The sequence below is a fragment of the Mangifera indica genome, chromosome 11 (genome assembly GCF_011075055.1).
Source record: "Mangifera indica cultivar Alphonso chromosome 11, CATAS_Mindica_2.1, whole genome shotgun sequence".
NCBI classification, from domain to species: Eukaryota; Viridiplantae; Streptophyta; class Magnoliopsida; order Sapindales; family Anacardiaceae; genus Mangifera; species Mangifera indica.
This window is the reverse complement of record NC_058147.1, coordinates 8,867,217-8,987,792: the sequence shown is the minus strand read 5'-3', so window position 1 is coordinate 8,987,792 and position 120,576 is coordinate 8,867,217. Positions and strand designations below refer to the sequence as shown.

General features: G+C 31.2%; 4 protein-coding genes and 1 long non-coding RNA gene across 12 annotated transcripts; all 5 read right to left on the bottom strand.

Moving 5' to 3' along the window:
* Positions 1-24,636: 24,636 nt before the first annotated feature.
* Positions 24,637-25,413, bottom strand: LOC123230030 (ethylene-responsive transcription factor ERF088-like). Its single transcript, XM_044656124.1, is given in 2 exon segments — positions 24,637-24,898; positions 24,901-25,413. Coding segments are annotated over 2 exon segments (414 nt in total). The 5' UTR covers positions 25,145-25,413; the 3' UTR covers positions 24,637-24,728.
* LOC123230028 (exocyst complex component SEC6-like) lies at positions 24,693-46,270 on the bottom strand. 4 transcript variants are annotated; one of them, XM_044656123.1, is made up of 26 exons: positions 45,995-46,265; positions 45,692-45,730; positions 45,516-45,604; positions 45,231-45,321; positions 44,787-44,876; positions 44,594-44,673; positions 43,870-43,962; positions 42,834-42,860; positions 39,751-39,858; positions 39,454-39,580; positions 39,307-39,351; positions 37,540-37,595; positions 37,160-37,268; positions 36,382-36,522; positions 36,092-36,271; positions 35,489-35,572; positions 35,308-35,394; positions 34,521-34,565; positions 29,478-29,556; positions 28,329-28,398; positions 27,032-27,119; positions 26,819-26,908; positions 26,582-26,698; positions 26,272-26,334; positions 25,943-26,088; positions 24,693-25,115 (listed from the first exon to the last, which is right to left on the bottom strand). In XM_044656123.1, the coding sequence occupies exons 1-25, from the start codon at positions 46,121-46,123 to the stop codon at positions 25,960-25,962; spliced, it is 2,256 nt and encodes a 751-aa protein (XP_044512058.1). In that variant the 5' UTR covers positions 46,124-46,265; the 3' UTR covers positions 24,693-25,115; positions 25,943-25,959. The 4 variants fall into 4 exon arrangements, 3 of the variants coding, with proteins under 3 accessions (XP_044512058.1, XP_044512057.1, XP_044512056.1); XM_044656122.1 differs by lacking the exon at positions 24,693-25,115 and adding an exon at positions 25,519-25,728; XM_044656121.1 differs by lacking the exon at positions 24,693-25,115 and having other exon boundaries at positions 25,781-26,088.
* A 10,178-nt stretch (positions 46,271-56,448) lies between these two features.
* On the bottom strand, positions 56,449-59,243 carry LOC123229720 (laccase-14-like). The gene is made up of 7 exons (XM_044655639.1): positions 59,151-59,243; positions 58,913-59,064; positions 58,500-58,744; positions 58,271-58,393; positions 57,573-58,179; positions 57,135-57,487; positions 56,449-56,772 (listed from the first exon to the last, which is right to left on the bottom strand). The coding sequence occupies exons 1-7, from the start codon at positions 59,241-59,243 to the stop codon at positions 56,639-56,641; spliced, it is 1,707 nt and encodes a 568-aa protein (XP_044511574.1). The 3' UTR covers positions 56,449-56,638.
* Positions 59,244-70,242: 10,999 nt separating this feature from the next.
* On the bottom strand, positions 70,243-72,723 carry LOC123229242. 5 transcript variants are annotated; one of them, XR_006504829.1, is made up of 5 exons: positions 72,584-72,723; positions 72,425-72,493; positions 71,484-71,589; positions 71,295-71,402; positions 70,243-70,710 (listed from the first exon to the last, which is right to left on the bottom strand). It is a non-coding gene; the product is annotated as an uncharacterized LOC123229242 (long non-coding RNA). The 5 variants fall into 5 exon arrangements; XR_006504828.1 differs by having other exon boundaries at positions 71,295-71,419; positions 71,530-71,589; XR_006504826.1 differs by having other exon boundaries at positions 71,530-71,589.
* Positions 72,724-92,102: 19,379 nt separating this feature from the next.
* LOC123229061 (laccase-14-like) lies at positions 92,103-95,253 on the bottom strand. Its single transcript, XM_044654630.1, has 7 exons — positions 95,100-95,253; positions 94,843-94,994; positions 94,506-94,750; positions 94,264-94,389; positions 93,008-93,596; positions 92,510-92,862; positions 92,103-92,422 (listed from the first exon to the last, which is right to left on the bottom strand). The coding sequence occupies exons 1-7, from the start codon at positions 95,193-95,195 to the stop codon at positions 92,289-92,291; spliced, it is 1,695 nt and encodes a 564-aa protein (XP_044510565.1). The 5' UTR covers positions 95,196-95,253; the 3' UTR covers positions 92,103-92,288.
* Positions 95,254-120,576: the final 25,323 nt, after the last annotated feature.

Here is a 120,576-nt window from a genome sequence, read left to right as displayed (position 1 = left end):
TAAAAATCAATCCATATAATCAATTATATAAATACGAAAACTCTATCCTAAAAACCAACTATATTTTTTATCAACCACAAAAATTTTAACATCAAAATGAATAAAACACGGTAAAAAGGGTTAGTTCATTGTTTCTTACTATATTGTATTCATTTTGGTGTTAAAATTTATACGATTCGAAGAAGATTTAGTTAGTTTTTATGTTAAGGTTTTCAGATTTATATAATTGATTATATGAGTTAATTCTTAAGTATTTTGAATGAATTTGTTAAAAGATTTTGAATTAAAATATGTGTAAATTTAGTTATTATTATTATTTTGAACATATTATTTTAAGATAATTAATTTAATTTCCTAAAAAGCAACGATAAACAGTGCAATTCGAATGAACAGTATATTTTGATTTTATATAAATAATATTAGGTATTTTTATTTTAAACATATGGATTTAGGTATTTAATTTAATTTTATTAATTGGGAATATTTTATTTATTTATTTATTTATATTTTGATGAGAAATGAGTTGGAGTCAAACTTGCACATGAAGCGGACAGAGATCTTGTCTTAAGGTACACGTACGCAAGTTAAGGACCAAAGGTACACTTTGTTTTTAATAATTAATTTGTATTTATAGCCAAATATATTTTGATTAGTAATTATTTATATTATTATAGGTGTTGACGAGACTTTTAGTCAATAATTAAAGCACGCAATTTGAAGTGGGTAAATTATGTTTCCATAACAGTGATAACCACATAAGATTTTAGTGTCTACAGTAATTATATAAATGGATAAAATAAAAAATATATTTTTAACATAGATCAATTTAATAATCGAAATATCTCAATTCCTAATACAATTATAAAGAAATATTTAGTTTGGATGATATTTTATTATCAACATAAAAAGATTATCTTGAAAATAGATTATTTAGAAGATTACTGAGTATAAATTATTACTATATTTGATAAAATTTGATAGGTATAAATAATTATTATGTTTGGTTAAAAGTAATTAAAAGAATATTAATAAATTATTTTACTTAAATACCCTTAAATATAATTTTTTTAAAATATTTTTTATATTATTTGTTATATTAATTAAAAATAAATTTATTTTTGTTTCAAAAAATTAATAAATAATAATATAATTATAATAAAATAAAAATGACATTGGTAATTTTTTAATACCTAAGGTGAAGATAATAATCAGATCACTGTTTATAATATTTGTCACGTAATAAAATATTACCGTAATATTTTATTATCAAACAAAGTGATGTAAGTAATAAAAGATAAATTATCATGATAATCTTTAAATTTTTGGAATCAAATGACCCCAAATAGATTTTGTAGAAGATGACTATAAAGGGTGCTTGATTTAAAAAATATTTTATTTATCAAAAGTAGAAGATTATATTGAGGATTATTATATTTGATAAAATTTTGTAAATTAGGTAAACATAAATAATTATTGTATTTAATTAAAAGTAATAAATAAATATTACTATATTATTTTATTTAAATTTCTTTGAGTATAATTATTCTAAAATATTTTTTATATTATTTGTTATATTAATTCAAAATAAGATAATTTTTGTCATAAAAAAATTAATAAATAAAAGACCAGAAAAATCATTTTAGTATATTATAAACTAATGTATTACTAAATGAAGATCCTTTTGTTGTCTCAGACTAAAAAGTCTATTTGTGTACCTTGTTAGTTGATGAAACGAAGATATTTTTTGATCGTTAGTCTTTTGATTAGTCGTTAAATTATATCTATGTATATATATATGGGTTCAATGTTAAAATCTAGTATGATTAATATTGAAAATGAATGATATTAAGGGTTAATAAAACTGATAGAATATTAGGACTTTTAAGGAGAAAACTTTGGATCAAGCCTCTTCCTTAATTAATAGAAAAAAAAATATTGAAAATGAATATATTTAGCTTCCAAAGTTTATATTTTTGTGTGTCCATTTGATGTTTATGTTTAGTAAAGTTGGCATATATTGACTCTTGTCGAGTAAAGAGAAGGAGATAAAAGGGAAATTTGACTGTTAAATTATGTTAAACCAAGTCTTAATCATATTTAATAAATCAATCTAAAGGTTGAATATTGACTTGCATCATGACTCATAATTATAAAAACTTAAGCATGCTTGATATAAATATATATATGTAGGACCAATCTTTATATGTATTTATAATCTTCTGCGTCGTCAATTTGGACCACTTTGTTCTTCTATAATCTTATACTAATGCAATTTTAGTAATTATTTAAGGCCAAACGACTATTTCCCACCCAAGTTTAGCGTTTTCTCAAAAGTCCCCCCTTTAACTATGGAAACACCAAACACCCACCCATGGCCAGTTAGATTTAACCAAACCCTAACGGTGGTAGGGGTAAAATCGTCATTTTAGCTATAATATTAAAAATAAACTAAAATAGAATCTATTTTGCCAAACTTTAAAAACTGAAATTTTCCCCCCGCCTAAGTTTTAAAAAATGACAGTTTCACCCTAGGGTTTGGTTTTGAAATCTCCGACGACCTCTCCGGCTCCGTTGCCGACGGCCGCTCCCTCCGGAAGCAACCTCTCCTTCCGACGATCTCTTTCCTCATTTGGAGGTCCGATCGGCGCCCGGAGACGCCGTAGGAGACGAAGACTTCGTCGGGAAGACGAAGTTCTTCGTCTTCCCAGAAGAAGACCTCTGGGAAGACGACCGTCTTCCCAGACGAGGACGACGGCATCGGCTTCGTCTGGGAAGACGAAGAACTTCGTCTTCCCGACGAAGTCTTCGTCTCCCACGACGTCTCTGGGCGCCGATCGGACCTCCAAATGGGAGGAAAGAGATCGCCGGAAGGAGAGGTTGCTTCCGGAGGGAGCAGCTGTCGGCAACGGAGCCGGAGAGGTCGCCGGAGATTTCAAAACCAAACCTAGGGTGAAACTGTCATTTTTTAAAACTTAGGCGGGGGGAAAAATTTCAGTTTTTAAAGTTTAGGGGGGCAAAGGAGATAAAATTTTCAGCCGTTAGGGTTTGGTTAAATCTAACGGCCATGGGTGGGTGTTTGGTGTTTCCATAGTTAAAGGGGGGACTTTTGAGAAAACGCTAAACCTTGGGTGGGAAATAGTCGTTTGGCCATTATTTAAATGTAAAACTTGGAAATAAAATTTAATTAAAAAAAAAAAAAACATATAACATTGTAAGCATAGCGGATTCTTTTAAAGTGTCTAATCCAAACACAAAGTCATGAAAATCTAGAATTTTAAGTAGTAGATGAATACAACTATGATTTGTCACTTTGACTATAATTTGAAAAGAATTATTCAAATAAAAATATAAAATAATCAAGCACATGTAATTAATATGAACATAGTAACTTTTATTTTATTATTATTATTATTATTTTTTTGATAATGAGAAATCTCACCCAACCAAGACCGTTTCGTTGAGTCAGAGACAATTACATCTAGCAAGACAAATCTGAAAGCAATATTGTTTCTTATCTTTTGTTGAATTTGCATAATAAAAACATACCTGATACTCTAGCTATTGTTGTTCAAATAAAACAATAAAATATAAACTCTCACTTCTCTTTTGAGTGTCTTCTAGTCTATATCAATTAAATATAAAATGACAATATAACGATGGTATTGTTACAGACCTTTTATACTGGTTAGGGGAGGGACCACTTATCGTATGATAATCAAAAACAAAAAAAAATGTTTTATACCATTAAGAAAACATAATTGATGTATTAAATTTTTAATTAACTATCAGTTTAATGAATATTATTAACTCTCAAAAGAGTTACAAAGATAAACTTAATGATCATTAACTCTGAAAAGAGAGTTACAAAATAATAAACATAATAGTCATTAACTTAATAACCATATTTAATTATTCAAAAGAACAGTTAAATCTAATAAAATTTTAAGTTTAATAATCAATCTCTATACTGTCTCATTAAGTCAGAGACAATCACATCAAACAATACAAATTTTTTGTTGAATGACCAATCTTTGGACCACCTCATTGAGTCAGAGATAATCACATGAAGTAACACAAATTTTGGGTCCAACAAACAATCCCACAATCACTGAATTAAATAAATCAAGAGTTTGATTTTAATACGTCGACAAAGAAGATTTGAACTCTTTTTTTTTTATATAGGGTCTTATATTTTGCCACTCAATCTATTTTTGAGGTTAACTCTAATCTTATTGTATAAATGTTTTACCGAAGTATCCCAATAGTAATATTCGCTGTTGGAATCTCATAGTGCTTGAGTCCATGACCGAATTTATGAATAGAATAAAAACCAAACAAAAAAAATAAGTGAAGAATCTGCATCCATTTGGCTCAAAGTGCATAATTTAAGCACTAAATCCAGATATTATTTGTTGGTAATTATGATAATCTTTCTAATTCGAAGCCAACTCAATTATGAGATAATCTTAATTAGAAAACTAATTAAACAATCACTAATCCTAGTTAGTGTCTAAGCTATAGCAATGGTGGAAGGTGATGATGGAAAAAGGTCAGTGCCTTTTGTGAAACATAGAAAATTAAAGGTTCGTGTGGGCTTAGAGATGATTGTACGTGTGGAATTTTCTTTTTTGTTTTCATCTGTTAACCTGACCTAGTTTGATTTGTTTATTGGAAAATACCAAACCCATTTTGATCAATTATTGAATATAATGTCAAATATACTGAACCCACTGCCCAGTGGCTTGTTTATGAATGCATTGCATGGTCAAATATACCAAGATGCTAAAGCACTAAAAAGACAATATTTTGTATCAAAGTCTCCCTCGGCATTAATTCTTACTAAATAAGTTTATATATTTGACCATGCTATCTGCTTTCCATCTTATTCAGGAGGAAGTTAATTTGGCTAGTTATGATTTTCATGGGAATAATTTGTTGTCTCTTATTTTTGGAATAGACTCGATTGAGATGTGTCTATCGGACTTCATTGTATATATTAACAAGCGTACATCATCCAACCTAATACATATATAATAAAATTATGTATATATACTTTTTAATATTAAATTATGTATTTAAATGATATGTTGTCATATATTAAATGATTTAATATTTAATTATATGATAAAATGTCATCTGAATAGTTAATACGTATTTAAAAACTGGGTACTATATAACATTACCCAATTCATATAATAGAAGGACATATTAAAATTGATCAATACGCCTAGCCCATATACAACTTAATTTCTCTATCAGTTACTAAATGAGTGTCCTCAAACGAGGGGGGATACTTTGGGGAAACTGATGGATGGCTGAATAATGATATTATAGTGGTGACAAATGATAAGCTCATATTTTGTATTATATTTTATATTTTCAATTATCTTGTTTTAATTGCATTTTAGTTTATTGCAACTTCAATACTATCATTATGACACCCTATTTAAAAGTACTATCCTTCAAAAGAAAATGTTACGTACAACTTAACTAAATATACATGCATAACACTTGAATGCTTACATCCATCCAAACATAATTTGAAAAATCCATAAGTACCCTTTATTAAATTTAGATAAAAAAAAATGTGTAAAAGATGTCAAAATACATAAATAATTGTAAAATGAATAGAATTCCTTCATTTCTATTAACATTCTTATACTACAATTATTACAATAATTTGTTATCTGTAAAATATTAAAACAGGAGAGTGGGTGTCACTCAATATATACCCTTAACTATTCTCTATTATATTCTTTACTTTGTTCCATCTTAACTTGGTCAATGAAAGTATTCTTTTTGGACATTGAACTTTGACCACGTAGAACTTTTCTTTCTAAACTTTATCTTGGGAACCCCTTTGGTCTTATATGGTTATCTTGCAAAACACTAAAGTCTTCTAACTACGATAACTTCATGTCTTGGTCATCTAGGATGCATTGAGATCTATTTTTGGATGGCTTTCTCTTTAAATACTTGAAAACTTGGGTAAAAGTACTTAAAACTTTTATTGATAACTTAAACTTGTGTTGATCAGAGTAGATCGAGATAAAAAATTTGACATCTTGTCCACATTAGTTATATACTATGTAATCCTTTGTCCTTACACATATTATTGGATTTCTAAAACATTATTAGACTCTACTGTGGATACTATACCCTATTGCGAGTAATGTAACATACTACGGACTGTTATGTCTTATTACAAATTATCTCATATCAAGAACATGTATAAAGATACTCTCAAAGATGTTATCTTGTAATGAACCTCCTAAAACATATCCACTCATGAATAAACTAGTCCCATGTGTTTAAAATGGTTGGAATATGTTTAATAGAAAAACATACATATATCACGAGTCACTGATTTAATTTAGGCTCGTATCTAGTTTTCACCTATACATACTCTTAGCTATTTCTTATGCCCTCACTTATAGTATTTTATCTCTAGGCATGAGTGACTCGTTATCATGTGCTATATACTATATGTGTCAAAATAGATACAATTCTTACATTAGTTGCTTGTCAAAAAAAGACAAAAGCGAATGAAACATTTACCTCAAAGAACTTAGATTGCACAAATGAAACTAATCAATAAAGTGAAGGCAAAATAAGTGGTAATAAAAGCATCTTCAAAAGCAATTTTTTCCTAAGGTTCACAAAATCAGACCCCTGGCTACTAACATGCAAACCACCCCATTACCACTACAATAATTAAAAATCAAAACCAAAATCTTATTCAAAATGTAATATATTTAACCAACACAAAGTACTGTATATTTTCTTAGGAAATAATAAACTTATCCATTCTCTATCAGAGTAAATATAGTTCAAGTGGCAAATTAGTGCTTGTTTTCACTTCTGAGGTTCACATTTATATTTTAACAACTCATTCAAGAGGAATCTCATGTTTTCACTTGCCATACATATCTTTAAGTTAATATAGACAAGTTGACAGAGATGTAACCAGAAATTTGATGTGAAATATTAATTAAAGCATACGTTATTATTAAAAAATACGGAAACAATATTTATTTTTAGGTGTGTTAGAGGGGTAATGACTATTTTTCATCCGAACTACGTTAAAACAATTAGTTTTTACTCTTAAAATTAAAAAATGACAAAATTCACACCATCAGTTGAAGTTGGTTCAATCTTAGGGTATACAAAAGATGATAAAGATAAAAATACCCTTAACAAAAAGCTTTTATAGTTTTAAAAATAATATGAAAGGTGTAATTTCCTTTATATCTTTATTAAATTATCAAAATAAAAAAATCACTAATTTTTTTAATGTTAGGTTTTTGAATTCAAATCAGCCCTACATGATGATTTGCTAGTGCGGATTTCTGGATTACAAGAAATTATGGAAAATGTAAATTAATAAGTAGAAGTAACAACGTCTTGTATGTTTAATTTTACTTAAGTAGGTTTGATTTCATTGCCACAATAAACTAATACTATAAGAAAATGTGTTAATTAGAACAAAATTTGACATAATTAGACACGATAGTGGGCTATGCTAGGCCGGTTTTGGTGAGGTCCACCGTGTCAAGCCCGAGGCTTGCAAGTCACAGGTCTTTGTGCTGGGTCAGTGCGTAAAAATATATAAACCCATCATACCATCCGTGTTACAATGGACTATGCCAAACCCAATTTTTAATGGTCTATTGATGGACTTTTGGCCAATTGACCAAAATTAATTAATAAATTACTAATAAATTAAATATTTTTTAATTTTATATAAAATTAATTAATACTTTTGATTCCCCATGCAAATTATTTAGGTTCTTTATGTAATAATAAATTGTTAAAATAATTAATAAATTTTTAAAAAATTTGTGCATAATATCATGTTGAGCCATGCTAGCCCATATGACTTGTGAGCCAACCCACGGGCTATTACAATGTGTGTTGGGCCCCTATAAACTGTGCTAAAAAAAAGCGATTCGGACTGAACCTCGGGCCAGCCGGAACCCCTGGTGGTGTCTATACATAATAAGTTAAATACATCATATTTTGAAGAGAAAAGCTAGAAAAAATGATGGAGAGGCCCTGCAGAAATTTAGTGTAGGCAACAGGAGAGCAAAAATGAAAAGCCAGAAAACGACATGGGGATTTGGTAGCACACACAACCCAATGAATACTACCAAGACATCCCGAAACACGCTCTATGGCCAGAACTGAGAAGGCGGCAGAAGATCGTCCGAAAACAAAGGCCCCGATTCCCAATTACTGATCTTGGATAGAATTTCTCCATCAATCAAATATAAACAAGTTAAGATTCAAACCTAATTAAATTTGAGTTTGATTTAATTTATATATAACAAAATTCGAATTCATAAAAGTTAAATTCAAATTTTATTTGAATTCTATTTAACTCATTTGGAATTCAAATTTTTAACTAATTTATTATTAAAATAACGTTGTTTTAATAAATATTAATCAAAACGATGTTATTTTATATCAAAATTTTTAATTTATAAATTTGACGAATAACTTAAACTTGTATAAGATCAACTTATTTCACGTCTATTTAAGCTAAATTTGAGCCCTAAATATTATTAAGTCAATAGAAACCAAATCATAATAAATAATAGTAACCAAAGGAAATTGAAATTTATACCCACGTTTCACTGCATTTATACAGTTTTATCCAACTTTAAATATATTTTTCAATGCTTAAATGCAATCAGCTCAACACTTAGGCTTTATTTCTCATATTTTAAGATCGTTGTCGCTTAATCAATTACTTTAGTTGACTATACAATGCAAAATACAGTGAAGAAAACGATAAAACATGCATTTAAGAATTTTTGTATTGACGTAAAAGTTGCATCACAGTTACAATTAAAAAAAAAAAAATCCCACCCATAGTTTAGTGCAACCCCCCTAACTCACATTTGTTAAGTTTTGAAAATTCAAATATTTACTCATCAATTGTGAAAATTAACAAAATATATTAGTTTGAAGGGTATAATTGTTATTTAATATTTAATATTAAAAAAATAACAATTTTTCCTTTCTTTCTATAATTTAAAAAACTAAGCAAGACCTACATTTTGAAAACTTCACTTTTCCTCTATAGGATTTAGTTTTTTCCTCTTTCCTTCTTTGGTGGCCTTCTCCATTGTCGACTAACTTCGGCTTTCCACTCATCTTTTTCTTTGGTCTCTCTCTCCCTCTCAATGATCTCCTTAAAGAATGGCAGCTGAAGAAATCATTGAATCGGCGTAATAGAGGAATTGATCGATGATGGAAATGGATGAATCAACTAGATTTAGAAATGGAAGTGCTTCCATCACGCGATTCATCTTCTGTTAAAGCCAATTCAACAAAAATCAATGATGAAAAAAGGCGATTCGACGAATCGAAGTGTTAGCTTCAATTTCGGGATATTCATCATCCATCAACGTTTCCCGTCGTCTAATCTTCGCCCTCCATTGGTGTGTTTCACTTGTCTTTCTATTTTCGTGCGTCATCGATTCACAATCGAATTTTGATCACTAGAGAAGGAGGAAAGAAATTACAAAACCTAGGGAGAAAATGTAACTTTTCAAACTTTTAGTGGGGAAAATTGTTAGTTTTTTAAATTGGGGGAGGAAAATGAAATAATATTTTATTTTTTAATATTATTTGTTAAATAACGTTTTCACTCTTAGATTTAACAGATTTTGTTAAACTTAACAGTTAATGGGTAGGTGTTTAGGCTTTCAAAACCTAGTAGATGTGAGTTTCAATTTCAACTAGACCTTGGGTCGGAATAAGTCTTTTGGCCTAAAAAAAAAGGCAAGGAGAGGCTTCAAATAGTTGAGTACGACAAAACATCTTCCTCAAGAGTTAGGGTAGAATGACGAGTTTCCACATAAAACTTGAGAATCCCCTAAAAATAGGATTCATCACCATAAGTTCAAACCCCTGCTCAACCTCCAAGCTAGTTCTTTCCAGTTAGGTGCCTTTAAATACCTCACTTGCTCGTTGTTGCTTCCATTCCTCAACTTTGAAGAATTTCAAATAGGGGTTGTAAAATTGAATAAATATTATTGATTAAATGTTATATAATTTATAATATTACAATATTACAATACAGTCTAAATAGGAATATGAATCTTATAAGGATTTTTAATCTTTTGAAATTAAAAAAAAATAATATACACACATCAAGAGTAGAATCAGACAAAATCAGAATCATTCCATAGTAGGAATGAATATTTTCTTTAACATTCTCTTGCAATTGCAGTGCAAGCTCATAGAGCTATAATTGAAGGGACAATAAGAGAAAACACTCATGAGACAATCTCTTGGTAAATATATCAAAAAGCTGAAATATGGTAGAAATATGTTGAAGTTGAATAGCCTTACAAGCAACCAACTCACAAAGGAAATGCAAATCAATGTCGATATGCCAAGTGCAAGTATGAAACACGGGATTAGTAGCTATGTGCAGAGCTGATTGATTGTCACAAAGCAAAAGTGCACATGAATGTAGTGAAATATCAAGCTCCTGCGTAAAAGATAGTGTAACACCCATAAGAAAGTCTAAGGGTATTTATTTCTTTTGACCTTCCTTGTATTTATTTGTGCTTAAGTACCTAAGTATGTTAAAACCATGATGCATGACCGTGTGGGGATGCCATATGTCTGTGTATGTTGAGGCAAGGGGTAAAAAGGTATTTTCTTAGGTGTTACGAGTAATTTAGCTAATTTTAGAAGACATGTATGACCATGTATGAACAATACAATCACGTGCATAATTAGCATGTTTGAATTTTTAGATAAGAAGCAGTTTCAAGGTAATTTTAAAAACTACCATTATAGTATAACGACATACATGGTCGTGTATGAACAGTATACACCTATGTATTACTAATTACAATGAAAATAAAAAGAGTTCAAACACGTTTGGCTAAACACTTTTTATAAAACTCATCCAAAAACAGAGAATTATGAGCTCTATGAGAGTGTTAGAAGCTAGGAAATGCATACGAAACTTGGGAATTAACCTTGCCACGTGAAGAATGCTTGCAATCTACAGACAAGAGGTAAGTAGACATGTTCTTGTCTCTCTTTGAGAGTTAGGTTTGATATGACATGATCTAAAATTTTCAAATATATATGTGTGTGTACACATATATGTATATTCCTCACATTAAGATTGTTGATGAATTTCATTTGTTGATGATGATAACTATTGCACTTAAAGTCGATTAAGTTTCTTTCTCTTTAAGATTGATACAATGGTAATTATTGGTTATGAAGAGGTTGTGTTAGATGAGTAGAGTGTTGAGTTATGGATGATTATATATGCATATACGTTTGAGTTGTATACTGCGATAAATCATATACTTGCTATTATGGTGATAACTTATGAAATATAACTATACATCTTTTGTTATTGTGATGAGAATCGATAGGTATGTCGTGTTTATCTTGGTTGATACTCTTACAACTTGTATTGATCATGGTAAGAACATTTAGGAATGTTAAAGAATGGTTTGACCTGAATGTTATGATTTCGGATGATTAGAGAACGTATAGATTTGTGGTTCCAAATTTGGGGAAAAATACTCTATAGGCCTATATGCCTTATGACACACAACTTGTACTTTTGGAAAAATTTCCCCTGTGTAATTTCGGTGCCACGGGTGTGTTAAATTAGGGATGGATACACGTCCGTGTATCTTACCCTAATTTGCATGCTTTTATGCAAACATGTGGTTGTGTACCAAGAGGGAGTACACCCCCTTGTATAATTGGGGAAAATAGAGTAAAAAATTTTAAAGGTTAACAATGCTTATGAATAGGATTAGTAATAACTATTTTACCCCTATGAGGGATAAATGCGAGGAAAAGTATGTGATAAGACCCTAACAAAGGTTATTGATGATGGAAACCACCGTGAGTGTGTTTGACTATATAGGTGACGATACGGACCTTGACCAGAGCAATTCCAAGTTGAAAATACTAATGATGTATTATGAGATTTTTATCACCAAGTTGTGTGCGGTGTGTATTCCACCAAACTGTGTGCAATGTGGATTTGTCATCGAACTATATGTGATGTATTTGTCATTGAGCTATGTGTAGTGTGACACATCACCAAGTTGAGTGTAATGTGACGCATCACCAAGTTGTGTGTAGTGTGACAATGAAAGTAATAAAGTTAGTTTGTGTGGTCGTCTATGTGACCTTAACATTAGGCCTGATTAATATGTGTATAAAATACATCGTATAGTTGACATCAAAGATGTCACGTGCGTTCACCAGATGTTAGGGATGTTATTTTACATAATTGGATATAAGTAATCGGGAATGACATTAATTGTGACATTGGACATAGGGTGCCAAGGCAATTAGGTGAACATCTGGGATGCTAAAAAAAATCCAAAACACCACAACATTGTTAAATATGAAACACTTGGAAAATATTTTACAATATTATGCTATGTGCTTATTTATTTACTGAGTATGTTTTACTTATCGTGTTCTTTTGTGATTTTGTAAGTAGATTCATTAAATAATGGGGTGGTGGTAAAGACAAAAGTTTAACTCGAGACGATGCATAAAGGTAAGGACATTTTTGTCATTTATTTTGATGGGTTTCTATTTATGTATTTGGATTTATTAATGCACTAGGGATTCATGATTTAACTTTTCAAACATATTCACATTAGTTTATTGAATAATCGTACACATTTGGGATTGTGGTTATTTATGATAAGTGTCATGCATTAATTTATTCATTGTTAAGTTGTTTTGGTAAAATTTAAAATTAACACATCTCTCTTCAGGTACATATTCCATGTATAGGTATACATCTAGAGAAGGTTGTTACAGATAGTAAAACCATTGAATATTAGTAATCATTTGCATGAGTATATGGTACTTAGACTTTATACTAAAATAGGACACAGTAACCTATTTTTTGGTAGTTCAACAAACAAGGTCGTGTCCAAGAAAGACCACTAATGATGGAATATCATGTGAAAACAACAACAACGCAATCAACATCTAAATAGGTATAAGATTAGGGCTAGAATCATGATGAAAGATGAGGCTATGAAACAGGGCGTCCTTAATATATCGAAAAATGTGTTTGATTGCATATATGTCTTTGTGAGTAGAAACAAAATGTCGTTGAGCTACTTGATTGACATCAAAGGCTATATTAGGCTCGATAAGAGTAAAATACTAAAGGCTATCAATCATGCTATGATAGAGTGTAATATCTGGAAATGAGATATAATTAACAAATGGTCATGTCTTAGAACTAAAAAAAGGGTAACATAAGAATAACATGAGTCAAGTTAGAAACGATAAAGCAAATGGACCATGTAGTACTATTGAGATAGATGCAAAGTGATGGATTAGTGAATAAGTTCCATACCAAGAAAGAAACCAAGTATACCTAAGTCCCAACAAGCAAAGACAAAACATAACAAAAAGAAATAATATATAACAACTGATGTATTATAAAAAGTAATAACTAAATTATCCACATAACATGTAGAATTACAACTGATGTGGATGTACAATGAATGAATAGTAAAGGATCAGATCGACTATTGATAAACCAATAGCCAAGTAAAAAGGAATACAACTGATGATACCATACTCAAAGTGTCTGTTTAAGGCCATAAATAACCTGTGAGGTTGCTCTATGAACATTTCTTCAGTGAGATATCCTTGAAGAAAGACATTTTTGATATCAAGTTAGCATAATGACCAATCATACATGGTTGCGAGAGCAAGAATTATGCGAATAGTAGTTGGTTTGACAACAAGACTAAATATATCTGTAAAATTCACATCTGTTTGCTGGTGAAAACGCTTAACAACTAGATGAGCCTTATACCTCTTAATAGACCTATCATCACAAAGTCTGACCTTGTAAACCTAATGACAACTGACCAAATTTTGCTAAAGAGACAATGGAACAAGAACCCATGTGTTGTTTTTTTATAAAAATATCATATTCTTTACTCATTATTGATGCTAATGAAGAAATAACTGACCTTGCTTGAAAGTGGTCAGCTTATGGAATACAAGATTAGTAACTTTAGCAATAAGAGCCTAAGGAAGCACATGAGAAAAGGAAGCCATAATCTTATTGATGCTTTAAAACTTAGGCTAGAAAAGTCATGTCTCAGATCGATTAGACAAGGAGGTATGTATAGAGATGAGAACAAGTGAAATATAAGAACGAACAAAGTTTAAGAATGGTAGAGAGTTATGGTCAAGTTGCACAGGACCAGATGTTACCATATGAGCATTAGATAAAGGTAAACTCATTATATTTGAGAGTTGAATAGCTATAGATAAAACTGATAAAGGGCAAAACCCTAAATGAGGCTCTGAGCCATAAGAAACAAAACCATAGCTAAAAAAGATGGTTTCATTAAACAATACATGACGAGAGATATAAACACGATTATTGGGCACATGGAAAGAATGATACCCAAAATGTGAAGTATCATACCCAAGAATAAACATAGAGTGGACCAAGTCATCAATTTATGTGGAGCAGTTAGGGTAAGCAAAGGATAACAAACACAACTAAAAGTACCTAAAAATCCATACTTTGAAAGACACTAAAGAAGAACTTCAAAAAGACTCTTATCATTGAGCAATGGTATAGATAACCTATTAATAAAAAATACAACATTAGAATAGGTCTTCACTTAAAGGGTAATGAGTAGGTTAGCCTATAATAAAAGACAACATCTTTTTTTCACTATGTCGTAGTGTTTCCTGTCAACAACACCATTTTAGGCAAAAGTGTAAAGACAGGACAATTGATGTGTAATACCATGTGACTTAAGAAAGGAATAAAATAATTTGTTATCAAATTCACCACCACCACTAGAATGAATAATTTGCATAGAACAAGAAAAAAGTTTCTTTATCATTAATTTAAATTTTAAAAAAACAACAGTGAAATTAGACTTCCTAAACATAGTATATAACCATGTATACCGACTAAAATTATCAATAATAGACAAATAATATTGAAAAGATGACAATGAAAAAGACAAAAGTAAAACCACAAACATCAAGGTAAAAAAGCTCGAGAAGGTTGTAAATAGTATGAGTGCCTTTAGTAAAAAAGAGGCGATAACCTTTACAAGAGGACATATTTGATAGACAGATGAGAGATCTCATGAATGACAAACTAAATGGAATACAGAGGCAAGTACAATCTTGAGCATTGTGAAAGATAGATGACCAAGACGACGATGCCATATATCAGATGAGACATGAAAGATGAATAGATAATAATGTCAAGAAGAGTAAACTAATAAAGACCATTCTTGCTGTGACCAAAGGGAAGAACTTGACCTGTTTGTTTGTCCTTAATCACAAAACTAGATGAGTCAAGATGATAAACAAACTTAGTATTAAAGGTGAATTTATGAATAAGCAACAAATTTTTACGTAATGATAGGATACACAATACATAAGATAAGATAACTAAAGAATGGAAAAATATGGATAGACACACTTACCTTTGATGTGAAATAGACAGTAAATGACCATTTCCAACGATCATAGAAGACATACCAATGTGAAGATGAAGAAAGGACAAAAAAGAAGCATTAGGTGTTATATGATATGTAGCACTAGAGTCTATAATTTAATTTGAGTCAAATGGATCACATATAGACATAGTGACAAAATGAGTGGTCACTGAATCTGCTGTATAGACAAAATTTCCTCATTATGGACAAACACAAGTAAAACGCTCATATTTGTCACAAATTTGACAAGCCTCTTGAAAAAGAACATTATTCGGAGTTAGGAGCAAAAGAGGTTAAGATATGAATTGTGACTATTGTTGAGGAGTAGATTGAACATCATGACCATAACCACGATCCTACCTACAATTATTACCACTACTGAAGTGAGAGTTGCATTTGCTAGAAACATTGGATGAACTAAACGATTGTAAGGACGATCGAGCGGTAGCCATAATAATAACGAGAGTGGACATACTCAAGTATTTCTTTTAAAGGTTCTTCTCATGAAAGAGAAGATCATATAATTCATCAAAAGTAGTAAAAGGGCGAAAAAACAGGGACGTGATAAAAGATTAGTACTTAGGACTTAAACCATCAACGTGATACTTCACAAAATCAATATATAGAATAAGAAACTCAGCTGTAGCAAGACAGTCAAATAAGGACTTGGTATCAACGAGATAATCAACCATTTTCTGATCACAAACTTTCAAGAGATGCGTAATTCATCATAAAATGATTGAAGATGATCCAAAAAACTAGATTCAGACATCGATCAAACAAAGACCATGCTTTATTTGCAGTAACACATGGTAATAACAAAGATTAAACAAACATTATAAATCATGAATGGCAAACACGTTGATAAATTAAGACTTCTATGTGTAATACGTATTGCACGCCATGAGCGAGGAAAAATAGTTGTTAATGTTGATCATTGTAAGGAGTAGGGCCAATGAGCTAATAACAATAGGAGCAATCGTGCCCGGAGGAAAATATGATAATAAAAAAGTGGTTGCCATGGAAAAACCAAGATTTCAGGTAAAGGAAGAATTGATCGACAATGAGAAATAAGAAAAATGACTATTGAGATGCACTTAAACTAGAGTTATCCTTAAATCAACCATAAAGATCGATGGTCAGATGACTGAGAAAGGTGGTTGGTGAAGAGATCGTAATAGCAGAATACACATAAGCAACTATTGGAAAGGAACACATGTGACATAACCACTTAAGAGGAGAAATATCATACCAAAAAAGAGAAGAGTTGATGAAAATAGTAGAGGAAGAAAGACTCGGTTTCAATGTGATACTTGCTAGAGATAGATGACCATTGTGTGACAACAAGGAGAGCAAGAGCATTGTGATTGTATTAAGGGAAAAAAAAATCGGTCAAAGATAGAGGTAGGGCTAACGTTAAAGGGAAAATGAGGTTTGGTCTCGAGTAGAGAAGTAAGCTTGAGACGAAGAAGAAGGTTTTCAAAACGAGTAGAAAGTTGAAAAAGTTTTGGGGTAAGGGATGGGCATTGCAAGAGTGAAAAATATGAGAGAAAACCTTAATAAGGAACCCTAAACTTGGTAGAAAAAATGTAGTTTGGCAAAACTACAAAAAAAAAAAATTATGGAGTTAGGAAAAAAAATTTTAAAACTGAAAGGTATAAGATTACAATGTTAACCACTATAATACCATAAAGAATTTCGAATTGGGGTTATAAAATTGAATAAATATTACTAATTAAATGTTGTATAATTTAGAATATTACAAGATAATCTAAATAAGGATCTAAATCCTACGAAATAAGAAAAATAATATACATACATCAAATATAGAATCAAACAAAATCAGAATCTTCTAGAATAGGAATGAATATTTTATTTAACAGACTTATTTTATAAAACTTTCCCTAAGGAATTATCATGGTCAAGGAACCAAAAACCAGATAGAGTAAAGTATCTCAAATAGAGTAAAATATCTCAGAGAGTGTGTCCCTTACTTTTTTCTCGATCTTGATTTTAGTTGCAACCAACTTGTCCTTAAACTCATAATCATCTTGAAGGCATCCTCAAGTTGGGCCTTAAGTAAGAATGTTTTCTTTTTCTTCTTGCTTGATTGTTTCTGCTCAAAATAAATGAATTTATCTTTCTTGAGGAGCTCATACTATAGATTATCAAAGTCAAAGTCTCTCTTTTACAAATGTTCCTCTTTTATGATTGATTCAAGTATTGGTCAATGACTTGGAGCTATTCTTTGGTGGTTGTTAACTCTCCTTTAAGTGAGTGATTCTCTCGCCCACTCGAATCACTGTCTAATAAGATAGGATAAGAGTCATTGTAGAGCAAGGGCATGCTTAAAAGATGTAGAAAGAAAAACAAACATCAATATTTGGAGTGAATCAAACAAAGATTGCATAATGAAAATATAGTTACTTACCTTTATGCCCAAGTTTCATCTAAGACAATTTGTTTACTATTATAGCTATTGAGAAGTAATGTGGACATGATTTATTAGTCTTTTTAGCCTCTTAAAATTGAGTAAAAGAGGAAGAAGAAACCTATGCCCTTTTTAAGGTGTGAGTAGCTTACATGAGACTACCCTTAACAATTATGAGAGAAGTCTCATAAAGTTATGACCTATTTTCTTGCAGAATCATTGTACTCTTCCTTTTATTCACACTATTATAAGGAGTTCACTTTTAACCTACCCACTTTGATATAACATAAAGGGTAGATAAGATTATTACCTGAAGTTCCTTCAAGATGAAACCTTGACTATGGTCTCCCTTACATGTCTTCTTATTCAGTTGAAGAATATGAGAAGTTGGCAAACTCACATCTATAACAAAAAGAAAAATTGGCAAATTTGTGAGGGAATAACAGTTCAAATTTTACAACTAGCCTAAATAGAAAAAGTTGTCTATAAGTTTTGTAATGCTTAGCTCAAAACAAAAACACTAAAGACATGTTTCTACGTCAAAACATTTTATTGATAAAATGTAAATCTTTCAAGACAACATGTCTGAGAGCCTATAAAATGACTTATGATACATATACAAAATAATCCATCACCATAATCGAGAGAACCCACATTTGGAATACTTAATGAATAATACACTTTGACACATTGGGCATATGGTAAAGAAGGTGTTCCAGTGAAACTCACTCGAAAGAATTAAGGAAGTCTTTTGGAAAAGGATTAAGAGTTTGATGAAAGCTTTAAGGTTTTCAAAGAAGAATTTTAAAGTTGTTAAGGGTTTGAAAAAATTGAATGCTTGGGAATACTAGGTAAAGAATAAGCTTAAACATAAAATTGTGCTATTTTATAGCAAAGTTAAGGTCAAGTAGGAAACAATCCTGACCGTCAAAGCTATGTCAGTGAAAAGTGTCCTTAATCTAGTGAGACATACAAACCCTATGTCTTGGCAAGTTGAATTACCATGATAGACATACAATGTGCATGCCATGCATTTAATACATTACTCATATGTCATCATCACAACATACTACAAAGTAAGAAACCTTAAATGTCTATGTGCCATTTCTTTATGATGATAAGTGATGAGTTTATGAAGCCTTATTTGTACTTCAAAATTGGGAGGCATTTGTTGTGCAATCAAGCTCTTTAGTCAAACTTATGAAAATGACATTGAAAAAGTGATTAGCTATGCAAACAAAATGTAAAAACTCGTCACATCATCTATCCACATATCAAGTTAAGGCACAGATAAATACTCTTTTGCCTAGAAATAATAAGAAAGATAAATCTTAACAATTTCATAATACACTTAATCATCTTTCATCCTATCTCCAACAAATACGAGATAATGATCATGACATCATATATACTTACTTCATTGGGCTAACATAATTGATAACTTCTATTTAAATAACTAAATTTGATATAATAAGATTAAGGTATATCTCGTGTATTTCTTTTATTGAACCTTACCACTTGCTTTTATAAATACTACATAGGTAAAAGGGAATTCGAGGGTTTTTCAAGGTGACTCTTTTGGGAATTTATTTTTAACATTTTTATTTTAGTTTTGTTACCCTCTAATAAAAAAGTAATAATAGAAAGGAAAATGTAAACCACTTTGGAAAGGTTCTTGGTTTTCAAAGTTATTCCCACACAATATCCTTTTCACTTTTATTCTTTTGTATGATAGTTCTTAGAAATTTCGATAACATCAAAAAAATTAACAAGGCCAAAAGACTTATTCCTACCCAAGGTTTGGTGCAAATAGAAACTTCCACCTACGAGGTTTTAAAAATCCAAACACCTACTCGTCATTTATTTTTTGTTAGAATTTTCTGTTAAGGGTAAGGATAAAATCATTGTTTAACTACTAAACTCTAAAATTCTAAAAGTTTATATCATTTCCCCTTTAGTTTGGAAAACTATCAATTTTTCTCAAGGATTAAATTTTGAAGAATCACATTTCTCTCTTAGGGTTTCAGAACCTACTTTCCATTTTTCAACGACCTTTCATCTTCGTCCAATTGCCTTTTCTTCTGATGACTGACGTAATCCATCTTCGACTATTTTCTCTTCCTAATCTCTATCATTTCTGGGTCGTCATCATTATTGAACGGACAAATATATCAAACGAAAACCCAACCATGCTTCGTCTCTTATCCATCGAGTGAACAAATCTGTTGAATGAACAAATCCGTCAACAAAAACCCAATGTCGTTCTTTTGGATGACGAATCTATTTAAAAGATAAACGATTTGTCTTCTAGACAAAGACGAATCATCTTATTTGTTTGGACGAAGATAAGTGTTTGAGTTGGATAATGGATAAGTGTTTGAGTTTTTGAAACCTATGGGTAGAAGTTTGTGCTTGCACCAAACCTTGGGTGGGAATACATCTTTTGGCCAATTAACAATTATCACTTCACATGGATCTCAGTTAAGGGCAGGTAGCTCACCTGCCATGGCCATTCAATGATGTTTGATTAATTACCTTTTATTTCATATTTCTCTCAACTGCCCATCACAAATCTAGTTATGTCTATTTATACCTCATTCATTATGTTTCCCAATGCTGAAAATTTTCCGCATTCCAGATGATGATCCAAACTTCAGCCCAGCTCAAGTGGACATTGATTATGTAATTCTTGGCAATTACATCAACTCAGAAAGAACTGCAACTAGTACCTTCATTTTAAGGGATTCTTGGACTTATTTATATTTTTGGAAATAAAAGTAATAATGATCCATCGGCGATGTAAGAGAGAAATTAAATAAGACTCCAATTTTAATATGTGATAGCAGGTTTAACAAATTATTTCACTTAGGCAACATTGTTAAATCATTAATAACACTTGTATTATAAAGAAATATTATTTATGTTATGTAATAGTAAGTTGATTAGAATTTCAATTCAATAATGTGAATATTGATGTATGGGGATTGTATTAGTATTAAAAACATTTGGAATTTTTTAAATCTTGCCCCACATATAGTATGGTGCTATCACCTTAAAAATCACATTTATGTAAGTATTATTAGCCAAACCCTATTATTATGATAAAAAAATTTAATGCTAACCCTGGGAAATTAATATAAAAACATATTTGATTTATTGTGAACAATGGATGGAGGATGATTAAATTTACATATTGTTTACTAAATTATTTAATTTGTAAAACCCATTAAAGAGTTTTCTTTATATTTGATAGGATAATTCTATTCATCAGATGGCATGGAATGATTGATGGGATGTACCACATCAGCATGCTGACGTGGCACATGCTCACATGTTTCAATTCAACAGTAGTCAAAGGCCGACCACATTAAATTACCAAAACAAAGCATTTAAGAGAGAGTTACTGAAGGAGAGAAGAAGAAGAAGAAGATCAACCAAAATGGAGGATTCATCATCAACATTATCTTCAACCCAGGAGAAGATTCAAGAAACCCTCCGCCCTTGCTATTTTATCGAAGCTTTGAGCGCAATTCTCAAGTGCTTAGGCCTTCAAATGATTATGAAAAACCAACACAACTCCTCGAGTAATTCAGATCAAAAGGTTAATGAAGCTACTGATGAAGCCACCACTGATCCGAAAAATACAGACCTTCAGGCTGATCCTCCCTCAGTAACTCTTTCTCTCTCTTCTCCCTCTGCGTCTCTGTCTAATTTTGTATGTAGAGTCATTTGTAGTGCAAAAGTTTTTAGTGTTAACGGTGTAGATCAAAGGAGAACGACTGGTTGCTACCTTCACGAAATGCAAAACTGAAGCTAACAACCAATCATTCACCATGCTAAAACTTCAAAGTCTGCACTGAGAACTCTCATTTTTTGTTATTTTTGATGAGAGGAATGATGTTAAAATGTTATATATATTAAGTTGCACGACTTCTCAATTAAAAGGATGTCTCTTTCAAGTTTTCTATAACTTTCTTCTTTGTGTCATGGATATTTTCATTCAGGAAGGGAATCTAGCGGTTAACTTGGCAGTGCCACAGAGGCCGGGCTAGAGTCAGCTAACTGATGATTCAGCTGTCGGATTTAGATGTTATTATGATAGTGCTTAATAGCTCTAAGTGTACATGCCTACATGATTTGCGTAACTTATGAGAGTTATCATGATGTATCTGAAGGTAATTATAGCATTATAGAAACTACTTAGCCGTTCAAATTAATGTAAAATTAAACTCCTATCATCATACTAAAAATAATACATGCAAATGCTATAAACATTCTCGTTAAAAATCTGAAACTTAAAATTAGTCAATCATTCTAGATACTGAAAACTTAATTTATTTATTTTAGAACTGATCTCATTGTACATAATTCATTATATACATATATTTCTACTTTTTTAATATAATTATTAACAAATTGTTATAAAAGCTTTATTAATCACGATCCATTTAAGTCTATACATAGATTGACTTCACTCTTGAATTCAATTATAGAAACTAATAATTTCAATTATACTTCATTTACATTACTTATATAATCTTCTTCCCAATTAATTAGATACCTCCTTACTATATCTCATCTACTTACTTGATAACATTCTAAATTCAGTCTATTCATTTACTATTTATTGATAATTATGACTCTATATTATCCTGTTACAATGTACAATGTCTAATACATTATTGGGCTTATAATTATATTTAAAAGTTTTAACATTACTGTTACATCATGTAAGAAATTTTATAAAATAGTTTTATACAATTTAATTTATGTAATTTTTAATATATAAATTAAAGATACTCAATTTATAAATAAAATTAATTTAATATATTATTAAAGCGATATTAAGCTGAAATTGTTTTAACTGAAATACTAAAATATTTATATAGACTATTGCCTGTTTAACTTCCTTGTACTTTTCCAGGAGTTAATTTTCCTTGGCAGCTTGATGATTGCTCCTGGCTCCTGGCTCCTGGCTCCTGCTATTTTTACGAAAATGGCATTTGACATTATATAACTGGCCGTCTGTGTTGCAAGTTCAATGTCACATTTGGCTGCTGCTAATTATTATTTACAAAGTTTCATGCCTCTCCACTCGAGTTGTGCACTGAAATTTAAATATTAAAATTTATTTAAACTAATATATAAATAATGATTATGTTATGTAAAAATAAAAATTCTTTGAAAAAAAATTAAATTTATTATATAGAAAGAAAGGAAAATATATAAAAAAGTTCTTTACTCTACAGACAGAATTGTTTTCCTTGTTGTTAGCCTAGTTGATAACTGCACATATTATTTGTATATTATTTATATTTTTGTGTTATTTACGTGCTAAATATGTTTAAAAGAATTTTTAAACCTAAAACATATTAATCACATAATTTATGTCTTTCTTGTATTAAATGCAACTTATATGTTGTATTTAATGTTTACTGTATTTTTAAATTTTTAACTAAACTTAAAATACAAAGTTGTTTATTCTATTTTTAATTATTTACAAAAATATCACTATCATTTAAAAAAAACCAACAACATTTATTTCTTAATTCTCAACCCTAATTTTACGTTTTCCTCTGTTGTGGCTAGTACAAAGATTTACTTTGATCTAAAATCTAAAATCTAAGCTGATTAATTTGTTTATTTTTTCTAACTGACTGGTACGTTATTTATTATATAAAAATTTTGATTATATATTATATTATATTAGATTTAATAGTTAATTAAATACTTTACATATGAATTGTTATATTGATTTTCAATAGAAGATTTATGAAAAGTATTAAAATTATTATGATATTATCGTATCTTTAGAAACGGGTTATTGACAATATGTTGTGTGCGTCCACAAAACGACATAAGACTGTTTACTTCCTCTATACACAATTTCATTAAACTTCTATATGAACCATTTGCAATGTTGGTTTTAAGATCTTTCCTCAAATCAAAGATGTCTTTGATTTGCTCCAGAAAACCAACATTGCAAACAAAAACTTCAATATAAAAAAAAAAGCTTTGCGTCCTTCCGGCAATAGGCAACTAAGAAACATCATCCCTTAACATTAACGCATTCCTGATTTCTAGCTTCAACATAACAATTGACGTTCTCGCACTAGGATCTTCCCTCAGTTGTAACCTTATCCTTCAACTTGTCTGTCAGTTAACAGGCCAAAGTTTCAATATTTTGAACCTGCTCTTCTTCCTTTACTTCCTCTGTTCTATCTTCAATCTTTCTTTCTCAGACAATTGTTTGTAAGCAACCAAACTTAACTTGTTTCTCAAAATACAAAAACGATTTTCTGATAAAGCTTTAATTAATAAATCTACTACCTGAAATTCAGAAGTTACAAACAACACTGATAAATTTTTTGTAGCCACTTGTTCTTTTATAAAGTGCACATCCAATTCGATGTGCTTGGTTCTTCCATGAAACATGGGATTTGAGGCCAATGACCTTGCTCCTTGATTGACACACCAGACCATGGGTTTATTGATCCACTATACCTTTATTTTTTTCAACAAACTTCTAACCCAGGCCAGTTTTGTGGAGACTTGACCCAAGGCTTTGTACTCTGCCTAAGTTGAAGACAAAGCCACCACCTTCTATTTTCTTGAGCACAATTGAATCGGATTCTCTCCAAAGAAGACACAAAAAAATTATATAGAGAGTGAAATAATATCAAGAAGAAAGGACAAAGAAGTGCTATGCTGATAGTGTTAATTAGATGTTAACAAAGCTTTAATAGATTAAAGAGCATATATTAATTAATAATTGCTGTTTAGGGACAGAAGGAATTGCTGGCAGACTGGCAAAAACTCTGCAAGATAGAAGCAATAACAAGAGATTCATCATCATTCTCCATTGGACTCACGCTCTCCATACAAAATTGATCACCCTCTTTCAATGCTGGTGTTGGACGTGGTGGTGGAGGGGGTGTCGGAAACGATAAAAACGGTAGTAAAAGTTTGTCCAAGCATTCTCTATGCTACTAAAAGAGATGGAAGAAATATCATAAGCTATTGCAGCTTCTTCAGCAGTGTCAAATGTACCAAGCCAGTGCCTCTCTTTCATATAACGGTTTCTGATCTCAGTAGCATATCTCCCCCACGGCCTCCGCCGCACTCCAAGGTATCGGCTTGACTGTCTCGAAGTTCTCTTAGGGTTCCTGTAGAGCAATGGAAGGAAGTTTTCCATTACAAAACCTTCAAGTCTTGAGGACTTGAAAGTGGCTGAGGAACTAAAAGAAAGGAGTTTGAGTTTATATATACAAGTGGGCAAAGGCAATGTTTATTAAATTAGGGATTAAATATAGTATTTAGTCAAGTGGTGCAGGTAAAGAGGATAGAATTAAGTATTAGATTATGTTTGTGTAATGGCTCTTTTGATTTGGATATGTCCCTTAAATTAGGGAGAGCATAGTGCGAAAAATAATGAAATCAGTCATATATTATTGCTACCTGTTTTGCTCTTAATTCTCTATTTCAATTTCAAAATTTAAGACCATACACACAAATTTTGTGCCACTTCAAACTTGAGGAATTGAATTTTAAAATTTACAGATGCAAAAAGATTAGTAATTAGGAACTATATGATTACTAAATTCAGAATTTCCTACATTAATTCTTTTGGAGAAATTTTAAAGATGGTTTCAATAGGCAAAAGAAAGTCCCTACATGATCGGAGCAGCAAATAAGCATTTTATCAATATTATTGCGCATCATGAAATGCCAGGAGTTCATGAGAAAATAAGTGTGTTTTACACTTTCTGATGTGGCAAGCTTTCATTGGCGGGTTGTATTGTGATAACATGCACAAAAAACATGCTCATTAGGATCCAGAAAAAGCATATATTAAAGTAATGCACTTCAATCTTTCATCAAATTAATCAAGTTAAAGTTAAAACTATACATAGAAGTTGCAAAGGGAACAATAATAGCAACTGCCAAAAAAAAAAAAAACACAAAACGAAGGTAAATATTTACAACAATTTACCTGTAGTCAGCATTGAATTACAACTTCAGCCACAGAGTAGATTTGGAACCTGATAAGGCCTTCAACTTTGAGAAGATGAAGCCTATCTTTGGTGGCTTTCCATTAACAAGAGAATTCTCATAGATTTCTCTACACTCTTGCACAACCTGTTTGACAATACATCAGTAAGAAATTTGTTTGCAGACCATTTGCACGAGTGAATATTAATATAAACCAATGACACAAAATCAAATTGGATTTTAGAAACCAAATATTGAAATTCATTATACAACTTATGGTTATTATCCTAGAAATGATGGATTAGAAAATGCTTTTAGTACTACATATACCTCCTTTGCATCCTTCCGTGGTATACCCTCCCGAAGTGCAACAAGCTTCTCCACAACCTCTGGCTGCAATTACAGAGATATGGATAATACTTATTCATAAAGTTCATGGGAGAAACCTTCAGGAAATTCAAGAGACATACAGACGGTATGCTGGAAGAATACAGAGACATCAACCTACTGTTTTAGTCTACCACCAATTTAGGAAGTGAAAAAATTTATATAAATAGTTGAGGTGAAAATAGAATGTCAAAAATTACAACATGAGATTAAAAGAATAACCAGCACAACAGCTGTGTTCATGATTGTTTACCGGACAGTCAGGCTGATGTTGAAGAAGATTCGTGTAAATGAGTGTAAAAGTGTCCACGCTCTCTGCTGAAGCAAGTTCTCTCAAATCACTCAGTGCCCTAACTTTGTTTTCAACCTTCTGAAGCAAAGCCAAAGTGACAACAGTTAATGAACCTATAGAATTAAATTGACAAAATGCACTGAACCAGTAATAAACTGGCAAATATATGTCAAGAGTATACTACTTGAGAAAACTTACATTTAAATTTATATACTCCGCAAAGAATTCTGTAATACTCTCTTCATCAAGTCTCATCCGTTCAATTGTTTCCTCCTTGATGTAGTCTTTCTAGAAAATAAGGCATTGAAGAGAAATTTATTTATGGAAACAGATAACATCATACAACAAAAGTAAGTCCAACAGGAGAGAAAGAGGTATGGTCAACGTTTTTATGCCCGAAAAGGAAAAAACCTGTGTTAAAAGACGATCAACATAAGCAACCACTAATTCCTCCAAGACACCTTCAACAAATCTCTTAAATGATCTCTCTTCGATGAACCTTTAATTACATAACATTAAACCAATAAGAAATAACTTTTCCACCTCCAACTAAAGACACTAAAAAAAAAAATAATAATAATAACAATAACTATATGTAAACACATCAATCCCCTTAAATCTATTTAATTAGACTCATAGAACTGGCCATATCCTTCAACCTTCTTTTTCCTGAGTATGAAATCTAATAATGCTCCCATTGCAAAAACTGAGAATTGAAACTGGATGACACTAAACATGGTTGAAAGCAAATATTAAGAAAATCAATGCCAGATTGTATTTCAAGTCACAATAAAGGAAACTTAACACCCAAGTTCAATTTGCAAACATCCATTCACAGAACAAGTAAATAAAACAAAATTAAAAAGAAAAGATATATATATATATATATATATATATATATATATATATATATATATATAAACAGAAGTGTGCAAGATTTTTGTCGGTTGACAAACTTTTACCATGTTCATGGAGCGAAATGCTATTCTTTACTTCAAGATATTCACAGGTACAAGGAAAAACACAGAAGTTTATCTCATAAAACTCAGGCTTCAAACCCCACCCTTACTAAACCTCCTGTGTCAATGGAGAGATGAACCATTCTCTTTCAACATGAAAAATAACTAAAACAAGCAAAAAGAAATTAATTTTCGGCATAGCTGTCAATCCCAAATTTCTATAAAACTACATTTACTAAACCTAAAGATTGCTCTCATTGTACTTGTATGTTCTTACATCAGAAAAAACCCCCTAAATATAAATACATTGTAGGAAACAAAAATAACTTGTCAACAAAGAATACCACCTAGCTAACTTTCTTTTAGCACAAGTACACAACAAAAAATATTTTCCCAAGAGAAATGAAAGCAACCCATATCCCACCCAAAAACAAAAAGCTCGTTCCAACTAACTCAACAATATGCCATATCTTGACACAAAAGTGATTCTCTAAATTAAACCATAGCAATTATTTCCTATTTAAAGATGATAACAATCCTCACATCAGTTATTTCACATCAATGTTCAAGAAGGGGCCTAAAAAATAGAAGACAAAGCCTTTGTGTTCACACCCACTTTGGAAATCAATATTTCGATGAATAAGAGAAAGGTATAAAAAAAATGTGTCTGATTTTATCTGTGGATGCAAGAAAAACAGAGAATGCTTGGATACCAAGGTTACCCAAGTTTGAAAAAAAAGAGAACTTACGTCATCACATCTGAAAAATAGTCACCGAACGTTGGAAGTAGGAACCTAGTAACATTATCTTCATACCATTCTGAAACAATTGAAAGGTTTACAAACTAAATAATAACTCAGATGTAGAAGGTGTTGTAATAAAAATCTAAAGTAACCGGAAGTTCATCCATTAATACAATATAATTTCAAATGATATACATCAGGAAGTTGTAACAGAATAAAATAAATAGTAGATATATGCTCTAGTACTAAATTGACCAAGCAAATACCATCAGATCTTGAATTGGGGTGAGGTACTTTGCCAAACAGTTAATAGTTTCAGGAAGGCAGCTGTAATTTTTTATCAGCTATGAAGTTAATTGAAAATTCGATTATTTTGACTTTGAATTTCATAAATACTCACGTTTACAGAGAACATAGATCAACAACCCAACTTTATATTCTCAACAATATTTCAAATTTGTGAATTTCTACAGACCAAAACTTGTTCCACATGATGATAATTTACTATTCTGTGTTTTATAGAGCATGCCAATCCAAGTTTTGTGAAGACCTGAAAGCATCTTATATTTCCAGGATAAAGCTTGGTCTCTGTAGGAACGGGTGCAGTTACCACCCTTATCTTTCAACTTGTCATGAGGTGGGTGGATCATCCACCCACCTGCAAGTTCTTCCATAGGAACAAAATCTAGTACTTTGTCAGGCACCAAAATTTTAGAGGTTGCATCACTCCAAAAGATTAAATGGAACATCCATCTAGTAGCAGTTACAAGGAGAATGCAATGCAAACTTCCTAGGGTGAATCTCAAATCAATAAATGGCACATTAGGATGAAACTGTATTAGAAGGTAGTCAGTTGCTTGCCATTGCACAATGTTTAATAGGCATGACAAGGAAACTGGGCAACTGATTACAAAACATCATAAACAAACAAGGGAAGGATGTTTTCAGCATAACATACTACTTGAGTGCACAGGGCAGTAGTTAGACAAATATATAAATCATACTATATATAAGTGAATATTAACAGTTTGGGACAAGTAATTGGCACAATTAGGAGGAAGACTAATTCCAAAAAGTTGTCAAAATAAATAGAACCGATATCTCAACAACCACAACAAGGAGCACATGTAAGTAGTAACCAAAAAAATATTTTACCACTGTGAAAAAGCTTGGAAATTAACCCTTGCACCCCAGGATCATCCATGACAAAAGCCACAGTTAGGAGCACAACTTCCTACAATCAAGAGTTATTTCATTATGAGTTCCAAATTTTCTTATAACATACACAATGTCCATCAAGTTAATCATTATGATATGATTAAAGCCCCAAGACAGTTTCTACGATCTTAAACAAAGTAATACTCCAAAAAGTGACCATAAAAAACTGGAGAGCAAAAAAATTGAGATGCACAAATAATTTAAAATTTGACTGTAATAAGCTATCAATTAAATAATATGGAAGTTGGAATATTTGATAAGGCATATAAGTTAATCATCCTTATCACCATACATAGGAAAAAGTGTGTTACAGAATATGTAAATTGAATGTGTATATTACCATATAAGTGTATATTGATTGTGGTAGAGCTTGATATAGGGATTTAATTATAGGAATCAAATAATTATGCTTTCCTAATCTAAGATTCCTAATATGTATATATGCATGCATCTTTGTAATAGTAATATATCAATAAAAATTCTTTCTCTTCAAATTTGTTCATGGTATTATTGCCATCTTTGCCTTAGTGAGCAAATCTACTGGCTTTTTTTTCTTCTTGCCCTAGAGAGCAAATTATTGTCAATCCTTGGGTCAACCTTGTAGAGTGATTGTTACATCTCACTGTTGGTCTAGGAAGGAGCGCCCCCCGAAGACCAGCCATTCCTTAGAATTTGATCACTAGAGGACCAATGCGTCATCTGTACGTGCCACTTATTCCTTTGACAGCTTCCTTCACTGATCTCTGTCTCCGACGAGTGTGACATCTCACCACCGGTACCAGCGTACTCAGAAAACGCTGATGATCAAAACCCCAAAAGCCCATCGTCGTTTCACACGCCATCATAGTCATCAAAATAGTCACTTTCATTGGCTTTTCCCTCCTGTTCAGACTCTAGTCACCTTTTTTGGTGTCGCCTCTCTTTGTACAACACATATTTGTGCTATGTTGCTAAAACAAACACTTGGTCAGACACTTTCTTGCATTTTTCTTATCTCTGGTTGTTTTGGGTACTATTATGGCTAATAATAAGTCTACAACTATGACTGATGTAGTTTCTATGATGTCAAAAATCATGAAACACAAGTTTAATGGTTCCAATTATCTAGATTAACGTAAGACAATTCGATTTTTATTGCTAAGCCTCGAGAAGGATGATTACCTTACAAAAAACCCTCCTACACATGGTACTAGATAGACATGGTAGAGAGATGATGCCCAGTTGTTCTTGTAGATACGAAATTCCATCAACAGTAAGGTAATTAGTTTGATTTATCACTGTGAATTTGAGGTAATTAGTTTGATTAATCCCTGTGAATATGTTAAAGACCTGATGAAATATCTAGATTTTTTTTATTTTGGGAAAGGGAATATTTCTCGTATGTACAAGGTGTGCAAAGCTTTTCATTGTGTAAAAAAACAAGATAGGTCTATCATATCTTATTTTATGGATTTTAAAAAAAACTTATGAAGAACTCAATATTCTATTACCATTTAGTCCTGCTGTGAAAGTTTAACAAGAGCAGATGGCTATCGTGAGTTTCCTAGTTAGTCTTTCTCCTGAGTTTGAAACTGTTAAATCTCAAATACTCTCTAGTTTTGAGATTTTATCTTTGGATAACATATTTACTAGGGTGTTTCGCACAGAAAGCACCCCATAATTTCAGTCCAATAGTGCTCTTGTTAGTTGAAGTAGTACATATGAAATTAGACGTTTATATAATAGGAATGGTAATCAAGGAGGGGGAACCAACAATTGTGACAAAGTTCTTGATAATAGGAGTCAGAAGTCAGAATTCAGGAGGGATTGTATACTATTACTATCATGAGCCAGGACATACAAAGTGCATTTGTAGAAAATTGCAGAATTGAGCTCAAAAATACCAGTCAACACATATTGCAACCACTAACACTACAACCAATTCATCATCTGAGAAGACCATTATGATTTCTGCAGATGAATTTGCTAAATTCTCTTAGTACCAGGAATCATTGGAGTCTTCATCTACTTTTATCATTGTCATTGCTAAGTCAGGTAAACCAAACACGTCTTATTTACTCATCATCCAAATGGGTCATTGATTTTGGTGTCACAGATTATATGATAGGTAATCCCAGTCTTTTTTCTACTTTTTAGTCCCATGCATCTCTTTCTAGTGTCACTTTAGCAGATGGATCAATATCGTGTGTTTTTGGTTTTGGCACTGTTGATCCAACTCCATTAATTTCTCTATCATCTGTCTAGAGTCTACCAAAGTTTTCTTTCAATTTAATTTCTATGGATAAATTCACTCGTGTCTTTAATTGTTGTGTCTTATTTTTTCCTAATCATTGTCTATTTTAGGATCTTATAAAAAGGCAGATTATTGGTAGAAGATATGAATTTGGGGGCCTATACATCCTTAATATGCAGATGCCAAGATCCATTGCTTGTTTTAGTGTCTTAACTCCATTTGAAACACATTATCAGTTGGGATATCCTTCTCTATCTTTGTTAAGGAAACTATGTCCTCAATTTGGTCATGTATCTTCATTAGATTATGAATCGTGTCAATTTTTCAAACATCATCGTCTGTCTTTAGGTTCTAGAGTCGATAAATGAGCTAGTTTTCATTTTAAGTTAGTTCATTCAGACGTTTGAGGTCCTTGTCCTATTATGTCTAAAATTGAGTTTAAATATTTTGTTACTTTTGTTGATGATTATTCTTATATGATTTGGGTTTATTTAATGAAAAATCATTCTGAAGTGTTTTCTCATTTTTGTGTTATAATAAAAAACAATTTAATGTTTTTGTACATACATTACAAAGTGATAATGCTAAAAAATATTTTCTCGAATCTTTTTAGTCATGCATGATTCAAAATAGCATTCTTTATCAATCTTCTTATGCTATCATACCATCTCACAATGGAGTAGTCGAAAGAAAAAATAGACACCTTCTTGAGACAGCTCAAGTACTCTTATTTCAAACGCAAGTTCTCTAATAGTTTTGGACTGATGTAGTTTCCAAATCTTGTTTTTTGATTAACTGCATGTCTTCATCTCTTCTTCAAGGTCAGACTCTTTATAGTGTTCTCTTTCCAAATAAATCTCTGGTTTCTATTGAATCTAGGATATTTCGTAGTACTTGTTTCTTCGTGATATTTGTTCTTATGTCACAAAATTAGATCTAAAATATTTAAAATGTGTTTTTCTTGGTTACTCTCGTCTTCAAAAAGGGTATAGGTGTTTTTGTCCTACTCTTAACCAATATCTTGTGTCAGCTAATGTTACCTTCTTGGAGAATACTCTTTTCTTCTCTGTTTCTCCTACCTATTCCATTTAGGGGGAGGATGATGATTTGTTAGTATATACTGTTACATCTTCTAGTTCTCCAAAGGTTTCTCCACCTGCTGAACCCACACCTACTAGGTTTTTTAGTTATCCAGAGGTTTCTCCATCTGCTGATCCTACACCTATTAGGCCACCTATTATCCAGGTCTATTCCACATGTTAATAACCTTCTGATACATGTCTTGAATCGATCTCTTTGTCGTCAGATTCAATCTCAAGTGATAATGATCTTCCTATTGCTTTTCGAAAAGGTAAACACCAGTGTACTTACCCTATTTCTTCATTTGTTTCTTATGATCACTTGTCCTCTTCTTCTTGTTCCTTTATTGCATCTTTGGACTTTGAGAGTATTCTTCTAGTTGATGTATTTGAATACTAGATATCACTCAGTTCAAAAGTTTTGTATTTCGTGCTTGTTCTTTTAGCTCTGAAGCTAGTAGTATTCTTTTAGTTTTGTGTGTTTATGACATTGTCATCATTGGGAGTGATTCTATGAGAATTTCCTTTTTTAAATTCTTTCTTCACATTCAATTTCAAACAAAAGATTTAAGAGTGTTGAAATATTTCATGAGTATTAAAGTGACAAGGAGTAAGAAAGACATTTTCCTATCTTAAAGGAAATATGTGTTCAACTTATTGATTGAGATAGGAAAAATGGGAGCTAAACCATATACTGCCCCAATGAGTCCTAATTTGCAACTTACAAAAGATAGTGAATTATTGAAAAACCCTGAGAAATATAAAAGACTGATTGAAAAGTTGAATTATCTTACAATGACTCGTCCTACTGTTGCATATTCTGTCAGTGTTGTAAGTCAATTCATGTTTTCTCCAACAGTAAATCCTTGGGTAGTTTTAAAACAGATTTGATGCTATTTGAAGGGAGCTTTTGGGCATGGTATACTATATGGAAATCATGGGCATACTTACATTGAATGTTTTTTGGATGCAGACTGGATAGGTTCTAAGATAGATAAAAGATCTACTATGGGTTACTGTGTCTTTGTTAGAGGAAATTTGGTGTCATGGAGGAGAAAGAAGAAAAATGTTGTGTCCTGATTTAGTGCGGAATTAGAATATAGAGCTATGGTACAACCTTTGTGTGAAATAATATGGATATATCAATTTTTGACTGAAGTTGATTTTCAAGATTTCATTCCCAGCACAATTGTGATGTGATAACCAAACTGCTCTTCATATTACTTTTAATCTTGTGTTTCATGAATGAACTAAGCATATTGAAATTGACTACCATTTCGTTCGTGAGAAAATATAACAAAATTTAATTTTTACAAGATATGTGAAATTGGAGAACAACGACGAGATATTTTTACTAAGACTATAAATAGAGTTTGGGTTGATTATATTTGTAACAAGCTGGACATGATTAACATCTATATCTCAACTTGAGGGGGACTGTTACAAAATGTGTAAATTAAATATATATATTACCATATAGGTGTAGATTGATTATGGTAGAGTTTGATTATAGGGACTTAATTATAAAAATCAAATAATTCTTGCTTTCCTAATCTAGAATTCCTAATCTGTATATATGTATGTATCTCTGTAATAGTAAGGTATCAATAAAAATTCATTCTCTTCAAATTTGTTCAAAGTGCAAGATAAAAATTTAGTTTCAAATACCTTTGCAACTTCTAGAAAACCTTTGCAAGTGTCTTCAAAATTAATCTGCAAAAGAAACAAAAGGAAAAAAATTTTAGAAGAAGAAAAAAAAAGTTTATGGGCTGATATCTAGTATTTGAATATGTTAGCTTCAAGCTCCAATAAATAAATTCAGAGCTATAGAGGGGCCTGAATGCATAAAATGGCATTGCTGAAAATGGAACTATCATCACTCAAATTAATGAGTTCTAAAACATTCATAAATCAATGGCAGAAATACAAAACTTTTGTGATCAAATTTAAAGCAAAATTAAAAAAAAAAAGGAACTTTTTTTTTCGTGAAGTTGACCATTTAGTCTGCAGTCATGCCAAAATTAACAAAACACTGAATACATCTTAGAATACGCATCAAATGAGAGGGCAAAAAAAGGGCTACAATAACATTAATTCTCTGCATCATTGAAATATTGCTCAATTCAAAATGCAATTAGGATTCACAAAATTTGGTATGCCTACTCAGCTCGATACAAAAATTTGAAACACAGCAAAAACATTTAATAAAGTAGAACTAGGATCATCATTCAAATATGATTGTTGCAAGAAAAGTTCATATGAGAAAATCAAACTAATTCTCACAAATGAAAAATGCAAACAGAGAGATAAACAGGCAGTAAGTGATCCATTTAAATGCCACAAAAAAAAAAACATATAGGAAGTTTAAAAGGCAGCTTTATTCAACACTTCAATTCAGAACCAAAAAATGAGAAGGGAAATATAGAAAGCAGTACTTTGATGCATGCAGCAATACCTGCTCAGCATAGTTTGTTGGAAGAGCTTCTATAATGCTTGTACTCAGCTCCATCGCAAGGTTATGGCAGCGCAAATTGTTGTTTATCTATATACAACAATAATAGCATACCAAAGAAATTGATTAGTAAGACTTCAACACAAATGGATGTTAACACAAAATAACACCTAATTTCACAAACCATTGCACATGAAGGTTCTAGGTCATGTTCAGAAAGAGGTTCTGCAATTCTCTCTCGTTGAGCAGCTTGAAAATCAATCATTACCTGAAGAAGCAGATAGCAAAAGAGTTTATAAAGAAATTAAAATGCCAAAAAAATAAATAAATAAAAAGGCAGAGAGAGAGGTAGAGGAAGAAAGAGAAACGTATTGCAGGCATGGCAAAAGTATCGGCAATGTGGAGTTCAATTTCTAGAGAAATTAAATTAAAAAACAAAACTATAATAAGAGAGAAAGTAGACATGTGCCCTACTGCCATCAACATGAGATGATGAATATCAATATTAATGTTCTCTAAAATGAAACGACTGTAAATATTCACTTGTCCGTAGTACCATACGATGACAACACAAGTATACTTGTATCAACGAGCAAAGCTACAGAGTTGGTTGGTACAGGAATGAAATCACATCAAAATTATACTTGACACTGCTGTGTCACCTGTGCAAGTTATATTTCATTTGTTGTATGAAGATTCTAATATTGTATATGAACTTGTTTGGACTCCATGAATATATTACAATTGATAAAACAAAGTAATATCTATACAAATTGATGGAATTTACCTGAATTATGGCCAAAGCAATCCTGTACAGCATAACATCAGTGCTATTATCCCTAACAATTTGCACTTGTTCCCCAAGGATTCTGAACAAATCAACAGCAGCTGGAGTATATAGCTTTCCATCATCAGTTCTCTTTGGAATCTGTTTTTTATCAGCCTCAAGGATATTTAAGTACCATTTCTAGAAAATAGAACAAGGAAAAAGTTGAGTTAAATATGAGAAGTAAATGAAGCTGGATTTACACTTTACCAAACAATAGCACATTTAGCTTAATAGTGATATATCCTTACTTTTGTTGTAGCTTGCATTCTCTCAACGTATGAATTCATCAGGGGATCCATGGCACCACACTCAGAACAAACTTGAGCAAGAGACTCATCAACCCCAAGGCCAATTAAATTATCTTGGTATTCAACTATCCAGCCAGTCACCTAGTTTCAAGTAATAAAGATCATAAACTGTTGAAATTATGCTACAGTGAATAAGGAAGAAGAAGATATTAAGGAAAATTTCAACAATGAAGAACAAAACTCATCTTGTAAGAAAAAAACATTGTGGCACATAAAAAGCATACAGTAAATGAAAAGTTAAAAGAGAAATCAAGTCTAAGATAAAATACTAAACTACTTTCCAACTATAGTTCTGTTAAAGTTGCCTTGCATTCAAACTGCATGTAGCAATGTGATAATTACTTGCTATAGAGCAGTACAACAGATATGTCGAGAACAATATCATTCAACAGGTCATAATTGCAATATACAAATGAATCTGATTTTTATATTGACAACATAGCTAAATTTAATGGTATATGAAGTTTTATTTCTCCAGCCATTAAAAATTTGCTTCATGTTGCACCAGGGGTCCAAAATTAGATTTAATAACCTTAAATGAAAGCTGCCCATATTTATGGTTGTGCTAAGTCAAGAAACTACCAATAAACATGGCAAACGATCAAAGTTTCCATTAAAAGGCATATTACACCTGCCAATTCTCAGTCAATTACAAATTTGCACTTGCAGTTGAAGACATGCTTGAAACTGAATCCAATAAAGATCCAGGCAAACTTACCTTTAAAATCTCTATATTAGTCAGTTCAGTTGCCCTGTCACCAAGCAACCTCAGCATCTGAATAAATCTCTCAGTATACAAGTTTACCATTAGCTGGAAAATTTCATATCTGTCAACATGAAAGATGGAATCAGAAGGAATGCATCACTTCCAAGGAAGATTATCTTTGGTGCCATCCATGATCAATAATGGAACACATGTTCATGTGCATATGTAAGCTTTAGTGTGAACTCTGTCAACTATGAACACATGCACCTACACAGCCAAAACTATGAATATATGGAGCAACTTATACAAAAATCACTTCCAAGATATAAAAGCTTTCAGCTTGTCATAAATACAAGAAAAGTCAGAAACAAGCAGATCTATGTAGGACAAACCTTGGAGGAAAACATGGGGCCACATAATCATATATATCTCCAAGCTCTTCTCCTATCTATATGTCAAAAACTTGAGAGCATTATAAAAAGCAACAAAAATTCAAAAGTATGGCAATAAAATTGAAAGAGTTGGATATTCAGTTATCAACATTACCATGTTTAAAAAAAAAAAAAAGTGTCTTAGAACTCACCTAAATACAAATACAGATAATTTTTTATTTTAAGGAAAGAAACAGTAGTCATATTACAAGAATAAAAATGCAATTGCCTCAATGATAGACATTCCTTGTTGCTTCAACGGTTCATGAGACATAAGAGAATGACAAATATGTAGACAGATAGAGAGAGAAAGAGAGGCTGTGCTTCAATTTTACTTTCCTTGACCAAATATATTAGCAAGTCCAGGTAAAATTCTTGCATTAAAATTACCAACTTTCTGGTTCCTCGAGAAATAAGATCTCTAATATTTATCTCCATATTACACGACCAGAAAATATTATAGCACAAGAGAACAATAAACTAAGATAAATCAAAGTAGTTTTGACAAAAACTTATCTTATTCTAAACACAATTATGCTATGGACCATTGGACTAAGTTCTTAAAATTAGGGAAAGAAAGAAAATTTACTCTTTTGACTCCAAAGAAAAAAGATTGGGGACAGCACTACCACTAAATGGTCAAGTTAAGAGAAAATATCGCAAAACATCCTACAGACATGCTCATTTTTCAGCTAATTGAACTATAACCCAAATTTCCATGTAACAAATACAAGAGAATAATGAACCACAAACTTTTGTCAATCTTAATTATATATATATTTTTGGTTTTTATTTTAACACAAAACAGTCAACAAGAAACAAAACTTCGAGCTTTCTTTTGATCAAAGATCCTCCAGGTTGTTCCTTTCAAAATGACTTCTACACAAGATGAAGACAGTCTTCATAACTACAGTATATGGCTTCTATTCCTTTCCTCTCAATGCACACAGGAAAGTAATCGCAGAAACCCAACCCACCAATGTGCTATTATTGCAGGACCTATTAGCAGCTATACAGAATTAACCTCATTTTCTTTAACATAATGCCATAACAGAGAGCAATAGCACCCCTAGTTGTCTTTTCAGATTATCCTTTGAGACTATGCACATTCTGTCTCCATATCTTCTAACTTTCATTGACTTTCACTGATTTCACATGGTCACCTTCATCCCCGATAAGTGCAAGCATATACGCAAAGCAAAAATGTCTAGATAATAATAGCTTTCTAAGGATATTTGTTGCACTGACAATTATTTGCTTAAATTGCATTGAATGTATTATTATGATTTGAAATATCATAATTTTCCACATTGTAGACTTTAAAATTTAGTTATCCAAGTTGTATGTTGCATGCTATATGTTATCCTTCAGTTTTGAATGCCACCAGCTTTCCTGTGGGTCAAAGTTATAAACTTTTTTTAACAGAAATTGAAGAAAAAAATTTAATATAAAAGAGAAGACCTTGTTTCTACAAAGAGGAGAAAAACTCCTGAATGAGGCACTCCATTTTTTTTTAATTTTCTACTTAAGCAGCAAACTGGAAGGAAAAAAACCAAACAAAAGAAACCTATGCATTCCATAGAGGGAAATAGAGGAAGGGGAGAAAGAGAGAAGGGGGGGGGGGGGGGGGTGTTGAGGGGGGAGAAGAGGAGGAGTAGTAATATTGATTTCTACTCCTTGTACTGAAATATATCAACCATTACAAAATTAGACATTGGAAGTGCATACCGTTCGTGCTTCCTCCACAGCTGCTTTTAGGTCTACAAAAACAAACTGGTGCAACAGATTAAATTTAGGATGTATCTCACAAAGAACCAAAGACATTATCCTTTGTCATTCTGTAGTTGTAACACTTATTGATAACAAAAAGATAACCTGTTTAAGAAGTTTATTGAATCGTTCTTCAACTGTCTTGGTTATTTGCTCATAGCATTTATCCTTGTAGCCTTTACCTTGAACCTTTAACTTCTGCTTTGTCAGGTTCCTGGAAGAAGCTGTTTTGCTGCAGCCCATCAGAGAACAGTTACTAACTCAAGATGCATTGGTATATAACTTAAGACTAAAGGAGCAATGTGATGAGTCTGAATGCAAGATAAACCAACGGAACCAAAACAATGCTCCATAATTTTGGAAAAAAAAAAAAAGCATAAAAACAAACATAGAGCTGAATACTTGGCAGTTCTGCGAGGATTTGCAATTGTTGCCATCACATCCCCTCCCTCAGCTTCAGCAGCTTCCTCAGCAATTTGTTGATCAAGAATCTCTTGCATTTCAACAACCCTAGAACGTGAAAAGCAAATTTTAAGTAAAAATATTATACAGGTATTTTGACCGATTAAGCGTAAAACCGCAAACTATTGCAATCTATTGGCCCAATGATAGTAATATTCAAAGTGAAAATGAACCATAAAATCAACATGCATGAATCTTGAAATATGGGTTTCTTGGTTTTGAATGAATTTCATCATGTTAATTTTATTAAATAATGAAGGGATTTGTACAAACAAGCTAGGATAAAAGACTAGTAAGAATCTTCACAAACTCGAATATGCAGTACAAACAAGGAAGAAAAATAGAAAAAAGAAATCTACAATAAAAGAGAAAAAGCTATCCTAAAATAAGACAATATTCAATTAACTATATTGACTTTCCAACACCCCCTCTCAAGCTAGGGAATAGATGTCAATCGTTCATAACTTATTGAATAGTGATTCAAAACCTAGCTTAAGCATAACTTTGGTTAACGTATGCTTCTTGTTTTGTGGATGGTATGTGACAACTTCAGGAGAATTTTTTATGATATTATTCATTGAAAAAACGACGATGGTATATAACAAATATATATACACAGTTGATTATAAATTAGGAAATTAAGAAATTAGTCAACTACTCTAATATATGAATAAACATATTCTTATAGATTAAGAATATACAGATGCTACCAAATTTTCTAAATATACTCTAATCATATAACTATTAAATGTCCTATATATACTCCAATCATACAGTTATATATAGTTCAGTATTATCCCTCAAACTGGTGAATAGATGTTTTCGTCATTTTTTTGTTCTAGGAAATAAGAAACGTATTAGAAAAAGGCTAGAAAGTGAAATAGTTGCCACAAAACGAAAATACAGGGAATAAACAAAATCATCTAACTCTCCAATACTCCCTAATGAAAAGTGAATGAAATATCCTTCAACTCATTAGAATGAACGCTCAAAGCCAAGCAAAAAAATGAGCCTAACTATATTTAGTGTCATTCCTAGTAGCTTCATAAGAAATCATCTTTTTTTTTTTTTTTAAATTCTAGCCAAATAGCCCAAAGGATTGCCATCATTCCACAATTCCATAAAACAATCACATCTCTACCTCCCCGAATGTGCAAAAAACCTTTGTAAGCAATAAGGCACACAATTTTGGAATCATCTTACAACACCCCTAGACAAATCACATCAACAAAGTATAAGAAAGATTGACTAAATAGTTTGTGAGTTCTTTAGCTACTAAAATATGTTTTAGTTTGCAAAACCTAAAAGCATTTATGAAAAATTCTCTTTGCTGATAAACAAATGCAGATATAGTGATTTTAAATATGAAAAACTAAGGTGACCAAGTCATTTATGCGAAAGTATTACCTATGAATTAGAGAAAGCTAACTTATTCCTTAAGTGAGCTTCACTTATTAATTAAAAATAAAGATTGTCCAATCCTTCAGCTTTGTCAATTGTCCTCCCTAGAGATTAGTCCTAAAACGCACAATAAGAAGAAAAAAAGTCACTATAAAGTTTATATTCTTGGCTAATTTACTAGCTAACAAAAGATTGCACTTTAGCTTTAGAACATGCAAAACTAAGTTCAAAGTGAGGTTTGACAAGGAAATTCTCCCCTTTCCTACAACTAAAGATGTTTCACCATTTGCAATTGATGCCTTCAAATTTTCATCACACTTGGTGTAGTTTACTATTCTCACCATAAACTCGGTCATATGATGCACTTATATCCACTATCCAACAATTTGCATCAAGTATTCTAGATTAACAACTACTTATATGACCCACAACAACCGTGGGATTTTGGGAAGTCAATTTCTTTCCTTAGGCTATTTTTGTCAGATTTAGGAGTTAGTGAAGTAGAGTGACTTGTTCAAAGGACATGTTCAAGGGGTTATCTTTGGTTGGGTTTGATGGTGTTTTTGTCCTTATCTGTCATGTAAAAGTTTGTTGTACTCTATGTTATCTTGGGACTATGAGGTTGTATCTAATATTTTCATAAAGTTATGGGGTTGTATTGATATATTCTCTCAAACAACACCAAATCTGCAATTTTTTAGCGGCAACAGATGTGAAGAAGATTGATCAACAATTTTTTTAATGGATCTTTAAGTTTCCAGCAATAATAACCTAATCAGTAGTTTATGGGCCAAATCTTCAAGTTTCCGACAACAATTGAGAAGGCTCATCCTAAAAACTTGTGAACAGATTTAAAAGAAAAAAAAATTCAAAATCTGGGCTCTAATACCATGAAACAAAGGTTTCTAGTTAGAATGATTTTTTCTGGACATTTTATTCATTCATCCAACAGAATTTATACACATATGTCAATTTACAGAAAATCAACCTATAAAAAAGGAAATGAATCAACAAGAAAAAAGGAAATGCTATATTACAATAATTATCATCCTAATCCAATAACTCAATAAAGACTATCTAAACATATAATGAATCACATCTTCAACTTTCTAAACTTGAAATAATGGATTATGTATCCAAAGAAAACAATATCTTGATAGTGGGTCAGGTCATTTGACTGAAATGTTACACACCCAAAATACAGTGATCAGTTAAGGCCCAAAATATACCCTTTTTTTCTAATTTATTATATGGTTTAGACTTGCAAATAGTTTCAACATTTTGAACCCAAACTATGCATGAACATATTTGTTATTGATGAACAACTATTATGGCCTTTTATCCCTACTTCTCACATTTCAACTCATGTCTCTATTTTGAGGATCAACCCGCACATACAAAATATCATAAATTGTAAATCTTCCTCAAGTCCTTTTATTTGGCTTCACATATTTATGATATATATCTATATGATTTAAAAAAAAAAATCTAAATTACTCATTGGAAATATGATAACTAGGTTTCCTAAAAAGAAGAAAAAGAAAAAAAAGCGACATACACGACTCAATAGTGTACTATAAGCAAAGCATAAAAAATAGCTTAGAAGTTTGCTAGCAACACACCTCAAAGCACGAACCAAAGTTTGTGGGCTGCAAAATAAAATAAAGAAAATAATGAAAAAATGAGCAACAAAATAATCCCAACACATCCAATGGCATTCTAATGCATGGTTACAATAGCATTATGAATACTGCAGATTTGCAGAAATAATGGTTCTACGTTCTACAAAAAAACTCAGCATAAATATACATATGTGAACCTCTGTTAGTTTAGGTGTATAATCAATGTATAGCTTACATAAGTAAGGAGCAGAAAAGTGTAGATAACACTAGGTACAAATAAAACAGTTCCATTTAAATCTTTTGATAAGACAATCTAGCCAAAGATAAAACTACCTTTTTGATATTTCAGGTCACTACTGAGCTTACAGCCACTAGTTCCTAAGCTGACTAACAAACAAGGTTCTAAAACATTCTGAAAATGACAGACAAGATTTTAAACCATACATTGACAAAATTGAAACCTGAATTTTGGTTAACTAAGAAGCTTTTCCTGAATTGTTTTCGAATGTTGCACCAGAAACCAGAAAATATATTCCTTATCTGTATATTCTCTGCTAAACAACAGAGTCTTATTCTATATGAATTTTCTATTCTGTTTCATTTTAGGTATTATTTATTATTACAACAAGAATAATTAAATATTTGGGTCAGATGATAGAGGCAAGAATTAATAGTGATTTCACATAAATAGGCATAGATTTGCTCCGAAGAAACCACTCATAATCAATGATTCATACTACAACTTTTTGTAGAATATAACTGCCAACTCCTGTATTTTCAGAGCATCAGAACATTTTTGTGGTTACATAGGCTAGTGATCCTATGCATCAGATGAAAGGACATGGCCAAAAGTGAAATCTCAAAATTCACTCAACAATTTATAATTATTTATTAACCTTTCCACAAATTTTTTATGCAGGATGATAGATATATTACTTAACAGATACTGTATGCATTGTGGTAGCAAGAGAAAAAAGAAAATCCTAAGCACAAAAGAACAACCAGAACCACAAATATCCAGATCAAATTAATATACCTGTCCTTTGAAAGTTTATAGAAGTTCGAAATATGACCCCATAATGTCTTCTCAAATGTCTCCCAAGTTCGATCAACATCTTCAAAATATTCTCTGGTAAAACAGGAAAGAAAAGGTCCAATATGATCACAGCATTACACTCCAAACCAAAAATCAAGGTCACAAAACACCCCAGAACAACCTTCCCTCCCCCCTGGGGAAGAGATATCAAGAAACAAAACTGTGTGAGAGTGGACAGGTTAGTATGAGATGAGATACTGTGCATTCTCTTCATCCCCATTCTAAATATCTATATAAACTCGATCTTGCAAGATGACTCTAAAAGAAAAAGAAAATAAAATTTTCAAGAAACTGCTGTAGAGATTCCAATGACTTCAATTAGGTTCACTTTTTTTTTTCCCCAAATAATGTCAAATAAAATATGAAAATTGTAAGGTTTCAAGATAGTTAATTTTTTCAGTGGTGTCACATTGACTACTGCAGCAAGTAATAAGAGTGGGGCAAAAATACCAACTTCCTGGGATTGACTTAACTCCGAAGTCAAGGTCAAATTAATTGAGCTAATCCACGCATATTATACCAGGAAATGGATAACATAAGGAACTAATATAGACTGATAGATAATATTAAGCTTGCTTTTCTTTATCAATTTACTTATTTTTTTCAGTCAATTGATTTGAGATTCCTACGAATTCAACTATGAGATCTAGAGAAGGATACAGACCTTAATCTGCCAACTTCATTTTCATGAGATGCTGCAGCAGCTAATGCAAATCTCCTTTTACCATCAAGTGCTGTTAACCTCTATGAAAAATTCAGCATATAAGTAGGAAAACCATCAGGCATAAACAAAGTAAATACAAAAGATTTTTCCAACTTGAAGAACCATTGATAAAAGGTGATTAGCTTAGCTATACCTCATAAGTGTTAACGAGTTCTTTATCATCACTCAAGGAATTACTAGCCTCAGCTGCTTCTACAGATATAGACATCATACCTTCAACATCCTATGAAAAATCCAGAAGTTAGATAGATTTCACGCAACCTTGACAAGGATATCAACATATAATAATCTCCAAAACTTCGTGCTCCTAATTTACTGCTTTAATGAAAACAATTCAATTAGAAATATCAAAATGTGCCCAAGTCCAGTCAATGTCCAATACAATAAATCTGATATACTAAGTATCCCACTAGGTTGCAATTCAAACTTATAAACAGCCTTCTAGAACTCTAGAATGCACAAGATGCAGGTAAAAAAAATGAAGATCATGATTTATATATTTTGTTTTGTGTTCTGATAAGTCACAATAGTAACCCCAATTAACAAGCTCCTAAAACTAAACAAATACCACACCAACCTTCAGAGTTGTTTTTAAGTTATTCCTCGCATTGCTAAGGAGCTTTATCTGATCATGATTTTCGATCAAATTTTGGCATTCTTGACAGTACCTGATGCACAAGAAAGCCTCATCAGCAACAAAACTAAAGCACATAATAATTTTCAGTTCATACAGAGTTACCAGAAGCAAACAACACAACTGTTACCATAGTTATCACCAAACGGAAAGTTACTCCAACAATGTTCACACCTACCCCAAAGTTCATGCACATACATAGAAACTCATAGCATAGTCACAACGTACTTTTCAATAGAGATGAAGTTCTCACGAAGCTGAGTTATAGCATTCTGAGTCAAGGAAAGTGAAGCCAATCCAGTCTGAGCTTGTTCAATCTGTCCCCACAACAACACAAAAGCTATCATTAAAATAATATCGCCACAACTTCAACAAACAGAAGAAAAAAAATTTCGCTACCGTACCCGCTCCGCCACCATTGTACTAAGTTGCGCATCATTTGCCTATCAATGGAAAAGAAAACACCATCTCCGTTATAAAAAATCTAAGGCAGCATTCAGTCATCAAAATCCGAGTTGTATTCTCAACATTTATAATATCAATAAAACAATGAATTATGACTGGACTTGAAATCACCCCGCAATTAAGAAATACTTCCTCAATGTGATTCGATAACAATTTTGTTTTCAAAAACAAGGAATTAGGACTCTAACGTAAATGAAAGAACGTGTAACTAAGTAAAAAGAAGCGAAAATTAACATTAGAACCTGTTGGCGAGCAATGTAATCTGCCTTAAGGTCGGTGATCGTCTGCAGAAGCTCGGGAAGATTAAAGAGCTTTGAGACCTCTCGAACCGCGGCTTCCTTAGCCTCTACGCCGAGATCTTCACTCATCATCTTGCTGATTCTTCTGTTTAATGGATTCAATTATCACCAGATTGCATGCTGGTTTTTTGAATGTGGAATTTGAGGAACAAGATGATCAAAGAGAAAATGGCGGATTACTGTTTTTTATAGTTAGTGGGAAAATTACAAAAGTAATGGACCTTACCAAAGCCCACGCGTATATTTGTAACCGTTTTGAATAGGCAGTGCCGTGACTTTGCTTTGCCTATGGTTTTCGAAATTTACATGTTGGATACGTGAATTATTCAACCATCTCTTTTGCTGTTATCAAACTGTTGACAGATTTTGCTCACTAAATGACAATATTTTCTTCAAAACAAAAAAAAAAGAAAAATTGAAAATTTTACCCTAACTTAAGTCCACGTATATATTTATATCATATTTTTTATATTATAAATATTTTTACTATTTTGTATATTAAAATACTTAAATTGTCCTTATCTTCAATCTTGAAAAACCAAAACAAAGATAACAGTATTATTTCTTTCTTTTTATGCACTGCAGAAAGAGAACATATATAAATATTTAATATCAATATTTGAAACAAGATATATATATATATATATATATATATATATATATATATATATGTGTGTGTGTGTGTGTGTGTGTGTGTGTGTGTGTGTGTGTGTGTTTAGATAAGATCAAGTGAATTTAAAGTTTTTGAGTTTAAATTTTTTAGATTAAATCTACAAAAATTATAAACTCGTTTGATCTTTTTAAATTTTGATTGGCGTCAATCTCATATTGAAGCAGCACATGAAAAAATAATCTAAAAACCCACCCATAAAGAGCATGTACTGAAAGACTTGATGTTAAATATACAAAGAATACATCATAATATATATATATATATATATATATAAATTAACTGCGAATGATATATTCGATCTCATACATTGGGTCAAATATAATAAGACTCCAATGACATTAAAATATGGTATTTTAGGACTAAGTATCTTTTCATCTTCTTCTTTAGGATGAAATGAGTCCTTTTTTGGATCAAGAGACCGAACAACCATTGAGGTGCTCAAAAGATAAGCCTTATCAATATTAAAACGTTTTAATAATTTTTCAATATACATTGATTGATGGATAAGTATTTTATTTGAATTGTGCTCGATCTGCAAGCCGAGACAATATTTTATTTTCTCCAAATCCTTTATTTCAATTTTTTTTTCAGATATTCAGTAGTTTTTGAGAGCTCTTCAAGAGTCCCAATTAAATTCATATCATCAACATAAACTGCTACAATAACAAATCTCGATTTTGACCTTTTGACAAAGACACAGGGGCATGTAGGGTCATTCACATAGCCCTCTTTTTTTAAATATTCACTGAGACGATTATACCACATACGTCCAAATTGTTTTAATCCGTACAATGATCGTTGTAATGTAATTGAGTACATGCCTCTGGACTTTACCTTTTTTGCTTTAGACAATTTGTATCCTTCAAGGAGTTTCATATAAATTTCAGTGTCTAAATTTTCATACAAATAAACAGTAACTACATCCATTAGACGCATATCCAATCCTTCAGAGATTGTTAAACTAATTAAAAATTTGAATGTAATTATATCCATCATATGTGCATATATTTCGTCAAAGTCTATACCGGGTCTTTAAGAAAAGCCTTGGGTTACAAGCCTAACTTTATATCTAGCAATTTCATTTGTCTCATTTCTTTTTCTCACAAATATACATTTATATCTAACGGGTTGTACGTCTTGAGGTGTTGGAACTACAGACCCAAACACTTGATATTTTGCTAGAAAAGCTAATTTTACTCGAATTGCTCCTTCCCATTTAGGCCAATCATGTTTTTGTTTGCACTCAGCCACAGTACGTGGTTCAAAATCATCATCATTTAGAATTTCAATAGCTACTGCAAATGAGAATATATCATCAATTATAATTGTTTCATGATTGCACATCTTTCGTGTATGAGCATAATTTAAAGACATTTCAATATTCTCATTTTTTTATTCTTCAGGATTTTGTACCACTTTAGGGATTTACGTCACTTCAGGGGTTTGTGCCATTCAGGGGCTTGAGTCTCTTTAGGAACCATAACCTATTCTAGAGGAATATTAGAGAGTGTGAATTTTTTATTTATCTTAGGATCATCATGATTGATATTTGTTTGATTATTTGCCTTTCTTTTTCTAAGAACTGTGTCTTTTGATCCAATAGGTCTACCACGCTTCTGATGTGCAGTAGATTGATCAGTTATGATACGAATAGACTATTTAGCAGTTACGTTGATTCTTCCTGGTACATTAGTAGCTGGAACATATAATCTTGTCACTTTTATCGTATCTACAAATGCATCAGACATTTGGTTGGCAATAATTTGTAAACGCACTATCCTCTGTACTTCAGTTTCACTTTGGAATGTGTGAGGATCTAAATGAGACATGGTAGGTATATACCAAGTAAGTTCATGCGTAACTTTAGGAGGCATTTTCTTTCCCCTTAAAATGGGAAAATTGTCTCATCAAAGTGACAATCTGCAAATCGTACAGTAAAAAGATCATCTGTTAATGGTTTCAGGTACCTGATAATGGATGATGAATTATATCCAACATATATTCCCAAACGATGTTGGGGTCCCATTTTTGTATGTTAAGAAGACGCAATAGAGATATATACAACACAACCAAATATTTTCAAATGAAATATATCAGGTTGGTGACCAAGAACCAATTGTAGTAGAGAATATTGATGATAAGAAGGTCACAAGCAAATTAACGTTGCAACATGTAATATAGCATGTCCCCACATAGAAGTAGGTAATTGGCTTTTTAGTAATTGTGTGCATTGTTACACTATCCACCAAACACATGTCTCATTCATCAGCTTTTGAAGTCAACGCTTCAATTTTGGAGTTCATTTCCTTTCATTTAAAAATTACGTTAGTTATAACGTACACAAAATATTGAAAAGAAGAGAACATGATACTAAAAGATAAAATAATATTTATGACTCTAAAATAAATATATATGATGGATTTATAAAAATCTTGGGCATCCTTATCACTATTTAAGTGACCCATATTGTTATTCTTTGAAAGAGAATTTGAAATATCAAGATTCATTAGATCGATAGGATCTAACTTATCAAAAATTTAATTCTTATGGGTGTTTAATATAGATCCACCCAATGTTTGTGTGTACTACAGGTAACCACCAATGACATTTATAACCACACTTATTGTTTTGTGGTTTACTCTGCATTATAATTTACTTCGTCTCAGTCTTAGTCCACTTCTGATGGTGTGACTGAGATTTTCTATTATTTCTCATATCTATGATAACTACTTCTGATAGTTATGTTCATTTCAGGGAACGATGTAATACTTATAGGGCGAGTTACTCATACTCATGATAACTACTTCTGGTAGTTGCGTTCACTTCAGGGAACAATGTATAACGAGAAAATATTAATTCAGAATTTCTTTTTCCGATATTGCTACTACAGGAGCATAAAATAAAATATGGGAAATATTTTATCTTCCAAATTCAGGAAAAGATTCTGAACATTGCAGAGTTATACTAAATTATAGAGCCATTGGGAGCATTATTGAATCTGATGTTCAAATCTGTCTTTCAAATTTCTTCACAAATTTAATGGATTTATCATTATATCCATATTTCGACTTGTAATCCTTCAGAGATATGATGCCGAAAAATAATAGTCTTGTATTTGTCCTTTTGGGACATTTTATTTGGTCAATTTTTCAAGGCTCATAAATTTTAGGTGGAGAATCATGTAAAAAGCCAATTTAATATTATCCATCCAATTTTAGAACACCAGGGTCAATTATTGTTATATTTATAAAACTTCTGGTTTTGTAGACAATATATATGAGTTAATATTTGAAACTTCATATTCAAATATTATCTCATATTTACAAAATAGTTGATTTTGTAGGAAAAATATTGGGATTAATTTTGGAAGCTTCAAACCCATATGTTATCCCATATCTACAAAACTTCTGGTTTTGTAATTAATATTCAGAATATTATAATACGTATTCTGATTATATTTTGGACTTCAAGTCTATATTTTTCACACTTTATGCAAACTTCAGGTTGCAAAGATGATATCATTATTCTAAAATAAAAAACTTTGATGAAACTTGGGACTTCCGATCTATATATATGTATTCTCATGATTTTACAAACTTCAAATTGCAAATCGTAAAACTTGGGACTTTAGGCCTATATATATATATTCTCACGATTTTACAAGCTTCAGGTTGTAAATCGGATATAATTATCATAATAAAAATAAAGATTCAAATAAATAAAGATTCAAATAACTAAAGATGCAAATAAATAAATATTCAAATAAATTGAATACAATTACTATAATAAAAATAAATATTCAAATAATATCAGGACTTCTGGTCCAAATTCATGGTTTTGGTAAACTTCATGTTACAAATAATATTTATGACTTCAGATCTAAATTTATGATTTTGTAAACTTCGGGTTATGAATGATATTCAGGATTTCATATCCAAATTCATGATATTCAGGACTGCAGGTCTAGATTCATTATTTTGTAAACTTCAAGTTACAAATAATATTTAGAACTTCGGGTCCAGATTTATGATATTCTAGACTTTAGATCTAGATTCAAGGGTTTCAGAACTTCAGGTCCAGATTTACAATTTTGCAAACTTCAGGTTGCAAATATGATAGAATTATAATGGAAAAATTAAACAGAAACATAATAGAAATTAAAAGTTAACTGGGACATCACAACTGGGATATCCATATTTATAATATATAAGCAACATAACGACATAATGGAAAAATTATAATATACCTGAGCTGATGGTGCTGATAACGTGTTGTAAATATAATACACAAATATAAAAAGATGAATAGATTAAAGAAGAATTGAGAAGAAAGGAGAAGAAGAGAGCAAAAGCAATTGAGGGAAATATGATTTCCGGATGAAGAGAAAAAATGTCTTCCAAATGAAGTGAGGAGGGGGGCTATTTATACAAATCATGGCCGCCCCTCCAGACAAGCATATGACCATTTTCAAAGCAAATTTTCCAAGGCCATTAATACATTCACATTATATTTTAGCCAATGTCAAATTCATGTGGTGGAAAAATCCATCATGTATAACAACATTATTATTAATACACAAATTTATACTTATCATAAGAGTTATCTACATCATACAAATGCAAGTCTTTTTTTATGAAATGTATTAGTGGATGGAATGTTACAATAATATATGAAATTTTAAGTTATGTATACATAACTAGTGGAATATTGAAAGTGTTATACGGAAAAACTCCTCCGAGATCAAAATTACAAAATGATACTTAGAGATGGACAAGTTATAAGATCAACAACCAGACAATTTGCCTAATCCCAAACTGCCGAGGAAAGCAAATAAAATCCATAAAATTCTTCACATGGTGAGATATCTTATAGAAATCCATAAAATTCTTGTGCTATTCCATTATGTGTCTATAAGGGAAAATAATTGTCTCCTTTGAGTTAGGATTATTTTAACATTTTAATTTTCCTATTATGAGTTTAACTAAAATAAGAATCAATCTCCAAAATTATATTGGAATTATGGATCCTTAAATATCATATTAAGTAATATTATGTATATCCATTTTGTATATTTAATTATGTATTCACTTATATATATTATTATATAATTGAATATTAGTTTATCTTTAATTTAAAATTATCCAACCATATAATAATACATATAAATATGTACATATTTATATACTCAAAATAAATATATATAATTTTATTGTATTGTATTTACATGTAATGTCCCAGAGATGTGTTTAAAATTATTCAAAAATTAAACTAAACCAGTATCCTAATTGTAAATCGATTTGAAAATATAAGACAACTAAAATAGATGGTTGGATTTTGGGTAAATATTATGAAAACAAAAATTTTGATTCGATTTTTGGGGATAATAATTAAAATAGGCAAAATTTTTTCCGCTTATACCTTTTTAGGCAAACGCATAGTAGTTTTATTTTTATAAGAAAATTTTTTTATAACTCCAAAAATACCCTTCCAGCCCTGTATACGTAGGCGCTGGAAGGAAAACTTAAGTGCGTGAGTGAGTGCGGAGTGCGCGCGGTGCGTGCGTGGTGCGCGCGGTGCGCGTAGTCCGTGCGGTGCGTGAGCAGTGCGCGCACCCTGATTAATATATATAAACAAAGTGTGAGGGTGCGCGTGCAGTGCGCGCACCCTTTCTTTTATATATATATATATATATATATATATATATATATATATATATATATATATATATTAAGTAATATAAAAAATATAATAAATACATATATATATATTAAATATTATAATATTTAATATAATATATATAAATAATAATAATAATAATTTTTAAATATATATTATATTATTATATATTATATATATAATATTATAATATAATAAATATATATAATAATATAATATTATATATATATAAAAAAAAATATATGCACAGTGCGCACACTGCACACTCACTGTGCGTGCACTGTGCACGCACTGTGCGCTGTGTACAGCACACGCACTGTGCGCACCGCGCGCACCACGCACTGTGCGCACCACGCACTCTGCACACACTCACGCACTCCGCGCGCACTCCGCACGCACCCACGCACTCCGCACGCATCCACGCACTCCTCGCGCACTCTGCACGCACCCACGAACTCAAACCTTTCTTCCAGTGCCTACGTATACAGGGCTGGGAGGGTATTTTTGGAGTTACAAAAAAATTTACTTATAAAAGTAAAACTACTGTACGTTTGTCTAAAAAAGTATAAGCGGAAAACTTTTTACCTATTTTAATTAATATCCCCGATTTTTGGTTTATTTAAATCTCAAAATCGGTGTTTTCAAATTAAATAAATAATAAAAAATTATTTTTTGTTAAAGATTTACTAAATCATAATACACAGGTCAAAAAGCATTAAATGAAAAAGCTCTAATCATGGGTGTGGCATTAAAGGATCCCAAATTCAGAATCACTGCGTGTGTGTGGCTTTCTCTATTCTCTTGTAGGCTTGCAGCAGGGTCGTCCTCTATTCTTTGTCTCTTGCCCACTTTCCCTTGTTCATTTTATTATTTAACCATTCCATCCCACAAACTAAAGTCTATCACTTCTTGCATACTCAAAATCTTCCAATGAGGACTCTCTTGCCTCTGTCATGGCATTGATGACGATTTCAATATTCCGATTCTTGCTTTCCTTAAAATGAATTAGACTTCAACTCTTTTAATTCCATTTTTTCCTCTTCTACTCTTTATTTGATATCTAATTATAGCTGATGATCTCTTTTAGTCATAATTTTCGCTGATGTTGTAATTTTCGATTCCATTTTAAAAATAAATTTTCAGATAGAATTCAAAATCCACATAGCCGAAACATGGTGTTCATCCAATTTGATAGCCAAGAAAGTTTTTGAAGTCCTTCACACACTTCAAAGAGTAGGCAAAAATTGTCATGTTATAGTTCCCTACGTGTAAAGCATCTGTTCGAGAAGCAACCATCTATAGATTCGACAAATCATGTCTCAACTAGCTTATATGCATCCCTTGCCCCAAGAATGTAATATGTTAGTTGGTATTCTTTTTGTGTCTCAACAGCTGATATGTGTCTCAACAGCTGATAAGAATGTAACCACCCTTTTTTATTCTTTAAAAGAAAATATTACTACAGTGAGGTAGAGAGAGAGGAGCAAAAATTAGCATAAGAAAACTTACGCTCAATGCTTGGATTAAATAAGTTTCATCCTAAGTTCCATAAGAGGGTTCCTATAAAATCTAACAAGGGTTCCTATAAAATCTAACAATTCTCTCTAGGACTCTCATCTTTCATAAGACACTCTTTTTTAATTTTTACACACATACTTTATCAAAACATTCTCTTTGAGTTACTAATGTTATAAATGTGGACATTAGCTCATGAACAGTTGCAAAACCACATTAAAAAACCACTGTGTTTAATTCCTTACTTGCATTTGTATTACACTTGCATAGTGGATATTGAATCAATAATGAATCCTCAATGTTGTTATCCTACTTTATCTTGCACAAACTTTATTTTGCATATATTAGTTGGCAATGAGAAATATAATCAATAATTTCCTCTCACAATTGATTAAAGGAAACTGTTATATAGATTGGCTTGTTGATATATAACTTGTTGAAACATTGATCTAGTGTTCTTTACTTGCTAAACTCTTTACGTGGTTAGTGAAGCTTTGTGCATCATTTATATCAATTTTACTTGGAAGAACTAGGAAGAAAAGAGATAAAGGCAAAATAATTGTCTTCATACTAAACTAGACACAACAGTAGACTATGCTGAGCCAAGACCGACACAATAGAGAGCCTTGTGGGCTAGGCCACCTTTAGGCCTCATGGCGGTCCGCCTCAATAATTTATATTAAAAAGTAATTATTAAATTTTACTAACTTATATTTTCTTTCAAATTAATATAACTAAGAATCGTAAGTTGTAGATTGATTCTCCAAATCACATTTCTTATATATTTTTGAATGATATAAAATCATTTTCTACTATTTGTTGATGTAGTCTAATTAAATGAAACTTTTCATTTTATCGATGATGTTGCATTAAAACTTGCTTTCTCTATCTATATTTTCTTGATTTACTTGACACTTAAGTTATGACAACTGTTGTTCATACGTTTTGCCAACAAGAAGAATCGAGTAACTTGCGTGCATGGCCATCAGATAGTGTCCCTTAACGTATTTTTGTTTTATCTACTACTTCCACCATTTCTTTAATGTCTAATAATTTAGTTTCCATTTTGCCTTTCCAATTTTGTTAATTATTATTTTTCTTTAAAATTCTTTGATAGTGAAACAATTTAAATATGTTCTAAATGAAAAAAGTGTTCAAATGATTGATATGACTTCACTTTTGTATACTTAAATGACCAAGAATTGGTGCAATGTAAACATTGAAAGAGAGACCTTATATTGCACCCAATCCTAGTCAATCGAGTTTACAAAGTGTAGCCATTTTCATTGTTTGCACACCTTTTCCATTTATAATATATTAAGTTTTTTTATTATTAAAATATTTTAAAGAAAAATAATAATTTACAAAATTAAAAAAACAAAATAAAAACTAAGTTGTTAGATGTTAAAAAAACGATGAAAATAATAGGTAAAACAAAAAAAAATAAGTGACACTATCTGAAGACTATGCATGTGAGTTTCTTGGTTTTTCTTATTGACAGAGCATATGAACAATAATTATTCTAGATCTCAAGCATTAGGTAAACCAAGAATATATAATTAGAGAAACAAGTCTCAATTAATGTAGTGTCATCCACAAATAAAGAATTCCTTTTAGTTAAAATACGACAATTAGAAATTTAAAATAATTTTATATCATTTGAAAATATAAATAAAATGTGATTTGGAGGATCAATCTATCATTTACGATTTTTGGTTGTATTAATTTGAAAAAAATATAAATTAGTAAAATTTAATAATTATTTTAAAAAAATATTTTTTTATAAAACACCTAACACAAATAAATAAATAAATAAATGAAAAAATATAAAATTTTTAAACAAACAAAAACTAAGCTGTTAGAGCTAAATAAAATTAAAATTTGATTGAGATTTAAGAGAGTTTGTGATTGAAATCGAACGAATAAATGTATAGAGAGATTGACTAAAGAAAATGTTGAGAGAGATTACGAAATTAGGTTTTAAATGTGTGGGTGGTTAGAGAGTGGGAGATGGGCTTTATATAAAATAAAATTAAAAAATTAAAAAGCCCACGACAACAGGCCAGACTATCTGCAATTAATTTTTTTTTTAAATACTGATAAGACTTTAACAAGCCGTGCTGGATTAACCTATGGGTTTACAATCCAGGCCTACAATGTGGCTTGGATGACCCATGGTTCTAACACAACTAGCTAAAGTAAGTTGTCTCTGCCCATGTCGGGCTAAAACGAAGTAGAGTTGGCTTGACCTTTTGTCATGTCTATATTGGACGATTGTTTCTACAACCAATAAAATTTTATGGATTACATATTTGATCACACGATTGCTTAATGAAATAAAGTATTTCTTGACATTTTTCAACTATATAACAAGGAAATCAAACGCTTTTAACTTATTTTCTATGGTAAGTTATTAAAGTGATAAATTCCAAGGGAAAGGAAAACTGCAAAATGATTGAAAGTCTTTTATTTTTCACGACAAACATGTATGCGACATCACTTTTTCCATCACGATACATCTCATCATAATATGTATAATGTTCCAATGCCTAGCAGCATCGACGCCAAGGGTGTAACATGTCCCAGCGATCATTGTGCCGCCAAGCAGCCTTTTACATATTACTTTGATTATTTAAGTCATCAAACAACAAATGAATGATTTCCTAAGAATTGAAAGATGAATGAGAAAAAAAACAAATATACATTCTAAGAATACAAATGGCTTAAGAACAAGATGGCATGCTGGCAGGAGGTGGCCGAATTTTCTGATCTTCCGACTGCCCGTTCCTTACAATGAGAACTGTATCCATTCCCCAGGTTGCGTGCCTTTCCAAATGGCAATGCATAAACCACACTCCTGAAAAAGTTAAAAATCATTCAAGTTAGAATAAATTTACCATCAAATCCTTTAGCAAAACCATTTATTTTAGAAGAAATATATGGTTAAATAAAATTTGGTTAAGACGAAGCATTATCTTGATTGGCGATCGAATTTTTTTTCCTGAATGTATTGAAAGGAAAAAAAAAAAAAACAATATATTTAACGATTTGGATGGTGGGCTAAGTTTTCCATAGAATAATTCAACTCTTATAATATTCCACTTTATGTATGATCTAATTGATGTGACAATCATTTTTTTGTATTATTATTTTTCTTATTACCTAACCACCGTGTTACGCACAGTTAATAGACATGCCACCAAATACACGGAGACTTACCAGGATTGTTGGCAAAAAATCGAACGGCAGTCCATCCATTCCTTGGAACGTTCACAGTGTTGAGTTCTGGTGGGTCAATCAAATTATAAGATAAAGGATCTGTCTCATTGTTGAAATTCCCAAAACCTGTTCCCACTACAAAGAAGCTGTAACCATGTAAATGCAAAGGATGGGTTTCTGGGATCTGGATATTAGTTCCTTGGAACACAATTTCAACCGCTTCACCATAATTTATAAACCTCGCCTTTGTCCCGCTGGTAGTGAATTGTGATACATCCGAAACATCACCAGTAAAGTTAAAAAAATTGGAAGGCTGACTTGGGAAATCTCCAACGAAAACGTTGCTCAACCCACTGCATTTCGAAATATTTCATAATAATGAGTAATAGGGGGCCAGAGAATATCAAATAAGAAAACAACGAAAAAAATTCACCATACCTGTAGTATGCATCAAGTATACTAACTTGAGGGGTCGCAAAACTAACATTGTTTAAGCTTGCAGCTTCCTTATTATCAATAAATGCATCACCAGTTGGGGAAAGACACGAGTTGTTGGGGCACAGAATACGATTTAAAGCAATTGTAATAAACAATTGTGTTGTGATATTTTTGGGGACATTGGCCGGATATGCGTCAGTTGCTAAGCTCCTTACGCGGCTAGTAAAGTTTGTTGCAGCATTTATATCACTGTAAAAAGGAAGGTTTGGGAAGAAAGGAGTAGGAGGAGGAGTATATTTGCCGTGATAGTACTCAACAATCGCGGTGGTGGTGGTGTTGTCAAAAGCGACACTACTATCAACGTATGGACTAGCAGCCATGTAATAGTGGCTAAGATTTTGGTTTGCTGTGAATAAAACGTCCATTGTTTGTCCAGGAGTTATCAAAATGTAGTCGGTTGTTATAGGTTTTACGTATGCTCCATCATGCCCAACAACTGTGAGGCTGTGGTTCGCAATTCCGAAAAAGGTTTCTTCATTCATCCCAGCGTTGACTATGCGAAGAAGATAAGTCTTGCCAAATTTAACTTTCAGGCGATATGTTGAATCTGCAATATAAAATGAGGATAGTCGTTAGTAAATTTTATAAATGAGATACAAAATACAAATTAACATGAAATATTTTCATCGTATATATACCTCTGGAGCAATTGTATAAGTCCCCTGGTTGACCGTTGATGGTATAAGCATCTGAAACATTTGGAATTACGCCCTTCAGGACATTAGCAAGCATTTTTGGCACGTCTAGCTTGTACCAGGATCCTGTCATTTCAATGAATTAAAAAAAATGTATTAAATTAGTAGCTGAGAATGGTTGCCACATCTCCAGCAATTATGTTATCCTGGTTAAATACATTCATATTATTACCAAGTATGATTGTTTGTTCCTTATAAGGCTTAGGAAATGGATAAGTTTTTCCAGCAGCTGGTAAAATAACAATAGCCCCATGAACTGATACACGAGTCCAGTCACTGTGCGCATGCCACCAGAGGGTTCCTTCTTCAGTGGACAATATCACCTCATAAGTGAAGTTGGTTCCCGGTCGAATTGGGCATTGTGTTACGTTTTCAGGACCATCTGACCATGGATTCCTTGGTTGGTTCACTCCATGCCTGCAGAATTTAAAAGAACATCCTTCAGATTTGATTAAGTAAATAGATAGGGACTTAACATTATATTTCTAGAATGTAGGAATTCGAACTTTAGACCTTTGAATCTAATATCATGTTATTTTATCATCCTATAATTTAAAAAGAGACTGTGAAATTGGAAGTCATTACCAGTGAATGGTGACACCATAGTTTCCTTGATTGTGCACATTAACAAACACAGTATGGCCTTTACGAGCCTTTATGGTTGGTCCAGGGAAACTGCCATTCACAGTCAACATGCTTTTGGAGCTACATAGCCTTGTAAAATTCTTTTCTTGAAGCTGCAGTTAAACATCAATCAGGTCTTCATTTGTTCATTAGCAAATATAATCATAAACTGTTAATGTTAAAAAGCAGAGGCACTTACAACAAAATCATAATAATGCTTGAGAGCCATGCAATGGAGCAGCCCATCCAGAAACAAGAACCCTAAAATGAAAAAGAAGTTTTTTCTATCCATTCTTCCCTTGATTCTGTGTTCCCAGATTGCCAATTAACCGTCTTTTCTGACATCTTCGGTGCACCTATCAAGCTATTTATATTACGTGGTGGTCAACTGGTTGAGTAATGTACACAACCAGAAACATAATTCTCAACTAACATAAGTGTTGTCAAATGATTGTATGAAATTTTATAATGCAAATTTCTATAGATGATGTCGACAAATATACCAATATATTAATGCCTGTTGTGCAAGTTTGTAATTTTTTTTTTTTTTAAATGAGAACTTTAATAGATGATGTTGGTATATTATTTGTTGTCATCCATAAACATTAAAAGCAATTAAAAGATCAAATTTTGTCAGATTATAAATTTTAAAGATTTGTTATATAATGTTAATTGGTATCATTTAATTATGGAAGCATAAATTTGTCAACACCACTGATAGAATTTTCTTAGAAACAAATATATTAAATATAAAATTATAATAAATACAAAATATATAAAGGTTTTGCTGTATAGATGTTACATCTATTGAAATGTTCAAATATATAATTATTTTTAAGCGGCAAATGAAAATTATAGTAAAGAGAACAACTGTATTCGACAATTGACTCCCAGGTGTCTGCTTATACTGCCTGCGTCTGTCTGCACATAATTCATTTGTTCATTGCACTTGCGGACATCAAGAAAGTGTATAAGCCAATTGACCATTATACTTTCTTCCCACTTTATGATATTTTCTGGTAATGAGTTTATGAAACCCTTAAATCACAATGGGTAAGTCATAATCTGATGGCTACCAACTTTCTGTAATCATTTTAACAATAATTCTGCTTGAATTATACAATTCTTATTCTATGGATGAGATTATTCCAAGTAATTTTTTATTCTTTTCGACGTGCAGGCTTACGCGGAATGAGACATTCTTTCTCCCGTTTTGTATTTTTCTTTTTTTTCTCTTGAGAATAAAATGTTAGGTTCAATGGGCACGTTTACGAGCAAAGAGTGGTTCCCTGAAATAGAAAAGCTTTTAAAATGGGCCAAATCACTATTTCCCACCCAAGGTTTGGTGTAAACCTAAATTCTCACCCACTAATTATTGAAAATTTAAATGTTCATTCATCTATTAAATTTCACTATTATTATTAGAGGTAAAATTATCATTTAGATATTTTATTTTAAAAAAAATCATTTTTCTATTTTTGTTTTAAAAACTAACAATTTTCCCTCTAGTCTCAAAATTCCTAGGTTTAAAAACTGACTTCCTCCCCCCTTCCCAAGTCTAGGGTTTAACAACCTCCATATTTTTTGATGCAAAAAAGTAGACCAAAATTGAGCGAGATCTCTTGCTCGATTTTGGCCAGCTTTTGTGTTAGACGACGACGATTTGACATGAAGATAGACGTTAGTGGCTTGTTCTTGACAGTGAAAATGTCACAAACAGAGGGAGAAGATTGTTGATTGCGATATGGAAACTGAAGGTGAAGTAAGGGTAAAACTAAAAATTTTTAGAAGGTTGGGGGGTGGCTGTTAATGGGGAAAATATGTAGTTGTGCAAACCCCAGGTTGGTGGGGGGGGGGGGGGGGGGGGGAAGAGTCAGTTTTTAAACCTTGAAAATTTAAGGCTAGAGGTGGAATTATTAGTTTTTAAAACTATGGTGGGAATAAAATTTTTTTAAATAAAATTTTAAAATGATGATTTTATTTTTAACAATAACAGTCAAAATTTACAGATGGATGAATATTTAGATTTCCAAAAGTTAATGAGTGGGGGCGGGTTTGCATCAAACATTGGGTGGGAAATAGTCATTTGGCCCTTAAAAAAGTTAAAAAGGAATCAAAACATTGGTTAATCATGATTATGGCTTAGGTCAGCGAGATTATATATAATTTTAAGCTTAATTTGTCAACGACTAAATAATATATCCTTTGTAACGTGCACGTTAGACACTGTTTTTCAGAATCGTTCTCAGGTCAATCTGTTCGTATATACGTTGGATAACAATATATATATTGAGGTGGCTTTTATTATGTTCATTCATCTCAATTGGATGATAGATCTAGGAGACTTACATGGGATGATATTCCCGAATTGCCAATGAGGGTTTTAGCTTTATAAAAATAATATATAGCTATTTAATTGCTCCAACTTGTTTACCACTAATAATTCAATATAATATCCTATTAGCTAGTCATTAATTTGGGCTAAATGTGCGAAACTTTCTATCAAATCCGTGTCAAATCAAACATAGCACCTTAATTATTCCAACTTGCTTATCACAAAGATTTCTATTGTTTACTTCAGTTTCTCACAATTCGTTGGGAGGGTAAATTTCGTCTAACACATGGTCAAAACAGAAACATGGAGGTTGAAAAGATATTTGGTGCAGACATTGCAATGAATTTGGATATGTGCAGCCTTATTGTTGGGAGCGTAGTTATGTAACTATTGCAAAAAGTCGGGACACATTATTTTGGATTGCAAAATTTTGAAAAACAAATCCATGGGCTATGATCAAGGTAAAAAACATGTGCCAAAGAGAACCCGCTCACACCATAAGGAATTCAGAAGATGATTCAAGAACCAATGCAATCAATTCTTCTAAGTGCTATTTCCTCTCTTTTTCTGGTGTCGGGTTATCAAGTAAAGGAATTAAATCTACCCTTTGGTACCTTGATTCTTCCGCTTTTAATCACATGTCTAAATAAAACATGTTTTTTCTGAACTCAAATGTTGCCCTTTGAATCAATCAGTTATTACTGCCAAAGGAAGAAAATTACCAATTAAGGGAGTTGGTATTGTGTGCTTAACTGATAAATTTGAAAGGTCCTTTTGTCTACCAAATACTTTTTATGTTCCTTAACTAATCGCCAACTTGATCTCTATTGGACAATTGACTGATCAAAATTATTTGATTAAATTTTCTTCTCTTGGTTGTTATGTGCAAGACCTTCAAACGGGGCAAGTGATCATGAAGGGGCATAAACACGGGCTTTTGTTTCATCTTGATTTGGATCATGAAAAGAAATCTCCATTGTGTCTTATTGTCTCTCCATATGATCTTCTTACCAATAATACCTAGGATCTATGGCATCATCCACATGCTAATAGATTAGAGTATATGTTCAAGTCCAATTTTTCTCCAGAAAAATTGAATGTTAAGTCTGTTCATTTTAAACATTGTCAAAGGTGTGCTCTTGGGAAATTTGTTATCTTTCACTTCCACTAATATAGTGCACCATTTCATTTAATACATTGTGATTTGTGGGTCCCTCACCTATTTTCTCTAGACTTGGTTATAAATATTTTGTCTTGTTTATTGATCAATTTACATGTTTTACATAGATATATTTCTTTTGGGTTAAGTCTGAACTAGCAAACATAGCAAAAATGTTCATTACTATGATTGAGACATAGTTTGGAAAAACAATCAAAATTTTTTGTTCAGATTTTGGAGGAGAATTTTATGCTTCAAATCTCATGCAATTCTTCCATGAAAAAGGAATTTTAACTCAACAATCATGTCCCAATACACTAGAATAGAATGGGGTAGTAGAACTAAAAAATTGTCATGTTTTGGAGATGCTTAAACTCTTCTACTTGAATCTCATGTTTCCCACAATTTTGGGTACAAGCAGTTCATACAATTGCCTATCTAATTAATTGACAAACTACTCCTATACTTGGTAATCAATCTCCATATTTTTCTCTTTATAATAGGTCACCAAATTATTTGCAGCTTTGTGTTTTTGGTTGTGTTTGTTTTGTCATGCTTCCTTCACATGAACAAAATAAATTAACTACAAAGGCTGCCAAATGTCTTTTAGTTGGTTATAGTGATAAACAAAAAGGCTATGTTTGCTATGATCTCCAACATAAACAAATACGTGTATCTTGTCATGTCACTTTCTTTGAGAATGTATATTTTTATGTTTCATCCCCGAAATCAACAAATTCTAGTTCCTCCATTTCTCTTTTGCATGATTTTTCCTATTCTCAAATCAAATATGATGTAGTGACATCTATCATGCCTCTTCCTAATCATTGTTTTGAAGGTCATGTCTCCACTTTGTTGATTGATGAGTTGATGCCAAATTAGTAACCTTTAAGAAGATCCAACTATGTCAGCTTTGGAAAACCACCCAAAAGGTACTCCCTCTTTACTAACAAGAATTTTGTCCAGATTCCTTTTGCCTATAAGTAGACAATGGAACATTCATGTTGGCAAAAAGCCATGGAAGAAGAACTTGAGGCATTAAAGGAGAATCAAACTTGGGATTTAGTGCCCTGACCATGTGACACTACTGTGATAGGGAATAAATGGGTCTATATTATTGATGTTAAACCTGATGGCACTTTAGATTGATATAAAGCTCGTTTGGTAACACAATAATATAAGTAAGAGTATGAGATTGACTACAATGAAACATTTGCTCCAATTGCCAAAATGACCATTGTTCATACTCTTATTGTTGTAGCATCATACAGGGGATGGCCCCTATATCAATTAGATGTGAAAAATGCTTTCTTGCATGGAAACTTGAAAGAAACAGTTTATATGGGTGCCCTTTTGGTTATTTGCTTGCTAATCTTAATATGGTCTATAAACTTTGCAAATCCTTTTATAGCCTTAAACAGGTGCCTCAATCATCGTTTTAGAAGCTTCAGTCCACCATTCTTTCAGTGGGCTATCAATAGAGTTTTAATGATCACTTACTTTTCATTTGTTCTTCTCATGCTAGCAGTGTTATCTTGGTTCTTCATGTGGATGATATGATCATCACGGGTAATAATCATAAAGGTATTATAGAGTTCAAGAAGTTTCTTAAAGATTCTTTTCATATGAAAGGTCCTGTCACTCTTACTTACTTTATTGAATTAGAGGTATCCTATTCTTCTAGTGGTATACTCCTTACTCAGCGCAAGTACATTAAAGACTTACTTAAACTAGCCAATCTCACTAATAATAAAATTTGTTTTGTTCTAGTGAAACAAAATATGAAATTAAAGGGAGATGATGGTGCACCTATCTTAGATCCTACTTTGTACATATGCTTTGTGTACTACAAGAAGTAAAAAAATAAATGTATTTAGTGGCTTTTTTTTTGTTGGTATTTGATGAAATGCTACTGAAAATCATGAGATGTCAAAAAATTAATGACGTATTGTGATATTTTAAATAATTGATATTATAAAAATATTTAGTGGTATTTCTTTTATAGTATTTAATTAAAAGCCATTAAAAGTGACATGTAGTCAAACAATTAGTTTCCTTCAATGTTTTAAAAACTAAGAGGTAAAATCGTTATTTTATCAATAATATTAAAAAAATATAAAATTCATTATATTTTCCTTTAACGTTTTAAAACTAACAATTTCACCTCTCCTTAAAGTTTTCTAACATTCAAAAGTAACATTTTTTTCTTGACGCTCTCTGGCCATCGATGACGACACTTAAACCTACCATCTTCAGTCTCCGGTGTAAGAAGATACGTCTTTGTTGATTTCATATGAATTGACAAAGTCGACAAAGATGCATCTTCATCATATCTTCTAGAATTGTCAGAGAGATGAAGGGTGGTTAGAGATTTATGGGTTGAAGTGTTGTCTTCGGTGGCCGAAGAGTGTCTAAAAAATAAACCTTAGGTTTTGGGGGGGTAGGGAGGGAGGGGAGGGGAATGCTACTTTTGAAAGTTAAAAAACTTTAGACAGAGATGAAGTTGTTAGTTTTTAAAACTTTGGGGAGGGGGGAATATAATGAATTTTATATATTTGTAATATTATTGGTAAAATAACGATTTTATCCTTTCCTCTAATAGAAAATTTTAATAGTAGTTAGCCAATGAGTGAGGCTTTGGGTTTTTCAAATCTGATGGGTGCAATTTTGGGAATATATCAAAACTTGGGTGAGAAATAGTCCTTTGGCCTTATAATAATTGACACTAAAAAAATATTTAATGACATTTTTTAATGGCATTGATATTAAAAGCCACTCAAAAATATGGGAAGTAAAAAAGTTTAATATATTCTATGACATTTATTATAATTGACACTATAGTATTATTTGGTGACATTTTTATTATGACATTTATATTAAAAGCCACTACAAATCATAAGAAGTTTAAAAAAATTAAAAATTTATAGTGGCATTTATAATAATTGACGTAACAAATATATTTAAGGGCATATTTGTTATGGTATTTATGGTGAAAGCCACTAAAAATTATGGAAAGTAAAATAAATTTAAAATGTTTTGTGACATTTATAATAATTGTCACTATAAGAAATGTTATAGGTGATCATTTTCTAACTTTTATTAGACCAAACAGTTCTTGTTATTGGGTCGTATCTGTATCGTGTCAATTCAGGTTTTAAGTTATAAACCTTTAATCCTCACTTAACTTAAAATAGAATTATATCAAAATTTTCTCCCCTTAATCTAATATGAACTATATTTGAGTTGACTTGATACAATCTAATATGACATGAAATTTTCTAATGTTTTCACTCTTATAAGGGGTGAGTTCTTCTATCTGAAGTAAACATGAAATTGATAAAAGGGGAAGTAGCCATGAGATATGATATTGATATGATTGTATTCATTGATTAATTGTTTAATTCCTCTTTCGGTTTGTCAAGTGTAGTGTTTTGTTCGGTATTCATTATAGGGGTGAGTGGGTCTAGGTATTCTATGAAAATTTACAGAACTGGAATCCCTTGCCTATACATCCCTTGACTTGAGTTTGACTCTAATGAAAAATAGTTTGACTCAAGTTTGTTGAGCCAAAATTAAATGTAGCTCAAGTTTGTGACTCGATTCGATTCAAATTTAATATTCTAACTGATGGTTCGAACTCGTGGTTTGAGTTTGTCCCTCATACAAAATGATTTTCTTTTACTTAAATAATATACAAAATCATTGATTTATGTTGAACCGAACCATGACTTTAAACTATGAATTTAAGCTAATTCAAAACACAAATTTAAACCAAATCAAACAAAATGATTTTCTTTTACTCAAATAATATACAAAATCATTGATTTATGTTGAACCGAACCATGACTTTAAACTATGAATTTAAGCTAATTCGAAACACAAATTTAAACCAAATCAAACAATGGATTCAAACTATTTGTTTGAACTATAAATTTAACTGAATCAAGCCAAACACCTTTTAACTCAAATTTAGCTTGGATTAAAAAATGAGCTATATGTTTTAGCTTGAATTCAAATCATATGAATTTGAGTCTAGTCAAACTGAGTTGAGCAAGATTCTAAGATTAATCTACTTGGTTTAGATCCAACCCTAAACCTAACCCAATTTTTTGTGTTGTATTTGGTTAACAAATCATATTAAAAATTATCAACTATATATTTTACCATTGATATTATTTTCCTTTCTATGAAATTTTAGTGGGAAAATTTCAATTTAGTTAAAAAAATGGTTTTAATGAACTTTATTTTGAAAGACTTTTTTAAAATTTTCCTAAAAATTTTGCATATTCCTTAATTAAAATTTCCTAAGATAAATCTTATTAATTAATTGATAAATCCAATCTTATCGACATTACTTTTTTTCTTTTTATGCCCAATATTTTTCTTTGCGGCCTATCTTCTTTTTACCGCCTGATCTTTCTTCTGTGCCTTTTTTTTTTCTGTCACATTCATCTCTCAACATGGGGTTTGATACTGATTGCTGTGAATTTTTCACTCTCATTGTCTTTGCAATTTTCATATGGGGGTAAACTTGTAAGTTTCCTATACATCTTTCATTATGCAATCTAAAACTCTGCTTAAGTTTCCACCTGTTCATTTGTAGAGGTACAATTGTTTTAGGAAGTCTGGTCATTCTTTTTCACTTAGTTGGATCTTTTTGCTTTTGATATGCTCAATAGATTTATGTCTATAACCACATTTTATGTTTAAGTTTTTACCTTTCTGGAAGTGGGAGAAGAATCTCAGTTTTCAATTATAATTAAGTGAATACAACATGTATTGGATAGAATTTAATGGTGTATTGGATTTGTTTAGAGATTTTTGCTGCTGAAACACAAAGCCATACGCAAATTATTACATTTTCATTTGGTTTTGCAGTCTAATTTGTCTCAGAAATTTTGGCTCAAAATTGATTGCAATTACCAGTTTTTTTTTTTTTTTTCACTTAGTGTGATCTTTGGATGTTCATAGCCGTGCTGATGTTCGTATATTAACCTATCTGGAATAAGAAGAAGAAGCTCAGTTTTAAAATACAAATACATACATAGGCAGAATGTAAAGCGAGGTGAAACTGTAATAATGTAATTCCATCGAGAAAAGGTGTAGTAGAGTTTTCTCAGATTATTGCTGTTGAAACACAATGCGTTTAGCATTTTACACACAAAAAGTTTATAGAGAAACATTATATCTTACCTAAACCACACTAGTCTTCTTATATAAACTTTGAAGTGATATCTGTTAATTTGTTTATAATTGATAAAGTGCTTATAATTGAACACCGTTGAATGAATAAAGATTAATCGCACAATTTATAGTCATTGAAGATATTTATTCTGATCAACTGCACAATTTGACCGTCAACCTGAGTTGTTAGAACGATGATATTTTTCCTCTCCATGATGCTAGAATATAGATTATTAGTCAAATAACAATTTGATGTTGCCACATAGTATATTTATGGATCTACCTATCAGTGAATGACAAGCCTGAAATGTTGTTTACGAATTCTTGTGTTTTTGACTAATCCAGTGTTAAACTGCACTAAGAAAAAGTAAATAACTGCATGATTTGTCCAGGTTTAATTTTGTTTGTATGTGCCTGAACTACAAAGCTGTGCAATTATAGCAGTAATGTGTTATGGTTCTTTAGTTCCTGCTCCATATGATTGTGTTTTGGATACGATTCGGTGTTCAAAACTTGCAACTATTTATACATATTATGAGCTTCTGTTGCTTTGGATCATTTAAGCTTTAATTACTGTTGTGATGAATCCAATCTGAACTGCAGGGAGGTTGAGGGTCTCAAGAAGCATTTCACACGTCCTCGAGAGGTTCATGTTCAAGTCACCCACTCGATGCCTCCCCAAAAGAGTTTTGATATATAACCAAATAAATTTAAAAAATTTATAATTTTAATTAAATTTTGACCTATAAAATTATATAAAAATATGAATGTAAGATGAGACTATGTCTGATTGGTTACATTTATATCTGCTTTGACATATATTGTGTTGAACTTACAATGCTATCGTGAATTTAAGTTTTAATTTTGGTAGTTTGAATTATGTTATAGTTATAATTAATATTGACTTGTTTGATCTTGTTTGCTTTGAGATTATTTTATATGCATTGTTCTTCTAGTTACTAGTTTTGCAATCAAATTTTTTATCTTTGAAAAGTGTATTGTAGGTAACAATGACAAGAATAACAGGTTTGCGGAAAATTATCGTTGGTGATCAATCACAAGAACAAATGCTACTAGTCTAATATTCTCCAGTAGATCATTAAAACTTATCACAAGGTTAGGTGCTCCCTACTAGACCTAATACTGTATATGAGAGTCGTTTGGTAGTGTGGAAGAGACTGCAAGCAACACATCAGGTATATTATCATGGTAGATTCACTGACATTGATTTAATCTTATTAACTATTAATATGATCATAATTTGTGCATATTTTACTTATTTTTAAGATTTTGCTCAATCGAAAAGAGTGCAAGGTCCTATTTTGCTAGCTGATATTTGGAATCTACCTGAAGGGGAAAAAATTCTCGTGCAATTTAATAATCAAGGGCAAGTAATTAAAAATGAAGCTTGTGTGCTTGCCAGCTTCTTGACATAACCCCGCTTCATATTCTAAATTGGAGGAAATGTCCAAGGATAGAGAAAGAAAAATTGCTTGCATTTATTTAGGTGCTAAAATCTAAACCTTTTTTTTTTAATCATATTATTTATTATTCCAAAACTTATAATCATATTATTTATTATTGCATTATATCTGAAAATATCTAAACCTTTTTTTTTTTTTTTAAATACAAAGTTTTCAATCCCCCAAACAGGTGAAAAGTGGGTGCTAAAATCTCAGGGGAAGAAGTGGAAGGACTGCAAATGTGAGCTTAAATCTGAGTACTTTGAGATGCACATAAATATGGAAGGGCTTTTAAACAATATATCTGAGCTAATACCAAGAGATCACTAGATAAAATTGTATTTCTCTCTTATTCACAATTATCTCAATGGTACATAATTTATATATGTTCTAAATCCTAAATAAAGTAACAAAAATTAAAATAATTAATATATAAAATTACATAATAGGAAAACATATATTTAGAATAGATATTAATATAGGAAATAATATATTTGAAATATATTCAAATATATTCTATTATATTTAAAATATATGCTAACTAAAATAAATAATTTAAAGGAAACAAATAAATGAGATCACACCAAATCTGGATGAGATCACACTAAATATGAACTATAGGTAACAAAATCCTAGAATTATTTCATACTTCCCCTCAAGTTGGGTTATAAATGTTTATTAAACCCAACTTTCAACTTAATTATTTGAAGTTGATGCATGACAGTGGCTTCATCATAATGTCAACAATCTAATGGCACATCGGTGTGTAGGACAAAGTGATCAAATTTGACTCAATCTTCTCCTTGATGAAATGGTGGTCTATCTCGATATGTTTGGTATGATAATGATGTACAAGATTCCTAGCAATGTTTATTGCTACTTGCTTATCGCAAAGAATGCTCATGGAGTTTCCACATGGTAGTTTCAATCCAGCAAGTAATTGATTTAGCTAAATAACCTTATAGATGTTTAGGGTCATAGCTCTAAATTTAGCTTCTGCACTACTCCTTGCTACTACCGATTGCTTCTTACTCCACTAAGTCACTAAGTTCCCCCAAATATAAGAGTAGTATCCACTTGTTGACCTTTAATTTCTACAACATGCAATTAAATTTACTTTAGACCAAACTCATGTGTATGCTTCATGAAATGCCCGTAGAATCTAAAACCTAAGCTCTGATACCAAGTTGATAGGAACCATCCCAACTCTCTAACCCCATAACACCCAACGCTCTTATGGGATTTAGGAGATCAAGATGCATCCTGTAAAATTTTTAAATATTCTGCTACACACATAACTATAACACTTAATTTTTTTTTTTTTACATCATGTCTAGGCCTCTAGCCTTACCATAATTATACAACAAAATAACAACCTAATTTCAAATTAAAACACAAAATAAGCTTTTACTTAGGCCTCCAACCTTATCACATGCATAACAAAAATTTTACATCTTGATTTCCATTCAAAATCATGAAAATAGTTTAACTAGGCCTTCGACCTTCAACGTTTCCTAAGTTTCTCAAAGAAAACTCAAATATATGTATGCAAATTGGGACACCTACTGAAGATGTTATATTGTGCACAACCTTGGGCAAGTCATTGCTCGACACAGTCCTGGAGGGCAAAATTTTATAAAGGTGAGCTAAAAGCTCAGTGAATGGACAGTTTATAAAACATTGTTGCATATGACATATATATCAATAAAAAAATGCAAGAGTTTATAATATATTAACTCCTTCGAAGATATTTAATTTCTAAGGAAATAATTTGAAACATCACCACTAAAATAAAATCATTTATTGCTAATAATTAAGATTAATCAAGAATACCGCACTTGAACTAATTATTGCAATTCTTATTGAATGAACACACAACCTCCCAAAATATTTCAAAAGTTGCATTTACCAATAAACAAAATTCATGACCACATGCAAATATATTTTTCTTTATATGGTAACACACTTATGGCAACGAGGTTGCCAACAATTCCTATGCATACTTAATATTCTGAATAAATTTAAAGGAACACACATTGCATGAGTGATAAAATTATTCTTAGGAAATATCATCTTTAAAAAGAAAATTTGATTGTCAGAAAATCATATTTTTATTTTCTTTATTTATTTCTGAACCTCTCACCAATCAATAGCTTAAGTTGTACATCACTACTAATATTCTCAAGGAGAAATCTGTCATACCCGATAGATGTCCCCAACACAGGCAAAGCGAGAAAAAACTATCATATCTGACATGCTGAATCTTGCTTGGGTAGAGCAATTGAAATTTGTCATGCCTAGGGTAAAATACTACACAGGCAGAGCAACTGAAAATCTGTCATATCTGGCATAAAATATTGCACATACAGAGCAACTAAAAATCTGTCATACCTAGCATAAAATACTGCACAGGCAGAACAACTAACATCTGTCATACCTGACGTGAAATATTACGTAGGCAGAGCAACTGAAAATCTGTCATACTTGATATAAAATACTGCATAGGCAGAGCAACTACTCACTAGATATGTAACAACATAACTCTCTTAATACCATATTCATAATTTAACAACTCAATAATAAAATCTTAGAATAATCATCATCAGGTAACCACGACCTCGCTATACTAAATTAGCTATATTCAATTCTACATCCCACTACAATACCAATTTGGTAGCATTCAACAATATAGTCATATCCATCACTGAATTAAGGTTTCTTTAACTCTATCGTTATACACCCATTAATAAATAAATTATTTAGCAACTTTAGTCATCCATAAACTGGATTTAAATCACCTTCAACTCTACATGCTCATAAACATCAATTCAAATAACATTTAGCCATTTTAAGCCCCCCATAGAACTGTATTTAAATATCTTTCAGTTCTACAGCTACATACAATGTCAAGTCAATTAACATTAAAAAAATTTCAGTCACCTGTAGAACTGAATTAAATACTTTCAACTTTAAAACTACACAAACATTAAATCAATTAACATTCAACAAATCTCAATCACCCGTAGAACTACTTAAATGCCTTTCAACTCTACAGCTACTCAACATCAATAATTAAATATTCAAAATTTCAGCCAACCATTTTTGAACTAATTGACTTTTGCTCACAGCCACACATATAGCTTCAATTAATTTAACATTCAAATTTACAATAATACACAACATTGAATTTAAGTTGCCTTTACAGTTACCTAAAATCAAAATCAACAACATGCATAATAAAATTCATAATACCATTTATCAAGGATTGAAAACAAAAACATAAGTTTGCATAATTTAAAAAAAATATAGTTCAAGGTTTGTTTCCCACTCACCATTTGAGTAGACCCAAAACTAATGCTGGAAATCCTTTACGAATCTTCCTCTATCTTCACCTATTCATACTAATTTGAAGCAACATAGTTAAAATTTGGAAATCCCCAATTTGAATAGTGATTTCAAACCCTAGAGTTTATTAGATAAAAATTTGATACCTTATCCTTATTTTCCTATCAATTTCCTCTTCTCCTTCTTCTTCTTTCTTTTTCTTTCCCTTTTTTTTTTTCTCTTTTTCCTTCTCCTTTTTTTTCTTCTCTCCTTTTCTCTCTTTTCTCTCTTCTCTTCTGCGCTTTTTGTTTTCCTCGTAGAAGAAGAAGAAAGCTTAATGGTTTATTTAATAAGTTAAAGGAAAAAATTCTTTAAACCCTATACTTACACAATATTCACGAAACCCATAAGTCTTCAGAAATTACTATTTTCGTCTAGACCTTCCTAATAAGCAACTTTTACCCCCATTAACAAATGTTTTGGGTATTTCAAAAACTAAAAGGAAACCCATCTTGTTTTGACCCTTTTTGTGTTTCTTTTTTGTTCCGAGGTAGCCTTGATTCCTTCTTATGTGATTTTATGCTGGATCTCCTCACTATTTATGGTAAGATTAAAGCGACTTTTGGAGGGGAAAAGATTGGTGGCTCAGATTAATGCAGTAGTGAAGGTTGGAAAAGCTTTCTTTTGTACTCCATATGCAATTTTCTCATTTAACATTTGACATATTCACAAATGATAAACATGATGAAAAATAAATGGACAATTTGATCTCTGTTTATCCGAAATACAAAACTATCTTGTCATAGTTTTCTTGTTAAATTTACTTTTAACCTGTTTTGATCACTGTCCCATAAAAAAAAAAATGAAAACTTACAAGAAAAACTTGAAATTTTTTAGAAAATTTCAAATTTACTAAAACAATCTTAAAATCATATTAAACTCATAAAAATTTTTGAAGAAAAAGTTAATAACAATTTTGAAAAAATAAACCAATTTAAAAAATTTCTCCATTTTGTATTGTATTAAATTTTCTTCTGTTTAAGATAATTTTATTGAATTTTTTAAGTTATAGTGTTTTGAAAGAATTTAGATATATTTCTTAATTTAGCAAAAACTTATCTTTAGGGTAATTTAGTTATTGTATATGTCAAATTTGATTAAATATTACTTTTCACGCAAAAAAAAAAAAAAGTATTATAAAGGGATGTTAGATAATTCAAATCATTTAAAAAATATTTAGGGGTGTTCAAAACAAATTAATCAAATTGATATGATATTATTTTGAACTGAGTTTTTGGTTTGGAAAACATCATAAATAAAAACTGAATCGATTTAAAGATTAACCATTTTTTAACCAAAATGAAAATAACAATAAAACTATACGTACATGATTTAGATAGATAGGTGATGTGTTATTATATGAATGGATGATTTTAAATTAAAGATCAAACAACAGAAAATTATATGATAACACATCATTGTATACTAAAATTATATACTAAAAATGTGTACATATAACTTTGTTTATTATTTTGCTTAATTATTTGAAAACAGGTTTCATATTTTAATTATGTTTTTGTTCAATTTTAAAAAAAAGATTTGTTTCAATTAATTAGTTTTCGAAAATAGAAAAATTGATAGCTAAATCAAAAAATTGATTTTATATATTTTTTTAATCGATATCTAAATTAGTTTTTCAAATAACCTTCCTTTTTTGGTTAAATTTTCAGTTTAAATATCGATTTGGTTCTGTTAGTAGATAATTTAAACACTCATCAGTTTCATATCTTGAAATACAACTTTGAGAGATTTTACATAGGGATGACCATGCCTTTTGTGCCAAACTAAAAGATCAGTTTTATTAAATTGAAGTACAATATTCAAATTGAAAAGACTAAATTATACAAGAAAATTAATTTGTCCAAATTATGAGAGAATTATTGAAAACAACATGTAAACTATCATTTGTGTTGCAAGAATGCCTCATCAACTACATTAAGCAAACATGGGCTGCTAACTTGTGATGAAGAATGAGATGTGCACAGGAAGTGGTCAAACTAAATATGTTATGTCTAACCAAAATTTTAGGAAGTTAGTGGTGTGTTAGTGGTTTTTTATTTATGGTTTGCTAATAGGAAGATCATGCCTTGTAATTGGTAATCATTATAGTTTTCTATTAAATTCCTTTTGTATTTAAGGAATATGTATTGAGTGAAGTGCGGGCAATATTTTAGTTTTATATTCTCATTGTTTCTTCGTACGAGCTTATTTTTTATGTTTCGTCTCTGTAAAACCAACAAAATTGGTATCAAAGCCAAACTTCTTGAAGGATCTACAAGTTGAGTGAACCAAAAAATACAATCAAAATCCCTCTACACAAAAACAACAAACGAAGTCCTTAATCAAATGGAGACAAAAAAGACATTCTCAGTTGAACCGCTAGTTTTTAATAGTGACAACTATCAAGCCTAGATTGTTAGAATGACAATTCATTTGGACGCTTTAGATATGTGGAAAGTAATAGAGGATCACTAAGAAGTTCCTGCAATACCAGCTAATCCAATAATTGCTCAGCTTAAAAGTCATAAGAAGAAAAGGACCAGAAAGTCAAAAGCAAGAGTTTGATTGTACTATGCAGTTTCAAGCACAGTATTAATTAGAATCATGAACCTACAATCAAGAAAAAAGATCTAGGAGTATCTCAAAAGGAAATACCAAGGTAATAAGAGGACAAAGAACATGCAGGTGCTAAATTTGATTAGAGAATTCGAGATGCAAAGAATGAAAGGTCAAAATTCATCAAAGGGTACTTTATCAAGTTGCCTAATATTGTGAACAAGGTGAGACTACTTGATAAGGATTTTTCTAATGAAAGAATTGTGCAAAAAATTCTAGTTACCTTACCTGAGAAACATGATGCTAAAATCTCTTCTTTAGAAAAGTCAAAAGATCTGTCAAGCATTTCCTTGGCAAAGTTAATGAATGTATTTCCTTGACAACAAAATTCTATAAAGGGGGCTTTTCAAGCAAAGGCACATAAATCAAGAGGAGGCAAAGAAAGGAGGAACATTAGAAAGCAAAACAACAATAGCCTGACGACAAATACAAGTAACAACAAAAGAAAGGATGAAACTTATCCACCTTGTTCACACTGCAAGAAGACCAATCATTTGTAAAAGAAATGTTAGTGGAGGGTTAATATTCAATGTAAAAAAAGTAGTTAGATTCGGCACATGGAAAAGATTTGCCAGTCATAGAAACATGAAAAGGAAGAAAATATCACTACTAAACAATATCAAAAAGAGCAGTTGTTTGTTACAACATGTTTTGTAACAAAAAAACAATTTTAGTGACTTTTGGCTTACTAATAGTGGTTGCACAAACCACAAGACAAATGATCAAGAGCTTTTTAAAGAACTTGATAATGCTAACATTTCCAAAGTTAGGATTGGAATTGGTGAATACATCACAGTCAATGGCAAAAGAATAATGGCTATATAGAGCCTAATAGGTTTAAAATACATTACTAATGTGTTATATGTGCCTGACATTGATCAAAACCTACTTAGTGATAGACAATTGCTTGAGAAGGGCTTCAAATTATTATTTGAAGATAGATTGTGCATGATCAAAGATGCAAAAGGCATAAATATTTAAGATAAAAATGAGAGGAAAAAACTTTGCTCTAAATCTAATGAGGAGTAGATAATCTCTCCATGTAACATAATCAATGCAAAATTATGTCATAAGAGACTTAGGCATCTCTATCAGGCTGGATTTTTTTATATGCAAAAACATGATATAGTGAAAGAAGTGCCACTGTTGAAAGAAAGGGTGGTAGATTATGTAGCTTATCGGTATGACAAACAAGTTAGAAGTCTTTTCCCTCAAATTGCATATAAAGCAACACACAACCTTCAACTGGTTCACACAAATGTTGGATGACTTTAGAAAACATCATCTTTAAATGTCAGTAAGTGTTATATTGTATTCATTGATGATTATACCAAATTTTGTTGGATTCGTTTTCTCAAATTCAAATATAAGGTTGTTGGCATATTTTGAAAATTTAAAGTATCGGTGGAGAATCAAAGTGGTTACAAAATGTAGTGTATAAGGTTAAATAATATAAAGGAATACATTTCTAACAGGTTTAACAAATTTGGTGAAGAAGTAATTTACAACACCCTATACTCTATAGCAGAATGAAGTAAGTGAAAGGAAAAACATAACTATAATAAAGATGACAAGGTGTATATTGTATAAAAAGGAGTTGCCAAAGAAATTGTGGGTAGAAGCTACAAACATAGCAGTTTTTCTGCTAAACAAATTACCAACCAAAGTTATGCAAAAAAAAAAAAAAAAACCTATTTGGAGCATGGTTTGGTTATAAACTAGACTTGCAGCATCTAAGAACCTTTGGTTGCCTATGTTTTCCTTATGTATCACAAGCAAAAAAAGGCAAACTAGATAAGAAGATAGAACTAGGAGTTTTTATTGGATATAGTAGCTCATCTAAGGCTTATAGAATTTTCCAACCATAAAATGGACAAATTCTTATGAGCAAAGATGTTAAGTTCATGGAAGATAGACAATAGAATTAGAAGGAGTTAGAAAAGGAGTAGCAGTTAGAGTTTCAGTAAAATCTTGGGGATGACATAGATGAAGTACCAATCAGAGGTACAAAGCCATTGTCTGATATTTATGAAAGGCATAACGTTGTTATTTTTGAGCCTGCAGAGTTTAGAATGGCAAAAAACGATGACAAGTGGATTGAAGCAATGAAAGATCAAATCAAAATGACTGAAAAAAATGACACTTAGGAGCTAGTAAACAAACCTCAACATAAAAAACCTATAGGTGTCAAATAGGTTTACAAAATCAAACTTATTACAAATGGTTCTGTAACAAATATAAAGCCAGACTAGTTGTGAAAAGGTATGCTTAAGTGTTAAGAGTAGATTTCTTTGAGACTTTTGCTCTAATAACACAACGTAATACAATTAGAATGCTACTTGCCTTGGCAGAACAAGAGGGATGGAAAGTTTACCAACTAGATGTAAAATCTACACTTAGAGGAGATCTTTGTAGAGTAGTCAAAAGGTTTCCAAGTCAAAAGACCAGAAGAAAAGGTCTACTTGTTAAAAAAAGGCCTTGTAGGCTTTAAACAGGCTCTTAGGGCCTAATACAACAGGATTAAAGAACACATGCTAGGTCTTGGCCTTGTTAAAAGCCTAAGTGAAACTATGTTGTATTTAAAAGAAACTTATGTTAATTTGATCATAGTTTCTATTTATGTGTAACACCTCTTCTAAAAGTACTACCTTTCAAAAGAAGATATCATATTGCCTAATCGAGCATACATTTATTTCAAAAACATTTAATAAATCTCATAAAATCTTTAAATAAAACTTTATTTATTAAACATTACAAAATTATTGAAATACCCTTATCAAAGTTAAAAGTGTACAAAAAATGTCATAACTCAAAACATAAACTAAGGGATCATAATATATGTAGTCAAACACGAATAAAGCCATAATAAAACAAAAACTGATAAAAATGAAATGACGAAAATGCCATCACAACTCTATGCATGCTGACCATTGTTTCGTCCTACAAACATTGCTAACTTTTTCTTAATCTCCCAAATGCCCTTAATCATGACCCATACTATCTCTATCATCCAAAGTTGACATTAAACTCTGATAAAGATAATGGTGGGTCTTATTTGTCAATTTTGTGCTCAAACTGTACTCTAGAGAATGTCTAGGCACATATCTTAACTCTCAGGTCAAACTATATCCTGCTCAGTCTTTAAGGAACCACTCCTAGATCTGTATTTGGCATGACCATAACTTTACTCGATAAAAGCATTTATATTTGGAAGCTAAACTAAAACTATATAGTAGGTTAATTAGTTCAAATCGAATACAAGGATTCAATATCTTAGTCATGTGAGCTATCTCTTTGTTTTGCTACATTTATCTTATTCTCAATTAGGTTTTACTATAAGCAATTACTTTATTGTAGGTATGGTATCTTACTGTGAATAGTGTAAGAAATGTGTATTCACGGTACCCCCTCGTAAAGATCTTATGATGTCTTGTATGCATATATCTTGAGCTTTAACTCAACTCGACTCATTTTCACTTCCATTTAAATGTACATCTCGTGTCTTATTTAAACTTATTTCTTAGGCACGTAGGGTACTATTGTATGCTCAAAATCTTTGTATTAGCTCTCGAGACGACCCATATAACCTTATTCTAATTCCTCTTATCTTTTCTTTATTCTACTTTAAACACATAGATGTGTGTTGTTTAACACACGAAGGTGTGTCCTCCTATCACTCACATAAGGCTAACCTCTTTATGGTCTTTTCTTGCATGGCATTTTCCTTATACACATGAGGGTATGCCTTAGACACATGGGTGTGTGCCACTTTAGATATTTATTACAGTTTCCTTTCTAAAATCGTATTAATCGTGCCATTTTACAAGCGTATTTTGGTCATTTCACCCTCACACATGATCGTGCTAAAGCTACACACATTTAGTCCACGTGTCCTAGTTGACTGCTCATCAATCAATGACATCTAACAGTCATCGATTCATTGGATGATTTGATTTAAATTATGGGTGTTGTACACCCAGGCTTGTATCCCATACAACACAAATTCAAGGTTGGATTCTACGCACTCTATTAGTAATTCTCCAAACTTAACACTAAAACAACATTTATACTACTTCACATGGTTACTTGGATATCAAATATCACCTAAATCATCTCAAATTTACTTTTTCACACACATACATAAATTAATAAACAAGCACATAACTAGAAATTAAACACTTCCCTCCTTTGTAGAGACTAACAAAATAAGAAACATTATGCCAATAGTTATTCTAAGAGTCATACATACTTCATAATCTCATCCAGTAGTCTAAACATACCTAGAGTCCCATCACGTATCAATAAACATCGTCATGTATCAAACTTTTTCAATACATATACATAACAATGAATAGCATTCTTATTAAATAACTTGATTAATTCCATGGCAAATATCATCAACAAGGCTCATAAAAACAATAGCAAAATCTCAATCAAAGACATAAGACAACAAGCCCTACTTACCTTAAATTTATAGATATCAAGATACACGAACAAGTCTTCTTCTCTCTAGCTTAACTCTCACCACAACATCAGAATCCGACTACCTTAACTGCCATATGAAAACTGGATGATTAGCCTCACAAACTCTTTTTCTCTAGAAATTTCATGCATTTAAGGCTAGGAATAACCACAAGAAATTTGCCTTTTTAAAAACTGAAACCTTGTACAACACACATGAGCACATGGTTATGTGTCATTACATTTGAAAATTATGCAAAAACCATCTTTACAAGGTGACGTGACAATGACAAATGGGTATGAACTCTTTATACAAGATTGTGTGTTATTCAAAACTTATACTTTAACTTTTAAATCCACATAATATCAAATATAAACATAGGAAAAGACCATTATGCCCTTGAGATATACTTATAGGTGTTACAATTCCTCCCTCTTAATGAAATTCCATCCTCAAAATTCACCAAAAATAGTTCAAGATGTTTTTCTCACATTATTTGCTTCATCTCTTAAATAGCCTTCTCAACCTTGTGATTCTTTCAAAGTACCTTGACCAAGGAAATTTGATGGTTCCTCAGTTGCTTGATCTTTCTATCTAAGATTTGAACCGATTTATCCTTATGACTCAAAGTCTCAAACAATTGAATCTCCTCAATCTTTAACATATGGGAGGGATCACCCATATACTAGCACAATGACAAAACATTGAACATCATATGAATACAGTATATGCTTGTTGGTAACATAAGTCTATAAGCTACTTTGTTAATTCGCTTCACAATCTAATATGGGCCAATATACCTAGGAGACAACTAATCCTTTCTCCTAAACCTCGTCATGTGCTCAAAACAGACTACTCTAATGAAAACTATATCACTCACGCGAAACTCTAGGTCTTGATGTCTCTGATTAGCATAACTCTTTAATCAATCCTGGACTTGTTTCATCCTTTATCTGATCAGCTAGGCATCCTCAATCATTTTTTGAGTTAATACCTATCCAAGAGACTAAATCAATGCATCTCTCTTACCCAACTCTTCCTAGTGTAAAGGATAACAACACCTTATATCATAAAGTCCTTTATAAGATGTCATGTGAATTATCGCTTGATAACTATTATTATAGGTAAACTTCACAAAAAGTGAAAAATCCCAAATGGCTAATAATTTTAGAGAAGGGTTAATAGGATTATCTAAAACTTTTAACCAATTCCTTAAGCAAATATATAATCAGTCACAACCAAACAAATAAATTCAACAAGATATTTAAGCAAATCCAATAACCAACAAACTCAAGTAATTAATTATCAATAATATTCAACAAATTGTCAAAACATATAACACAAATATAAAGCATAAAGTAAAAAGATTAGGAAAAGAAAATGCTTAAGATTTATAATGGTTCAGAGCTTTCTCCTCTAAGTCTCCTATGTCCACTTCTTCAAGCAATCCGTTTGAAGTTTCACTCATAAAGATAACATTTTTACAATAGTTTTCTAGGATTTCACTCACGTACACTAGTTCTCTGAGATTGCGCTCAACTTAATAGTTAATTGGGACTTTGCCCACCACAATAGTTATTTGAGATTTCATCCAAATGTTTAAATATAGAAAATAATGTTTGTGAATGCCTCTACAAGGCTGATACAAGAAAATAAGCATAAATGTATCTATCAAGAATTTGAGTTATAAGATTGTGAGTGAAATTAGAGAAGAAATGAGTTTAAACTTTTTACATTATAGTCTCTAACTTATTCCCTATCAAAGTGTCTTTAATTTACTGTCTTGAATGCCTGAAATAGCTTATATAACTGTTTGTTGGGAGAATAGGTTTGTTAAGCATTAAAACCAATAATTTCTACAAAAATCTACGAGACACACAAACATGTGTCCTTTAATCTTTCGCTTTTCACACTTGTCCAATCTTTGATCAAAACTCCCAATGAAGGAATTTTCAAATGCGCCACTTGAAGGACAAGCATCCCTATTTTTGAGATGGGTATCCTACCTTGCACTTTCAAAATTCCAAAATGTTTCAGTCATGAAACGATGGGCAAAAGACAAGCAGAATGACGAATATCCTTGATACATAGACGTGTGTTTTAAGGCACATGGGTGTATATTTTGTTTGACCATGTTGACTTTACCTAAAATTGCATGGATAGGATACACGACCAATTTCCCTTGTGTGTTGGCTCGATATACAGGCGTGTGGTCATGATGTACAAGCGTGTATGTCTTTTTCTACATTTTTTAATTTGTGTCCACTTTTTAATGTTTATCATACATTCCTTGGACAAAGATAGATATTTAAACTTGTGTTTTTAGCATCATCAAAACACCTAGGGTTCAATAATGTCCCTTTTTAAGTTTGAATAAAAAATATGTAATTAAAAATACTCCCCCTAACATTATCATAAATTTGCACATTTTGCTCAAGCTTGAAAAATGTAATATCAAATTTAATTTTAACAAATATTCAATTAATATCTTCCTCATTTTGACATTAATCAAAAAGTAATAATAAATTTAAACTTTAAGAAAATACAATTTATTTGACATTTAACTTTAAAAAAAAAAATCAATTTCAATTAATCCATTTCATTTGCTCTTTTTATCATCAATTTAGAAGGACCAACTCATAAACCCATTTCTTTTCATAAACCATTTAAAAAAAAAAAGTTTTCAAAATCCAAACTCATGTCATCAACGAACTGAACAATAATTCATTATCATGTAAAACAAACAAATCTCTCTCCCATAGTCTATAACTATATGTTCCCCCTTACTTTAACACATTTTAACAAACATAATTACCAAGTTTTGGTGGTAAAGTTCATTTGGTAAGATTTTGGAAAAATTTTGGCATGGTGTCCCTTATATTTTGATAAATCCTTTTTTCAAACAACAAAAAAATGCAATTCAATATGATTCATTCAATCAACCAAACTTCTTTCCAAACACCAAACTTCCATTCATCTCAAACAATCAACTTAATTTCAATCCACAAATATCACATCAAGTTCATCAATTCAATTTCAAGATAATCAACATAAACAAAAGACATTAATATCAATTGATCAAGAGAGAATCATGAGGAGATATTATCCATTTACCCTTATATCTATCCATCAAACATGCAATATTCAAATAACACATATCCAAAATATAAACATAATCAGTTCATCACAACTCAGTATTTAAAATTATGATTCCAAAAGCTATTTAATTAATTGTCATCAATAAATATAAATATGATACTTAACTAAACATGATAACCAATATAAGAATAAGTTTAAGTACTGTAGAAAGAACATATTTCTCAAAGAGTCATGATATGCAAAAACTTAAATTTGAGAAACTATTAGCATTTTGCATAAAATGATTGGCTAAAAAAAAAAAAAAATCATGAATAGACATTTATGTAAATAGACACATGATTTTTCAAGAATTTTGAAGTTAAAAACCATGCAATGAGACAAATGAATTATGCATCAAATCAAAACACTTCAAGATACAAATCTTGGATATCTTGATCCACTTTGAGGAGAATTTATGTAAATCAAGTCATGATCAATTTTGAACACAAGTTCACATTGATTTGACTCAATTTTGTAACAAGCATTAAACACATTTAGATGCTCAAATTTATATCAAAAGTTACATCGATACCAATTGAAAATATATCTATATCATCATATATTTACCAGGATACACATGAAAATCATTTGATCAATTCAAATGCATTATTCAAATATTATCATCATCACATTAATAAGGACTCAGCCAAAAGTATATCAAAAAAAATATATCAAAGAACAAACAACCAACAAACCAACAATCAATCTCATATGGTTATTGAATTTAAAGGAGAGTTTAGGTACTTACTTAATGTCGCAATACTTTAACTTGAAATTTAAACTTTCAAAGTACCTTGGTGCTTCCATCTCCATTACCCATATATGTGCCTTGCATAGCCATTCATTTTGCACCATTTGATTCCAATGCTATAAGACACACCTACAAAGGAATTCAAAACTTTTTTGGTACCCAAATGGTTTTCGGTCCATCAAGGTTAGTTTTCAATGTCCCTTTAGGAACTCAAACCTTCTTTACTTTAAGTGGTTTGTCATTTCTAATTGGACACTTTTCAACTTTATGACTAATAAAAACACAAAATTTGCATTTTAAATACAATAAATGATCATTCTTTAATGGCCTATATGATTGAACAAAACGACTATTTCCATTATATCCTAAGCCTTTTTCGTTTAATACACATTTTTTAGATGCAAGCATCTTATCTAATCTTTTTGTGCCTATCTTTAATTTTTTTCTAAAATCTCGTTTAAGTCAGTCACTTTTTAAAGCAATGCATCAGTTTCACTTCTAAGATTTTCTAACTCATTTGATGCTAAAATCTTTTTATTTTTAACTAATTCAAGTTCTTCCTTGATTTTAGCATGCTCACTAATGAGATTTTCATGATCATTCTTATTGCATGTAAATTGTTTTCTCAAAGATTTATTTTTAGCATACACTCATTTATATTAATCCATTAAACAATCAAACATTTTTTTGCAATTCATTAAAAGAGTAAGAGTAAGAGTTATTACCCTTTTCTTCTGATTCTCTCATTGCCATTTCATCACTTGAATTGTTACTCTCGCTCAAAGTGGCCACAAGCACTTTCTTTTTTAGTTTATTCTAATTTCTCCTCTTCATGAGTTAAAGACATTCTTATCGGATGTGATCGAGCTTCTTGCATTCATAGCATATCATTTTATCCTTACAATCCTCCTTGTATTTTAATTTGGAGAATTTTTGCGTTTGCTTCTTGAAAGCAATTTTTTGAATTTACTTGCAAGAAGATTCACATCTTCCTTATCCGTTGAAGAATCATCATTTTCATTTACTATCTTCAAGGTAGTATTCTTCTTTGGTTTGGTCTCCTCCTCCTTGGGCATTTTCTTTATCTCAAATGTCAATAGGCTTTCAATAAGTTCATCCATGCCCATTTTGCCCAAGTCGTTTGATTCTTTAATAGCAGTCACTTTCATGCTCCATGATTTTGGAATCGATCGAAAAATCTTTTTCTCTAGCTCAATAGTCTCAAACTTCTTTTCAAGTCCTTTAAAATCATTTACCAAGTTTGAGAACCTCTTGTATATGTTGGTTATGTCTTCTCCAAACATCATTTTGAACAACTCGCATTCTTGAAAAAGAGGCTCAATTTTGGACTTCTTCACTTGACTTGTACCTTCATGAGTGGCTTGAAGGATAGTCTATACCTATTAGGTTGAACCACATGAGGAAACACGATTAAATTTGGTAGAATCTAATATACAAAACAACAAATTCATAACTATTGCATTTAAACTCATTAATTTTTCATCTTCCTCGAAAAAATCTTCTTTGTTTTTAGGCAAGTTTGTTCTAAAGTCCTTAGGTACAAAATCACCATTTTCAATGATTTTCCATCACTTATAGTTTACCGATTGAAAGTGAAGTTTCATTCTAATTTTCTATTGAGTGTAGTTTAACCCATAAAACAATGGTGGTCTAGTAATATTATGTCTTTCACCAAACATTGGGGTAAATGCACTAGCCATTTTAAAAATGATCTTAAACTCTAAAAAGTATTAAATTTTATAAACCTAAAGTCTAAGCTTTGATACCAATTGAAGAAACCTCAAATGGTTAATAATCCTATAGGGGGCGAATAGGATTATCTAAAACTTTTAATCAAATAAAAAGTTCGTAAGCAAATTTAGAATCATTCACAACCAAACAAATAAATTCAACAAGACATTCAAGCAAATCTAATAACTAATAAACTCAAGTAATTAACCATGAACAATATTCAACAAATTGTCAAAAACATATAAGACATACAGAAAGCATAAAGTAAAGAGAATAGGGAAAGGAAATGCTTAAGATTTATAGTGGTTTAGAGTTGTCTCTTCTAAGCCTTCTATATCTAATTCTTCAAGAAACCCACTTAAAGTTTCACTTGTAAAGATAGTGTCTCCTTACACTAGTTCTCTAGGATTTCGCCCATGTACACTAGTTCTCTAGGATTGTGCTTAACTCAATAATTATTTGGAATTTCACCTACCATAATAGTTATTCAGGATTTCACCCAAGTGTTTGAATATAGATATCATGTTTATGAATGCCTCTACAAGACTAATACAAGAAAATAAGCACAAATGCATCTCTCAAGAATTTGAATTATGAGCTTGTAAGAGAAATTAGAGAAGAAATGAGTTTAAGCTTTTTACATTATAGTCTTGGATGGTTGGAATAGTTTATATGACATTTGTTAGGAGAATAGATTCGTTGAGTATCAAAACCAACAATTTCTATAAAAATTTGCGAGACATATGGGCATGTGTCTAAGGCACATGAGTGTACGTCCTTTAAGTTTTTACTTTTCACACTTGGTCAATCTTTTGTCAAAGCTCCCATGGTCAAATTTTCAAATGTGCCACTTCAGGGATGGGTGTCCCTATTTTTGAGATGGGCATCTTACTTTGCACCTTCAAATTTTCAAAATGTTTCAAACATGAAAGGACAGATAAAGGATAGGCAGAGTAACGGGTGTCCTTGATACATAGGCATGTGTTTTAAGGCACACGGGTGTGTATTTTGTTTGACCTTGTTGACTTTGCCCAAAATTACATGGGTAATTATTTTTCCTTGCGTATTACCTTGATACACAGGTGTGTGGTCATATTTCTGCATTTTTCAATTTTTCAATTAGTACCTTCCAATATAATGCCCTAATTATACCTTTGTTTGTTAGAACCATATTTGTCAAAATGAAGGATACACTTCTACCTGGCAAAACATTAGGAGTTGATCATATTAGTCCAACTTAATTAATGTACTTTGTTTATTCATCAAAGTAAAGGTGATGTTAGAGGCATGAGTATGGAATGAATTTGTTAATGCAAGGAAATGTGTAGTATCCACCCTACTGATATCGATAGTCACGTTTGATGTTGCATGATTTGTTGAGGTAATACTTGGCTTGAAATCATGAGCTTTTGGTGGTTAATTTAACATTTATCTATTCGTTTAATTTGAACTTATTCACTAAAACGAAGGAGAGAATTAATACGATATGATCTTGGTTTACTAGAAAGTTCATTGGAACTTTTCCAAGTACAATAGTAAGGGTTATTAGCTTGAGAAAAATAGTAAGAGTATTTTAATTAATTAAAATGAACATTAATAATTCAATAAAATTACTAATTCTTTTATCTGTAAATTATAGATAACGATATCACTATGTTAAATCTAATATATTGATAAATTATAATGCATTAGGAGAAGAGATTGTATATCCTTAAAGGGTTTATCCCTTTAGCTTGGTCCCAATGCCACCTAGGAGGAAAATGATACTTTTAACATCTTGATGACTTCGTGGAAGTTTAGTGTCTCATGTTGAGTTCCATGTCATGTGAGCTTTAAAAAGAACATAAGAAAATGGATGCGCAATCCATATTTGTACACCTTCAAAAGTTATAGTGCAAGTGAGAGATTGTTATACTAGGTGCCTTAGAGTTAATTGCATTTGACATTTATAATTGTAATTTTATATTAATAATTAATAAAATTTTTATTGTTATTTAATTCATATGTCAATTATTTATATAATTGTACAAATAATATGCCCTTAAAATGGTAGAACTATAATAAAAGGGATTAAGTGACTGATCATGAAAACCTTATACACACATTAAGTGGTCATTCTAAAAATGTTCGTAATCCCAACATTTTAATAAATAAAGACATTTGTAATGATGATGAGATTATTATAGTGTTGAACAACCTTACTGAAAGGTGGCAACCGTTTTCACATATCAAAGTTATTTGTACACAACTTGGTGTAATATATGGATGTCTATTGTAGATTTGTTCATTGGATTGACCTAACTAGAGGATATCCATATAGATGGTTGCTCCAATTTCTATGGAATAAATTCTCTGAATACCAAAAGTGCATTTGATCCATTGACTTGAGGTCGTTAGATAGTCTTATGTAAGTATTAGTATGATTTGACACTATCCAATGTTATAACAAATCAGTAATAACAATTCAAGGAAACTATCTATTATTTCCATAAACCCAAAAGATTACTTTGAATTTGCTAGAACTTTTTCCTTTACCTTTTCCTTGAACACTTTGTTGTCCTTCAACAACATTATTCCTAGAATATATTAGTTTGTGCCAAAAGACTGCATATGTTTTATTGTAAGACCAAGTATAACACATTCATGTGACTAGGAGTAACAAGATTTTCTATCTAGTTTCCTAATGATATTGATCATTTTGGTAACTACATTAGTTGTCCCTCCAATTATATCAAAAAAAAAAAAAAAAAACATTGAATTCTTATTTGGCCTTTGTTCATACTTTTGAAGAATAAACATTACTTTGGCTAAACTAATAATTTCAGTTAGAGAATCAATCCTAGAAGAAATGTTAACTATAGTTGGATCAAATTTCAAGCTACAACCATCTAATATGTTATTAGTCCATTCTTATTTTGAAACAAAATATCAACTAGTGTTCAAGGAATATGAAATCTCTTTCATCCTTGATGAGTGTTTGTGTTCAAGAAACAATATGTTTAGACCAATATTTAAAACAAAGACTTACATTGCTCCAAATCAGCCAACTCAATCAAATTGAGTCAAAGCAAGTTTAAGTAAGAAATATTGCTCCAAATTAAGCAACCACAACCTAGCAACCACTTGGCTAAATCAAGTTAGCTAAAGGTGGCATTGAGAGGTAGTAAATAGGGAGAAGAAATGAAAAGGAAGAGAAGAAGAAAAAGAATAGAGAAGAAAAAAAGGAAAAGGGAAAATGGGAGAAACAAACTAGCATGGAGAAAAGAAAGAGAAGAAAAAGATAGGTGGAAAAAAATAGAGAAGAAGCAAAAAATAATTGGTTAAAGCGGTGATTGACACCAACTAATTTTTTTTCAAAATTTTGAGAATTTTAAATGATTTTTATGCACTTCAATTTTTTTGGAAAAAAACAACTAAAGTGAAATAGTTATGAGCGATATGATAATTTATCTATCCAACTTTGTTTTTAATTAAAAAAAGCTCAAAAGACTTATTCTCACCTAAGGTTAAATCCATTCTAAAACTTTTATCTGTAAAGTTTTAAAAACTCAAATACCCATACGTCAACTGTTAAAGTTAACAAATTTCATTAAGTCTAAGGATATAATTGTTATTTTACTAATAATATTAAAAAATTATCTTATTTCCTCACCTTAGTTTTAAAAACTCACAATTTCCCCAATTCTGAGTTTTTAAAAATTGTATTTTCCTTATAGGTTTTTTTTTCTTTCCCCACATTTTTTGACTATTAGAACCATCTTAATCGCCTTCTTTAGCCTAGTCTCTGTCCCTCCTGACATACGTTCCCTCCTAACACTTATCAAACACTCTTTATCCTAGAAAATTGACTAGCCATGAAGATGGATTTCCCAACATTCTTCAACCATGAAGACAGCCAACCACTTTTTCTCCCAACACAACCATAAAGCGAACACAATAAAGATGTTTGTCTTTGTCGAGATCAGTCATTGACAAAACTAAAGGTAAAGAATCATGGGTGGGGAATTGAAGGGTATTTGTGGGGAAACTTGCCCATATAGGCATTCAATTTGATAATGATTTTCCAATGAGACATCAACTAAACGGAGATGAAGGGACCATGCTTGTGAGTGGAAAGAAGTTGGTGGATTGAGAGACTAGTTTTAAGGGTTTTGAGTGTTTGTCGAGTTTAGAGTCTCTTGTTCTGTTTTAAAGTCTACTTTGGGTTAATTTTACTAGCTTCTTCCATTTGCTTTTGAAGAGTTTTGAAGACAGTCATTTTTCAGCTCCAAAGCAAATGACACATTCACAAATGGACAACAGTCATGAAGACGGTTCCAGTGGTTGGAAAATGCGAGGAAGAAAAATAAACCTTAGGAGGGAAAATGTAACTTTTCAAAATTTAGATTGGAGGAAATTGTGATTGTATTATTTTAATTCATTCCTAGAATAACATAATTCTAAAATATGATAATATTTTAAACAAGATAGGGTAAATTAATGATATGCCCCAACTAAGTTTTAAAAATAACATTTACACTCCCACAATATTGTTCACAGTTTAGTTTGACAGAAGTGTTATTATAATATTTTAAACTTCATGGGTAAGTTATAGTTAATCACACTCATATTATAATATTTAAAACTAATTGTTATCTTTGACAAGTGAGTGTGAAAATAACTTTTTTCAATCTAAAAGGGTGTGAATAGTATTATATCAAAACTTGGGTGGGAAATAGTCATTGGTCAATAATTAGTAGTACAATCAATTTTATCATTGAGATAATTCTCTTGCTAAGGTGGTTTCAGCAAATAAGTTGTTTATGTTTAGGCGAAGAAAAATAAATATAGAAAATCTTTAAGGGTAATTAATAAATTAGCCAAACTAAGAGGGTCTATATGATTTTAAGCAACACTCTAAGGTTTATGTAAGGAGGTTTTGACCATTGTTGACCACATTGTAATTTCCCTACTAACGGAAAACTCATCTACCAATAGACTCTTGTAATTTTCAACCAAAATTCATTCAACCTGTTTTCTAGAGCTTGCTTAAAATGAATTCAAATGTTAGTATAAAGTATTGTATTTGTTTATATTAAAGATTATTGTGATGTTTTGCATTTCAATTTTAGGAATTTTGTTTATAAATGTCATCTTTTTTAAGTTGAAATTGGTTGTTAATTGTTAAAAACTATTTTTGGGTAGTCCATATGGTGATTTTCGGCTTAAAACAGTAAATTTTGTCAAAAAATGGTTGATTTCCTTCTAGCTGGTGTGAAAGATGGTTTTTGGTAGTTGTTGCGTCTAGTGGAAAAAAAATTTTTATTTGGTAAATGCAACTCCAAGTATGGGTTATGTGATATTTTCCATAAGGAGGTAAATTATTGTTTTACATTTTAGGTTTTTTTTTTTTTAATATGGTTGCAAATTTTTTTAGACAAGTGCTTCTTTTAAAAAAGTGAATTTACTCTTAGTTGTTTTTACATTTCAGTTAATCAACATTTTGAATTTTTTTCCATATAGCAAAATTTGGAGCTAAAAAGAAGTCCACTACCCGGGTCATAAACTTCAAGATAAAGGTTGAGAGATTCCACCTGTCACACCATTTTAGAGTAAAAGCGACAATTAAAGGTCATAAAGACACCATTGGGAAGATCTATAGAAAGCACACCGACAATTAGAAGAAGGTTTTTGAGATACCTGCTTTAAAGCATTTTGGAGATGTACTTTTTGCATACAATGCCCTAAACTCAACTTTTTTCTTTGTAGTGCCACTTTGCTTCATGCTAGAACACACAACATGGAATTCCTTGAGATGTCTATTTGGATTTTCACCCCCGTTAAACCTCTAAAAATATTGAGGCTATGTGGCAACCCGTCAAGTTACATCAAGTTACTTTAATGGAGTTGGATTTATTGAACTTAATATTTATTAGGGTCAGAATTAGAGATAAGTGAGCACTATGTAAACTTATTTAATTATGTGATTATACATAACGTTAAATTAGTCCTAAATGAGAGAAGGTTCAGTCGCACCCTTTGCATACCTAAGATTTGCCAAAGTTCTTTCGCACCTTTGTCGTTTCACCTTATCTTGCTAAAACTTGGGATAATTCTATAGCCAAGTTCTTTCGCATCTTCATGTGGACAAGTAAAAAGCCTTCATATACTTTTAAGGATTTGTGGAAAAAATTTGATAAGAGGAGTCGTAAATGTGAGTAAGTTTCTAATCCTTGTATGATTCTGTATAACATGTTATGCATTCTATTTTGTAACCTTGATCATGGGAATTAGGGTTTTGATTAAAAATTTTAAAATTTTATTCCATTGTGTTCTTGATAATTTTATGCGGTAAACCCTAACATGGATTTACTTGAAGATGAAGTGATTGGGAATGTGTAATTGTACAACTAATCACAATTTACTATTTTATCATTTCTTTAGGGTCGTTTCTATGACCTCGTTAACGAAGCATGGTTCTTATGTCCTCTCTCTATTATGCATTAGAGTATAAGTTTCTTGTGATGTGTTATCAGAATATCGTAAATTCAAGGACAAATTCTTCAAAATAAAAGGGATTGATAAACATTAAAATTATTTCTTTCCTTCACTTAATGTTGAAAAACTAGTTTATAAATAACTTAAGTTGTAATCAAATTAACAAGTCAGTCAATAAAAATTTATTAATCATTTAGTATGAGATCGTTTTTCATTTATCTATTAATAAATTATAAGTTTGAAGGACAGCTCACGGTTGCTAATTTCAGTGAGACAAAAATAATTCATTAACCAAACCATAAATGTATGTTAAAAAAATTATGAGTATTAATTTGGATAATAATAATGATTCACTATAAGTAATTAGTAATTTTGAAATAAGAATAAAATATTAGTATATTTTTCCAAACATCATCAAACAAATTATATGCCATAAAACAGTAACATTTATATTTATATATATATATGTTTTCAGAGAACTGTTAATTTTCATCTTATTAGAGATGAAGTTATTCCGAAGGACATTATTCTGATCTTTTGTTATATCAGAAGTCCATGAAGCTTTCATGGACTAGTTAAACACAGGCAGCTTTATTATGAAAATATGAGTCCTTCATTAAGAACAAGGTGGCATGTAAGAAGGAGGTGGCAGCATCGACGTGTCTGAAGTAGTACCGTTCTTTACAATAAGAACTGTATCCATTCCCCAGGATGCGTGTCTTTCAATATGACAGTGCAAAAACCACACTCCTGTTGGAAATTAAAACTTGTCAGCTAAAGATCATGAATTAATGTTTTGAAGATTAATTATGAAGTTAAAGAGATGTTAGTAATTACCAGGATTATCTGCAACAAATCTAATTGCAACCCATCCACTTTTAGGAAGGTTAACGGTGTTAATTTCCGGAGGATCAACTAAATTATAATTGGTTGGATCAGTCACATTGTTGAAATTCCCGGAACCTGTCCCGACGACATAAAAGCTGAAGCCGTGTAAATGTATTGGATGACTCATTGCAGCCCTCAGATTAGTCCCTTGGTACACAATTTCAACTGCTTCGCCATAATCAATCATCCTCGCTTTTGTCCCTTGGGCTGTGTACAATGATACGTTAGACACATCTCCCGTGAAGTTGTAAAAAAACGGTGGCTCATTTGGGAAATCCTGATCGAAAACATTATTCAACCCCCTGAAAAACAAAGGTTTCCAAATATATGTCATAGATTTGATTATACAAAATAGAGTTTAATACAAACAATTTGCAGTTAATTTGTTAAATTGGATTCAACTGTATTTGTATATAAAGGAATTTAAAAAAAAAAAAAAACTCGTACCTGTAGTATGCTTGCAGTATATCAATTTGAGGAGTAGCGAAACTAACATTATTTAAGCTTGCGGCTGTCTTATCACCAGTAGCGGTATCACAGGAGCTGTTGGGACACGTCAATGCGTTTATGGAAACCGCTATATAGATTCGCGTGTCGATAGTTTCCGGAACATTGATGGGATACTCTTCATTTGCCAAGCTCTTAACGCTGTTGGTAAATTTTTGTGCAGCCTCAATGTCATTGTAGGCAGGAAGAGTTGGAAAGAAAGGAGACGAAGGGGCAGTGTAATTGCCTTCGTATTCAACAATTGCGGTGGCGGTGGAGTTGGGAAACGTAACAACGCTATCGTGGTACGGACTAGCAGCCATGTAATAGTGACTAAGAGTTTGGTTAGCTGCGAACAAAACATCCATTGTTTGTCCAGGAGTTATCATAATATAGCTGGTGTTTATTGGCTTTATATATGCTCCATCTTGTGCTACAACGGTAAGGTTGTGGTTGGCAATTCCGAAAAATGTTTCTTCGTTCATCACGGCATTTACAATGCGTAGAAGATAAGTTTTGTTGTATTCAACTGATAGGCGATATGTGGTCTCTGCAATATTAAATTAAGATAATGAGGAAGGAAAATGAATTATGTTCATGTGAATTATTAATTAATATCAATTTGTATCTTAATAATATTATTTATATATGTGCTAACTGTCCAACTCCCACCCCAAAATATTTTATTTAATAACGCTACAAACTCATTTTTTGAGTACTAAATTTATGATGTAAAATAAATATTAATATTTAACTAATTTAATTATGAAACAATAATATGAATCAATAAATAAAGAATTAAGTAATAATATCACAATGTAAAAAATATTTTATTATTAAGGATTTCGAATGTTCTAAGAAAATAAAAATATAAATATTTAAACCTATATTTACTTGGATTAGAATGAAATTGGAAAAAAATTACTATGAATTTGTTTTAATTTTTGAATCTTAATTTGCTAAAATTGTAGAATAAAAAAAATGATGATTAAAATTGTATAATCGAATTAAAAATGACTGAAATTTCTCATTTAAAACATGGTTTGTGTTTGTGTCAGGGGGGCCACACCAAAAGCTATCTTATATAATTTTTCCTTTGAAGGTTGCAGTAAATAATTCTGAAACCCTTATCAGCTGTTCTCTCTCTAATAAAGTTAAACTGATGTATACTACTGGTATCACATTTTAGGTTTTATAGATTTATAGTCTTTAAATACCGTTGGAGCAATCATATAAATCCCCTGGTTCGCCATTGATTGTGTAACCATCTTCGTGAGCAGGATCGGCTCCTGTTTCGATTGAAGTAGTTATTATCGCCATCACGTCCCCCTTGAACCATGATGCTGCCAATACATAAATATTGAAAATTAAAAATCATAAACAAATATACTATTTGTTTCTGCCATCACTATCTTTCCTATATACTATTTATAACTTAATAGATGTAGAATCTGAATACCAAGGACGATTGTCTGTTCTTTGTAAGGCGTAGGAAATGGATAAGTGGTTCCAGCTGCGGGTAAAATAACAATGGCGCCGTGGACGGTGGCTCGAGTCCAGTCACTGTGGGCATGCCACCAAAGGGTTCCTTCTTCGGTGGACAATATAACCTCATAAGTGAAGTTGGTTCCTGCAGCAATTGGACACTGTGTTATGTTCTCAGGACCATCTGACCATGGATTCCTTGGCTGCTTCACTCCATGCCTGCACAAATAGAAAGAAAATTATTTAGCTAATTTATCAGAAACAATTGATTCATCATCTTAAAGAAAGATAGCTGGAGAAGAAGTTATAACCAATGAATGGTGACACCATATGTTCCTTGATTGATGACATTAACGAAAATAGTATCCCCTTTTCGAGCCTGAATCGTTGGACCTGGAAAACTTCCATTTACAGTCAACATACTTTTTGTGCTGCACATCCTTGTAAAATTTGCTTCTTGCAGCTACCAATACATGCACAGAAATACCCATTAAAAGACATAAATAATATATAAGAACCTTAAAATCCCAGATATTAATCAACTGTAAATGCTAAAATCAGCACTTACAACAAAATCATAGTAGTGGACATCGGCAGCTAAGCAAACAAGCAGTCCATCCAGAAACAGGAAAACTAAAATAAGACCCATCTTGTTTTGACCCATGTTGGTGTTTCTTTTGTGTTCCCAGGTCGCCTTAATTCCTTCTTATGTGATTTTGAGCTGCGTCTCCTGGCTATTTATAGTAAGAGTAAAACCACTTTGGAGGGTAAAAGAATATTATTTTATTGGAGGCTCAGAATTAATAAACGGCAAAAAGCTTATTCTCACCCAAGGTTTAATCTATTCTTAAATACACACACAAAATTTAAAAACCTAAATACTCACTCATAGATTTAACTTTTGTTAAAATTTTCAGTTAGAACTAAGGTGAAACTATCATTTTATCAATAATATTAAAAAATATATAATTTTATCTCATTCTCTCATCCCTAGGTTTTTAAAACTAACATTTTACCCTAGGTCTCAACTTTGAAAAGTGACCTCTTCTCCCCCCCCCCCCCCCCCCCCCCCCCCCCCCCGAACATCCGTAGGGCTTTTTTCTCTCCAACGACGGCGATGGCAATGACCACCATCTCTATCGTCCCTTTTCCCTCGAACACCGCCAATGACACTAATGACAAAGTGAAGAAGCTCTGACCGATGATAAATCGAAGATGAAAAATCAATTTTGATGGTAGATGTGTCGAATTGACTCCAGATCCATCATGTTTCCATCACCTTCTATCATTGACTCTTTGTTGATTTTAGACGTGACTGTCAATTGTAGTCAACGAAGTAGAATCGACGACCTAGTTAATTCATCTAGATGGAGACTCATCTTCTCTAGTGAAGACGAGTCTAGGATTTGGGAGAGAGATGGTTGAACAGTACAAGATATTGGAGAGGGAGAAATTTCGCAAAAAAATCACTTAAAATTTTGCCATTGATGCAAGTCAAAGAGGTTCTAGTGTTGAATAGGAACACTAAAAAAAAAAAAAGAGAAAAGACTTTAACAAGGAAAAAAAATCTAATAGTAAAAACTTTTAAACAATAATAGTTACGACGACAAGTGACAACAAAATTTATCTCTTTGTTAAAAAATTTTTAATAATGAAAAATAAACTTTTAACAAAAAGTTTTCCTCTTATTAAACTCTTTTTTTTTTTTTGTAAGTGTTATTATAATATTTTACATATCCTTACGACCAATAATGAAGAACTTGTATGTTTTCGAAAAAAAAATTAATTTGAAAAGTTTAAAAAATATAATTTATTTAATTTTAATAAGAATATAGATAATTGGTTACTAAAATCATAAAAATAGTATTTATAACGGATATATATTTGTTCTCTAATTATTTTTCTTTCACTAATACGATTTTTTTTTTAGTGAAACTTAAAAAAAAGAACTAAAATTGGGAATGTTTTTCATTCAAAGTAAAAATGATACAAAATAGTTTATAGAGTGCACAATAGATGTTGATTTGACAATCCATGAAGTAAAATGATCTGTATGGTTAATAATCTTGTGAGAGAACACAAAATAGTTGATGAATAACCATCAAATTAGGTTAAGTAGTCGAGAGAAGAATCTGAAGACGAAGAAAAACTTTTTTAAATGACTTTCTTCTATTAAGGTTACAAAACATCCCTGATGAGTATTGGTGTTCATGAAACAGTGTGTTTAGACCAATATTTAAAACAAAGAGTTTCATTAACTCTCCTCTTATCCAACTCCCAACTGTTTAGTCCCAAATAGTGCGTATAATAAAAAATGAAGCCTAAAATGTTAATTGTTATTTTCTACATGCAATATTAATTCTGTAAAAGTGCCTTCATCCTATTTGATATAACTGTATATTTCAACAGTTAGTAATACAGGACAGCATTGTTTTGTCATAAACAAGCTGAGCAGTAATACCAGCTAATACTTTTTACTAGGGATGGCAATGGGGAGGGGCGGGGAGGGGATATCAATCCCCGTCCCCGTCCCCGTAGGGGATATCAATCCCCGTCCCTGCCCCGTCCCCGTTGCGGGGATAAAAAATAATCCCCGTCCCCTCCCCGCGAAGGAAAATCCCCTCCCCATCCCCTCCCCGTCCCCGCGGGGAAAAATCCCCTCCCCGTCCCCGTGGAGAAAAATCCCCTCCCCATCCCCGCCCCGTCCCCGCGGGGAAAAACCCCTCCCCATACCCATAAATATAAATTTTAATTCTTTTATATATTTCAATAAATAAAATAAATCATATTTTTCCAAAATATCACTTGCTACAAGAGCTATAAAATATTCTTTGTTATTTTAGTTCAAATATAAAGTTTTCATAAAATCTAACAATATGCAATAATCAATCTCTTCATTAGTAGCTCTTCATGTATGTGATTTAGGGTAATTTTATAATAACATTAAATTTAACACTTTTCATTCACTTTAATTGATTTTATTAAGTTTATAATTTATTATTTTTTGTGTGTAAAACCTAGTGGATTGACTAACTAAGTTTTGAAGTTGAAATAAAATTAATTTAGTGCATTTACATTTTATGATAATGAAATTCTAGGTTTTTTTTAATATATTAGATTAATAGTTTAGAAATTAGTAAAAGCTAATAATTGATAATTCAAAAATTAGTAAAATTAAAGTTATAGTTTTAATAAATCATAATGTAAAAATTTCTAAAACTTAATAGTTTAGAAATTATTATATTAATATATTAGATTTAGGGGGTGGGGAGGGGATGGGGAGGGGAGGGGCGGGGCGGGGCGGGGCGGGGCGGGGCGGGGACACATGTATCCCCGTCCCCGACCCGTCCCCGATTACGGGGATTTTTTTTGTCCCCATCCCCGCCCCTTTCCCCGTTTTTATTGGGGAATCCCCTCCCCGTTAGGGTCGGGGAGGGTCGGGGCCCCTAAAGTCGGGCCCAAATTGCCATCCCTACTTTTTACTATGTACAGTTCAAACTCCAATCAAATAGTTACAAATAAATCAAATTTTTTAAAACAAATATATAATACCAAAGTTCAAATAAGAAAAATTAAAAAGGAGTGTTCTGTCGTACAAAGTCAAGTAGAAATATTATATAATTAAATGTCAATTAGAACAGTCAAATGTAATGTATAATGTTTTTGGATAGAAAAATAAGGAAATGATAATACATTATTCGTTCATTTAGACTTGCAAGTAGTAACCTTAGCAGATATGTTTTTTAAAATGTTTTAAATAAGGCTCGGGAACTGCACTTTTAGTTGGGAAATTAGGGATTTGTTTTGGCGCAGTTAGGCCAAACACATTTTCACCTGTGAAGATATATCCATTTAGACCACATTTGTAATGACTACAAAGTTAAACCACATTTTAATTATCACAACACATATTTTTAATTAATATATAATCAAATTTGATGGATCGATTTGAGTTAAAAATTATAGCTAATTATTTTCATATTAGTTGACTAATTCATAAAGTATAAATAGATTGCATTGAAATCAATTAATGATTAAGAGTTTCTAACGTACTTTTAAAATTAAAATTTGAGTTCAAATTATGAAATAGTTCAAACTTATTCCACCAGATCTAAATATATATAAATTAACTTATGTTACTATTGAGGAAGACATAATTTTTTTAATCTTTTTTGACCTTTTTGTGATGTAAAATATAAAGTACATTAAATTATTATGAGAAGAAGAATACTACGTTCTGCTAAAACAACAATTCTGCTAAATGTAGTTAAATTTTAATTTTTCATCCAACGTTCAGGGGAATCAGAAGATCTCACCCATTGAATCACTTTATTCTAAACTCTCACCCAAACTACAATTCTGCTAAAACAACTAACAGTTGAAGGGTATAAAAGTCATTTCAAGTGACTAATTTTTATTTATAATTTTTTTCAAAATTTTGAGAATTTGAAATGATTTTTATGCACTTTAAATTTTTTAGAAAAAAAACAATTAAAATGAAATAGTTACAAATAATATGATAATTTACCTATCTAACCCTTTTTTTATTTTAAAAAAGTCCAAAAGACTTATTTCCACCCTGGTTAAATCCATTTTCAAACTTTTACTCGTAAAATTTTAAAAACTTAAATATTCATCCATCAGCTATTAAAATTAACAAATTTGATTAAACCTAAGGATATAATTATCATTTTACTACTAATATTGAAAAAATTATCTTATTTTCCCCCCTTAGTTTTAAAACTCAAAGTTTCCCACTAACCTTTGTTTTGAAAAGTTACATTTTTCCCTCTAACGTTTATTTTTCTTTCCCCACATTTTCCAACTATCAAAACCATCTCCTGTTGCCTTCTTCAGTCCAATCTCTCTCCCTCCCAACATTATTTCCTTCCCACCTTCTATTTAATGAATTTTACTAATTTTAACAGTTGACAAGTAGGTATTTAAATTTTTGAAACTTAATGGGTGAGAGTTTGAGTGATAGGGGCTTTGGTTTCCCTTGGCCTAGGGAAAACAATAGTAACTTACTCTACAAATATACTTTTTTTCATTTTAAACAATGGAAACGTTAATATTCTGTGGCAGTCCAGCCTTTCACCTTCATAAGAAATTAATGGATAACTTATTTAAGTGTACACAACTACTAAATATATGATTAGTTACATAACATACTACTAAAAAAATTATCATTTTGTTAATTCTATTGTTGATTGTATTCTTTTAATGATAGACTAATCAAATAAACAGCTTTGGTAGCTGAAACACGGAGAAATTGTTGACTTAAACTACCTTCAATGCCCATACCGTTTACTGGTGATATATATAACGGATTGTCACATCATTTGATTTTTTTTCTTTTTCATCCATTGTTTTCATTCAGTAACATTTAAAGTACTATTGAGGTTGGTTTATATATATATATATATATATATATATTCCTTTAAAGAATTGAATGGACTCTATTTTCTTTCCCATTACAAAATTGACTAAGGTTGTATAAATTTACAACCGAATGGTTTCCTGCCTTGTCGGGAAATTATCCATTGGAAGATTAATAAGAGAGCACGATAAATCGTTAAAGTTTAATGACATTTCTCACCCCATATTTGATGAAATGATATATTTTTACCATTTGAATTTGAAAAATCCATTTTCTATCCTATCTATCAAATTTGTAAAATTTTTTATAAAATTATTGAAAAGATAAAAAAAACCCCAAAAACAAATAAAACTTTGCTCTCAAAATTTTATGAAACAATCTTTTAATTCTAATCTATTTTAATTTTAATTAAAAATAATAAAAAAATTACTAGTATAAGTATAAATTGAGGTGTCAATGATATAATAATTATATATTTGGGATGTGAATTATAATTTTTGAAAACGTTAAGAGTGTAAACAATTCTGAAGGTATTTTTGTTATCAATTTCAAAATGATGTTTAATAGTTTCAAAAAAGACAGTTACATTCTTAAAATTTTAACAAAACACAGCAAATCAGGAAACAAACTATTAAGGCTATAATTTTATTTTTAGAATATGGTAAAAATATGATAATATATTAAGCAAGATAGGGTAAATTAATGATTTGTTGCAACTAAGTTTTAAAAATAACATTTATACTCTCACAATATTGTTCACAGTTTTGTCCGACAGAGGTTTTATTATAATATTTTAAACTTCATGGGTAAATTATAGTTAATCACCCCCATATTATAATACGTGGGTTTTTCGACATATAGTTTTCAAATTTTAGATCAATTTTTTAGTTTTTTTTATTTTAGGATAATTGGACTTATACTTTTCGAATTTCTGATCTATTTTTTGATGTATATCGTTTTAGGAGTTTTTGACATGTAGTTTTGAATTTTGTGTCCTTTTTTTATATTTGTCATTCTATGATTTTTGGACATGTTGGTTTTGAATTTTATATCAATTTTTCAATTTTTATCATTCTAAGGTTTTTGACAGCAGAGGTTACCTCTCGTGTCCAACAAACCGCAATATCGAAGATTAAATTTACATTGACACCTATACGGCTGTGGTTGTTTGAGAGGACATACTTTGGACATCTTCTTCGATTACCAAATATGAGGTTTAGTGGAGTGTTGATGCACTCATTCATGCTATGATAGTTATATTTTTGGTTTAGAATTAATGAGGTTGATATGAGATTCACCCCATTCGAGTTTGCACTCATGATCGACCTACCATTTAGTTAGATCACTGTTCTTTCATCATATATTTCACATAGATCCAAAGACAGGATTTAGTATACCTATTTTTGGGAATGTCAATAGGTGTAGTATCATGATTTAGAGTGAGTTCTCTTGACCAAGCCATAGAGGGATGATGATATCGATGTCATCAAAATAACCCTGTTATATTGTTTGCATATGGTGTTACTAGGGAATAGCCTATTAAAAAAGGTATTTGTAGAGTATCTCTAGTTGGTCAATCACTTGGATCGTTTTAATTCTTACCCATGGGGCTTGGGTGGGAAATGATATTTGAGTTGATGTCCAAGGTAAGTAACAAGATTTGCTTTGGTCAGATGCCAAACATACAAAAATATGAAATCTATGGATTCTTGTTTGTATTCTAAGTAAGTGTATATTTGTTAATTATATATATTGATTAGCGAGGAAAAAATTATTAATTGAATTTAACCAACAATGTTTACATTATAGTATTGGATATATGAAAAGATCAACACCGTGTATAATTAGGTGGATTTGGTTGTTATTGATACGTCTCTACAGATGGTCAAGTGGCATACATGAGATATTCCTAGTTGGAGTTATATGGGAACTATATTCACTACTGATAAGGTATGTAATTATTAATTGATTTATTAATTAATGCAAATAGGTTTAATTACATATCTGAATAAGTAGGATGATGTTACTTTCTCGCTCCAACCATCACCGATTGAGGAGGCTATACCATGGTATACTAATATTGTTACCTGCATAAGTATGTTGGATCCCAAGTCATCCTCATCCTCCTCAATGCCCTCATCGTAGGAAATGGAGCATCTTTGGCAATGCCACCTATTAACATACAAGTCGTCAGTCTTGGGACACTTGGCGATGTTCAAGCTCCTGTTATGAAGCATATTACATGTCCTATCGTTAAGACCCCAGCCATAGAAACCACAAATCTTTATGGGGTTCAAGACCCTACTACTGAGCACCCCACACACAAGTGTCTATTGACTACATCACTTATTTTATCCCTCTTAGATGTTGCAATGGCCTGTTCGGGCAATGTGATATTAAATGAGATTTATTTTTTACGAGACTAGATGTCTGTCATGCAAGAGTAGATGTCTTCTCAAATGTCTCGATTAGAGGATTGCATGAATTGTTTGGAGGATATCATCATGCGTAAACGACCAAATACAGTTGATCAAGTGAGAAAGTCATAACTTTTTTATTCTTTTTATAATTGTATTTACCTAGTTATCTAACATGTATATTAACTTTGTGTAGGGTACTCATAACAGTGTTAGAAGGCCCTCACACGTTGGCCCTTCAATTCCATCACCTACCCTACTTGAGGTTTATAATTAATTGTTGTTACTATATTTTATTTGAAATGTCATTCATCAGTTTGTTATTAATATTCATATAGGGTATTAGCCATGAGGAGGTATTGGTTGGCCTTTCAGTTGCATCACCTCCCTTACTTAAAGTTTGTAATTAATTGTTATTATTATATTTTATATGGAATGTTATTGATCAATTTGTTGTTAATATCCGTATAGGGTACTGGCAATGAGGGAGTACGGTTGGCCTTTTGATTGCTTCACCTCCCCTACATGAGGTTTGTAATTAATTGTTGTTACTATATTTTATATAAAATATCACTAATCAATTTGTTGTTATTATTCGTATAGGGTACTGACCATAAAGGGGTATTGATTGAGAGTTCTCTATGTATACCTTCTTTGATTGTGAAGGTAGTGTAGATTGTTGTTATTAAGTCAGTTGAATATAGTTAAATATTATTATGTATATTTAAATTGGGTTTTCTTTCTTTGCAAGATGAATAATTATGGTTAATTGTTGAGATCCCCAGTGCGAGTAAATGGGTTATTAATATTAGTTCATATAGGGACGAGTTACTTGAGATTATTTCACAAGAAGAGTAGGATAAGTTATATCGATTATAATTTATATATTTTTAGATATATTGACCAATGATAATATTAAATTACTTCTCTAGTCCATCTTGAGGGTACAAATGGTTGACTTGACAATAATAGAGGATTCACCCGTCAAACCTCTTTTGTCATACATTGAGAAGGTAACATTAACCAATTTCATCGTATTTGTTAATTAAGATGAAATATTGAATTAACAATTTTATGTAATTTTTAGGTTGGTGTAGACTGCTCATGTTAGGTTATCTACAAATCTAATCAAAACGAGGGCGAAACAATAGATTCAGACGATTTTATCCTTTATTGCAAATCGTGAGACATCTTTCTTCACATGGTACACTAAAGTTACATGTTCAACAACCATGATTTTTATTGCATAAGAGCGTAGTCCAAAGCCACTTTTTAGCACACAATTGTTGAGCTATACAAGTGGTTGACTGGTAATGTAAGTGGTCAATATCCATTGACTTTGGTTAAATGTTTTATATATTTGTCAAAACATAATACAATTCATGTTCTATATCCATTTTAGCATGTATATTCTTTCTTGGCACTATTACGTCAGTATCAACACGAGTAGTAGGCTATCATTCTATAGAGTTAGATGGCGGCCCATACCTTCTTCATAAGGCATATCAAGATGACATATGATAGTTAGAGTACCATGTCATTAGATGAGTACGAGTAGCCCGATCTATTCACGAAAATGGTGAAGGCAAATTATACCCCAGTTTGTTTTACAAACCATAGGGGGAGGTTGATAGTGTATTATATATGTGTTTCCATTATAATTTACTTATATACAACACACATATCTAATATAATTTCTCAATGTTTATAAGTTTTCATCCCTATAAACTTCGATTGTGCTTATTAGGTCATCAGAGTTGTTGATTTTCGTGATTGGTCGATCACTATATATGACTTCGAGATAGTTTACACAAGCAGATATGATAGACTCATATGGTGGATACGACCTTACGCTATATTCATCCCAACATTATTGGAGGTGACGCGTTTTTGTACCACCATTAGATGTACACCACGAGTAGATCATTTGGTATTATGTCAAATGAAGGGTATCCCCCAACAAGGCAAGAGTTCCAGTGACTGTGGTATTTTTATGTTATGCTTCATAGAGTGTCTGATGCTTTCATGGAGCTTGGATTTTCCCAAGAGTCGTCATAGTTGTATTTTCACTACATCGAGTAGATTAAAAATGTGGATTTGTTTTTATTATTGTTTATTCATATGATTTCTGAGTTGTTATATATATTTATTTACGATGTTTTATTGGTTATGTGTTTGATTTTATATTTCAGTTTTATTGTAATTTACTCAATAAAGTATGAATCCGAACTCAAATAATATGAACACATGTTTGGAACATAAATAATACTGATATAATGTTCATTCCAACAACTATATAAGTAAATCATACATTAATCAAACTAAATAATATTCATTCGAACAACTACATAAGTAAAATATTATTCACACTAAACATTTTACATCACATATGAACAAGTACTTAAATGGAACATTAATCAAACTACATTGATTACATCTCATTTTAACAAATACATAAATCATACATCAATCAAATTAAATAGAAGGTTGTGAAAATCTTTTTCCTTCCTTTTTTCTAAATGAACCTGATAGGATGAAGTTTAAAACTGGTGTTAGGCTTTTGCATTGTGTTTAGACATGACTTGGTTGATTACACCGACTATAAACCTTAGGTGCAATGATCTCATCTTGTGAAAGACATCGATTTCTGTTTGAAAGGTGATCTGGTTGACAACGATCGAGAATGAAGGAAAGGATAACTCTTTCTTTATGGCAGGTAACCATTTAGATTGGTTTTCGAGTGGATTGACATGTCCTAAATACATTGCACAGTAGTAATCAGTGGCATAAAAAGAATGAACCCATGCATAGACATTTGTAAGCCTCATATGTCTTGCAACAATAATAACATACTTGTATGGATTAAGTGAAAGCTAAAACTTCTTGCATGTAAAAACCATTTCATGAAAGTCCACAATGCCCATGTATCTACCACTACTTATAACCCAATATCAAACATTTGTAATTGGACAAACCTCATAATGTGTAGCCTTCAACATATGGTGCCCAAGCTTCTTCTTTGTCTATGGCATAATATAGTGGGGACATTCATTTGCAATTTGTAAAAGCATCTACACATTTATTAATAAACAAGCATAAGGGTAAAAAGTCATTGTCAACTAGATAATTAGTATTAACTTTATACATACTTACATGTTTTCTCCTCTCATAAAACCATCACTACAATGTACCTAGAATGAACTTAACGAGCATCGTGACATGTTTGATGAGACATTAAATGACTTTGCAATGTTAGTTGGCATTATGCTATATCTATGCCCTGAAAAATGTGTCTTACTCTATCAGTAAAACCCCACCTCATGTAGGTAAGCCCCAGCTCAAAGATACACCTTATCAATAAATCTCATTATAGTCATAAAATCTATCTTTCTATATAACTTCACAACTTTCCAAAATAAACACGCAACCTGTGAGTTTATAAATAATACAAGCACTTCATTATCAAAATTTATACAATTTTCATAGGTATAAAAATTTTATAAATATATAAACATGTTACCTGTGAGTTGCATTTGTACTTTGATTACATGTTATAAAAAGGTGATGGCAACAACACCCATGGTGCACATCCAGAAAAACTTCAGCCAATGTAGAATATATAACATGATATCAATTTGAGATTACTACCAACTCTGATATTTTATTGATGCAATCTTTAAGTTTTGTCAAAAACCAATGCCACGTTTCATGATCTTTTTTTTTACCAATGCTAAAAGCAATTGGGTAGATATGGTTATTACCATCAAAGGCCACCCTAAACAATAAATGTTCTAGATATCAATCTTTAAAGAAAAGCAATGTAAATGCAAATAATAGGTCTAAAATACTATTTAAATGAACAAACGAAACAATCCAATGCCATGAAAAAATACTAAAAGTGATGTTTATTGTCTATTTCTATAGTTGTAGCTGTTCCTAGATAAGGCATTCTAAATTCTAGCAATAATTAGATGAAAGCATAAATGACTCTTCCAGTAAGCCCTTCAATAAATGGAATGTCCAATTTCTTGTCTGTCAAGCTTGTGAATATGAAATCCAATTTCTTCCAATTTCTTGTTGGTGATGTTGATAATGATTTCTTTAAGCCGATAAATACAATCAATTAATACAAACTTTGACTTCATTATTTGGCCTAAAGCCAGGGCCCCAACTTTTCTGTGATGTTACTTTATCTAATCTAGTGAACATGCATGCATGGGATCTATTTTAGGAATTCAGAAGACTTGACTGGGTTTTACTTTTCTTCCCTAAAGAAATCATTTACATTTCTCATCATAAAACTGAATCTTCCACCTTCCTGTGTTAAACTTAAACACTTTGTACTGAAATCCTTTCCCCGAGTTAAATTGGTTCATAACATCTTTTAAGTATTTTTTGTCATTAAAAATATCACAAAGTTTTATAATATTTCCCTCTCAGATCGATCCTGCATCACTGGATGATGTTAAAGGTTATAGAGCAAAATCAGGTAACTACTTAAATAGATCAGTGGGGACATTATCAAAAAATGATCTTGAATAATTACTGTCACACATAATAAGATCTTCAAGGTAAAGATTATTTATATCATAGTTAATAGTTAACATATTCTTATAATATCAAAATGTCTTCTCTTTGTCTGTGTATCTATTTAACACCCTCATATTTAATCTAATTTCAAAATACCATTTATATTTATTGAATATTTCATTTAACACCCTCAAATATTGTATTGTATCAAAATGTACCTATATTTTATCAAAATGTTTTTATAAATTCCTGACATTTCATTTAAAACATTCTTACATTATTTACTATCAAAATGCCCCATATTTTTCTACCATTTCATATAACCTTTGATATTTATCTAACATTTCATTTAACACTCTTATATATTATCTTATCTCGAAATGCCCCTATAATTTTCTAACATTTCATTTACAACCTTCATACATGGTTTAATATCAAATGCCTCCCATTTTTCGAATATTTCATTAACCCCTATATTTATCTAACATTTCATTTAACACCTTCATATGTTGTCTTGTGTCAAAATTTTCTTATATTTTTCTAACATTTCATTTAAAACCTTCATACATTGTTTAATATCAAAATGCCCCCATATTTTTCTAACATTTCATTTAACCTTATTTTATCTAATATTTTATTTAACACCATTATATGTTGCCTTATATCGAAATGCCCCTATTTTTTTCTATCATTTCATTTAACACCTTCATATGTTGTCTTGTATCAAAATGCATCAAAATTTTTCTAACATTTTATTTAACCCCCTAATATATTATCAAATATCCAAATGCGCCTTTATATAAAACATGAACTTGATTTAACAAATAAAATTAAATTTTAAGTTAAGATTCATATAAATATCTTTTTTTCCCACGAATTGATTCATTTCAATTTGAATTCATAAATACGAATTTTTTTCCTTCTGAATGAACCCACAATATCAAATATTGAGTACAAATAAAAGTAAGAGTGAAAGTCTGAATGATGTGAGAAATTTATGAAAAAGAGGGTTTACAAAATGTTTGGGGCATTTTGCTTGAGACTTTGAAAATAGGGCATTTTTACTTAGGAAATGGAAAATGGGGCATTTTTGCTTAAATAAGGGTAAAATGGAGCATTTACTTTAATTTCCCTTTAAAAAATATGGTTGTAAACTTTTTTAGAAAAGTGATTTTACTCTTTTAATTGTTTTTACATTTGAATTAATCAACATTTTGAATTTTTTTTTCATATAGCAACATTTGAAGCTGAAATGAAGAAGTCCACTACCCGCATCAGTTTTGTGATAAAGGTTGATAGATTCCACCTGTCACACTATTTTAAAGTACAAATTTTATGCAAAATCACTTTATTCAGCTAATATGGTAGCAACACATAGGGGTGGTCTTCTCATACATGGTCTTGTGTCCCCCAAAATTCATGTTTTGACTTCAATTTCACATTAAATAATTCACACATCAATCAAACTCATGCACAAGACTATTTTACCCTCAAGACGTACCTATAGTGGTTACAACACACATTCGTGTTAGTGAGACACATCACCGTGAGTATAAAAATATGTTGCACAAGGAGAAGCCATCAAGAAAAAGGTTATATATGTATAAAAGGGGATAACCCATGTGCTTAAAGGATGCACTTGTGTAGAAAGGACAAAAGAAAGAAAAGAGATAAGGAACTAGGCTAGAGATTGACTCCTACGATAGAATACAAAAATTTGGGCACTTAATAGTACCCTATGTGCTTAAAAGATAAGACTTTAGTGAGGCACTACATATGTTTTAGGTGAAAGTTATATAGAGCTTGTGATTACTGAAAGCTTGAGATGCATGCATGTTATATGTCATAGGATCGTTATAAGGGGACACTATGAGTACACATTCTCTATATTACCCATAGTAGGACACTATACCCCCAGTAAGATACTGGCTAACAGTAGAGCCTAATTAAGTTAATGTTTTTAGTTAGTGGAACACAGAGAGAACTCATATAGCCAATGTGTCAAATCTCTATATTCGAGCCATCCTATTGGCCTAGTATACAACTATAAATATAGTTATCAGATTACAAAGTTTCCACCGATAGATGATATGATCATGGCAACCAAAAATTTAAGGAGTGGTTTCTTAGTGATCAAGCAACACATAATTACCTTAGAGTTTACATGGTCATACTAGTCAATGATCTGGGGAATGGTTCCATAGTAATCGAACGGGCCATAATTCAACTTAAAAATTAAAACATATAGCCTAGATGTTCCTAAGTCTAGTATGAGCACAAAAATAAGGTATAAGACCTACCATCATCCTAGATAGAGTTAATATCAGAGTCCATATGACAGAGATCATATAAGTCGAGACCAAGGGTATTTTGGGATTATGTAAAAGCTAATAGTAGAGTATTCTACTTATTGAGTGTTTTATCACTCACTCCCCTACTTTCATGTGTGTGTGTAAGTATAAATGATCATGATGAGTAAGGGACAATTGATAGACTGCGAGCATAAAGATAAAGAGGGTATTTTTGTTATTTCTAGATTTTTTAAGTTTATGTAATTTTGTTTACTTATATGAATTTGGCTACAAATGTTCATAACTTTTCATTTTATCTTTCATGTTGGGATATCTTTTGTACGATTCCAATATATGTATTTTAAAGGTTATTTTCATAATTTTCCTAGATTAATAAATGACGTTTTAATGAAAAAATTTGTTAAATATATTTATGTTTTTTTGAAATAAATGCATGCTCATGTGGTCTAATTAGTGACATCTTCCTCTAGAGGGTGATACTTCTAAAGGAAGTGTTACAAGTTGGTATCAAAGCATGATTTTGATACCTAAAAGATATCATAGGGATATGTGCAATGATAACGCCATTAATTGTTATTATTTTGATTTATAATTCTCTTATGTTGTGTGGAAATTTAATTCAATCTAATGGAATTACTTATCTTTTTGCATTTAGGAAGCTTTGAACATTTTTGGAGTAAGATGGGCCAAAAAGATGAAAAAATTGGAGCAGACTTGTTAATTTGGAAATTTCGTGATGCTGACTAGGCGTAGGCATGTGAAAGACAAAAACAGAATTCGAAAATAAAATTTGGACGTCCAGATCAGCTGCAAAGGGCCACAAAATATCAGGATTTTATTTCTAGAAAATGGATAATGACTAGCTGGAAAAAAGGATTAATTGAGATAGATAAGGAAGGATATCTTTGGAGGAAGGATATACATTAAAAATACATATCTTTTCCTTTCTTTTTTGGGAAGATATGTATCACTTTGTTTGATTAGATTAGGAGATTAGGATTGACTTTTATTTTCCAGATTTTTAGTAGGGAGATAATATATATACTTTTATTTTTTTTTAAGAAGGGGAACCATTGTAATTGGAGGATTAGAAAGCAAAATATGGTTTACAGTGGCTAAATATTTTCTCTTGGTTGAAGAGATCTGAAACCATGGAACTACAATGATTGTGAGATTTAATTTTGTTCTTTAATGCATTTTTTTAATTATTCGAGTATTGATTATCTTTTTGAATTATTTTTCATGATTGTGTTGGTTGATTTCTATGGCGCACGATTAGTTTATCAATTAATATAATCTACGGCTAATTTAGGTGTTGAATCCGTAATTGTTCAATCCATCTAATCGAAGTGGCAACTAGGTTTATCGTTTGCTGCGTCAGAAATTATAAATCCTAGGAAAATAATCAACTAGATTAAATGCAACGTCGTACGTTTGTATTGTCTTGCTTCGTTAGTCTTTCTAATTCGTAATGCTATTGTTTAATTAAATTCGAGATCGTATCCGAATTATTAATCAATAAGGGTTAATTGGAATACATGTTTTTGGTTAACTAACCGTAAGGAAAGACAGGTTAATTTAATACCATAACAAATATTTTAATAATTAATTTGATATTTTTGGTTTCGATGATCAATCGTAGTTCCAATGGTGGATGTGACCGAAGACCAAGGTTTGTTACATTGATTTATTCTTTTTAGATTATTTTGTTGAATTTTTATTTATTGTTTTTCATTATAATTTGCATTCACTTCAAAACCTCCCCTTTTATTTCTTTGTTTCGATTTATTTGTGACGACATACTAATCAAAACTCTTCGAGGGAACGATCCCTACTTTCCTTTGCTACATTTTTGTTGTAGAAATTTAGGATTTTAATTTGGGTGTTAACGACAGCACGTACCATGCAACCATATAAACTAAGAATGTAAGCCCTTTATGCCACTTGGACCACCCTCACAATTGATCACTGTAAGATAAGTTTAAATACCTGCTAGGTTTTTTTGTAGAGACTCATAGTTGTAGGTTCTTCAATATAATCATGCATACAAAAGGAAACACCAAAGATAACCTACAAAAGACTTAGAGTGAGGGAGCAATTTGCCTAGTTCCCCAAACAAGCTTAAATGTCAAGGACATTAGAAATTTCATCAGACAAGTATTGAAAGAGTAGAGAGGTGCTTTAGATCAAACTAGTGAATTGGCTCAAGCAGTACCAATACAGGCACAAGGCTCAACAAGAAAGACATCTGGCTTAATTTGCTTCCAAGATAGCCAATACTAAGATTGGGTTGATGGAAAAGTTTTTGTATGAGTTTGATCCAACCATAGCCCATGATATCATGATGGGTCTACAGTTGCGCTAAACTTATAATGATGCCTTGGTAAAGTCTTAAGAGTTGGGGTGTTTCTTAAGAGGATGTATGGTTATACTACACTTATGCTAATACCAATACTTGCACCTGCCCCCAACATTAGTACCATCATTAGGTGGAAATAGTGTCCATATTCAAAAGTTCCTTCTTTAGAAAGAAAAGGAAACATGTGTGTTAGAAGCATAATAAGAAATAGAGAGATCTAGATATACATGTGTGTTAGAAGTATACCAAACATCACGAAAAAGAATGCTTAACTAAGTAGGTAGTTTGCTTTAGGTGTTTTTAGCTAAAACACATAGCCAAATTATGTCTTAGGGTTCTAGTTAGAGTTAAACAACTAGCAGGGAGAGCCACTGCCAGAGTGTTCACCATCGCACAGGGACTTACCAAGGCTAGCCTTTTAGTAGTGATTGGTCAAATTTCTTACCTTGGTATCCCTTTATATAGTTTGATTGATTATGGTGTTATACATTATTTTGTAGCCAAATTTTAGTTGATAGATTATGGATACAACCAATAAAAGTGGCACAAAAGGTCAAAATAAAAGTTAAAGGTAGATAAAATTCTTACTAGAAAATAGGTCTATAATTAGTAATGATATGTTGCTATAATGTTTTGTTTCAAACTATAAGGGTAAAGCTGTAATTCTATAGTTAAGGATGCATGGGTCATTATTTTTGTAAGTAAGGGTAATTCTATCATTTTGTTAGGCTTTCACTCACTTTAACCTAAGTATATAAACTTCCTTTATCATGAAACTGAAAAAGAATAGAGAGGAAAGGCATGAGGTTGCTCTGTTTTTTTCTTTTTCTTTGATTTCTTGCATCTTTCAACTGTTGTGAAGAAGTTTGTCTTCTTGAGTTTGGTTAACGGCATCTCTCTGATGAAGTTAAGTTCTCTTTGACTTTGTTTTACCTTGTATATGGTTTTTATACTATTTGGTTGTACAAAGGTTGAGATCAATGTGTTTTTATTCTATAATCAAAATGTGTTTTTATTCTATAATAAAGTTGTAATTCTATAGTTAAGGATGCATAGGTCATTATTTTTGTAAGTAAGGGCAATTTTGTCATTTTGTTAGGCTTTAACTCACTTTAACCTAGGTATATAAACTTCCTTTATCGTGAAACTGAAAAAGAATAGAAAGGAAGGGCATGAGGTTGCTCTGTTTTTTTCTTTTTCTTTGATTCTTGCATCTTTCAACTGTTGTGAAGAAGTTTGTCTTCTTGAGTTTGGTTAACGACATCTCTCTGATGAAGTCAAGTTCTCTTTTACTTTGTTTTACCTTGTATATGGTTTTTATACTATTTGGTTGTACAAAGGTTAAGATCAATATGTTTTTATTCTATAATCAAACTTGATAAATAGTGGGTTTGACTAGAGGAACACCTCTGCCTTAGATATAAGATTTCTTTTATGAAATCCGAACCAAGTATATCGTGTTGTTATTTTTTCTGTTCTTTTCATTATGATATTGTTTAGATCAGAATATCTTAGGGTTTAAATCTATAAATCTATAACAAGTAGTATCAGAGCCATAAAAGATCTTTTTCGATCTATGTACTTTGACCTGTTTTTTTGATTATATTCGACTGTTTGTTTATATCTTGAGATGTGTTTGGCTTTCATGCTCTTTAGTATGTTCTGGTGAAATATATATGTTGAGTCTCTTGATATATTTGAATATTTTTTGGAAAGATTGTGTTCTTGCTACTGGTACTTTGTTTTTCTTGGTATTGTTGTGCATTCTTTTAGTCTCTGTAGGATTAAAGAAACTAAAAGAAAAAAAGAAAAGAACATAATGGAGCCAACAAGACTATAAATAGAATAATTTACTGGAAAAAATGATTTTAATATTTGGAGGAAAAAGATAAGGGTTGTTTTAAAGGGTGTAGATGTTTTACCTTCTGATATGACAAATTCTCAGAAGGTTGAGGCACTTGAAACTACCTATAGCTTGTTTATTTTACATCTTTCTGATAATATTTTAAGACAAGTTGATGATGTTAATACTGCTACAAAACTATGGTTGAAGCTTGAGTCTCTTTATATGACTAAATCTTTGACTAATAAAATTTATTTGAAAGAGCAACGTTTTGGTTTTAAAATGGATCCAGGAAAAACTTTGGAAGAAAATTTAGATGAGTTCAATAAAATTACAATTAATCTAGCTAATATAGAAGAAAAGATTTCAGATGAAAGTCAAGCTATTATTATTTTGAATTCATTGCCTAAAATCTTTAAAGATGTAAAAGTTGCTATCAAATATGGTAGAAAGTCTCTTTCTTTAGAAGATGTCTTAGGGGCTTTTAAATCAAAAGATTTAGAAATGAAGATAGAGAAGAAAACCATAGGTGAAGGTTTGCCAGTTAGGGGTAGAACAGAAAAGAAAACTCAACAAAAAGATAAAAGAAATAATATATCTAAATCTAGGTCTAAAAGAGTTTGTTGGAATTGTCATAAAGAAGGTCATATGAAAAGAAATTGCCCTAAAATAAAGAAAATGAATTTTCCTTCCAATAATGAGAAACATGAGTATGTAAATCTATTTGATAGCTATGACAGTGTTGAAGTATTGGTATTATCTGAGGGGTTTTCTAGAGAAGAATGAGTTTTAGATTCAAGATGCACTTATCACATAAAGCCTAGAGAAGACTAGTTTTTAGATTTAAAACATATAAATGGGGGGAAAGTCTTAATGGTTAATGATGATACATATGAGGTTACTGGTATAGGTGCGATAAAACTAAAACTTGCTGATGGTTCTGTTAAGATTCTCAATGATGTTAGATTAGTTCCTAAATTGAGAAGAAACCTAATATCTTTAGGTTTGTTAGATTCCAATGGCTACTCTTATAAGTCTGAAAAAGGTGCATTTAAAATAATGAGAGGAGCTTTAGTAATAATGAGAGCTAAACTAATAAATGGGTTATACATTTTAGAGGGAACAATTGTAAGTGACTCAATGTCTTCTAAACTTGATAAGGTGGATGAAATTATTTTGTGGCACAAAAGGCTAGGACACATTAGTATCTTGGGCTTGCAAAAACTTTGTAAACAAAACTTGATTAATTCTAAAAAAATTTCTACACTAGAGTTTTGTGAGAATTGTGTCTTAAGGAAGTCTCAAAGGTTGAAGTTTGTAGCTGCTACTTAAAGATCAAAGAATATTCTTGATTATGTACATTCAGATCTGTGGGGTTCTCCTCAGGTACCTAGTTCTCTATCTAATGCTCATTATTTTCTAACCTTTGTGGATGATTTTTCAAGAGGAGTATGGGTTTATTTCTTAAAGAATAAAGATTAAACTTTTGGATTCTTTGAAGAATGGAAAACTCTTGTTGACAATCAAACTAATAAGAAATTAAAAGTTTTAAGAATAGACAATGGTCTTGAATTCTGTAATAAACAATTCATTAAATTTTGTAAGCAATTTGGAATCTTATGATAGAGAACCTGTACAGACACTCCTCAGTAGAATAGTCTTGTAGAAAGAATGAATAAAACCATTTCGAATAAGGTAAGATACATATTAGCTAACTTAGAATTAAGTAAGAAATTTCGAGCTGAAATAGTTGCTACTGCTTGTTATTTGATCAATAGATCACCTTTTTCTACTATTAATTTTAAAACTCTTATTGAATTGTGGTTAGACATACCACTAAAATTAAATCACTTGAGACCTTTTGGATGTCTTTCTTATATCCATGTGAATCAGGGTAAATTGAACCCTAAAGCTTTAAAAGCTATTTTCTTAGGATACCCTACTGGGACTAAGGGTTATAAAGTCTAGTTAATTGATGAATTAAAATGTGTGATTAGCAGGGATGTTGTGTTTAATGAATCTGTTTTTTATAAAGATTTGTTTATCTCTAACCAATCTCAGTCTAAACAGGTTTATACTGAGGTGGAGAATTCTGACTTGGGTAAGCTTGATAGTTTTGAGTCAAGTGATGGACTTGGTTTAAGCTCAAATCCAATTCATGCTCCAAAGTATGAAGATAAGGGTTTGAACCAACAACAATCATAAAGTCAGAGTCAAAGTAGTTTAAACAGTGATGTACATTCTGATATTTCTAATTATCAATTGGCTAGAGATAGGTCTAGAAGAGCTATTAAATTGCCATTTAGATATGCTCATGCAGATCTCATACCATATGCATTTAATATAGGTAATTGTATTGAATTGAATGAACCTTTAAATTTCAAACAAGCCTATATGAGTAAATACAAAAAAGAATGGTTAAATACCATGCAAGCTGAGATAAATTCCCTGCATAAAAATAACACATGGATTCTTGTTAAAAGACCTATATATAAAAAGATTATAGGTTGTAAATGGGATTTTAAAAGAAAACCTATTGCTCCAGGCTTTGAAAATGGAAGGTTTAAGGTTAGAGTTATTGCAAAAGGTTTTTCCCAAGTAGAAGGAATTGACTATCATGAGATCTTTTCACCTGTAGTTAAACATACATCAATAAGGCTTATTTTATCTATTATGGTGTTATTTAATTTAGAACTTGAACAGCTAGAAGTTACTATTAGTTTCCTTCATGGTAATCTAAAAGAGTAGATCTATATGGAGCAACCAAAGGGTTTTGTGAAACTTGGATATGAAGATATGGTTTGCTTACCAAAAAGGTCATTGTATGGCCTAAAACAGGCACCAAGACAATGGTATAAAAGGTTTGATGACTATATGCTCTCCATTGGCTTTTCTAGAAGTAACTTTGATAATTGTGTTTACTTTTGTAAAACTAAAATAGACAGTTATATTTACTTATTGATATATGTGAATGATATACTTATTGTCTCAAAGAAAATAAGTGATTTGTATAAGTTGAAAAATTTGTTAAAAGATGAGTTTGAAATGAAAGATTTAGGACCTGTAAAAAGAATCTTAGGCATGGATAGAAATAGAGATAGAATTAAAGGTGTTTTAACTCTGTCTTAATTTGTGTATGTTAAAAAGGTTCTTGAATTGTATGGTATGCATGATGCTAAATCTATTAATACTCTTATAAGAGCTCATTTCAAATTGATGTCTCTATTACATGACTTGCCTATTGATGAATCTGAACATATGAAAAAGATTTCTTATGCAAATGTGATAGGTAGTCTAATGTATATTATGATAAGATCCAGACATAATATTGCTTATGCAATCAATTTGGTAAGTATGTTTATGGGAAAACCTTGTAAAGCACATTGGAATGTTGTTAAATGGGTGTTAAGATATTTGAAAAGTTCATGTGATTTTGGTCTTGTATATACTACATTTGATACTAACAGTTTACTTGTTAAAGGGTATTGTGATTCAGATTATACTACAGATTTAGATAAGAGAAGGTTTCTAACTAGATATATTTTCATATATAGTAATAATGTAATAAGTTGGAAGAGTTGCCTTCAATATATTGTTACTTTGTCTACAATAGAAGCTAAGTATGTTGCATTAACAAAGACTACTAAGGAAACTCTATGGCTAAAAGGTATAATAGAAGAGTTGGGGTTAAGCTGTAGTACTCCTGTGATATATTGTGACTCACAAAGTGTAATACATCTGTCTAAAAATAATGTTTTTCATGAAAGAACAAAACATATAGATGTTAGGTTGCATTTTATAAGAGAAAGTTTGTCTAAAGGTCAGGTAATTCTAGAAAAAATTGTTTCAGAGGTTAATCCTACTGATATTTTGAGAAAAGTTGTTCTAATAAACAAGTTTAAGATTACCTTAGACTTGTTACATATTGGAAGTGTGAGTCTATCTTGCAAAGGTGTTTTATTAGTTGAATTCATGTTTTTTGAGTCTTATAGTTTTCAACAAGGTGGAGTTTGTAATGTTTTGTTTCAAACTATAAGGATAAAGTTGTGATTTTGTAGTTAAGGATGCATGCATCATTATGTTTGTAAGTAAGGGCAGTTTGTCATTTTGTTAGGCTTTCACTCACTTTAACCTAAGTATATAAACTTCTTTTATCATGAAATTGAAGAAGAATAGAGAGGAAGGGCATAAGACTTCTGTGTTTTTTCTTCTTCTCTGATTTCTTGCATCGTTCGGTTGTTATGTAGAAGTTTGGCTTCTTAAGTTTGATTAACGGTATCTCTCCACTGAAGTCAGGTTCTTTTTGACTTTGTTTTACCTTATATATGGTTTTTATACTATTTGGTTGTACAAAGGTTAAGATCTGTGTGTTTGTATTCTATAATCGAACTTGATAAATAGTGGATTTGATCAGAAGAATAGCTCAACCTTGGTTGTAGGATTTCTTTTACAAAATCTGAACCAAGTATATCGTATTTTTATTTTTTCTGTTTTTTTACTATGATATTGTTTGGATTGAAATATCTTGGGGTTCAAATCTATAAATCTATAACAGTTGTTGGGACAAATATAGAAGTTAAAAGCATGCAATTTCTCATGGATTTGATAGTTTTCGAGATGTCAAATTTTAATATGATTTTGGAGATAAGTTTTAGGGAGAAACAAAGCTATGATTGACTAATGACATAAAAAGGTTTGGTTTAGTCTTGAGCATGAATACCAATTTGATTTCTATAAGGGGCATATCAGAAGCATAATGATCAACACCATGAAGGCGATAAAAATGTTAACCAAAAGGTGTACAAGTTTTCTTACTCACACAGTTCCATGTTCAAGTCTGAGTATTGAGGAAGCACTAATTGTTAAAAGTTTCCATATGTGTTATCAAAAGTGTTATTGGAATTAGCTCTTGAGCGAGAGATTGAATTTAGTATTGAATTGACGTTGAGCATAACACCTATATCCAAGACATCTTATAGAATGGTCTCATCTTGTTTGTTAAAAAGAAAGATGGATCTATGAGAACATGTATAGACTATAAATAGCTGAACAAGGTAATAATAAAAAATAAGTAACCACTACCTAGAATAGACGACTTGTTTGATCAGTTGAGATGAGCTATTATGTTCTCTAAGATGGATCTAAGATGAGGCTAGCATCAAGTGACTTTTTGAATAAGGTATGGTCACTTTGAGTTTGTTGTGATACCCTTTAGATTGACTAATGCCCTTATAGTGTTTATATATTTGATGAACAATATGTTTCATGATTACCTACATAAGTTCATATTGGTATTCATTGATGATATTTTGATGTACACTAGTAGTCATGAAGAGTATAAATATCACTTAAGATTTTCTTTATAGTGGTTGAAAGAAAAACAACTACATGCAAAGTTCTTAAAATTTGAGTTTTGGCTTGATAGAATAGTCTTCCTTAGGCATATGGTTTAAATAGAAGGTATATTTGTTGATCCAAGCAAGATTGAGGCAACATTGGTGATAGAGGCTAAAGATTGTCAAGAAGGTTTAAAGTTTTTTGGGTTTAGCAAGATATTACATAAGATTCATAAAAGGGTTTGCTAGGTCGATAAGACTTCTCATAGCTCTCACAAAGAAAGAAACTCAATTCCAGTGGTCAGATACCTATAAGGAGAGTTTTTAAGAGTTAAAGAAGAAATTGACTTTTACTTCTGTGTTAGCCCTACCAGAGGAAGGGGTTGAGTATGATCTATACACTAATGCATCTTATAGTAGATTGGGAGCAATATTTATGCAATGAAACAAGGTGATAGCATATGCCTTAAGACTACTGAAAAATTTTAAGATTGGGTACCTCACGCATGATTTAGAATTGGGTGTGCTAGTGTTTGCTCTTAAAATTTGAAGACACTACCTTTATGAGATAAAATACAATATTTACACCCATTTTAAGAGTCTTTGATATTTCTTCACCTAGAAAAAGCTTAATATGAGACAGAAAAGGTGGCTCAAGTTAGTGAAGGATTATGATTGTGATATCAAGTATCATCTAAGTAAGTAAATATTGTAACAGATGTCCTTATTAGAAAGGTATTCATATCACAATTGATGGTTCATAAAGAGATTTAGATAGACTTAGACAAAAGTAGATTGAGTTTGTGATTTGGGTTCAAACCATATTAGAGATCAAATCCACAATGGTGGAAGAGATCAAGGCAACGCAGTTTAAGGATGATTAACATAAGCAGGAAGTTAAAAAAGTCTATTATGGTCTCGAGACAGATTTCTAGGGTATGGATGATGTTATTAAGTTCATTAATTAAGACAAAGGATTTTTGTAAAGGCTTACAATTCTCTTTACATTGCCTACCATGACAATGTGAAAGTGTATCAGGATTTGAAAAGTTTTTGGTGGTCAAACATGAAAAGAGATGTGAGTAAGTATGTTGTTAAGTGTCTCACCTATTAGCAAATTAAGGTCGAGCACTAGAGAACTTTAAGAATGTTTTAGCATTTGAAAGTGCTTAAGTGAAAGTAGGAGCATATTCCTATGGACTTTTTGTTGGGTTCTTGAGAGTTCAAAGTGGTTTTAATGCATTTTCGATAATTATTGAGAAATTGACTAAGTTAATGTATTTTCTACCTATTAAGGATACCAACCCACTGGATTAGTTGGGAAAGTTGTAGGTTAAAGAGATAATCAAATTATGTGGTGTGGCCAAGACAATAGTACCAAACAAGGACACATGGTTTGTGTTAGCTTTTTGGAGTTTACATAGATCATTGAGCACTAATTTAGCATTTAGTACAACATACCACCCATAAACAAATGGTTAGGCTTTAAAGAACAACCAGGTGTTAACAGATTTATTAAAAGCCTGTTGTTTGGATCATAGAGCTAGTTGGGTAGAAATGTTACCTTTATTAGAGTTCACCTATAATAATATTTATCAAACGATGATATAGATAGTGCCCTATGAGATACTCTATGGTAAGAAGTGTCATTCTTCTCTATATTAGGATGAGTTGGATGAGAGAAAAACTTTGATACAATCTTTAAGACTAGAGTTGACTTTGAGGATGATTAAGGATATCTAGCTAATCAGACAAAGGATGAAATAGGATTAGGATCAACAAAAAAGTTATTTCGATCAAAGATGTAGAGATTTGGAGTTCAGTGTAGATGATAAAATTTTCATCAAAATAGCCCCTTTCAAGCATAT

Excerpts from the sequence above, each read along its gene's own strand:
- LOC123230028 (XM_044656123.1), bottom strand. The coding sequence starts at position 46,123 with ATGATGAGTGAAGATCTCGGCGTAGAGGCTAAGGAAGCCGCGGTTCGA. Across the intron at positions 37,596-39,306 it reads CTGTGGAGGAAGCACGAACG|ATAGGAGAAGAGCTTGGAGA; the intron begins GTATGCACTTCC and ends TTTGACATATAG. Across the intron at positions 26,089-26,271 it reads CACGGAAGGATGCAAAGGAG|GTTGTGCAAGAGTGTAGAGA; the intron begins GTATATGTAGTA and ends ATTGTCAAACAG.
- LOC123229720 (XM_044655639.1), bottom strand. The coding sequence starts at position 59,243 with ATGGATAGAAAAAACTTCTTTTTCATTTTAGGGTTCTTGTTTCTGGAT. Across the intron at positions 57,488-57,572 it reads ATACTTGATGCATACTACAG|TGGGTTGAGCAACGTTTTCG; the intron begins GTATGGTGAATT and ends TTCGAAATGCAG. Across the intron at positions 56,773-57,134 it reads ATTTTTTGCCAACAATCCTG|GAGTGTGGTTTATGCATTGC; the intron begins GTAAGTCTCCGT and ends TAACTTTTTCAG.
- LOC123229061 (XM_044654630.1), bottom strand. The coding sequence starts at position 95,195 with ATGGGTCAAAACAAGATGGGTCTTATTTTAGTTTTCCTGTTTCTGGAT. Across the intron at positions 94,751-94,842 it reads TATGGTGTCACCATTCATTG|GCATGGAGTGAAGCAGCCAA; the intron begins GTTATAACTTCT and ends CTATTTGTGCAG. Across the intron at positions 92,423-92,509 it reads ATTTGTTGCAGATAATCCTG|GAGTGTGGTTTTTGCACTGT; the intron begins GTAATTACTAAC and ends AATTTCCAACAG.